Raw genomic sequence first — 116098 nt, forward strand, 5'->3', positions numbered from 1 at the left:
CATTTTCTTATTTTTGTGGTGTTTTGAGATCCAAAAGCCTTATTGTGTTAATCTTTTATAATGATGATTCCTTGATTATTTAAATTCTTATACTTTTAATAGATTGCTTTTTATCTTTCAACTACTTTGTTCATTATAAAAATAAGCTATTTCATGGGAGAAGAGTGCCAACAGATCTATTAAAATTATGGAAATAAAAGTTTGAAATACAACATATAGGTGTTTCAACACAGTACTATTATTAATTCTTTAACAAGTGATTTTAGGGAAGTTGTAGACTGCTTTTATGGGAAAATGTTATTATAAGTGCAAAATTTAAATGTTTACATAAATTTATATTGAATGTCACAGTTTCACTGAAGGAAAGGTAGTTTGATATATGAATTATATTCTAAGGACAGAATCTGAAAGGAAATGTGCTCAGTAGACTTAGTGTAATGCTGACTGTTCCTAGGAAGTGATAATTTTCCTTTATGTCAAATTATTGAACTTCTAAAACATCATCCTATAGTCATTCAACTGAGTTTTTTGTTTTTAAACAGGGTTTAGCATCACTCATTTACACTTGCATTGTTACACTAATTACACGTGAATGTATGTTTTACATAGGCAACAGTTTATAGAAGTTATTTATGCTATATTGAAAGTCACCTTAATAATTTACAGGATATGTAGCATATTTGATGTAATTATAGGACCAAAGAGAGCACATTTATCAAACTCTGGTCCTATGTGCCTTGCTTTACCAAATTACCTGACTTCTCTGGAGAATATTATTATAATTCATGACTTTGAACACATGGGGAAAATAAGAATGTTTAAGAACATCTATAATTCAATTTTTGGTGGTTCAATATTTGCTCCTTAAATTTACTATCTAACAATATTAAAATGGGTATATTATACAAGTGCTAGTAAACAGTACTTATTTAAATAAATTATGGCACCATTGCTCCATCACTGAGCTTTTAAAATTTTAACAATTGTTATAACTGTCATTTTGTTGTTTTATTTCTTACTGCAAGATATAATTTACTGTGACTTTCTAAATGTTTTTTAAATGATTTGCATTCAGAATTTGTCTGTATGTCTATATTTTGTTTAGAAAAATTCTTTTGGGTTTGGGATGTGATTTGTATATTTAAATTTTTATGAATATAATTGAAAGGAATATATAAACTTGTTAAATGGCTTTTAAAAATTGATAAATTTCTTTTTGCCAATTTTTGGGTATCTGGTTATTATCTGCTTAGATTTATGAAAACATTTTCCTAATTACTTATGTAAATTTATACATATAGTTCCTTGTTTCCCTAGTCATCTGTGTCTTATTCCTTCAATTAGTTTCCTTTCTATGTATCGAAAATGACTCACTTCCTTCCTCTCTAGTTACCTTTATCACAAATGATCTTTCTTCCTTTTTGCTTATATGAGCTTTATGGAGTAAGGACTGGGTTTTATTTAAAGTAGTTAGAATTTCTCTACTGGTATGATAACAGCCTACTTAAGTAATTTATCTCTTTGCTAGCCTCAAGGCTAGGTAATTACAGTAATTGGTGTATGTTTTCTTCATAATTTGAATAGCTTCTGTTGTGATTATCAATTCACAGCACAGATCAAAAGATAAGCAGTATAAAAGATTTTATTTCTACCTGTATTACTGAAATAACCTTGTACAAAATACTTTGTTTTAAAATATTTCTAAAATAATACCAGCGTTTAAAAGCATTTACTTTGGTATACTCTTATGAAAAGCACTAAATGAAAATCATTTTTATAAATTGGAATTCTTCCTGTTACAAGTAAATCACAATCCTTGCATCCCAGGGATACACAAATACATAATCTAAATCTTACAGATACTGGTAATTGTAACGGTTTTTCTTTTCTCAAAAAGATTCATTCAAAGCAGCACTATTTATGTATCTACTCCAGAAGAGAAGATAGCAAAGAGAAAATAAATCACCTTCAAATCCCTAAAAATTGTACTCCTGTAGTGAGTATCTTGGTGACTGCAAATTTAGGGGTTTCCCAGATTCACCTCACTTTTCAACAATTCACTAAAAAGACAACTCACTGAAAGCCATTATACTCACAAATACATTTGTTACAAGAAAGGATACAAATTACTACCAAAGGAAAAGACACATAGGAAGCAGTCTAGGAAAATTCCAAACCTACAGTCCCTTTAGATGTCTGCCCCCACAGGGCATATGTTGTCTGCTCCTGATCACAGTATATGATAGAAGATAATGCACACAGCATTGCCAGCCAGTGAAGTTCACCCAAATTTTTTGCTGCCCAGATTTTTATTGGTGCTTTATTGGCATTGGCTCTTTGCCCACATACTTGAATTGACTCCTTTGGCTTCTGTCTGGAGTCCTGGCTGACATCAATTCCAGGGGCTCACCCTGAGTAATCTTGTTAGCAGAAATTATCAGGTGTGGGCTGAGGGTCCCACCATGAATAACAAAAACACAGCTAATATCGAAAACTCCTAGATAAGTAGACCAGAACTTTCTTTGGATGGATAAGGGCAAATTCTTTACTATATAGTGACCATTCACCTCTGTACAAATTCTCCTGAACTAAGGAGGATGACATAAAATTTGTCTGTACAGACACCTCTAATTTAAGCGTGGTTGTTTTTCATTTCTGAAGTTTTGTCAAGATTGTGAACAAAACATGACTCAAGTATAGAAGAACGCTTATAATCATATACAGTGCTAAGTAGCATATATTCAGTTCTAATTAATCACAATCTATTAAATGCATTATTTTAAAGAAAATAAATTAGAAACAATTTTTTAACCTTTTCTGTACATTAACATGGAATTTTAAGCTAGTTTTAAGTTATCATTAACTGTCACTATTATAAGGAAGAGTTAGTAGACCAAAACCGTTATTATTTGTTAACTTTGGTTCACAGTAGGGCCTCAATTTTGATAGGTCCAGATTTCCAGTCATCCTTTAGGTCAGTTAAGTATCAGCTTTCCACTGGATCTAAATCACTTGTTTTATGCATTTATTTTCATTTGTTATTCATTTAGGATTTATAATATGTTAAAATAACTTCTTTAAGGCAAATAACAGTATTCCTTTGAAAACAGAATTTACTTATGATGTACTCTTTCATTTTTAAGTACATCTGACTAGGTTTAAAAGAATAATGAAAGCTATTTACAGTGTTTTGGGGTAATCATCTGATAATGTAAAGAGGTTTAGTTAAATCATCTGATAATGTAAAGAGATGTAGTTAAATGTTAAATCAGAATTCACTTGTGTATTTTTTTTTAATCTCTCACTGTGTGTATATGTTTGCTCTTTTAAAACGTACTATATACACAAACATGTATTTGTAGCCCTGATTTTTGAGGGTTTAAGTTTTCTCTTTTGGGCTAAAGTTTTATCATGTTCTACTGCATGTTATTCTGTTTGGATAGTAATTATAGAATTTAAAAATTATGATGCTAAGTGCTTGCTTTTTAAATATATTGAAGCTGCTTCAACTTTTCCCCCAAATATTATAGCAAAGATAGATTAATACTTCTTGGGTGAATGATAGGATTACAGGAAATTAGAGGTGCGCCCATGTTTTATTACTGTTTCAAAAGGTTTGTCTATTCTAGTGATTACATTTATACGTTTGTCTATTCTAGTGATTACATTTATACCAACATCTTACATAATTCTGTTAAAAGTCCCCTTTTTGCTTGCCTAGATTTCTTCTAGTTTGTCATCTAAGAATGATGTTCTTTGACTCCTAATTGCCTTTGTGACAACCATGAATGTTTTTCCATCTCATATTTTAATTGCTATTCCAATCTACTTGATTGTTATATGTAACTTAAACACTTTTCTTACCCTAGCCCTGGACTTTGTTATAAATTAATTATATTCAGTACTCTCCACTAACACTTCAGCTGGGTCTCCCGAGTCAACTCTCGCCTGGATGAAACTTGTGTAATACTCAAGGAGGGCTTCTAAATACAGTATTCCCACATTCTCTCATGTTTAAAGTTTCTCCTAGAGCCTAGATACTATAAGTATAGCTTGATTAACTAAAATCCTTGGCTTATACCTTCTTTTAGTGTTTTCAAATGTTGCTCCATTATTTTTTTATTATAAATTTTATTTTTATATTCCCCATACAATTGCAACCCCCTTATTTTGACCCCAATCCCTCCCCTCCCTGCCCCCCACCCCACATAAAGTGTGTCTGGTTCATAGTTGTTTGTTGATTTTGATTTTTACTTGCTTATAGTTATTCTTTTTCCTGGTCCCTTATTTAAGTTTTCTAGATTCCTGCTATGAGTAAGACCATCCGGTATTTTTCTTTTTCTTTCTGGCTTATTTCGCTGAGCATGATCCCTTCCAGCGCCATCCATGTTGTTGCAAATTGCATGTGTTTATCTTTTTTGAATGCTGAGTATAATATTCCATGGTATATATGTACCACATCTTCTTGATCCAGTCATCTATTTTTGGGCATTTGGGTTGTTTCCAAAGCTTAGCTATTGTAAATAGTGCTGCTATAAACATAGGGGTGCAGGTGCTCTTTGGAATTGATGTTTCTCTGTCCTTTGGGTAAATCCCTAGGAGTGGAATTGCTGGATCATATGGAAGCTCAATGTTTAGTAGGTCAAGAAATCTCCACACAGCTCTCCATTGTGGTTGGACCAGTTTGCATTCCTACCAACAGTGCAGGAGAGTTCCTTTTTCTCCACAACCTCGCCAACATTTGTTGTTGCTAGTTTTTTTAATATGTGCCATTCTCACTGGCGTAAGATGGTATTTCATGGTAGTTTTGATTTGCATTTCCCTGATTACAAGTGATGTTGAACATTTTTTCATATGCCTGTTGGCCATTTGCATTTCCTCTTCAGAGAAGTTTCTTTTTAACTCTTCTGCCCATTTTTTGACGGGATTATTTTCTTTGTTTTTGTTGAGTCTCATCAGCTCTTTGTAGATTTTTGTGATCAGTCCTTTATCATTAGTGTTGTGTGCAAAAATGTTCTCCCAGTAGGTGGGTTTTCTCTTTGTTTTTGTTATTGTGTCTTTTGCTGTGCAGAAGCTCTTTAATTTGATGTACTCCCAGCTGTTTATCTTTCCTTTTCTGTTTTGGTTCTTTTTATTTCTGTGTCTTCAAGAGTACTTATTCGTTCTTCTATTTCATCTATTCTGCTTTCATTGCTTTTCCGAGAGTTTTTTAGCGCCTCCATTAATTCTTTGATCTCCTGCATTTCTTTTACTTCCCTCTTTAGGGACTCAATTTCATTCTTCTGATCGTTGATTATTTTTCCCTTGTCATTGTTTTCCTTTGTGACTTCTGTCAGTTTTTTAATCATGGCAATTTTAAATTCTCTTTCTGGAAGGCTCTGAAGTTCTTCCAGGTTACTGTCGTTGCAATCTGGTGGGTGGTTTTCTTTTTGTGGTATGCTTTTTCCCTGAGGAGTTCTGGGTTGCAGGTGGTTTTTCTACTTCCTACTGCCCGTTTTCTAATTTGCCGTATGCCTTGGGACACTGTGTTGCTGGTACTGGCCGGCATCTTTGGCGAACTTCCCAGCTCACCTCTGGCTCCTCCGGGAGCCTTCTGCTGGTTTCAAGCAGTCTTTACTGAAGAAAGGCCCCTGTTCTAAAATGCCGATGCGGGGACGCACTCCCTGTGTGCCCAGTCTGCTCCAGCGATCTGTTGCTCCATTATTGCTTGGTGTATTGTTTGGTGTTATCCATCCTTCAAAATGTTAATTTTGTTTGGTGGTTGTTTTTACTTGGAGACCCAGATCATTACTTTCCATTTCACTTTCATTTCTATTTTCTCTTAGGAATGCTGTGATTTTCTTTTTTTAGATGATATATTTTTTCAGTATATTACCTGAGTTTGGACAACTCTTACTTCACATTTTCCTATTGAGACTAAAAATTTTTATTTGTTGCCTCCTTTCTTTCATAGCTGCAATTGCTCATTTAATGATAATATTGGAATGTTGGATATAATTTTCATATTTTCTAGAGTGTAGTATTTTCTATTAATTGAAAACTTTTCATTTTATAGGAGCCCTGTATACATTTTTGGTGAGTTTTTCTGTTCCTGATAAAATGCATAGGGTTTTCTTGGCTCAACAAAAAACAGGGGGTTTGATGGAAGGGAGTGGTAAAGGGGTGTGCATGACTCACTCCATTCTCTAGTTACAGAAGGCTGTTCTTGTAGTATAGCGAAGTACAATTTCTTTAATAAATGGTGTTTTTTGAGGGTGGGATTCTATGATAAAATCTTTTTATTTTTTGGAATATTTAGCTTCAGCCACTTGTCCTGCTCTCCAAAGAACCCCTCTCCCTTCCAAGGTATCTCATGAAGCATTTTCATGAACTTTTCAAACCCTGGTTCTTGACATTTCCAATATAATGATTCTCGGCCTTTTTATTAATTTGGGAACTCCTTATATCTTTCCAAGTCTTTTCCTTTTGTTTATGTTAGCCAGTGCTTGTTTCCATTTACTGTAAAGAAAGGACCCTGATATATCAACTCTTTAAAAGTTTGTAAATCTTTACAACTCCAAATCATAGCCACACAGTATAAAAACACTAAGTCAATTAGAATAAGACTCATCTGTATTTACTACTGCAGTTCTTTTAGTACAAAATCCCAAACATTCCTGGCATTCAATGTGTTAATTTTTTTATTACTTTATTTCCAACAGCACTTACCATAATCTACAATTATTTTGTGTTCTTTTTGTAACTGTGTCCCCAGTATAAGCTCTGTAGAGATAAATACGACCTCATTTATTGATGTATTTCCAGTGTCTATTAAAACGATGACAAACACAGGTACTCGTTAAACATTTTTGGAATGCTTGAACAGTAATCAGTTCTTGAGGATGAAAAATTGTGACAGCTGGATGAAGTATGATTTTGAGAGATTATGAAAGGTCAAAGTAACCACCCAATGATCTTACCAGCCTTCTACATCCATCCAAAATAATTAGGAAATCTATCTCATATTACTTTATCCAAAGAATTTCAAGATGGAATTCAACTAAAATGTTTCAAAAAGAGAATTTTTTTTTTTTGTCCTTCAACATACTATTTTAAAACAAACGATGAGTTTACTTATTGACGGAAAATATAACTTGAAGTATCTGGCCAAAATGCCTTCCTGTTTTCATGGCTAGTTATGGAATTAGAAGGACTTAATCTTTTTAAATTTTATTTTGAAATACTTTCAAACATATATTAATGTCACAAAAAACAGCACAAAGCCGATCGATAGATTCCTCTTACCCTACATGTTAGTTCTATATGTCAGTTATAGCTGTGTAACAAATTATCCCAAAGCAAGTGCTTTTTATCTTACAGTTTCTGAGAGTCAGGAAATCAGGAGTGGCTAAGCTGGGTGGTCCAGGCTCAGGAAAGCTGCAGTCAGCTAAAGGTTGATCAGGACTGGAGAAACTGCTTCCAAGATAACTCACACATCTGCTAGCAGAAAGCCTCAGTTCCAGGAGCCCTGGGCCTCTCCGCAGGCTGCATGAGGGTCCTCATGACATGGCCACTGGCTTTCTCTAGACTTAGATCCAGAGTGAATGAAAAAAGTGTTAGTAGGAAAGTGCTGTGCCTTGTATTACCTACTTTCTTAAATGAATGCTGTCATTCCCGCCTTTTCTTCTTTTTATTTAGAGAAGTCACTAAGCTCAGCCCACACTGCTGAGGAAGGGAATGAGACTCCACCTCTTACAAAAAAAAGCATCATTCAATTCGTGAACATATCTTAAAACCACCATACCCAAATTATTGAACATCTTGCCATTGTAAGTTATTTCCTATTTGAAGGCACCCCTCCCCTTCACGCCTTAAGGCATCAGTGTACTTTTCTTAAGGAAAAACGATCGTATTAATGTGTCAAAACTTATCAAAATTTTAGCATCGTGATAATTTAATCTGCAGTCCACGTTGCACTTGAATTAATTGTGTTCTCGCCTCTCCACGGCCCTCAGCAAACTTGATTTTTAAAGAAAATGACAAAACGGGTAGCGGGCTACAGCGTGTGAAAGAGGCAAATTTTTATTGGGGGGAAGGAGGGGGGTGGGAAAAGCCAAGGTCCTGGGACTAAGGAGCTGCCAGCAACTTGCCTGGCCCAGTAGTTCCAGGGGCCCCGCACAGCAGGACAAAGACTATTTCCGAAAAGCCAGTTACCTGCTCCCCCCTCCGTCACCCCGACGTTCTGAAAAGCGGACCCCTTGGGTCCCCGACAGCGCCAAGAGTTGAGGACGTCGGGAGGAGCGACATCGCACCCACTCATCGGCCCTTCCTCCGAGAGCAGTTAACTTCTAGAAACTTCAGTCTCCATCTCTGAAGGGGCGCCACAGCGGCCCCGGCCGCCCGCGCCGGGCGGGTTAAGCCGCGCAGCCCTCGGAGACGGCGCCGCCGGCCGACGCGTCCCCAGCCCGCGGCAAGGCGGGCTGGGGGGTTGTCGCCGGGGGTCTGCGTCACGGGGGCGGGGCGGGGGTCTGCGTCACGTGGGCGGGGCGGGGCGGGGCGCGGCGGCGGGCGGGCTCGTCGGCGGATCGCACGATGTGACGCGCCGCCGGAGGCAGGCCGGGCCCTCAAGATGGCGGCGGGAGCCCCGAGTGGCTCGGCCCGGCAGTAGCGGTGGGACGGCTCTCGCCGCTGGGGCCGGGCGCCCCGGGAGTGGCTGCAGCAGCGCCAGGAGTCGAGGATGGTAAAATGACCCAGGGGAAGAAGAAGAAACGGGCCGCGAACCGCAGTATCATGCTGGCCAAGAAGATAATCATTAAAGACGGAGGCACGGTGAGATGGGGGACCGCGCCGGGAGCCCCCGTCCGCTCTCCTCGCCCCCCAAGCTGTGGCCTCCGGCCGCCCCTCATGACCCCCTCGGATCCCCCACCCCGTCCGCGGGGCCGGCGTCTCCCGCCCCGGGGCGCCCCTGCCTGCGCTCGGCGGGCTTTCCTCCCCCGGCCCGGCCTGCGGCCTCCGGGGCCCGGCCTCTCGGGGGAGCCGCTCGCCCTCGCGCACCTGCCGCCCGCTCCGGCCGCCTCTGGAGGCCCGGCGGCCTCGAGCCCACGTGCGCTTCCGCCGGGGGAGGAATCGGCGCCCGCGCCCCTCGCGCCCCTCGCCGCAGCCTCCAGGCCCCGCGGACCTCCCCCGCGCGCGCTCCCATATGCTGCGGGCCGGGGGGCGACTGGTGCGGCCGCCCTTGTCTTGGGGCTGCGCGCCCGGGGAGGTGCCTCCAGCGCGGGCAGCGCTCGGGGAAGGTGGGCTCCCCCGAGCCTGAAGCGTGGCGGGGGACACCTGGGGCCTAGACTTCAGTCTGCTAGTTTTCCAAGAACAGTGGTCACCCTGTTAGTTGTTTGGAAAAATCACCTGGTGTAGTTTGAAATGAAAAAAATACTCAGTAGAATCGATCATGGCTTGAGGATTAGAGAACACTTTGAAAGGAAGGCAGATTGAGGGCAGGGGGAAGAAATTTGCTTTTAGAAACAGTTGTCATCACAATAAAGTTTACGCAGTGTGCTGTCGTTAGCCAGCAGGGGACGTAGGGTTTTTGACGGAAAGTAACTCGCATATTTTTGGGGGGTGTTGAAATTTCTCCTTTGCTACACACTCTTTGGTCTTTGTTACATTCGTTGAGATCGCGTTCTGAATTGGAATGGAAAGGGGGCATATGTGTTTTCGTCACCTTTCCGGAGGTGTGCAGAAATAGTTTCTTTGATGCCATCCTTGTTTTTATTTGTGTTGGAACCCTGATCAACTGCTAACACAGTGCTAAGAGTAAGTGGACCGCTTCGGAGGATTTGTTGAATTCTTTTGCAATAAAGATAACTTTCTTTTGACGTGTCAGAACACGGCCCAGCCAGTATGATAAAATTCAGAGCGCTTGGGACATTTCAGGATGTACCATTAGTTAACCGTCAGATTTATTTGGGGTCGTAGATTTGACATTTGGTTAAAAAAAAAAGAAAGTCGGCAATTCAAGCCCTGAGATCTTTTTGTTGTGTTTGACTAATTTAGACATTACTTTGATCTAATCAGTTATGAATAGTCCTGGCTCTTGACCAAGTTATTAACGATTAAGTGGAGAGAGAAATAGTTTGGGAGTACTGTTTGTCTTTAGAATCATAAGGATTTGATATTTTAAATCTTAACATTTACAAAATAGAAGCAACAAAAGATCGTGTTTTATAAAAGTGACATTTAAGATCAGTTTTCTTTCCAAAAGTTAATGAAAATGATCAAGAAACGCCTTCCTTTCCCTTGTGAAGTTCAGTTTTGTTACCTCTGTATGAAGTTTTGTTTCAATCACTTTATACCAGATGTTTTCATTCCAATGAAATTTCAATCCTGTGAGAGACTGAACAGTTTGTTTTTTTTAAGCTTTTTAAAATCTTATTTATTAAAGTTGTAGTGAATTCATAACTTGCTTTTGGACACAGAATAGTTTTTACACCAACTATATGTTTATAAGAGGACACATAAATGGAAACTTTCCTTGAGAGCTGTAGGCATGGGGGTTATTATCACTTACCATCTTTATACACTTAAGTTGCACTTTTTATTTTAAGAGCACTGGATACTTCTTCATATTGGGTTTTTTTTTTTAATGAATCTTTGAATTCTGTGGGGCCTATTTTGTGAATTTAAAGCGATAACACATTTCAAGTGATTTTAAAAATGTGTATACTTGCACATTCCTACATCATTTTTAATTATAGTTTTATTCCTATATAATAAGCAGGGGAAATTTATATTTCTATAAGTGTCAGGGAAATTTTTTTTACATTTGCATTTTAATCTACTCTAGTTTCAAATGAAAATAGTTACTACAGTTGTAGCGATGACTTTAAAATGGCATTTTCTCTTCTGCCTCTATTGGTCAGCCTGTTGTTATGAATGGTTTATAAGAAAGATAATGCAATAGGCATTTAATATTATTCTATTCTTCGTGTTTCTTTGTGTTTTTAAGTTCCACAGTGAGTGGATTCATTCAGAGTTAGATGTCTGGGACTGTGTGGTCAACGTGACAGACTCTGAACAGTATTTCACATCCCTGATTAGGGTACTGACCTGATCCCCTTCTGTTTTCTCCCTAGTGTTCAGAATGTTAATAAAATTATTTTGCTCTGTCCTTCTGCTAATGACATCTTTAAGCTTGATCAGCCAGTTTTAATATTAATAAAATTAATAATGAGATGTTAATGATTTGTGAAAAAGAAGACAGTTTTTAACAGTTGAAGAATGTGAATCCTTCTGAATTAACCATCTTAATCTACATTATTAAATGCTTTTCTTTTTGAATATATTTTTTTCCTTGAAGTTGGCTCTGAAGCCAGGCTATGGCTAACATGTTGCTCATCTGAGTAGTACACAATTATGGTAAATTACGTGAAAGTCTGCGATTCCTTTTAGGAGTTCATAACTTGGGTCTCCTCACCTTGAAGTTGTTTGCAAAATTTTGACTGTATATTTGCCAGAACTGTTTGTACTTCCCAAAGGTTTAAGACCAGTTGTTAAATTTGAAAACAACATAAGTAAAGAACAATTCCACAGATTAAGTTCAATAAATATTTGTCATCTACTGGGTGCTATTTCATCCAATGGTGATCTGAATGTGAATTTGCTTTTTGAAGCATCCATATGTAGAAATAGTTTTTAATGTAACTTTTGTTGTATCTCTTATTCAATGCCGACTATTTAGAACAGTTGAATTAAAAGTACGTTCTGACATTTTAGAAAACTTCCCGTTTTGTTGTTAAATCATTACCAGATTGTAAGCATTTCTGTTGAGGTTAAGAGCTAAAGAACTATTTACACTAGTTATTTGTATTATCAAGGATAGAAATTTCCTTGATTTTTAAGTTTGCTTTTTTTTTTTGTATGATGCAGTTATGGAACTGCATCTCTGACAAAGTGAAAAGTGCACAATTTTTTCCACAAGTGAATTGATGAGAGACTAGACAGGAAGCACAGCATTTGTGAATTGCTTTCTTGGAAGTTGCAAAATTGAAAACTGCACCAGCTTTTTATTCCTGGTATCTCTGATTTTAATTATAGTAGATAGAAGACTGCAGCCATTTCAGAAATCTACACCCAAGTTCTGATCCTTTGCTCTCACACTCTCCTTACTAGGATAGGTAGGGTAGTTGCATAATAGCTCTCTGTAGCTCCCAGAGAACAACTCAGCAGCCTTTGGTTGCTAGTCTGCAAGCCATGAGGAGCATGGTGGTGCTTTTCACGAAAGCATCTGTTCTTCGAAGTTGCTAGTCCATGCCTAGTAACAACAGGCCGTATATATTGTTTTAGGCAAACTTGTGGCAGGCAGTGTCAACCTCCTTGCCTCCATGGTTCAACGTTTGCCTTAGATTAGTATTTGGAAATAAATTAAGTGATTTTCTCAGATTATATATCCATTTCATCCCTATGTAGTTTGAAGATCTGTGCATCTGTACAAATTCACCTGCCCTTGAAGTGTGATTTGTTTGCAACTAACAAGTTTGAAGTAAAAGGAGTAGCTTTTTCCAAGTTGCATTCTGATGATTTAAATTATTCAATTATTTAAAAGCTCAGGTTGTTTTTTAGCATTATTTTGAATTGAATTATCAATTGAAATAACATTTGATAGTTTCAGCCTGAGTCCAACAAGACCCCTGAAAATGGGTTTTGTCTCTGTGAGGAACAGATGTAGTAGCTAATCCTTAGGGGCCTACTTTCTCAGTAATGTAAGTTGTGAATTCTACCACATGAAATACTATACCCCTTTAGGGGCTCTCTTTTATATAACAATGGGTTCTAGAAAATATTTCATCATTTGACTACATAGGCTGAGTAATTAGAGATCAGACCCAGTTTTTTTTTTTTTTTTTAAGATTTATTTATACAGGAACTGGGGTACAAGCAGATGTGCGGGAGGGTGAGAGGATTCACTAGAGAAAGAGCGGGGAACAGAACAGGCAGACTAACGAAATACACTGCAGAGGGGAGCAGCGGGTGAGACGGGAGAGGCCTGCGGTGCCATGTGGGCATCTCTGCTGACAGTGGGAATCAAACCGGCACTGCAGAGGCTGCGGACAGCTTCATAGCGCTGTGCTCAACCGCCTGTGCCACCAAGGAGGACCTAGACCCAGTTTTAAGTTTAGGTTCTCTCCTTGACTTTAGGGACAGTTTGATTTTTATGTTGATGGTGGTTTGTTGTTTTATTTTTAACCTTTATAGTGAGTTCAGTGTAGTCGTTTGAATCATGTTACCTATTAGGTGTTCTTGGGGATAAGCTGGCTTCATCGGACTTAACAGTCACAACTTTTCCTTCTAAAACTGGAAGACATGTAGTAGGTTGTCAAGTTTTCCCAATTTACCGCAAAGCACTACAATCTTTAAACTCTAGACCTTTTTTTTTTTTTTTTAAGCAAGTAAAACTTTATTACCTGTGCCTGTGGAATATTTTGAAGAAGTGAATCAGTCTTTTACTATTTAGGAGCCGTCTCACCAATACTTCTTATACAGAATCTTTCTTTTTAAATTGATCAATAGCATAGCAGTAAAACAGTTCAAAGTGTCCTGCATATTTATGGTGATTCATGTTTTGGGGAAGTCAGGGATTGGTTTTTATAGTGCCAGGCCTGTAGACACAGGCAACTTTTCTATCCATTTGGGCAGGCAGGGTCCAGGAGCCCCCTCTGAGGATTTTCCAGGCTTTAATGCTCTTTCTAGGCCAGTTGTTGTGGGGCAAGCCCACAGGCTGGCAAGGTGGGGACTGAGCCGGGGGTGGGGGGGGCGGGGAAACTGGTAGGCCTAGCAAATCTTTACTCTCTATCCCTGAGCCCTCTGACCTTATTTCATGGTCTCTTCCTCTTGTAGCCCAGTGGGCTCTGGGTAACACTGCCGTTGTATCGCTAACCTCTAGGCGCAGGTGTGCTCACTTCCGCATGCCCATACCATACTCCCAGTGTCCACAATCAGGCTTTCGAGCCCCACACCCATGCTCCTGAGTGCCTTCTGCATTCAAGGCCACAGGCAATAGCCACAGAGGTCAGTGGCATAAAAGCCTGACTATCATTTACCCTAGTTTTCTTTTTGCTCTGCAAATGTGGTGAACCATGCTTGCTTGCTTAAAGTCAGAGAAAGCAAGAAAAACGATTTGACTATGAAAGAGGAAGCATGATACCAGATGCTAGCAGTAAAACCTTGCATTTCATCTAGTTATGCCATAATGTGTCAGGATTCCATGAAAGCAATTTTGTAGTTACAGTATTTTCTACAAGAACTTTTTTATGTCCTTCCATGACAAGTTTTAATTCTTAGATACCTTTCACTGAGCACCCTTGTCGTTTTGTATAAGACTTCTATATTAAATTATTTCGGGCCTCCCCGGTGGCACAGCAGTTGAGTGCTGGGTTGCGAAGCTGCCCACAGCCTCTAGGTTCGCTCCTTGGCTGCTCCCCGGCCCCTGGAGGAGGGTTCCACATGGCGCGCAGACCTCTCCTGCCGCCCGCTGCTCCCCTCAGCAGTGTACTTCGGTCCTTCTGCCTGCTCTGCTCCCCGCTCTGGCTCTGGTGAATTCTCTCACCCTCCCCGATTCTGACTGTACCCAGTACTTGTATAAACAATAAATAAATAAATCTTTTTTAAAAAAAGTTTATAAAAAAATAAATAAATAACTTATGAGTGTAGTTATGTAACATTCTTCTTTCTGAAGATACATATTTACCCTCATTCTTGATAATTTGCCAGTATTCTAAAGTCAAAATTACATTTCTTCATATCTTACTTTGGTTTTTATCATGTTTCTTCTTTTTCCCAGCTTTTGAGAATTTTTTAAAAAGTCCAAAAAGGTACAAGAATAGCACAGTGAATATTCATTTGCTGCCATCACATAGATTATTCTGTTGTTAATATTCTTGACACATTTATTTTTCCTTCTGTATATTTTCCACATTTTTTAAAAGATGAGACAACATTGGTTTACAACACTGTATGTGATTCAGAAATATAGATTCACACCACTTCAGATCTGTGTCACCCCACAGACCACCAAGCCCCCCATAATCATCCTCCCTTTGAGCTCTACCTTCCCCCTCTCCCTCTGGTATCTCAATTTTACTATCATGTTTGTAGGATTTGTTTTTGTCTGACCCTTTGTTTTGTTTCTCTGTATTTCACATATGAGTAAAATCATCTGTATATGTGATAATTTTTTTTCTCAATCATTTGGAAGTTAGTTGGAGACATCATGCCACTTTATCTGTAAAACATTTGAGATGTATCACCTAAGAATAAGGACATTGTCCTGCATAAATACAGTACAATCACCACATACAGAAAATTTAACATTAGTACTATTGTGTAAATATATAATCCATAGTTAGATTTTTCCAGTTGTCCCAATAATGTTCTTGATAGTTGTCTTTGTTTTTATGTAGAATTCAGTCATTACATTTAATGCCATTCTTTTAATGTAGAATAACTTCTTTGTTTTTATAGCTATTGACATTTTTGAACAGTCCAGGTCAGTTGTTTTGAAGAATGAAATTCAGTTTGATTCATTTTCATTGTTTCCTCACTTGAGGACACCCTATTTAATGGGGTTATAATAGCATTATAACATACTGGTGGAACTAATGGAATTGCTTCTGTTTCCTCACCAACGATCCACATAAGGCCCTGGTTCACTGATAGGAATACAACATAAATTATTAAAGTCAATATCTTGGATAATAATTGCTGGATTCATAAGCTCATATTGACTAGGCAACCAATAGACACTGAATTTGAGACTTCGATGAGGATTTAGGTAAGCGATTAATAGTCTATCCCCCACTGCTGAGAGAGAAAGTAGCTTACTTAGGTCATCTAGCATCTTTGTAACTATCATGATTAGGGCTAGCAGTCAATCTATGGGCATTAAATAACCACTCTATAGCAGGCTTTGTGCTATGCATTGAAATACGGAAACGGATGAGCCTAGATCCTTATACTTGAGCAAGTAACTGTCTAAGGCAGTTTGTGTGGTGTAACCACTGCAACCAGCATAATTCAGGATTTGGGCCCTAGAGTTTCCCGGGTTGACTCTTCGTCTTAGTGCTACATTAGATTCTAAAATGGAAATAATATCTAACTTGAAAGGCTGTTAGGAATGACTATAAATCATGATAAGTCCTTGTAATATCTTAATATTAGTGTATATGTAATCAACTCATGTGATAGATGATACAGTAGCAAACAGTGAGGTATCAGCAAGGGAGGAAATTAATAAGGGAAGTTGCAGGTTTTGCCTATATACAGCTCCTTTAACAGTGTTTTTTTTTTTTTTAAGATTTATTTAATTATGCACACAAGAACTGGGGTATGGGCCAGAGGCGTTGGGGGTGAGGGTGAAAGGATTCACCAGAGACAGAGTGGGGAACAGAACAGGCAGATTGACTGAAATACACTGCTGAGGGGAGCAGCGGGCAAGTCAGGAGGGGGTCTGCTGCACCATGTGGGTTGCTCCCTGACCGGAGATCAAACTCGTGATGCAGTGGCTGCAGATTGCTCCATAGGTTGCATCTTAACCCCTTGCACCACCAGGGAAGCCCCTTTAACAGTGTTTAAATATGATAACAGTACTAAACACCTATAGTGGTAACAAATACCACACTTGTTCTTAGCCAACGGCCAAAAAGTGATGGATGCCTATAGTGACAAGTAGAAGAGGCTTATAGAGTAATTCATTTTCAGTTCTGCATACTAAAGTATCTTTGTGCTAAGCATGTACCTAATGCTCCAGATCATAGAAGAGTAAAGTACAGAGTCTATGTCTGAGAGCATGAGTTTGAAAAAAGTAAGTTAGGTTAAGAAAATTAGTATTTTACATAGCAAAATAAAATTATGTAGAAGTTATTATTACAGGAAGAAATAATAAATAAGATGTTAAAAGGTTTAGCATCAAGCCTGGAAAATGCATCCATAATCTAGTAACTATAGAAAGTATGGTTTTGGAAATGGGAATTAAATTGGAGGGTGAAGGTGGAATTAAAAGGTGATTGTTGGGCCTCCCTGGTGGCGCAGGCGGTTGAGCGCAGCGCTATGAAGCTATCTGCAGCCTCTGCAGTGCTGGTTCCATCCCCGCTGGCCGCGGAGCAACCCAAATGGCGCGGCAGACCTCTCCTGTCTCGCCTGCTCACAGCAGTGTATTTCGGTCAGTCTGCCTGTTCTGCTTCCTGCTCTGTCTTTGGTGAATCCTCTCACCCTCCCGCGCATCTCGTCTGTACCCCGGTTCTTGTATAAATAAAATAATTTTTTAAAAAATGTGATTGTCCCTAACTTCTAAGCTTCAAGTTAGAGGTACAGCCATGGAGTCATTTCTTTTGCCCCCAGAGTAGAAAAACTACTCAGCTGAATGGACTTTTGGTATAGTAATTATTGTGGTTTTAGGTGGCCTACTTGCCATTTGGGGTTGCTTATGTGTTTGTCCTCAGATTAGTCTCCTTCAGAAATTTTCACCTTGCTTCTCTTGAATTCTCTTGAGCTTCCTCAAATGTCACGTGTTGATATGCTCTCCTCATTGGAATATATATTTCTTTCCTCTTGATGCTAGAAAAACACTCATTGTCTAATATTTATCCCTTACTTGCCCATTACCCTGTCCCCCTCATTCTTTCTGTCCAGTCTTTGTACTGTCTCCCAGATTGTCCTGGAATTTTGTAGATGGGGGGTATTTCATGAAAACCCACTGGCCCTTTTGTCAAAAATCTTACCTAGAAGTTGTTGTAAATCCAAATCAGTAAAATATTTTTAAGATTGGTCAATTTTAAGATCTTGTCCTACTATTAAGATCATTAAAACCAGAGATGAATATGAATATAATACAAGTCTCAAAAGTATTATCTTAAAGACAAGCAAATCTCTTCCTGCCTTTTTTTTAAGATTTATTTATTTATTTATTCATTCATTCATTCATTCATTCATACAAGCACTGGGTACAGTCAGAAGCGCGGGAGGGTGAGAGAATTCAGAGCCAGAGCGGGGAGCAGAGCAGGCAGAAGGAGAAGGACCGAAGTACACTGCTGAGGGGAGCATCGGGCGGCAGGAGAGGTCTGCAGGAGAGGTCTGCGGGCCATGTGGGACCCTCCCCCGGTGGCTGGGGAGCAGCCGGGGATCAAACCAGCTCTGCAGAGGCTGTGGATAGCTTCACAACCCAGCGCTCAACCGCTGTGCCACCGGGGAGGCCCTCTTCCTGCTTTTTTTTAACTAATATATTTTTTCTCTCAACTTTGAGAGAGTGGCTCAAGGAGGACAAGCATGTGCAACTACCTGTCTTTTTTCAATCTAGTTGTATATGGTTTTTCTGTTCAATAAAACATTACCAAGCATATCTACTAGAAAAGATTTGCAACATTAAGAACATAATAAGCAATTTTATGTCATTTGAAACTGTTGCCTAATGTAAACATTGTTAACATTGTAGTGATATTTTTGTTTTTTATACTTGAAATTTATAATCTACATATATAATTTTATATCATGTTTCGATTTTTTAAATTCAACATTGTTGTAAGTATTACATTTCATTAAAGATTATCCATAAGTAATTTTTGGCTAAATATTTTTCTGTTCGATTTATATACTGTGATTTGATTATAGGGGGTGTGTAACTAAAGGTTGAATATTTATTTAGGTTTACATATTTCCTATTATAAATGATTCTACCATGAATATCTTTGTGGTAAAGCTTTTTCTGAAAGTTTGGTTATTTTTACAGGATAGAATATTTTTAGCTATTTTAAAAATTATTTGTTCATAGCCTTCATATTTTTATGGTATGTTCGTACTTTTGTATTGTTTTTTATGAATGTCTAACTAGTTAAGATATTCATCTTTTCCTATTTCTTGCGTAGCTTCTCAATTTGATGCCTTTAAAATCAGCTAGCTTGTTTTTCTTAAATCAGTATGTCTAAAACTAATCTTTAGTTCTTTCCTCCTGTCTCTCGGACCAACTGTTTAAGCCAGAAAAAGAAATCTTTTCATCCTTGGTCTTATACTCCTTTGCTATATCTGATCAATTACTGAGTCATTTTGATTCTGCCTCCTAAATGTTGGTTGTATGAACCTTCCTCTATCCCTTCCTCTTCTTCCTATTTGCCATATTGTAGTGAACATTAGTTGCCAAAAAACAATCTTGAAATCTGGTATTACTCACTGGTCTGCAACAGTTCACTGTTTCCATACTCTCTTCAAAGTAAAGGCTTTAATGTGTTTTCAAGTGACCTCTTCATTTTCACCTTTGTTCTCCTTCCAGCCTCATCTTTAACCACTTTTACCATCTGATATCCTTAGAGCTCAGATACTGAAATAAGCTACAGTATTGCCTGTCTTCTAGCCTTTGCTATGCTGTTCCCTTTACCCCACACTCTCTTTGCCACCATTCCCGTGTGTGGCGCCCCCATGCCCCATACCTGATCATCCTTGGCTAATAAGTGCTTTTCACATAAGGACTTTTAATACGTTGTTTTCTTCTAGCCTTTTTGCTCTGTAGTTTTACACATTGTTGTGTAATAATCATCTTTTATCAGCATTTCCCAACCATTTTCCAAGGAGTTCAGATGTTCTTGGGATACTGTCTGTTATATCAAAGAAGGATTCAATTTTGGAAAACAGTGCACGCTCTACCTTCTTGGAGATTCATAATATGAATTAATAAGCTAAAGGCCCTGAGACATTCTACTAGGTATTTTAGGTGCTGAGTTATATGTGTTGGTGAATAAAGTCAGTTTAGAATTTACCTTATTCTATAGACATGTTTTGACTCTATCTTACTGTGCTGGCATTATTTGGTACTTGTTGTTACCCCCGTTCAACAGAGATTCTGCTCCTTTGTCATTTGTCATAGTTATTGCCTTGATTCTCCTGATATTCCTTTGACTCTCCTTCTTTATCATCTTCATGGTTCCTCTGCCTAATACTTAAATGTTGGTGTTTCTTGCGGTTTTATCTTTTAGCCCGACTGCCCTTTCCACATTTCATCCTTTCCAGATTATCTCATCCACCCTGGTGCTTTCAAACACCACATTTGCTATTTACTAAATTTTTTCTTTATTACTCACAGCACAATAGAAATGTTTCAAATAAAAGGGACAAATCACTTAGGTAGAATTTGCTGTAAATCTAAGCTTTGTGGGGATGGAGTGGGAGGGGGGAGAAGCAGGGAAGCTGCCAGGTTCCATAAGTAGACAACCAAGCTAAAAAATTAAAAGCTAGTTTTGACTCTCACTTTCGGTTTTTTCAATTCCTAACTGTATGCATTCTCTCTCCTCCAGCATCCACTGCTCTCATTTCATGGCCTCCTTGAGATCAGGGCGTGTGTATCTTACAGGTTTTTCTAATCTCAGCACCCCAGGTTCATAGTAGGTGCTTTGTAAATGTGGAATGAATGATATCTTGTACACATTCATTCTCAGCTCCGGTCCTTCAACTCTCTTTTTTTTTTTTTTTTTTTAAAGATTTATTTATTTATTTATACAAGCACTGGGTACAGTCAGAAGCGCAGGGGGGTGAGAGAATTCACCAGAGCCGGAGCGGGGAGCAGAGCAGGCAGAAGGACCGAAGTACACTGCTGAGGGGGGCAGCGGGCGGCAGGAGAGGTCTGCGCGCCATGTGGGACCCTCCTCCGGTGGCAGGGGAGCAGCTGGGGATCGAACTGGCGCTACAGAGGCTGCGGGCAGCCTCACAGCCCAGCGCTCAACCGCTGCGCCACCGGGGAGGCCCCCTTCAACTCTCTTGTCACACAACCCTACCCCCACCCCTACCTTGTCTCAGGTTCTTATACTACCAAGTTCTCCTGTGAGAGAGTTTTTAAGCACATTGGGAGAGACATCTGTCTGTTTTTTTAATGATGATGCATTATTACATTAAAGTAATACAGCATAATTTTTAGTGTATAGAGAAATCTAAACACAATATTTTCCACATAAGACTATTATACTTCAAAGCTTAAGTATGATATTGTACTAAGTATTAAACTTGTATTATTTATACAAACTTGTTAGTGGGATCTAGTTCTTGTCAAAAGTTCTTTGCTTTTCCATTCATTTAATATTTTCCTTAGGAATATGAAATTCAACTTCTGAAGTAATTCTTAACACATCTCTGACTGATATAAACTTAATTTTGTATTTTCTTTCTTGTCTATCAAATTCCAAATGTCTCACATGCTATTCTGGGACTATTCTGTTTTTGAAACATGTTGATATCTGTTGCGTCTTGCCACATGCTTCATTTCTGTTTGGGGGTTAGTACAGTGCCTCCTAACTTTCCTTAGTTTTGTCCCCTTTTAATCAGTTTGCTACACCTTTGCCAGAATGATCCAAAACATCCATCCGATCACATGCATCCTATGGTGGATCCCATTGTCTCCAAAATTAAATAGACTTCTTAACAAGGAAGCTTGTTTTCTGTACCTCTATCTTAAGAGTTTTCCCAGTATGCAGCCTGTGTGCTGTACTAAACTGTCTAAGTCCTGTAACGCCTCCTTACTGTCCAGGCTTACAGCCTTGTGCGGTTTGCTGCTGACCTCCAGGGTCCTTCTTCCCACTGCCACTTTCACCTCTCTAAGTTGTTTACATCCTTTCAGCTTCCCCCCGGAAGTGTGATATCTGGGTGCCCATGCTGGAACTCTGTATGTTCCAGGTGCTTCCTGTGCTTTTATTTGTCTCCTTATTTATCCCAGTCATGTTGATGGGGCAGTAAGTGTTCCGATGTTTGCATAGTACCCAAAATGTATTTTTTCTCTGTATATTTATCTACTGTTGCCATCATTAGAATTCTGGAATGCATGTTAACTTTTTAAATATCTTTTTTATAGCCTCAAGGAATAGGCTCTCCTAGTGTTTATCATGCGGTTATCGTCATCTTCTTGGAATTTTTTGCTTGGGGATTACTGACAGCACCCACCTTGGTGGTAAGTAACCTTTTTAAAATTTCTGACTTTAAAATCTTATTTTCTTCAGTTCCAGGGGGTTGGAAGGGGAGACAGCTTTTTTCCCCACGGTTAATTCTCCCACTGGTATGTCAAACTTTCAGTACTATATGTTATTGCTTTATGTCTTTTCCACATGTATTTCCCCCTGCTAGGAGCGGGACTTGGGTGTGTGTGATTCTCCTGATGAACATGGGACCTGTTTAAGCAGGACCTCAGCTACCATTTTGCTTGAATAGTGTGAAAATGGTTTTACACTGACAGCCTTAGGAAAGATGATATCTATGATCCGAATCACTCAGCATTATTATTTTGAGATTCATTCATGCTGTTCTTTTACTTTAGGCCAAGGATCTAAAGATAGCCTCTACGGCCTCCCTGGTGGTGCAGGGGGTTAAATCTTAGCGCTGTCAAGCTATGGGCAGCCACTGCAACACAATTCAATCCCCAGCCATGTTGCTGACACACATGACAGAGCAGACCTTTTCCTGCCTCATTGCTGCTCCCCTCAGCAGTGTATTTCAGTACATCTGCCTCTTCTGCTTCCCACTGTCTCTGGTGAATCCTCTCACCCCCCACACCTTTGGCCTACATCCCAGCTCTAGTATGCATAAATAAATAAAATAAATCTTAAAAAAAAAATAAAGATAACCTCTAGAAAAGTGGTTCTTTTCATAGGCCTAAGCTGATTTTACCCAGATCTTCTGAGGTTTGAAAGATTAGAATAGTCCTCCCTGCCTGACCAAACAGCTCAGGTGATTGCTAGTTTTCTCCTATTGATGTAGAAATGGGGAATGGGATGAAGAAGGAATAGTTAGGGTAGAAGTCTTTATCTTGAAAGGTATAATTAGGGTTAAATATACGGTTTACAAAACTCCAGCAGAATTTTAAAGGGATAGACTTACATTTTCATGAACTTATTCATTGTTGTATAAAAAGTGTTTTTTTTTTTTTTTAAAGATTTATTTATTTATACAGGAACCAGGGTACAGGCCAGACACGCGGGAGGGTGAGAGGATTCACCAGAGACAGAGCGAGGAACAGAACAGGCAGACTGACGAAATACACTGCTGAGGGGAGCAACAGGCGAGACAGGAGAGGTCTGCCGCGCCATGTGGGATTCTCGCCTGCTGGCTGGGATCAAACCCGCACTGCAGAGGCTGCGGACAGCTACACAGTGTGGCATTCAATCACCTGCGCCACCAGGGAGGCCCCAAAAAGTGTTTGAAAAAGGTCATTTATGGGGGCCTCCCTGGTGGCACGGGAGTTAAAATCTCAATGCTATCAAGCTGTCAGCTGTCATGAGTTTGATCCCCAGCCAGGGAACTAACCCACATGGAGCAGCAGACCTCTCCTGTCTCGCCCACTGCTCCCTTCAGCAGTGTATTTCAGTGGATCTGCCTTTTCTTCTCTGCACTCTGTCTCTGGTGAATCCTCTCACACCCCCCCCCCCCGCCCCCCGCACCTCTGGCCTACACCCCAGTTCTTGTATGCATAAATAAATAAAAATAAATCTTTTTTAAAAAGTCATTTTAATAAATTGAATCATTGTACACATACATAGATTGAACTAGTCTAAAAATTTTTATGTTCTGTTATTTTTTGGCATATTAAATAATCATCACTGTAGCTACATAAAAATATGGGTGTCTTTTTTTTTTTTTAAGGATTTATTTATTTATGCGTACAAGAGCTGGGGTACAGGCCAGAGATGTGGGTGGTGAGAGGATCCACCAGTAACAGAGTAGGGAACAGAACAAGCAGACTGACTGAAATACACTGCTGAGGAGAGCAGTGGGTGAGGCAGGAGAGTTCTGCCTCACCATGTGGGTTTCTCCCTGGCCAGCTGGGGATCGAACTCATGCTGCAAGAGGCTGCAGATTGCTTCATAGTGCGGTGCTTAACCCCTTGCGCCACCAGGGAAGCCCAAAATATGGGTGTCTTAACAGTTACTTGGAATGTAAAAGGCATATTCTTGAGTATTCCCAGAACAAGAAGTCAGGAGGGAATCTCAAATACATACAATTCCTTTTGCAATAAGCCATGCATTGTAAGTTAGAATAGTTCCCTGAATAATAACAATTCCATAACTTAAAAGAATGCTGATACGAATATGTTTTGCTTGAGATCCTTTCTTTTTGAAATCATTTAATGGTTTATCAGTTTTACATAGATTTTCAAAATAATTGAAATATAGACTTAAAATATTTGATTATTTTTAGTTTAATGATTTGTGCTGGTTATCTTCAAAATTAATTTACACATTTACTGCCCAGAACTCTGATTTGTAACCTGTTTAGTTTAATGATTTGTGCTGGTTATCTTCAAAATTAATTTACACATTTACTGCCCAGAACTCTGATTTGTAACCTGTTAGATGATGCAAGTTCATTATGATGTTTGTAACCTCATTGTATGTAATAACCTGATGTCAAGGGCTACTGAGATGATGTCATCACTCTGGTCTCACACCTTTATGTTACCTTTCCTAGTGTTCCCCTGTGCTGTTTGAAATCTACTACCAGTAAAACTGCCTGATAGATCAACATTCCTGTACTTTATAGTACTTGCGCTTTATAGTAGTAAATAATTCATACGTATTTATATTATGATAGATCCAGATAAAGTTCTGAACATTTTATCACTTTTAACCCTCAAAACCACCTGGTGAATGAGGTATTAGCCTCATTATACAGATGAGAAAATTTAAGGGTTAGGAGAGGTAAGCAGTTTTCTTGCTAGTGTGATAGTAAACTCAGCATTGATATTTATTTGAAGCTAGGCTCACTTTGTTACATTTCTTAGTCTTGAGGCATGCTGATAGTTAAATGATTCACGCCTGTTTTAGGTAGTTGAGGATATCAGCAGCTCAACTTTAACAAAGTTGATTAAAATGTTGGGTTAACTATTAGCAAGGCATCCAAAAAGTTTTTTGTGACGTTTTTGTAATTTGTCATTAGGATTTAAAGTATATATAACTTTTTAAAAATTGCTTTGGGTTTGTTTTTTTATGTCAACTTTTTTTTCTAACTTTAATATCTCCCCCCACCCCACACACACAGTTTGACAAAGGGAAACTGTCTTCTTTTAAGAACACGGAAAAAATTTATTTAGTCATAAAGACTTATTAGTTCATCTTTCATAGATATTGGAAAATTAATTTTTTTCCAGTATATTCTTTTTTTAAAAAATGGATAATACCCTTGATTTTTCTTTTTTTTTAATATGGGGAAACTAGAATTTTTAATTTATTTTTTTATCAGCATGACTTTTTTAGAAAAATTACTAAAATATTATTGCCAAATTTGATTTATAACAAGACTCCTCTGCACACACCTCCACCTCACCATAGTTAATAAAAGTTATTTAGTTTCCTTTTTTCTCCTTTACACTTGAATTTTAAAATGACAAAATGATGAGTTATGTCTACTTAGTTGCTTGTAATGTTATCTTAGCCATAATTCTTTACCTTAATTCCATTTTCCTTGATATTATATATATATATATATTTAAGATTTATTTATTTATACAAGAACCGGGGTACAGGCCAGATGTGTAGGAGGGATTCACCAGAGACAGAGCGGGGAGCAGAAACAGGCGAAAGGACAGAAATACAATGCTGAGGGGAGCAGCGGGGCAAGACAGGAGAGGTCTACTGCGGCATGTGGCTTTCTCCCGGGCCAGCTGGGATCGAACCCACACTGCAAAGGCTGCGGAAAGCTCAACCGCCTGCACCATCAGGAAGGCCCCTATAAATTTTTTTTTTTAAGATTTAAATATTTATGCATACAAGAACTGGGATACAGGCCAAGGGGGGTGGGTAGTGAGAGGATTCACCAGAGACAGAGTGGGGAACAGAACAGGCAGACTGAAATACACTGCTGAGGGGAGCAGCGGGCAAGTCAGGAGAGGTCTGCAGCGCCATGTGGGTCACCTCGCTGGCACGGGATGGTACTCAGTTGCAGTGGCTTTGCATATCTTCACAGTGCTGAGATTTAACCCCTTGAGCCAACAGGAAGGCCCCAGATTATATTTTTTAAATCAAACTTCTCTTCAGAAAACACGTTTAAATATTTATGAATATTAAGCTCAGGGTTTTAGTTTTTTTGTTTTTTTTTGTTTTTAGTTTTCCTTTTTTATTTCTTACCTGTGATGTATTCATGTTTTAACATAATCACAGTTTTGTGTTTTTCATTTTCTTCTTTGTTTGATGAGAAATAGCGAGGTTAGAGCTAGGTGAAGGAGACCTAGGCAAAACAAGGACTGAGTTGTAGAAATGAGATTATATCTAAATGGTGAGATTTGTTTTGCTCTAGGCACTTTGGCTTTCAGGCATTGAAACAGCAGAAATTTTTGAAACATCACTAAGGAAAATTGCCTGGGAGCATATGTATGCATTCCTCTATAAATATGACATAGATTAATAATTTTTTTATGATTGGAGGCATGATGTATGCTTATAGCACATTAAGCAGTAAGAAATGTGTAAGGACAGAAGTTCTGCTGCAGTCCTGTCCACCCCTCCAGGAAACTGAACATTTTGATAGGAGGTCTTGCCTTTGTAAGAGTAAGCTATGCCTTCCCCATTAAGACAGATTAATCAACCAGAGATAAACATTCATATGTGCTCCTATCTATTAAATCCGTGTTTTGTGTTGTTTTTAAAATCAGTAATACCTGAGGAGGGTTTTCAAAATATGTAGCCCTTAAAACCTGTCCAGATGAAATCAGAATCTTCAAGAGTGAGTCATAGGCATTTGTATGTTTTAGAAGTGAGTCATATATCTAGTATATATTGCTAATTAATAATCAATATAGTTGGTGTGGGCTTTTTAAAAAGGTTTTGCTGGCAGTTTTATTTTCTTGGTTTCAGACTTCCCTATTTTAGGTATGGGGAGAGGTGAGTTTTGGGATAGAAAGCAGCACCAAGTTGTAGCACTTGCTTTCTTTCAAAAAATAGTCTGTTAAGGGCCTCCCCAGTGGCACAGCGGTTGAGCGCTGGGTTGCAAGGCTGCCCGCAGCCTCTGCAGCACCGGTTCGATCCCCGGCTGCTCCCTGGCCACTGGAGGAGGGTCCCACATGGCGCACAGACCTCTCCTGCTGCCCGCTGCTTCCCTTAGCAGTGTACTTCAATCCTTCTGCCTGCTCTGCTCCCCACTCTGGCTCTGGTGAATTCTCTCACCCTCCCATGCTTCTGACTGTATCCAGTGCTTGTATAAATAAATAAATAAATCTTTTTTTTTTTTTTTAAGTCTGTTAACCTGTAAACATTTTATTTTTGGCTTATGTGTTTTGAAGTTGATTATAAATAGTGCTTTAACATTAATTTTAAAAGACAAAATGAGGATGAAAATATAATACTGTTTATTTTCATTTTAAGCTAGGGTTAAGTTTCAGGATTTCAAATTGCAAACGTATTCTTTGAATTAATTCATTTAACATGTAAACACTCTTAAGACACATTAATTATAATAACTCTTTGGGTTTTGATTTATGCAAGCCTTAGTTTTCAAAGTAAATGTGATTTTAAAGAATTTTTTTTTTTTACTTTGTGTGGATGCAGTTATTTTTGAGTCTTAAACTCACAGAGTTTAAGAATAGTCAAAAAACAAAGACTGTGTGGAGGACCTGCCCAGGAGAGTGTGATGAAGTATCCACCAACTGCAAAGAATTTTATAGTGACAAGCATTTAAAAAGACAGAAATCTAACACTTTGAGAGGTTATGGCTATGTTGTTGGTTCATTATGGTAATCAATCAGTGATCCCTGTAGAAGGCTCTATGATGCTAAGAATGGCTTCACTTTTTAGACTGACGCATTTGCCAGAAGTGGAATAACTGAAAACAGAGCATTCTAATCCTTCTAAAGGTTTTTCTTGGAAGATGTCAGATAGTTCACTCAGCATAGTTTTTCTTCCTTAATACAAAATTTCTCCACCTTTCTTATTCCTCACATTGCCATTCTGTTGTTTTTATTGAGACACTTTACAATATGAAGGAACAAGCATTGGTTTTTATGTCCAGTAAGAACTCCTCTGCTCATTTGTGAAGTGGTAATATTATCTAATTCGTAATATTGTTAATATTAAATAAAAGAGTATATAAAGTCTGTGACTTTATATTGTAAAAATGGTGCTCCTGGTTTTTATTTCTTCACTTACCTTTCTGTCTGTCTGCTGTTCAACCAGTGTGTTCCCGGTGGTTTATTTATTGCCTGGTAAAAATAACTCATACAAATTGATGGTTTGAGACCAGAGCTTGAAAAAGATAGAAAAACTTGTTTATGCATTTTCATAGGTGGAGTGTTTTTTTTTTTTTTGTTTTCTCTTTATGGAATCTTTCTAGAGCTATGTTTTGACAATTAAAATTTCTCTTTTCCCTCAGACTCCTATCGTAGATAACATATACCTGTCTGTAAAGGAGTTAAACGTCATTTATATGTGGGAAACAGGATAGCATAGTGATTAAAAGCTTGGACTTCAAAAGCCTGACTTCCCGTGTCAATTTCAGTTTTTGCCATTTACTGTTGTATAACCTTAGACAAGACATTTGACCTCTAATAGGGTTATTATAAGGAATTAAAGGAAGTAATATATGTAAAGTGCCCAATTTAGTGCTTTTTGACATAGTAAATGCCATATAAATGTTTAGTCTTATTAGCATTTATTTACTTGTACATAGTGTCGTACAAGTCTGACAATTTATGAGACAAAATTAGATTGTATCATCTGAAAGGATGTTTAAAATGTAAATGTAGATGTTTTATTAAGATTAAAATGTGACATCATTTATTTTTATTTTGTTTTCATTCTTTAGGTATTACATGAAACCTTCCCTAAACATACATTTCTGATGAATGGCCTGATTCAAGGAGTTAAGGTAGGGTCGGATCAATTGTTATGTTACATACATATACTCATGTATACTTACATGCACACACACTTATGTATGTAAAATTTTGCCAGTATACTAAGTTAATTGATTAATCCATTAAGTGTTAATTTTAAACAATAAGCTACATCATAATAGACTTCCTCTATGTTTTATGTACTGATACTTTTAGTCCAGAGATCTGAGTAGTTTTTGTAAACTAACAAGTACAGATCAAAGAGAGAAGAACTATTTAAAGATGCATTAAAAAGCTATGGCAGGGCCTCCCCGGTGGTGCAGCGGTTGAGCGCTGGGTTGTGAAGCTGCCTGCAGCCCCTGCAGTGCCGGTTCAATCCCCAGCTGCTCCGCGGCCACCGGAGGAGAGTCCCACTTGGCGCGCAGACCTCTCCTGCCCCCGCGACTCCCCTCAGCAGTGTACTGTGAATGGTCCTTCTGCCTGCTCTGCTCCCCGCTCTGGCTCTGGTGAATTCTCTCACCCTCCCACGCTTCTGACTGTACCCAGTGCTTGTATAAATAAATAAAAATAAAATCTTTAAAACAAAACAAAAAAATATATATATATATATAAAATTTAAAAAAAAAAAAAAACTTATGGCAGGGCCTCCCCTGGTGGCACAGCGGTTGAGCGCTGGGCTGTGAAGCTGCCTGCAGCCTCTGCAGCGCCGGTTCAATTCCCAGCCACCGGCGAGGGTCCCACATGGCATGCAGACCTCTCCTGTTGCACCCACTGCTCCCCTCAGCAGTGTATTTCATCATTCTGCTGGTTCTGTTCCCCGCTTTGGCTCTGGTGAATCCTCTCACCCTCCTGCGCTTCTGACTGTACCCAGTGCTTGTATAAATAAATAAATAATTCTTTAAAAAAAAAAAAAGGCTATGGCAGTACAGTAAAGTCTTGATTATTCTCCATATTCCTTATTTTTTATTTCATTTGACCAACAGGTTTTGTTAATAAATATAAAAACATAATGAACATGTGGTATTCCTTCTAGACTTGCTTAGGTGAAGTTATCGTGGTTGAGAGTTCATATTTAATGTGCAACTAGATCCCTGCAGATAATCTAGACAATATTGAGAAATTGTATGTAAATTGTATATAAACAAGAAATAAGTTGTTTTAAAGTTTGTTGATATATTTAATTTAGAAATAAACTAGTTTAAAATTCTGTGGTATGGAAATGATTCACTTTTGGCTCTTTAAATATATATAGTATTCATTTTTTCTCTTTTTAGGGTTTGTTGTCATTCCTCAGTGCCCCACTTATTGGTGCTCTTTCTGATGTTTGGGGCCGAAAATCCTTCTTGCTGCTAACAGTATTTTTCACATGTGCCCCAATTCCTTTAATGAAGATCAGCCCATGGTATGTGCATATTCATATTATGGCAGCTAACTATATCTTTCATTATTCCCTGAATGTTCCCTTTAATTTTTTTTGCCATCCTGTTTGGAGGCTTTAATTTTATTCTTCTAATACATTTATTCTTTGACACAGATAAGTGAACCCTTGAAAATTTATCAGTTAATAGTTAATGTAGGTTTTAAAACTAGATGCTCTTTATAGGAAACAGGGATTACTGACCTGCCTGCTTTTGGATTTCACAGGTCACATTTCAAAACAATATTTTGGAGACTGCATATAGGGTTGCAAATTTCTTATTTTAAGTAGAATGTTAAACATAGCAGGAATTTAGAAAACCTAAATAAGGGACCAGGAAAAAGACTAATTAATGCAAAGTAAAAATCAACATCAACAAGCAACTATAAACCAGAGACACACTACGGTGGGAGAGGGGCTGGGACATGGGGAGAGGATTAGGGTCAAAATAAGGGGGGGTCCAATTGTATGGGGAATATAACCAAAATGAAAATGTATACATTGTGCAAAAATGAAAAATGATGTAAGAATTATATAAAATAAAATATTAAAAAATAAACTAATAAAACACAATATAAAAAAAAGTAGAGTGTTAAAAATATAAAGTTTATCATTATTATCTGTGTTGATTAGGAATAGGTTTTATTATGTATGTCAGTAAAGCCCAAAACAACAGTTGATTAAAATCTATAAAACTTTTATTTCTCTCTCCATATGAAAGAAATCTGGAGTTCAGTGGTTTAGAGCTGACAGTAGTTCTGGTAGATCCAGAAAACCATATTTTTTCTGTTTGTGTTCTGCAATCCTCCATTATCACTTCACTGTCCAAGATGGCTGCTTAAGCGTGAGCTCATGTTACACTTCAGCCAGCAAGTTAGGAAGAGTGGCAAGAGTGGCTAAGAATTGCATATTGCTTTACTTTAAGAAAACTACAGATTTCCCACCCTCCTCATATTTCAGTCATATGCTGTTCCTAATTACAAGAGACTGGACTCATAGATACCATAATAAAAACCAGCTTCTTTCACTGAGGAGGAAGGGAAGGGAAGCTCACAAAGAGAATGATTTTCCCAAATAATTAGGGCCCACTTTAGGTGTAGGTTTATTAATTATCTGACTTTGTTCTACTTTACTCAGGATTAATTTTATTAATTGTTTATCAAAGATGAGCTCTATTTCCATTATGTATTTAGAAAGGCCAAAGGTATATATGATCTAGGCTCTTCTCTATAGGTTAGATACAATCAAACACTAAACCCTTGGGAATGCTAACAATGCAAATGAAAACGTGACCAGACAAATCCAGGGAATAAATGAAGAATTTGCTGTGGAAAGCAGTGAGTGTTGGAAAAGCTTTAGTAAGTAATAAAGTGCCAATGGAATGATATTTTGAAAACTGATTATTATAGATGTGATTTTAAAAACTAAACATCAGTATTACAATAGAAACTTTCTCATTCCCAGCCAGATGTTTTGGAATCATGTATAGCAAAATGTAGATTCATTTACTCTTTATGGTAACTATTCTTAATTCTATTTATGAACATTGCTCTGCAGCTATCTACTATGTGAAGACTGTTTTGTGAAAATTGAGTTTGTTTTGCCAACATTTGAAGAGCTAAAGATAACGTGAAAAACACCTAGATTCTAATATATAAGCTATACTAAACACAGAGTAACTTCTTTCTCAGTTTTATTTATTGAACTTTATTTTTTGAGTATTACTGTGGTGGGAAATCGTAATGGATGAATTATAATAGACTTTAGTGTGTTGCTGTTTTCAGTAGAAACAACAATAAAGCTACTTGACAGTTCAGCAATTGGGTAAAAGATTAATGTGAATGTTATTAAACTTTAAGTATTTCTGCATAAAATGGCCAACAGATATAGGAAAAAATGTTCAGCATTCCCCGTCAGGGAAATGCAAATCAAAACTACAGTAAGATACCATCTTACACCAGTGAGAATGGCACATATTTAAAAAAACTGGCAACAAATGTTGGCGAGGATGTGGAGAACAAGGAACTCTCCTGCACTGCTGGTGGGAGTGCAAACTGGTCCAACCACTATGGAAAGCTGTGTGGAGATTCCTCAACCTGCTAAAGATGGAGCTTCCATATGATCCAGCAATTCCACTCCTAGGTATCTACCCAAAGAACACGCAAACATTAATTCAAAAGGGCACCTGCACCCCTATGTTTATAGTAGCACTATTTACAAGAGCTAAGCTATGGAAACAACCCAAATGCCCAAAAATAGATGACTGGATCAAGAAGATGTGGTATATATACGCAATGGAATATTACTCAGCAATCAAAAAAGATAAACTCATGCAATTTGCAGCAACATGGATGGAGCTGGAAGGGATCATGCTCAGCGAAATTAGCCAAAAAGAAAAATACCGGATGGTCTCTCTCATAGCAGGAATTTAGAAAAACCTAAATAAGGGACCAGGAAAAAGACTAATTATAATAAAGTGAACATCAAAATCAACAAGCAACTATAAACCAGAGACACACTACAGGGTAGGGAAGAGGGAGTAGGATCAAAACAAGGGGGGTGGGAATTGTATGGGGACTATAACCAAGATGAAAATGCATACATTGTACAAAAATGAAAAATGATGTAAAAAAATGTATAAAATAAAATTAAAAATATATATAAAAAATAAAAATATGTTAAAAATATAAAAAATATTTAAAATAAAATAAAAATATATAAAAATATATAAGAAAATATTTCTGCATAGTAGCTGAACTGCTATCAGAGCCACTTCTAGCCCTGTTTTCATAATTTCTGTGTGTTAGTAAGCTGTTGACTGGAATTGGCTATTTTGCTGATTCACTTTTAAAAATCAAGTTAATATTCTATTTCCTGTCCTTTTTTTTCAATCCTAGGTGGTACTTTGCTGTTATCTCTGTTTCTGGGGTTTTTGCAGTGACTTTCTCGGTGGTATTTGCATATGTAGCAGACATAACCCAAGAACATGAAAGAAGTATGGCTTATGGACTGGTACGTGTGTATCCTATGCTTTTGTATCTATTGAGAAATACTTTTTTAAATGACCACATATTACAAGGAGTATAAATGCTTTCATTACAAGATTTATTTTTGCATAAAATACATTGCATAGTAAAATCATCCATTAGACTACATTAAACATTTTGCAGTACAAAGCCATGAAAGTTTTCATATTTTCATTAATTATTTACTAGTCACAGATACCAGATTCGAAATTATGGTAGATTATTTTCACTTTATAGAAATTCTTTTTAATAGAATACTAAAACTAAGGATTTATTTCATATGTTATGGGTTAAAAAGTACTAATATTTAAATAACTGAAATATAATAAAATGACATCTAGCTCAGGGATTAGTAAACCTTTTCTGTGACTTGGTGACCCACATACTGTCTCCTTCATATTCTTTTGCTTATGCTTGTATGTGTGTGTTTATGTCTCTGAAAATATAAGAACCTTTTTTAGTTAGATTGGCCAGTAGGCAGTTGTTTGCTAAGCACTGTTTTGGCAAACTAAATATTTAAGGATATTATAGTTGTCTATCAAATCTAAGAATTAAATAGTTAATATATACACAGTGTAGTGAGAGTTTATTAGATTGCCAGAAGTAATACAGTAATGAGTTTCAACAAATAAGGACAAGCATCTTTTGATAAGTAAGTACAGTGTTGTGTCACACTGAATCTTAGTGCTATAAGAGACTGTCATCTTTGCTTCTGAGGACACTATTAAACAAACATGGAATTAAGAGGTTTTGGGGAAAAACACCTGTAGAGAGAAACTTATAAAAAGAACTACTGATTTTTCAGTTGTAACTTAGAATAATAAGTTGATGATAGCCAGGATTTTTTAAAAACAGTTTTATTGAGATAATTTACACCCAGAAAATCCATCCATTTTCTGTGTATTGTTCAGTGAATTTTAGTTAATTTATATAGTTATACAACCATGACCACAATCCATGTTTTTGTAACTTAGTAATTTCATCATAACCAAAGTTTGAAGTTGATAATTTTCAATTTGGAGGCTGTATGTATTTAGGGCGTATCCTAGCAAATAACAACTTAAATCTTCTAGAAATAATATGGATGCAGATAAATGGAGGGAGAAAGTGATCTTTTGGATCCTCTGTCTGTCCAGAGAGAAATGACTCTCTGGTGGGGAGAGTGCAAGAGAAAAGATACGGCATGAAATGCCTATGCTCAGATGGACATTTGCTCGTTGCCTTCAGCAGGTGAATCCCCTCTATAGACCTCACTGGCCCTCACAGTGAGAATCGTTGCCCCTTTCCCAGTCAAGTGCCAGAGCTGTGCTTATGCCCAAGTTCCCTTGAGGTCACAGCCCATTACATTTAATTGCTGGGGGTTGCCGTAACAAGATAACACTGCAATCCTATTTTAGAATGTTCTTTCAGTCACTCCCAAAAGTTTCCTCATGTCCACTTCACCTCTGACATCAGGCAGGTTCCAAACTACTATCACTATAGTTTTGCTTTAAATGAAATAATGTTCACACACTTACCAATAGTTACTCCTTTTATTATTATGTAGTATTTTATTATTTGGAATATAAAGTGTGTGTTTCTTATAAGACCATCCACCAGCAAAAAAGATGTTCATAACTCCCTAGATTGAGGTACTAGTTTTGTGGGGGTGGTCTGGAACTGAACGCAAAATAGATCTAATGTGTACTTGTACTGTATTTTGTTTATCCATTCTAATAGTTAATGGACATTTGAGTTGATCGCTAAATTTTAGTGAAATTTTATGTACTTGCCAAATAAGTGAGCTTTAGAACTTCGAATTGCTTGTCTTGAACAGCTATTAATAAAGAGCTAAAAAAAAAAGCACTTCTTTTAGAAAGTTTTAAAGCATAAATAAACTCCTATTTTTATGTATATGTTTGCTTTTTTTGGTTTATGTTTTAATGAAGGACCATTATTTTACATCCTGGTTAACTTTTTCATAATATAGGATTTCTCCCGTCAGGTGTGGTCACAATAGTTCATTGTGCCCGCACCCCTACCATGCTTCTCCTCCCTCCCCTTCTCCCTAATAAACTTCTAAATAATTAGAAAAAATAAATAACAATAAATAAAAATAAACACTCTTGTGAAGAAATCTTTCATCCAAAATTAAAAAACACTGTGTAGAAAAAGAATAAAGCAGTTAGGGAGCAGAAGCTTGTACATGTCTGTGACATTAATTTCTAGTTCTCCTTGAAGAGTGTGGTCCCCATCAGGTGTTATCTGCTGCCACAGGTACTACTAATTTGCAGGCCATCTTGTCTAGTAAACTAGTTATGTGTGGGAGGAATAATTTTTGTCTACCTGTATCCTCTCTGTTTTAGCTGCATCTTCACCAGACTTGTATGCATTTCCTCAGAGTTTTAGAGAGACATGGTTAAAGATGTGCTCAATGCACATCTCATTCTTCCCAACTCTGCTTGCCACTATTACTGATGATAAGCTAGACCTCAAAGTCTTTGAAGTTTTATTGCAGTTAGCCTAAAATTTATATCAAGGTGAATATTCATTTAATTTTAACATTGGGGAACAAAAATCACAGCGACATTAGGTGTCCTTAAAGTATTGTTTTTAGACTTGTTTCAAGGAGCACTGAGGTTGTGTGGAGGTGCTCAGGGACTAGTGTGACCCAGTCAGGGAGGGGGCTTTGCACAGTGCTCCAGACTCCTAACCTGTCAACTAACAATTTTTTGTTTGTTATTAATCTGTTTGACTTATGAATTCATCAGTAGGATTTATTTGACCAAAGGGCTCCAAGGCTTAAAAGAAAGTTTGAAACCACTATCTTAGAAGCTTTTTACACATTTTTAAGTTAAGAATCTAATTCTTTTGCTGGAAAAGAAGAGAATATAAGAAAAATGGCACGGAAGGATGGGGGGGAAAGGGAGGCGCAGCAGGAGGACCAGTAACATAAATGAGTTATGGTGGGACTCCCTGATGGCGCAAGGGGTTAAAGCACCGCACCATGAAGCAATCTGCAGCCTCGGCAGCATGAGTTTGATCCCTGGCAGGCCAGGGAGCAACCCACATGGCGTTGCTGTCTCACCTGCTGCTCCCCTCAGCAGTGTATTTCAGTCAATCTGCCTGTTCTCTTCCCACTCTATCTCTGGTGAATCCTCTCACCACCACCCCCCGCCCCCCACATCTCTGGCCTGTACCCCAGCTCTTATATGCATAAATAAATAAATCTTAAAAAAAGAGTTATGGTGATGGCAAAAAAGAGTTCTCAGGGTGGCTAATCTTCTTCCTATCAATTGTGATTTGCTGCAGGTTTCAGCAACATTTGCTGCAAGTTTAGTAACTAGCCCTGCAATTGGAGCTTACCTTGGACGAGTGTATGGGGACAGTTTAGTGGTGGTCCTGGCTACAGCCATAGCTTTGCTCGATATTTGTTTTATCCTTGTTGCTGTGCCAGAGTCATTGCCTGAGAAGATGCGGCCAGCATCTTGGGGAGCTCCCATTTCTTGGGAACAGGCTGACCCTTTTGCGGTAAGTTAATACTTTTTTTCCTTCTCTTTGGCAAAAACTGAATGCATTATTCATTGCAGCATTAATATTTTGTTGTAGAAATTTCTTTGGGGAAAACATCTTGATGGATTAAAAATTTTTGAAATACTTTTCAGAATAGCTTGGGGCGGATAAAATAAACTTAAAATAGAAGAAAACTGGGTGTCTGTGTACTGCCAAAAGACATTGTTGCATGTTCTTAAGAATCGTTCTGTCTTTTGATATAAAAACCTTATTTCAGTTTTTTTCTTGTTCTAGTCCTTAAAAAAAGTGGGCCAAGATTCCATAGTGCTGCTAATCTGCATTACGGTGTTTCTCTCCTACCTACCGGAAGCAGGCCAATATTCCAGCTTTTTTTTATACCTCAGACAGGTAAAATCCTGGAATTTCTCTTCTTGTATAGTGCCATAATAACAAAAATGTTAATCTCGAGAGAGCTAGAATAGCAGAGACATTGAAAAATCACTACCATTTTGTAAGTAACAGCTCACTGGAATTAACTTTCTGTCTAGTATGGCTGATGGTCCTTAGACATTTCTATAAAACTTTTGACTTAGACAAAGAAGTGCAATTTTTTCTACCAAAGTGTGTCGTTTGAGTTTATGTTGCTAATAGAGGTAGTGGGATGCTTTAATCCATTCACCTGTTCTACACAGTTTCTTTGTGATGTAGAGCACATATTAGTAAATCAGCCAGCCAAATCAAGTGTGTTAGTTTTTTTCTCTCTGACACTAACGGTACCAGGCCAAGGTCAAGCTTTTAGCAATACTTGTAAAAAGCACGAAACAATGTAGTATGTAAAATGAACTCAAAGTGCATGATAGCTATCTCCAATTTAGTAAATCTATAAACTAAGGGCTTTAGATTTACCTAAATCAAGTAGATGGTGTTTTTAGCACATTAACACTCGTTATAATTTTTAGTTCCCAATGAAAGCCAGATTCTTCCTCTGAAGACTCCTTTTGTTATAAATGATTTGTGCTTTTTTTTTTTTTCTGACCCATTTAATATTACTGTACAGGTGGTTACATTAGCATGGTATTTGTTGTGCTTTATTTATTAATGTTACTTTTTCTGGAAACCTTCTAGATAATGAAATTTTCACCAGAAAGTGTTGCAGCATTTATAGCAGTCCTTGGCATTCTTTCAATTATTGCTCAGGTGAGTTTCGTTTTTATGTTGGAGTGAATTATGTCATAGCGGATTGACCCTAGTTGGTCATTAGATGGGGCATTGAGTAATTCTCGATGGTATCTTGGTGGAGTTACCAGGGTCAGGAATCTGAGGATTGTAGTTTCGAAACTCAGTTTTCTTACATTGCTATTATTGATTAAACTTTTGGGATCAACACATTAAACAATATACGATGTATGAACCAGAAACACAGTTTATTGATTTATAGTAGGTTGTCGACCTGCATAAAGTTAGGAATTTTATATTCTGTTCTATTGATTAATCCATCAAAAAATATTTGTTAAATACCTGCAGTGTATCAGACACTGGAGATAGAACTTAATAAATTCCTACTGTTGTAAAATTTACATTCTTGGGAGATAGACAGAAAATTGACAAACATGTCATGTATCAGGTATAATAAGAACTATTAAAGGATTTGGGGATATCGAGAGAAAACTGGGGGCTTATCTGGGAAAGCTGGAGGAAACCCTTGCTAATATAAGGTGACATTTGAGCACAGACAACAGGAATGAGGAACAAGCCTCAGGAATATTTGGAGGAAGAGAATTCAAAGCAGTGAGAAAGAAATAGGAATCTAAGGAGAGAATGTATCAGGCATGTGTAAGAAATAGACAGAGGCCAGTATGCCTCTGGTGAAGTGGACAGGGAGAGTGTTAGGAAATGAAGTCCAAGATATGGAGAGGAATCAGATCATTCTGGGCCTGCAGGTCATGACAAGACTTGACAGGAAGGATAGCAGCCATTGGAGGATTTTGAGCAGAGGAATGACATGAAAGTATGTATCTTGGAAACCCAGTTGGTAACCCATTGTTAATCAGCAAAGGAATTTGAATTTTCGGAGGAGAGCTCGCATTCTGACCTCTATACGATCTCTTTTTCCACAGTAAATTGTTTCCCAGTTCCTGGAATTTTTTTTTTTTTTTTTTTTAGTCAAGGCCTTTCTCCTTCCCATTATAAGCTCCTTAACTCTGTTTTTCCTTGGTGCTACCAATGACCTACTCTGACACTATTCCACCTTAGATCCAGTCTATTAGGTCTATTAGATCCAGTCTATTATACAGCTTTCTTGTTTTAGTCTTCTTTTAAGAAAGTGGAAGCTTGAGTCTGTTGAGTTGGTCATCTTGAATGTTTTACCATGTCGTAGGTAGAATTTCTCCTGCAGATTTTATCACTTACGAATTTTTGGTAGGGTTTTTTTTTTTTTTAAGATTTATTTATTCATTTATTTATGATAGAAGACCTGGGGTACAGGCCAGAGGTGAAAGGTGACAGGATTCATCAGAGACAGAGCAGGGAGCAGAACAGGTGGATTGACTGCAATACACTGCTTAGGGGAGCAGTGGGGAGCTGCGCCATGTGAATCAGCTCCCTGGCCAGGGATTGAACTCAGGCTGCAGCAGTGATAGTGCTTAGACTTAACCCCTACACCACCAGGGAGGCTTTGAATTTTTGGTAGGTTTAATGATTTAAATTCTACAATATACTTGCCCCATAGCCCCTGGTACATAACTATTCATTAAGTATTACTAATAATTCTGATTTTGGTGTTATCCTGAAATCCTTGCTCTGGGTTCTTTTAATACATTTAAAGACTACTTGAGTGATGAGTTAAAGGTGATTTAGAGGAAACTTTCCCTCTGTTCAGCAGACAATGTCTGTCACAAGGCAGACAAGGTGAAAGACAGTCCCCTAGTGTTCAGAACCTGGAAGGGCAGACATGTGAATTCAGGAGGGGGCCTGGTTGGGTGTGTGGAAAAGAGCCCTGTGGCAGCGAGTCCTGAGGGCAATGCCTCTAGGAGCAGAGCAGCCCCAATCCAGCCTAGAGTGACGGTACAGGGAATACAGTACTTGCAGGACCATTTGGCTTTGGGAGGCAACATGGAAACATGGCTTTTGAAATGAAAAATCACCTTTTAAAAAAATGAGGAAACTAATTGGAGATTAAAAATAGTTGAGGGGCCTCCCTGGTGGCGCAGCGGGTTGAGCAAAGTGCTGTGAAGGTGTCCACAGCCTCTGCAGCATGGGTTCGATTCCCAGCATGGGTTCGATTCCCAGCTGGCCAGGGAGATTCCCATGTGGTGCAGCAGACCTCTCCTGTTTTGCTCGCTAGTCCCCTCAGCAGTGCTTTTGGTCTGTCTGCCTGTTCTGCTCCACACCTTGTCTCTGGAGAACCATCTCACCCTCCTGTGCCTCTGACCTATACCCCAGTTCTTGTATAAAAATAAATAAATCTTTTTTAAAAAAAAGAAAAAAAAATAGTTGACTAGCAGTATACAGCCTCCATAAATGCTGATAATTATGTTTGTATGTCCTGAATTACTAAAATACTCAGTATAAGAGAGTCCAAAAGGTAGAAGAACGAACTTACAGTCTGTTTATGTGAAGTGTACAATTGAAAATGACTTGTCCCCTATTGACCTCTCAGCCAGTGAAAGGCCAGTGTCTTTCCCTGTTCCAGCAGCACAAAGCTGCTTGTAACTCCCGATTCCTGCCTGCGCCTTTGTTCTTGCTGTCCTTCTTGCCTCCCTCCACCCACCCTGAGTCTCCTCTCGCTGTGTTCCCATATTAATTCGGCATGTCTGTATCGTTTTATAGAATATACTATATTATATTTTACCTCTTTATTTCTGATTGATCTTGCCTCAGTAGGCCGTGAGTGCCCTTAGAAGCTCGGAATAGATTGTGTTCATGATTGTATCACCTGCTTAATCACTCTAGTACTTAGCCTTTTACCTGCAGCTCAGCACACACAATATTAAAGGTCATTGATTTTTTTTCTATAGTGTTTTAAAACATTAAAAATTAGTAGTAAGCCTGTAAAAATTGTGAGGTATGCTATATGAAAATAGGGATATGTAGCTTTTCTCCCAACATTTTAAAATCTGGTAATACTGGACAGACCTACCATCCAGGGGAAGCCAAGTAGCTGCTAAGCCCTTTGGGGCCTTTACTCTCTGGCTTACCATAGGTCCATCACTTCCTTGGCACCAGAAGGCATAATATGTAACATCTGCACTAAATGACTGTTTACATGACTGGCATGGGCATAGTTGTACGTAGTTCTCTCTTTCAGTGCTCTCGGCCCTCTGTGTGCTGGTAACTCTCAAATTTATACCTCTGCCAAATTTTTAACCTCTAGGCCAAACTCTGAACTTCTGTTTGATACACCTGCCAGGCATCTCTGACTATTCATGGCCCAAACTAAAATCTGCATCCCACCTCTCTAGTACTGCTCACCTCATTGCACCACCACTCTCTTGGTTGTGGGGCTAGAAAATTCAACAATATTCTTGATCCTTTTTCTCTTTCTACCCCACATCCAGTCCATCCAATGGTATCTCATCACTTCTGTCTCCAAAATATATTCTGAATGGAGGTATTTTTACCATTTTCATTAGTAGCTTCATTATTACTCATCTTGGCCATGGCAGTAGTCTCCATCTAGTCTCTGCTTCCATGTTTGTTTTCCTTTAGCTGTTTATCATCTGGCAGAGTAATTTTTGTAAAGTGGCAATTTGATTGTCGCTCTTGTTTAAAAATCACTTTCTCTTGCAACCAATATAAAAATCTAGACTTTGAATATAATCTCATTTTCGTCTGTTCTCTTTGTTTTGACTCCACCCCAATCCGGGACTTATGCACTTGCTGTCATCCTACTTAGAGCCCTCTCTTCCTTGAGATACTCACATAATGGCTGCCTCATTGTCCTCTTTCAGCTGACACTCAGGTGCCACCTCCAAAAGTCCTCTCTGCTCATCCTGGTGGTGTACCACACCATTCTACTTTGTTTTCTTCAGAGCAGCTACAATCTGGAATTACCTTGTTAAATGAATGTACTTAAGTTTGTCTTCTCTCCAGCAGGAGGTGATCTCTTTGCTGATTGGTACTTTGATCTGCTCACAGACCTCTAGATCAGTGCCCTTAGACCTAAAGTTAGCAGTAGAACTTAGCAAACATTTGCTGACTGACCAAAGTTGATGTCAGTTGACTGTTTATTATCTGTGTCATCTTGGTTCACTCATTTAACTTTTGGGACTTAGTCCTCTCAGCTTCAAAATGAGTTGTACTAAATTAAGGGACGTCAGTTATTTTCCTGCCTTGTACACTGTATGTGTGAAGTAATTAAGTTTCATTGAGCTGAGAATATTGTGACATATTTAAAATCACACATACATTCCATAGATACTAACTTAAGACTTTTACTAGGTGTTGAGGAGGCACAAATGTAAAAAAAAGGTCTCATCATCAGGGAGAAAAACAGTGTCTGCAGTTAGTGTCAGACATAACAGTTTTTGTTTTGTTTTGATTGTTTGCAACTTGATGGATGGTTTTGGCCAAACTTCTAGTATTCTGTAGTTACTGAACACACACTTAAATGGTCTTACTGGGAGAGGGGAAAAGGAAAGGTTATTGTGAAATGCAGAATATGGCAAGCATGTCCATTTGCTTTTGGGGCGAAGAGGTGGTTACTGGGCTGAGAGTGCTCTCCTTAGGTAAGAATTTGAGCTCAGGTTTTTTAACACTGAAATCATAAGAGTAGTACATCCAAACCATCTTCTAATAGCTGGGTGATTGTGTAGGAAGGATTCTTCTCTCCACTGTACTTGGCTAGATAACAGGAAGTTGTTCTTTGCTAACTGCATACTTCTGAGTTAGTTCTTTTTTGGGCTGTGGTTGCTGAAGAATGTAATCTAGTAGGGTTCCAATTTCTTTTGAAACTCGATTTTTTGTCATTTAAGGGAAAATCTCAGAGAAGAATGTTTAGTCCTAGTTGTTTAAGAATTCTTAAAAGAATCATTTGCTTTCTACTGGCTTATGATTAAATCTGATTAAACTTAAATGATTATCTCAGTTTAAAAAACATTAAAACTTATAACTGATAATTGTTCATTTTGAACATTAATTAGTCATTAAATTTTGGTTTCCTGAATTTTCCTAGACTTAGTAGCTATATTGCATGTGGTATATTTAATACTTAATTAGAATTAGCAAAAAAATTTTCCGTTGTCCCCATATCATTGCTGAATTTCTATTAACTTGAAAAGTAGCAAGAAAATACACGAACTCATATCATTTTTAAATAAATTCTTATTATGTGCCAGACATGTGCTAATAATAAGCACTTTACTTAAATAATGCACATGACATTTTAAGGTATTATTATCACCTTTTTATAAGAGATAAAACTGAGTCTCAGAGTGAAGTAACCAGCCTCAGGGTCACACAGAACCAGGATTATGATCCAGAATATTTTTGCAAAGATTGTATCTTTGTCATTTTATCATATTCTCCCAATTCATACTTGTTAAATTGATTTACTGTTTGTGAAGGCATTAGCAGAGGTTAGTTTAGGTGAAGGATATATGAGTAATTGTTGTACTGGTTTAATTTTCTTTAGTAGGGTACTAAGCATTTGGATTAAGTTGGACCCATAAAGACATTTTTAAAGCTGCTATAGGGATCTCCAAAGCATTAGTTAGAAGTTTGACTGTTTTCAACTGCTGATGTAAGTGGCCTCAGGAGAAAAGTACCAGATGAAAAGTGCACATATTCTGAGTCTTCTAACTTTTTCCTTGAAACGGGTTCTGTGTCAGGCAGAGGGACCTTTCATCACTTATATGACCTGGAGTAAAGTCTCCAATATATTCAGGACAGTTGAGACTAAAAAGCCAAAAGACAGTTGAGACTAACTGTCCTTTCATACTTTCACTTGAAGAAGTCATCAAATAACTTGTTTTCGTTTGGTTTTGTAAAGTGTAGATTGCAATCACCAAATATTTTTAGTTTTAGTTTTAAAAGTTTATTCTACTCTGATAAACCATTTGGTTTTTCTTTTTTCCAGACCATAGTCTTGAGTTTACTTATGAGATCAATTGGAAATAAGAACACCATTTTATTGGGTCTAGGATTTCAAATATTACAGCTGGCATGGTATGGCTTTGGTTCAGAGCCTTGGTAGGTATAAATATTTTAATTTTATTAAAATTTTTGGGTTTTGCTCCCTTTTGTATTTTTTTCCAGCTTTGAGATATATTTGACAGATTTTTTGTTTTTTCTTATTTGCTTCTCAATTAGGACTGAGACACTAGGTTCTGAAAGTTAGCATTATTTATCTTTCTGGTTTTTCTGGTTAGAGAAAGTTGAGTAAAGCCAATGCTCACTACTGATGGCAAACCAGGAGTGAGAAAAGCCCACTGGTTTTGGTCCTGGCTTCATACCAAGAGCCACCCTACTTTTCATGCCACTTCTGGTTTCCCTGACGGAAATGGTGATGCTGATGTCAGGCTGCCATCGAACACCTGCGTGCTTAGATGGCACAGGACTGAGCGCCTCTGTTCACATACTTGTTTCCTAAAACTCAGCACATCATCTCTGTTTTGGATATGAATAAATACCAAGTGCATGTTTTGATGGACATTTTGTTTTCTAGTCCAGCTTTTACAAAGAGGTACTCAACAATTTATCTAAAACATCAGGTCAGGAACATCCAAAGTTGAGATCGAATTAATATTTTCACACTGTATCACAAGTCTGTGGGAACCTTGCCGAAGACTTACCGGCTTCACATGTTTAGAAACACTTAATGTTTCTTTCTTTGCATTTTATACACTGTTCTTCACACACACACCCCACCACCCCCAGAAAGAAATAATACCCAACGTACTTTCCAGTTTGGGAAAGTAATTCTAAAGTCCCGTATCATTCTTGTTTTTCTCCTTTGTGGGATAAACAGGGTTAGACTTTTAACTGACTTCTGCAGAATCACACAGGAAGGAAGAATAGAGCAAGTCAGTGTTTCCTTTTCCCTATATCATAGTCTTTTCACAGTAAAAAATGCTGATTTTAAGTATGTATTTTGACTCTGGCGGGTACAATGGAGAGTTTACCTACTGTTTTGTGTTTTTTTTTTTTTTTTTTTTTTTTGCCACTTTTGATTACAGGATGATGTGGGCTGCTGGCGCAGTAGCAGCCATGTCTAGCATTACCTTTCCAGCTGTCAGTGCACTTGTTTCACGAACTGCTGATGCTGATCAACAAGGTGAGCTGATAGGAATCATTGATGTTTAAACACAAAGCACATAACACTTTTCTAAGTATTGAAACGTAAGTGTATCTCCGGGTAAAGAATTTTTAAATTATTATTTTTTAAAGAGTTATTTATTTATGCAAGAGCTGGGGTACAGGCCAGAGGCGCGGGAGGGTGAGAGGATTTACCAGAGACAGAGCGGGGAGCAGAACAGGCAGACTGACCAAAATACACTGCTGAGGGGAGCAGCGGGCAAGACAGGAGAGGTCTGACACTCCATGTGGGAATCTCCCTGGCCGGCTGGGAATCAAACCCGCGCTGCAGAGGCTGCGGACAGCTTCACAGTGCTGCATTCAACGACTGCTGCGCCACCAGGGAGGCCCTAAATCATTATTGTAAAGAAGAAAAGTAGATTCTGGGGCCTCCCTGGTAGCCTAGGGCTCATGCCTCACCTGCTATTCCCCATAGCTGTGTATTTCAGTAGATCTGCCTGTTCTGCTGCCCACTCTTTCTTTGGTGAATCCTCTCACACAGCTGTACTTCTGGCCCACACCCCAGATGGCTATGCAAAAATAAATTAAAAATATAAAATATTTTTAAGAAAGAAAAGCAGATTCTAGGGTGTTAGCCTTAGGTGGATATATATATATATAGTAGTGTCTGTCACTGCATGTGTGGCACTAGGTGATCTTTTGCTAAAAAAATCATTTAGCAGTGAAAGTTGGTTACCTTTTGGTCTACTAACCAATTAAAAGAGTTTGCTATGATGTCGGAGATACACTCAATCCTTCCAGTAAAATCTGGCTTTCAGTTATCTAAACACATGGCAGATGTTAGTGTCTTAAATTTTTGTGGCGGGACATTTACATAATGGAATGATAACAGATGAAGAGTAATTCCTTGAAAAAGATGTTTTATCTAGTTATAAGGAAATGTGGTGTGGCAAAAAGAATGGCAATATCCACTTGGTGGATAAAGAAAGAAAAACCTTTGGCCAAAACCAGTTGCACTTTAAATTTGAGAGAAGATCCTGGAGATAAACAGAAGTCAAACTCTATAAAAAGGGTCTATATTTGACTAGATTTTTTTTTTTAAAGATTTATTTTATTTATGCATATAAGAGCTTGAGTGTAGGCCAGAGGTGCGGGGTGGGGTAATGAGAGGATTCACCAGAGACGGGGTGGGGAGCAGAACAGGCAAATTGACTGAAAAAAACTGCTGAGGGGAGCAGTGGATGAGAGGCCTGCTGCACCATATGGGTCAGCTCTCTGGCTGGGAATTGAACTTGTGCTACAGTGGCTGCCAGTTAGCTTCATAGTGCTGAGATTTAACCCCTCGTGCCACCAGGGAGGCCCCTGGCTAGGTGGTCTTAAGTAGCTGTTAAGTTGATGTTTTTAATAATTCTACTTGTGAACTCATACCTGATTTTCAGCCAGCTGGCTTAAATGGAAGAAAAATGCTTCTACCTACCTATTTCTACATTAGCTGCCTGAGCTCACATTTGCAAACAGGTTATTACACTTTATCCAATGTCATCACAGTAATCACTAGTGTCTGATAAGTGATTTCATGTTTCTAGTGGTTCTAGTGTAGGAAAAAATGTAAGTGGTACTAAGTGGTCATTTGTTTATAAACAATTTAGGTGTCGTTCAAGGAATGATAACAGGAATTAGAGGATTGTGCAATGGTCTGGGACCAGCTCTTTATGGATTCATTTTCTACATATTCCATGTGGAACTTAAAGAACTGCCAATGACTGGTACAGACTTGGGAACAAACACAAGTCCGCAGCACCACTTTGAACAGGTAATTCTTCATTCACATCATAAAAGTACAGTTCATTTGGCTGGATTGGAAGACATTATTTTAGATTTAATAAAACACTTTAAAAAAAAAGCCTAAGGGACTGTGTTTCATATACTTCTTTGTGAAGTTGGCTGTCATTACCTTTTTCCCCTTGAGAATTAAAATTTAAATGTTCTAGTTTGTCATATTATACCTTATGGCATAAGGAACCACCATCTGCTTGTACCACATCTTTCATCTGAGCCTTGTAATGTCTATATAAAGTCTGTTTTCTGTGTGATAGTCAGTTAGGTGCTGAGTAAACATCTTTGTTCACTTATTTGCCATACTTCCCTCCTATAACTGAAAACACTAACGGCAAAAAAAAAAAGTGATTGTAGCCAATACAAATAGCTCCTCAGTTCCCTTGCTTGTCTGGTAAAATTCTACACTAATCCTCCAACCAGCCAAGACTACATTTAGATAAAAAAGAATAGGTTGCACACAAGTAGAACTGGCAGTGCAAGTTTTTGAAATGAATATAATTTTGGACTCAAGCAGGGATTGTCTTATGGAACAATATCTTACTTTCAGTCACGAGAGAATATAGTTCCCTTTTTATTTATTTTTTTTTAAAAATTCTTTTTTTCTTTTTTTTTTTTAAGATTTATTTATTTATTTGTATATACATGCACTGGGTACAGTCAGAAGCGCGGGAGGGTGAGAGAATTCACCAGAGCCAGAGCAGGGAGCAGAGCAGGCAGAAGGACCGAAGCACACTGCTGAGGGGAGCAGGGGGCAGCAGGAGAGGTCTGCGCGCCATGTGGGACCCCCCTCTGGAGGCCGGGGAGCAGCTGGGGATCGAACCGGTGCTGCAGAGGCTGCGGGCAGCTTCGCAACCCAGCGCTCAACCGCTGCGCCACCGGGGAGGCCCTATAGTTCCCTTTTTAAACAAGGAAAATAGTCATTGATTCTGTTAGTGTAGTGAATGCTTATACCCCTTGATTGTACTTTTGAAATCCTCCTCTTGAACTATTATTAAGACTCAGAATGTGTTCAGGCTTTATGCTTAAGCGACTGTTGATGCTCAAGCTGTTTTTAAAAATATCTTTTAGTTGGGTCAGTTACTACCTCATCGCTGTGTACTGGGTCTGCAGTGCCCTTGCCTCCTGAAAAGGGGGTACTTTTTCGCATTGGCCTTAATGAACTTCAGCTGCTTGTAATGCGGACCGCTCAGTCACTGCTACAAGTTTAGCCGTTTCTCCGGGGAGCCAAGATGTGCGCGCAAAAGACCTGATTATTTTTTTCTTCCTCAGAATTCCATCATCCCCGGCCCCCCCTTCCTCTTTGGAGCCTGTTCAGTCCTGCTGGCTCTGCTTGTTGCCTTGTTTATTCCGGAACACACCAATTTAAGCTTAAGGTCCAGCAGCTGGCGAAAGCACTGTGGCAGCCACAGCCATCCTCACAGTACACAAGCGCCGGGAGAGGCCAAAGAACCTTTACTCCAGGACACAAATGTGTGACGCCCGGAATCAGGAAGACTTTTCTATCAGCACCCAGGTCTTAGTTTTCACCTGTAGTTCTGGACGTACATTCCATGTCCATCTGCAATGTACTTTAAGACTGTCTCAAGAAATGTATCTGCATGAACTCCGTGGGAACTAAAGAAAGAACTGGACAGTTTTCCAAAGATGTTACAATTTCTTTTGAAAAGAAACCTTTTGTTTATTAGCATCAATTCTTGCCACTAAGCTGTTTGTTTTATTATACATCCTTTAATTAAAAACTATATATGTAACTTCTTAGATACTAGCAATGTTTCTGCTACCATTTCCTTCAGGTGTTGAGCTTTAACTATTTATGCTGACGCAGTGAGACAGAGAGCAGGTAGTATGGTTGCGGACCAGTTCATTCTAACATTTTAAAATCTTGAGTCGCATTTTAATGTTGTGAAATCTTGGGTCAAATAATTCAAAGCCTTAACGCAGATGCACTAAAGTAAAGAAATGGTAAAGGCATTGTTTGGATTAAAAAAAAAATTGTAAGAAAACTGTACTAAATCTGAATCATGTTTCAAGCTTATTTGTAGTTATTTTATTTTAAACATTATTCACTACTATTTTTAAAATGAGAAATTATCAGCCATTTAGAATTTTAAATTGGGGTCTGTAGAGCCTGTAAATGTTTAAGTGCTGGCTCAAATTTGTTCCCCAGCTACTTATACCACTATTCTTTTAATGTTTGCATAATCATTAGAACCTCAACACTTGAATACATAATCTAAAAATTATATAGTAAAGCTGGTAGCCTTGAAAATGTCAATGTGATATCTATATGTAGATAAATATATATAGTGGCCTTTCAGGACTGTCACAGTAACACTTTATTTACAAAGCTAATGTTTGTCCTAAATTTTCAGGACCCTAGAAGAGAGCTTTATACAATTACTGATGTGAATTTCTCTAAAGTGTATATTTTTGTGTCCAGTTATATTATTTAAAAAGTGTTACTTTGTAAAAATTGTACATAAAGTATTGTATAGTTTACACTGTTTTCATCTTGTGTGTGGTTATTGCTTAATGCTTTTTAAACTTGGAACACTCACTATGGTTAAATAAGGTCTTAAAAGAACTGTAAATATTCTGTTAATAAAATTAAATATTTTAATGATTTTTTTTTAAAGAAAGTCTTGATCTTTGACTCCCGATAGGGCCTATTTGGCTTTGTTTGTTACCATAATTTTTGTAGTAACAAAATGTTATACCTTCTTCACTCTGAATCCATTTCTTTTCCCTCACTATAAAATATGCTTAACTGGAAGTTAACTGGAAATTAATTTTTTAAGCATAAACGTCTATCAGTCCTACTTCTGTTTTTTAATGTATTTTTTCACATTGTCATCACTCCCCAAATATTAATACTTTATTAACAAAGCTCACACAGTTTACAGAAATACATTAAGTGCAACATTTTGATTATTGACACATGTACAATTTTACTCTGCAAAACAATTTCAAATAAGTTTAAGAGGTAGAGCAAAGAATTCACACTCAAGTCTATATACATTTAATATCAAAAAACCCTTCAATTTGATATAAAAATATTTCTATCCTATCTTTTAGAAATTCTCCAACTTTCCATGGAAAAGGTTATCTTATTTTTTTAAAAAAGAGCCATCTGTATGTCAAAAAACCAAACCCCCATCACTATTTTATACATATTACAAGTATTTACAAGAAAGCAGATTTTAATATCAACAAGTTTCTTTCAGGTTATAATTAAGTGCTTTCAAGTTATTATAACTGAGTATCTTTACTAATATAGTTTGAACAAAGAACTACATAGAAACAGTGCATAATTACAGTTATTAAACTTTAGATTACATACCTAGTTTCAGACAGCTTGCAAGTGCAAGTATCATAAGACTCAAGATGATGACTTCATTAAAAACTAAGTAGAGTCTGTCATACCATGGAATGCAATAAAGCATGGTATGTCACTAGTATCTATCTTGCAATGTCTTTCCTTGTAAATAATTTTTTAACAGGTCACAAGCATTAGCAATCTTTGCAAACAAAAACTGATGTAAGAGATTTAAGCAAAAGCTCTTTTGGGATGTTTGTCAAGAAAAAATGGGGCCCTATGATTCTGAGTGAATTTTTTAGTCAATGTTTTCCAAGTAACAATTCTTAATTGAAACTTTTAGTAATATGGAAGAGGAGTTGTAATTTCTAAGTTACTCATTTTTGCCTACTTTTTTAATAAGCAAACAATCTGATACAAAGAAAACAATACAAGGAATATTCATGATGCTCACAGGAAAGACTATAGTACTCATTTTTCAAATAAATTTTCACTAATACAGATTTAGGTGCATAAAAAACTAGTAAAACTCCAAATGAAAGAGAAAAATGGGATAAGTATAGACTGACTTCTAAGTCATTAAAATCCTTAAACTTTGTAGGTGAAATGACTAAAGCATTTTATACTAAATCTAATCATATATATACACTGAATAATTTTTACAATAAATTTAGCAAACAATAACAGCTAAAGGTTCCAAGAAAAATATTTCCATGCTATTAAGGATTGATTAATTCATTCATTTAGGTAATTTTAGGACTTTCCCCTTTACGCAGTAATTAATGTAAACATCTTAGGAGATAATCATCTTCCCACATAATTCTCAGGTGGTAAATTTAAAACATTTTGCCTATGATATTTTCATCATTTTGCCTATGATATTTTCATTCTTTGGTGTCATATATTACATGTGAGCAGGTTTTAATTTACCCAGATATTCATTCAATATGATCATATACCTTATAAAGATCATCTTTCCTTAGAACTTTTAATCCTTTTTAAGGATTAGTTTAATAACATTCATACCATTATTTTACAAAACACCATAATCACAAACTAAACTCATTTACTCAGAATCTCCAATCCCCACGTACAAATTTGCTCCTCTCAACTGTCTGCCATAAACAGCAGCATACTTATAGGATCAAACGATCTAATAGAGCAGCTTAAGTAAACTCTGGAACTTGCTTAACATTTGATATAGTTAACATATTTAAAGCACCCAAGTTTATAAAATTTAGATAAACAGTGAAGTATGACACTAGGGTTAACTGTTTGGTAACTGCCCTGGGAAATAGGCTGAAGACGTGGAAGGGAGGACCGCTGGTTTTGAAGATGTCTGCAATGCTCCTAACGTGCCTTCTTTTTGATGATCTACACATGAGGACAAAAAAAGGTCATTTGCCTTCCCTTAACCTTTTATATGTACATTTAATCAAACCACAGTGAACAATCCATTTCGGAAATATCTTCTCACCTTGGTTATTGAATAGATTTTGGCTGAGCCCTCGTAAAGGAATGCTATCTTCCCTTTTCTTCAAATATTTGGATTCCAGCCCCAAATTTTCACCACTTAAAAAGAAAAAAGTAACTATTTTAAACATGACTGACTTTAGTAGTTAATTTTATATATACTATACATAAGATAACAAATATTTATAGCTTTATTCAAATTACATTCTTTATTGGTTTCTTTTTTTTTTTTTTTTTTATAGAGGCATGTTTTATTTATTTATTCATTTGTTCGTTTTTGTTTGTACATGCACTGGGTACAGTCAGAAGCACGGGAGGGTGAGAGAATTCACCAGAGCCAGAGTGGGGAGCAGAACAGGCAGAAGGACCGAAGTACACTGCTGAGGGGAGCAGCGGGCGGCAGGAGAGGTATGCACGCCATGTGGGACCCTCCTCCAGTGGCCGGGGAGCAGCCGGGGATCGAACCGGCGCCGCAGAGGCCAAGGGCAGCTTCGCAACCCAGTGCTCAACCGCTGCGCCACCGGGGAGGCCCGCTTTATTGGTTTCTAAGCAAATAATTTATACATACTTAAGCCAATATGCCCTTCCCAGTAAATTATAATTTAAAAAACCCTAAAAATTCTAAGAGTTGGGATAAGCAATGTGTGGGAAATGAAGATCATTATTAATAACTTCTATCTCATCCTGTTTAAAATGATTTCAACAAAAACTTCTCAAAATTTTGTAGTGCTTTAAAGTCATTTTTTTAAACACTAATAACTAGCTAACAAATAACAGCACCAGTTCTCAAAATTCTAATTTTATGGACATGATTATGCTTGATTTTTTTTTTTTAAGATTTATTATTTTTATTTATTTATACAAGCACTGGGTACAGTCAGAAGCGCAGGAGGGTGAGAGAATTCACCAGAGCCAGAGCGGGGAGCAGAGCAGGCAGAAGGACCGAAGTACACTGCTGAGGGGAACAGCGGGCCGCAGGAGAGGTCTGCGCGCCACATGGGACCCTCCTCCGGTGGCCGGGGAGCAGCCGGGGATCGAACTGGCACTGCAGAGGCTGCGGGCAGCTTCACAACCCAGCGCTCAACCGCTGCGCCACCGGGGAGGCCCCTTATGCTTGATTTTGTACCACAAATATGATCTTCATATTTTCTGTATGTATCAACGGAATTGCTCTTGGTATGTATGATATAGTTAAATATATAAACATACAGTGGTGTACCATTAATGTGAATTCCAGTTGCTCTGCCTCTTAAACTGTGAAGTTAAATATAACAAATAAGTACATCTTAAGACTTCAAGGAATTCTGACCTTTTATAAAAGGGAGGCTCACAAATATTAACTATCTTAAAATCCATCTTGGTCCCAGTTTTAGATGAGCCATTGAATTAAGGCCAGAGAGGTGGGGTAAGATTGCAATGTAAGCGATAACTGAGAAAAATGGAGTGCATCAAGACAAGTCATATATGAAAACAAAAATGCTGATCATTAGGAATTAGAAAGAGTTCTATCTACCAGCAACTTAAAATGTCAGATAAAGGAGTACACATCATAGAAAGTACCAGTAATTCTTGCTAAGATGACTCAAAATTGTAAACATTAAATTTTAGGTCAATAAGTACTTACTTCTCCTTATCAGTGGAACATGGCATACTAACAGCTGTTCCTGACTGAATATCGCCTACTGATGTATTTGGCTTCGTAAATTGCAAGTTAAACTGAACCTGTGAAGAGGGAAAACAGCTCATATAAACAAATTAGTGATAACATAGTTCTATATGGAGATATATGTGGCTACATTTGTTTTCTGATAAATCTAGACCACAGAAGTACAAGTTCAACTTATAATTCTTAACACAAACACATTTGAGAACATTTAATAAAAAGAAAACTATTTCTCCTTGCCAAAAAAGTTCCTGTCATCCAAGGAAGAATGTGAATCAACTACAAACATGCACTAGGGGACATTTTGGGGAAACATAGATGCTTGAAAATTGGACCATTTTTTGATGGTTCTACAACTCTGTATTGATTACAAGTTAAGTATTGAAAAGTAGAAACTTAATGATGGGAGAATTTTATGGAATTAAATCATGCCTTAGTAAAGTTTTAAATTAAAAAAAAAAAAGCACCCCAGAAAGTAAAAAGACAAAGTAGGGAAGGAAAAAATAAGTTAATCTATAACAAAGCTGTCTAGTGTCCAGAATATATAAAGAAAACATCATTTTATAAGGGTTAAGTATCCCAAACAAAAAAAAAATGATTAAAAGGAATGACCAAAAATTTTATAAGAGAAAACAAAAAAATACTAATTAGCAATCAGTCACCAGATAGCAAAAATGCTTTTGATTCAGTTACTTTTAAGAATTTATCATATGGGCCTCCCTGGTGGTGCAGCAGGTTGAGCGCTGTGCTGTGAAGCTGTCCACAGCCTCTGCAGTGAGAGTTCAATTCCTGGCTGGCCAGGGAGATGCCCACATGACGTGGCAGACCTCTCCTTTTGTGCCTGCTGCTCCCCTCAGCAGTGCTTTTGGTCCGTCTGCCTCTTCTTCTCCCCACTGTCTCCAGTGAATCCTTTCACCCTCCCGTGTCTCTGGCCTGTACCCCCGTTCTTGTATAAATAAATAAATCTTTAAAAAAAGGAAAATATTAAAAAAAAATTATCATCTAAATCTATTGTATAAGGCCACAAAGATAGTTGCTAAAGCATGAATACCTAGATTGAAAACAACCTAATCATTAACAGAGCACTAGTTTAATTAATCCCAGTATATTTATATACAGAAATACTTAGCAGTTATTTTAAAAAAACGAAAAACTTACATTCTGATATATGGAAATGGACCTACTCATAATAACTTTTTTTTTTAAGATTTATTTATTTACGCATATAAGAACTGGGGTATAGGCCAGAGGTATGAGGTGTGAGAGGATTCACCAGAGACAGAGTGGGGAACAGAACAGGCAGATTGACTGAAATACACTGCTGAGAGGAGCTGCGGGCAAGTCAGGAGAAGTCCACTGCGCCATGTGAGTAGCTCCCTGGCCAGGGATCAAATCATGCTCCAGTGGCTGCAGATGGCTTCATAGTTTGCATTTTAACCCCTTGCGCCACCACAGAGGCCCCCTCATAATAATATTAAATGAAAAAAGCAAGGCATAGAACAGTGGGCATGTATTATTTATGCTTCTTTTTTTTTTTTTTTAAAGATTTTATTTATTTTGTGTAGAAGAACTGGTGTCTAGGCCAGCGCTATGGAGCTATTGGCAGCCACTGCAGCAGGTGTTCAATCTCTAGCCAGGGAGCTGACCCACATGGCACAGCAGACCTCTACTGTCTCGCCTGGGACAGCCCAAAACTAATTTGACAGAGTTCGTAACAGCAGTTTTAAAGTCCTCAGTTCTGTATTTTGTAAAATATAGTCTTTTCAAAGCATTTGTCTCCATGATACAGGAAAAAAATCAATTTGTGTATCTGAAGTTTGGAATGGAAAAAAAAAAATCATTAGCTGGGTTGAGTGGATCAAATTCTGAAAATAAAATTTTAACACATCTGAGAAGAATGTATAAACCTAAAGCAGTAGCAATAATGATGATGTTTAGGAACTCAGGATAACAGAAAAAAGTTTTAGCAAATTAATCAAGGATTGGAAGGATGACTAAGCATATGCAATTTGAGAAAATGTTGCCAAAACTTCAGAATTTGCTATCAGTCTCTCCAACCAGGCCTTTAAATCTTGGCAATGTAATCCAGAACTGTCACTACAGCTAAGAAACTATCAGTATGAAAGTGGTGATCCTAGTTAAGTTTGATAATTGTAGGAGATATAATAATGAATAAAAAAGGAAGAGCATGAATAGGAACAAATAAAGTTTAAGTAAACTGATGTCCAGATTTTTACATAGTGATTTAGATTTATCACATACTGCATATAGTATTTTCCTTAAGAATATATACCAAATATTCAGTAATATATAATCTATTAATTAACAACTGAACTAAAAATAAATGAATTTTAAGAAACACATACAACTTTTAAAAAAATTATCATTTAACTTGGATACCTTTGGTCCTGAAATTGGATGGATGGTGTTTTTGGCAGATAGAGGATGAGGAAAGGAATTTTGGAATGCAAATGCAGATGAGACAGGATAACCAACCCCACAAGTAGGGTAAACCAGTCTACCATCAACCTAAAATTAAAACACAAAAATGGTTAAGGATGAGAAATTAGTGCTAAACAGCAGTGGCTGACCTAGGAGAGATTAACATCGGTTATAAAAATTTATAGTTAAGACCACTATCAGAGGCCAATTTTGTTTCTCATAACAACAAAAAACTTGGCCTAGAAGGCTTTTCAGATTGTCTGTGCAAGCTCAGACAAACAAACCACTGGACCTGCCTTGGAATTTGAATTAAAACAAAGATCTCTCAATCGTGTCAGTACCTTGTTGGCCTCTCATTCCTGAAAAGGGTGGAAGAGGCAGGTGGAGTCACAGATCAATCAAAAACAAAACAAAAATTATTTTCTGCCAGATTGTCTGAATAAAAACAAGATCAGTGTTCTTCAGTGGACTGAGACAATAATTTGCATGATTACTAGTTTTCCATATAGTAACACCACAATTAACCAAGGTCAGGAGAACAGTTAACTTTTATAAGCAGGTAGTAGAAACACAAACCTTAAAAAGCAATTATGTTTATCAGTGGCTTTATGGCAAAAATACCTTTCACACATTTATCATCAATCAAGGTTAAGCCTGTCAAGTGTTTTCAAGTTTGCAAACACTTCTTTTCACACTTCTGTGCAATTCAGCAGAAATTCTTTCCCTTCTATAAACACCAAGTACTGTCTGATTTACCAGGCGTAAACTAAAAATTCAATTGGGCACTTGACTTTTAAACCCTCTGCCAATGGACTCCAGAAACATGAGTATATATGGTGGGTCAATAACCACCAGAAACATGGGTATATATGTTGGGTTTGTATTTCCTCTTGCAATGAGGGAAGCTGAACACCACATGAAATCATGAGGTATTTTAGTAAGAGGTATTAAAAGGGACTAGTTTATTGGACTTAGGCATGGGTTAGAGGATTTAAGGGACAGTTTAGGAAAGCTGGGCTTTGCTATGAATCAGATGCCATCAAGAAATAAGGTAAGTGTATGATGAACATCTGAATATATCTCATCTATGAAGGCAGGAGGAACGTATTAAGGCCAAAACTAATTGGTAATGAAGCAGCAGTCAATTATGTTGGCCAGAATAAGAGGATATTTGCCCATTTTTGTGGTTTGTGGCAATGCTCATATTTCTGTGTGTTCAGACTTGATTATTAGAGTGGTCTTTTTCAGTCTTGATCCATCATGTCAGCCACATCTGATACCGACATTCTGTGAAATGCTTTGTTCCTGTCACACCTAGGCCCATCTCATGGTACCAAGTCAGCTGCCAAGCACACGGAGCTACTTTTTTTTCCCTTGCATCTTATTTCCTATAAGGAAAAAGGAAGAGACCTGATGCTGGGAGCTAGAAAGGTTACAAACCAGTTTTTCCTAGAATCTAGAACTGACAATTCTGGCAAGAAAGCTTTTCTCTTTTTTCTTTTTTTGAAAGAATTCCATTTAGGTGCCTCCATTAGAGTTCCAAATTTGAGTCCAAGCCCTCTTCTCCCTTCTCAAGGCCTTCCAGATACTTGTACATGTACACACATCTGTCTGTGCATGAGTGTATGCATGTGTCTGGAAGTTTTTCAGCACATTCGGCATTATTTTAGTTAATACTGATTTTTATATCCACTAAAATCTTACAAAGAAATGTGCCCTTAACAGACAGCCTCTTTAAGAGCAAGTATAACTTTATGTCTCACTTCCAAGTACAACTTAAACTACCTGAGTGCAGTTAATGGTAGGACTCCAACCACACCAGTACCAGCACCTGTCGTGGAGACTTTCTAACAATCTGGGATTATTTTTTGTCTGAGGAAATTTACTAAGAGTAGTCACATGTTAATTTGAATCTTACCACATTAGTGTTAGGAGAAATTCCACTTCTGATTATGTTGCTACTAGTATGTACAGGTGGAGTGGCAGAAGATCCCAATACATCTTGCTTTCTCACTAGTTGATTTTCATTTAGTTCTTTATTTAACCATGTGATTACTTAAATATAAAGAACAAGAAAGAAGGTAAATTTTTTATTAAACTTTTTAATTTTGTAATCATTTTAAACATTTAAAACCAATAGTGCAATTTTTAGGTTTTTAAAACTACCTTATGTCACATGAAAATATAGGTTCATTCAAATTTTGTCATTATTGTTTCTAATCTTAGCAACTGCCATACAGAACTCCTTTTTCTAATACTATCAGAAACATATTTGTGCTAGTCAACAATCTCTTTAAAGGTTTTTTCCCTCTACAATGATACCTTACAGTTTATTTGAAATTCACACTCATATCTGAATACCAATACTAGACACAGAAAATATTAGTTACAGGATTACTCTTCTATTTCAGTTCCAAATAATTCATATTATTACTATCAGGTAAACAGAGAAATTAAAAATGAAAGAAAAATTTAAAAAATATAGTGAAAACTTTTTATACTTTTAATTTTGGGTTATTGATACATGTGATATGGTTTTCTTCATAATGATGATGTTTTATTTATTTAATTTTATTTTAAGATTTATTGATTTATTTATACAAGCACTGAGTACAGTCAGAAGTGCAGGAAGGTGAGAGAATTCACCAGAGCCAGAGCGGGGAGCAGAACAGGCAGAATGACGAAGTACACTGCTGAGGAGAGCAGAGGGCGCAGCAGGAGAGGTCTGCGTGCTAAGTGGGACTCTCGCCGGTGGCCGAGGATCAAACCAGCGCTGCAGAGGCTGCGGGCAGCTTTGCAGCCCAGTGCTCAACCGCTGCGCCACAGGGGAGGCCCATGATGATGTTTTATAAGGTAGATAATAATTTACTAAAGCAAAACCATTAAAACAGTATATTTCAAGCAGAATTATCTGCATATAGCAATATATGAATTCAAATAAAATTTTCAGCTTAAGAATAAAAGTACTTCATTTAAATAAAAGATAAGATACTTACACTTTTCATTATTTTTTAGAAGCTGTTTGCTTTCTTCAAGTTTTTGAACTGTAGCTTCTAACTGTTCTTGTAATTTGCATACCTGAAATGTCAATCCACACAGTAATTATAATAAAGGCAAAAATAAAAACTGAAGAAATAGCTTACTATTAATAGCTGATTATCTTAATAATTATTAAAGAATAAAGGATATTATTAGCTCACCCACATAATAAAATGTGTGTAGACCTACACTATATATACTCAACTTATTTGAGTCATAATTTTACAAATAAAAATAGGTTATCTTTTGAATCTAATCACGTTCTTTTGAAAAACAAAAATCAATGAGGAAATTTGTTATTATCTTGGAAACAATCTCACACAAACAAACAAAAAATTACCTCCTGCTCTTTAATTCGGAGCGACTGTCCAACATCTTGTAATTCTTTTTGTTCCTTTTGTAATTTTTCTTCCTTCTCAGCCAAGAGTTTTTCTTGTTGAATAGTAACTGTATTTTTTAATTTTAATTTACCCATTAAAGTTTTCAGATCCCCTTGTAACTTCTTGATAATTTCATTTGCCTGTAAAAGAGCTTCATATGTGTATCTTCACAAACTCTAATCAAATGTTTACTTTCTATTAAGTTTTTAAAAACAAACCTTAAGAAGTTCTGTTGACAATGATTTTATTGTGGCTTCAAGTTTTCCCAGTTGTACCTGATTTTTCTCACCATTTTCTTCTAAAGCCACCTGGTATATAGTTTTTAAAAAATGAACAATTAGAGAATTTATGTTTGTTTAGGAAAAAAAACATTGTTTATAAATGTGATCATCAATTTGTTTAGAAAATTTTAAAGCAGACCTTTTGTTCCTGGATTGTATCAAATGCTTCTTTTGTTCTTAAAACAAGCTGGTCCTTATCCTTGATTTCCTGTTCTAAAACAGCCACTTTTGTTTGTAGCTGATTAATATGCTTTTCTTTTTCATGGCATTCAGCGTCTAGGGTGGAATTCTCTCTTCGCAAAGAGAGGACTTCTTGCTTAGTTCGCTGGAGCTCCTAAAGGAGGGAGGAAAATGATACACCATGAAAAAGGGAATTAGTTTAGTTTGATTATTTATAATTAAGATGTTTAAAATATAAAAGCTCTTTTAAATAATTTTAAAATTCTAGTACTGACTTTTTTAAATGTTTATGAAAGTCTCTAGAAGTATATAAACCTTGTAGATTTGGAATATAATTGTAAATACACTAAATCTAATTCAATCATTCTAAGAAAAATTAAAACAATCCTGATTTATGAATAAGTTACAATAACTTTTAAAACTAGCAACATAATTTTCCAATGTCATGAAATTTACATTTTAAAATGTCACTTAATATGTAATAAATGCTCATTATATAAAAGAATTACAAAATATATAAAAATAGGTTAAAAGCCCTATCATCTAAATAGAGCTTCTCAGCTAGTTTGCATGGTGAAATCACCTGAGTGGCTTTCACAACTACTGATGCCTGGTACTATGGCCCCAAATTCTGATTTAGTGAGACCTATGGACTGTGCTGTCGGACATTTATGAGTCTTCAACTGGTTCTAAGAGTAGCCAAGGGTGAGAGTCATGCTCCAGAGTTGACATTTTTTCCCCTATGTCACCTATGTAGAGATTTATTTTTTTAAAGAGCCCACATTGTGCAGTTTTTAATCTACCTTATTCATATATAGTGCAAGTATCTTCCCAACTCAACATATATGTAAATATTTTTGGATTCCTTTTTGGTGCGTTCTTTAAAGCAAAATCAAGACAACAATAATTGTTAATTAAAACTAAACTTAAAAAAATCTAGACTATATTATTTCCCAACCAGCTAATACTAACTCAAATGACACCAATACACAAAAATTGAGTGTACGGTATTACTAGATAATTTTCATTTTTAACAAAAACTTTACAGAATAATTTTATAATTATGCCAAAATGGTTTTAGAAGTAAAGACTTTGGTATTAGACAAACTCAAATACAAATCCCTGCTCCTCTTTGCGGTCTTGGGAATTAACTTACCTAAATTTAAGTTCCCTCATTTGCCTAACAGAAGAGATAAACACTTTACAAAATATTTCATTTAATCTTCACAAAAACCCTTATGTAAATTGCTTAGCATATTGTGTGGCATATAACATTCAATAAATAGTAGCAATTACTATTTCTAGAGCACTAGTGCCTAAAAGGCATAATTTAATGTAATTAGAAGAAATTAGCATAATTAGAACACAATTAGAATATGTAAAAATCAACATCATGAAGCAGTCTTTACACATGGAACAGTTTCAGGACTAAGAACTCAGACAGCACTATTATGAAATATTTAAACTATACAATGAAAATATTTAAACTACACTATGAAAAATGAAGTGTTTTACAAACTGGTGTGAAAGGCGAAGAGGAGCAACAAGTGAAGGCAACTATTATTTGGCAGAGGGACACCACCTACACAAATAATAAAGTAATGAAATGAAAATGTTCTTTCAAATGTAGAGGGGAAGGGATGTGTGAATCAAATACAATATTCAATACCTCTTCAACACCAGACAGTTTTGCTTTCAGTTCTCTGATGGTGGAGTCTCCTTTGTATTTCCTCTCAGTTAGGTCTTTATTAGCAGTTTCTAACTCAGACAATCTGTTTTGTAGCTGCTGGATATTTCGTTGATGGAGTGTTTCTAAATCTTTTTTCTGTTGTTCATGCTGTTGCTGGTGTTGGACCTGTGCCTATATATATTAAAAATTTAGTAGGAAAATTTAAAGAGAAAAATTCAAAATATGGAAAAGATGAAGAAAAAAATAATCTTTATTACTTGTCCTTAATATTAATTATTAGATATTCCTGTTTTGAAGAGGGTCACGTCAATTATGAAAGGAAAAAGTAAGATCAATAAAGGCAAATTTACCACTATGATCATGTTCATAATATCTACTTCTAAACCTACATATGTTTAGAAGTAATAGTCTCTTAAGGGAAGAATGATATATGATTAAGTAAAAAATGACATAAAATATATATGGGTTCATACTATATGAACCTATTTGTGCAAAATGAAAGAGTGGCTATCTAAGGGAACTTTCAGTATTTGTTTGAAACACCATTATATACTTTCAGTTTTTTACAATCAGTGTACATATTTTAGACAGAAAAAAAAAAATCTGGACTTACAAAACCAGTAAGGTATTGTCCATTAGTTTAGTGTTATAGCTTGTATATTTGGAACATACAAATAATACTGTATGTTTCTATTTAGATGAAGTTCCAGAACAAGCAAATTAATCAATGATGACAGAAGCCAGAAGATCGATAACCTCTTATAAGATGTATGATGTAGACTGGTAAGACACACAAGACAACCTAAGAGGGTGGTATAATTTCTGAATTTTAATTTGATAGTTAATATTAAAGAAGCTTTGATATAAAAGTAAAGAAACCCACCCTACAAAGCAGTTGAAAATGATAGTCACTCAGAAAAAGCAAGAAAAAATACTAAGAAATAATCCTGAAGAAATGAAAATAACCAGTCAGGCTCTGGCGAATTCTCTCACCGCCCCACGCTTCTGACTGTACCCAGTGCTTGTATACATAAATAAATAAATCTTAAAAAAAAAAAAAAGAAAATAGCCAGTCATATTAAAAAACACTTATCTTCACTAAAAAGCTAAGGAATAAATTAAATCCAATTCTCCCTTAACACCTCACAAGTAGCAAATAGTAAAAGGTTAGCAACAATATACAGATTCCACTTCATACAGTCTCTTTGGGTGGCAAATTTACAATATCCATCAGTAATTTATATGGGTATATTGCAATCTTACTTCTAGGAAGAGAGACTGCTCATTGCTCTACTGTCCGCAGTAACCAAAATTTTGAGGCATTTAAATGTCCATGAATTGGGTAAGTAGTTAAATAACTTATATCCAAATAATGAATTCTATGCCATCATTAAAAAAACTGGCAAAAGAATGTTATTTGTCGTCATGTTAGGGCTAAAAAAAGTTACAATCAATATATATAGTAGGCCCTCATCAGCATATAGTGAAATACAAGACCTCAATAACATAAAATATGAAACCCACTACGTGTAAGCATATATGTGTAATTATGTATAATTCACACCTCAAATTATAAATGCAAATGCTATAAATAATATATTATTTACATAGAGAAAAATCTATATATAGAAAAAACATCAAAATGTGTATTGGTTATTGATGGGTAGTAAAACTTTAAAGGACAGTTTTTTAATTTTATACACTTCTGTAACATTTGAAAATTTTAAAGCAAATAGTGGATCATCGGAAAAGCCATGACATATTTTTCCTGTTTTTCAAGCAAAAATGCGTATGACTTTTCCGACCACCTTATATTACTTTTACAATTAATAAAATATCTAAATGCAGTAACAATATAGTTTTCCAGCTTCTTCTAATGCTCATACCTGCAAAGCTTTTTCCTTCTCACTTGTCAGTTCCTGAGAATGCTTACTGGACAATGCTGCTGTGTGTGCTGCCCATTCATTCCGCAGCTTATCTAATTCTTGGATTTTTTCTGATAATGTCTGTATTAGAATTCAATACAAAATATTAAGACAGTCTCTTGAATATGTAATTAGAGTAGAACACAGCAATATTTAAGAAAATGGAATCACAGTTTTACAAGATATAGTCAAAGCTTTTCCTTCAGATTTTTTTGTAGTTGAGGAAATTTGATTAAAATAAAAGTAACTTTTATTGCCAATAGGTCAAGCTTAACTACCTTTATTTAACCTTTTACCTAAATCTGGCTCTTTAGCAACTTGGACATTAAGAAGTAGAACAATCCAGGGTGGTATAAATCAGTTATGGAGTAGTTCACTTATACACATAAAATCTAGTAACACACGTTCCCAAGATGGGCCACGTAATGCCCGAGTATTTATTGCCTTAAGTAATGCAATTTATCAGATACCTTGATCCTTAATTTCAAGGACTAGGGGCAAGAGGGTTATAGCTATGACCAAAATGATGATTAAGCCTAAGAGAGGAATTAATTCTAAACATAACCTAAGGAAGCAATAGGTATTAAAAGATGAAAAGCCATTTTTGACAAGAGAAATAAGGTGAATAAAAGAAGAAAGAACTAACTTGTGACAGATACTATATCTTATTTACTGAAGAATTGGCAGGAACATGTCATACACTGGATAACTGAATTGTTTGGATGGAATAAAATACCTAGGCAAGAGGCAGATTAAAATAATTATCTGGTAGAGCAAGGGAAAAGGAATTCAATGGCAGTATGCTTGAAAAAAAGAAAACATAAAAGCTTGAATTTGATTCAAGAAGCAGTTCAGAGCCAAAGTTTGGATGACTTACAAAGACATTCAATGAATTATGAATTACCTTTTGTGTGAAATTCAGTTGCCTAGTAACATCATCCAGAGATTGCGTCAATGATAATTTTTCTTCCTATTTATAAAAATAATAAAATTATGATGTTTATAATTTAAACATCTGTAGCTATGCTACTCAAAGTGTAGCAAAGTATGACATCAGCATCACCCTGGAAGTTGTTAGAAATGCAGAATATCAGATTCTACCTCAGGTCTTCTGAGTAAGAATCTGCACTAACAATATTCCTAAAAGATTTGTGTACCATTAAATTTTGAGATACACTGATCTCAATGCACTGATACATTTGACTAAAAAGATTTTGAAAACTCTTACAGGGCATCCCAATGTTGTTTCCTTGTTTTCTATGCCTCTTATAGTTAGCATTTTGTAATTTTCAAGACATTTTCACTTATTTTATCTCACTTCAGATAGGAAAGAGATATTTATTTCCACTCATTTCTACCAACTGATTAAACCATGACTCCAAGAGTTTAGGAGACCTGGCCAAGGTCACAGAAAAATAGAAAAACCCCCCAGACTTAAGTTTCTCAATTCCTAGTCCAGTTCTATCCTCACTGTACCTTAATTAAATAAAAATCATTTAATGCACACAATTGTCATTAAAATTTGTGAATGTATTTATAAAAACTTAGAAGACAAAAAACCCTTGATACTTATTTAAAAATAAATAAAATTTAAATCTTACCTTGCTACATTTTAAACAGCCTGCTAGAAATTTCTTTATTTCCACATCATTTCCAGGTAAAAGTTTTAGTGAGAGGTGTGTAAGATGCTTAAAAGGATTCGTCTCTACCACATTTAAAAAAGCTGGTGAGTTATCCAAAACGGTTGCTGGAGACACTAATTGTAGCAAAAATCTTTGGAAAGAAAGTATCACGTTTTAATACATTTATGATAGTGAAACTCTCCCATTGAACACTGAGCCCCTTTACTTAGAAGTATCAACAAAGATGGCAAGTTGGCATCCCAGAGGTCAACATAAAAAGAGTCTTGATGGCAAAACAGGATAAACTAACGTAAATGATAAAATGGATAAATTGGGCAGGAAAAAAATTAAAAGGACCAATTGGAACACAGAAAATAATCCCCATGAGTCATGTGAGACAAATAAAAGAAAGCAAAAAAAACTGAAAGCAAAAACAAACCAAAAACTGAAGCCATGAAAGTAACTGGAGTAACAACTGTCATTCCAAAAATACATAATATAAAAGTTAGAATTGGACCTTCTTGGTGGCGCAAGGGGTTAAGCACCACACTATGAAGCAATCCACAGCCTCTGTAGCATGAGTTCAATACCCAACCAGCCAGGGAGCAACCTACATGGTGGGGCAGACCTCTCCTGTCTCGCCCGCAGCTCCCCTCAGCAGTGTATTTCAGTCACTGCCTGTTCTATTCCCCACTCTGTCTCTGGTGAATCCTCTCCCCCCTCACATCTCTGGCCTGTACCCCAATTTTTGTATGCATAAATAAATCTTTAAAAAATAAATAACAAAAAATAAAAGTTAGAATTTTAAAAAGTTAGCACTTATCCTTTTTTGTATGAATTTTCAGGGTAATAAAACAGCCCTAATTGATGAAAGTTCTTCTCTATAGAAGAATTATACCTAATAAAGAATAACAGAAAAATGCACAATTTTTTAATTCCTAATGAAATCATTGATTCAAACAACAATCATTAATTGATACAACCAACAGATAAAAGATTGATGAATTTTACAATGAAGGATCAGGCACTAGGACCACAAGAAAATAAATACACACACACACACACACAATATTTTCTTCTGTTTTAACAAGTTAATTATAAGAAGATTTCATGCTTTTTTTTTTTAACAATTTTTTTTTTAAAGATTTATTTATGAACACAAGAGCTGGGTACAGGCCAGAGATACAGGAGGTGAGAGGATTCAGCAGAGACAGAGCGAGGAACAGAAGAGGCAGATCAACTGAAGTACACTGCTGAGGGGAGCAGCAGGCGAGTCAGGAGAGGTCTGCTGCACCATGTGGGTTGCTCCCTGGTTGGCCGGGGATGGAACTTGTACTGCAGAGGCTGCGGATTGCTTCATAGTGCGGTGCTTAACCCCTTGCACCACCAGGGAGGCCCCTTTTTTCATGCTGTTTTCGAGTAACTTGTGAAAAGTCTTTGTCAAGATATTAAAAAAATTAAGGTCTAATGTATTTCTGATTTTAATCATGATTTCTTAAAATGTGAGATTTAACAGAGCCCTAATTCCAATTTCTGAAGTAGACAAGGGTACTTACAGAAAATATGTTCCCGTCAAGTTGTCTATCAAAGAGTTTGTCTTTAGAAATGTTTAAAGATACAGAGTTCTCATGAGACTTACCTTGGAATTTCTTTGGCTTGTTCTTGAGTACACTGCTGAAGGAGATCAATAAATTTCTGGGGGAAAGCTAAGAAGTCTACAAGAAGACCTTGCTGGAATTTTAAACTACATGGAAGACAGGGGAAAAAAATTTTTTTTAAAATGTAGTTAGTATCTTCAATTATAATTAATCCCTGAAAATCTTTTTTTTTAATTTACTGAATACCCACTATAATCAAGAACTAAGTAAGGAGCTTTGATTTTTATAGCATTTATTCAAAGGTAAGGGGGAAAAGTCAATAAATTAAGTTAAAGCTCAAAATTTCTGACTTGTGTTAAGCAAAAACCTGGTAATGCATGAATGCTTCAAAACGTCCTGAGTAGTTATAGGATAGTGTTCCCAAAAATACTTAAATGTTCCCATTAGGTATGTGTGTCAAAGAGAACAGTACCATATATTCATAAAATCTAGAAAGTTACTTATTCCTAGATTAAAGATAATAGAAAAAAATTAGTTACCTCTGAAAGTCTTCCTCAGATATAACAAGGTTATACAGAAAAAATGGGTCAGTATCATCAGTCAGACGAATAATTAGATCCTAAAAGAAAGACAGTTATTTTTTTTCCAATACATCTGGCTTTTAGAGTAATTTCTTCCTTCCTGCAAGTGACATTTTCCAACAACATCAATGAATCACCATTATCCTTCAGATGGCTTTGTTTTTTGATGTTGCTGGGTTTCCATTTGTCCTGGAAACCTAGAATATTAAATCAGGATAAATATTCTGCTCCTTGAGAGCTGCATTGGGGGGGTATCTATAAAAATTAATTCAATTTCAAAAGATGAAAGTTTAGTAATATCATCCTACCAGTGGCTTCGGAATATTTAGACCTCGTCTTCATTGCACTAAGATACTAGGACAAAAATATTCTTCACCACTGACCATATTCAATTATATTTTCAGTTTCCTTCAAGTAACTGTCTGGCATTTTAAAAGTGGCTAATACGCCAACAGAAACAATCAACCATCCACCCCAGGAGAAAAAGGAACATTTGGCTCTCGGGCAGAGGACGGGTATCAGATGTCATGTTGCCAAGGCTTCTTCGCAAGGACCTATTTTCTGCTATTCCAAGTGGCCTCTGAAATGGAACCCCATCTGTTTTCAGTTTCAAATGAATTAGGTACTTTTCATAAAGACCACTTTACTGGAAAATTTAAAATGTGGCAGATCATGACTGTAGGTAAAGCAGACAAAAAAGCCCACAGATGTGGGTGTTCTTCAGAAAACCTTGGTGGGTGTAAGGAAAACAGGTACAGACCTATGACGGGGGACTAATAAAGAAGAATACATTTGCATTTTGAAATAAAATTTACTTGTGGCTACTGAGGAACTGCTAGGATCCTAGAAAAACTTCCATCATTTATGATTAGAGCTATATATAAACTATACAGCAGGCATAAGGAATAACAGGTAAAAAGTATAATATATAATCTCTATCCCGGAAAATGAACAATCTGGATATTTGCAGTGTTTCAGAATGCCTGCTTTTAAAGCAGCTTCTATTTAAGTACTTCTTGAAATCCACCCAAAGTTCTAAAAGCCAAAAAAATCTGGAGCTGATACTAGCAGGTCCTTGAATATGTTTATGAACAGCTTTGACAGAAAAAATAGATGCTGTAGTTCTTATCCCTCTATTTTGTATTCACCTCTGTTAATAACCCATACTTATGAAAATCATATAGAACAAATGTTTTAAATGTCTCCCTTCAAAAGGCAAAGCAAAAAGATTCAAGAATATCTCCATGCAGTGCTCCCACCCATTCTTGTCTCACGTTGCCACCATGAAATGTCAATTCTGTAGAATAGGAATATATATTTTAGCAACTTATATATGCGTTGGATAGACCTAAAAAAACTGTTCTCCCAATCGCTAATTCATCCTATATATTTTTGAAATATATGGTATAATAATCTCAGCAGATTCATCATTGTAAGTTTGCAAATTACATAATGGCCCAAAATGGAAAAGCAAGATGGGTGTAATAAAAGGTATTACATTCTTAAAAATGAAAAAGTTATGCCCAACATATAGAAATTATCAAAGGTCAAAAAAGAAATAAATACCAACCTTTCTGTGAACTGGACTTGAAACTGATTGTAGTTCAATGCTCACTCTAACACTTACTCTCCTGTATAAAAAGATATGCCCAACTATCAGAAATGTTCACATAAAAAGAGTTATCACTGTCATCGGTATTAACTAAAGTTTCCTATCTTAAGCCACAAGATCTTCCACAGGTATCACCCCAAACATGAGCAGATATCTAGAGAGCACACTGGTTTGCTATAAAATGGGTTTGTTGTAAGGATTAAATGAGATATATGATGTGGAATGCCTAGTACTAGCCTGGTATAAATGTTACTGCCCTGATTCTAAAATAGCATCTACTGAAAGACAAACTGTAAATCTAAATAACAACTTTGCAAATTAAAAATTACCATTTCAAATGATCATTTTGATTTGAATGTTTAGAAACCAGGAAATAATATTCCCTATCCTTATGCATAGACAATTTTTTTTCAGATCCATAAACTTCATCTGTTCAATATAACCACAAAAATAATGCCAACAAATTTATCATCTATTTCAGAGTAACTCTAAATCCTAAAAGGAGAAACCATGACTTTCCACATTCTATACTGCATCTTAGAGAATCCGGTTATCAGAGAGAGGTATGTAAATTAAGGTGCCCATAAACACTATTAATAAATTGGACAAAAATGTTTAAATAATATAGGAATAAAGGTCAAAATCAGTTTTTTAAAAAAATTTCTGCCCAAGTGGTTCTCAAATGATTTTATTAGATGTGTTATTACCTGATGTGCAGGGAAAGAAAAAATAGAATTTGTTCAATTTTAAGTTATCCCTCTGAAAATGTGTTTTAAACCTTTCCTACATTCTACAACTTATAGAGTTAAAAGTGTAAACACAGTAAGTAAATGTTAATGGAAAACTCAGTAGTAGTTGAATAAAGGTAAATTGAAATATCTAGACTTCATACCTATAATTTTATATTAATCTAAAATGTGTCAGTTTAAATTTCTTATTGAACATATGATAATGGATGTTAAATCAGTTTGTATAATGCCACAACCTGTACCAGTTATCTGAAAAAAGACAAGCAGTGCTGATGAATAACACAAAGAGAGGAAGAATTATCTTTAAAATGAGAATGTTTTATTTCTATTTTTCTAATAGTAGAGCAATATGTGTGAGACAGATTAGAGTTTTACTCCAAATTCACTTAAATTAAGCATATTTAGGAGGCAAAACTTTCCATTTGTAATATAAGAGGACTAAGTTAGGTTTGTGAGGACCTTTTTCTGCTCAACAATCTCTTTATTTTTGGTTTTTATCTTTGGATGATTTCAAGTACATGATTTCCATAATGGCGTGACATTAAAGTTGATAAGTAACTTTGATTAGTAATTTATAGTTTTAAAAAAGTCCTATCATACTTAATAAATTTGTAAAAAAAATTCAAGAAGTATCTATTTAATAAGTTTTTTATGATACTTGAAGAGTTATATTAACATAAATTTCCAATCATATTAATAATATTGTTGCATATATTCTATGTGTCTGTACACATTAGATGTTCAGAAGAAAAAAAAAATACTCCCCATGTTTACTTCAAAAGCCCTGTGTAAAAATATCCTATAAAAAGATAAGAGTCTTCAGAGTATATGGTATCTGAAATCTTATTTTTTCTGTTGTAATGCTCAATGTCATAGAACACTATAAAACAAATAAAAACTCAATAAAAAGTTTTATTTCTCAAAACACATGCCATACTATGAACAATGTGTAAATCTATACAACATCCTATCAGTTAGATTTGGCACTAGCAGAGCTGGATTCTAGCCCACCTCTGCCACCTGGTAGCTGTGATCTGAAACTCTCAAGTCAAACAAATAAGCTACTCTAAGCCAGGTAATGTGCTGGGTGCTAGGGATACAAACAGAAATAAACATGATCCATGTCCTCAAATCGAGATCAGATTAAATGACTTTACCCCAGATTTGCTTCTGATTGTATTATGGTGTTACAACAGGGGGAGGGAAGTATGTACTGAGTACATAGATGAGACTTTATATGTATCATCTGATTTAACAGAGAAACTTAAGTAAATATTATCTCTGCCATAGAAGGAAGAACCTGGCTTAGAGTTACAGACTTATTGAAGGACACATTGCAGGTCCATTCAGAAAATAACAAGTAGATTGGGATAAGCAGCCTAGGAAATAAATGAAAAGCAGCAGGTAGGTAGGTGTCAAACCACAAGCTTCAAAATTGTGCATCATTTTTTTCTTTAGATAGAGTAAAATCTGAGAGAATTTCCTTCTGAATGATTTTAGTGTATTTAGACTATTTCATGAAATAATCACACTTTATTAACAGCTCAAGTTTAGTGAGTGCTCGTGATGCTCCTGGTACTGTCTGAGGTATTTTTATATGTATTAACTCATTTAATGCTCATAATAACTCCAAGAGGGAAGCACAGAGAATTAAAAAAAAAATAGAAAAAATTGTACAAAACCAAAGAGTTAATAATTGGCTGAACAGGGCTATAAACCCAGATATTCTGGCTCCAGAGCCTGAACCCTTAACCTGTGTTCTGCTACCTCACCAAGAAAAAGCTTTTTGTTTCCCCTATTAAAGTGTTAACCCCTTGAGGGACAAAACAGTGATATTGTTTTATTTATGGGAAAGAAGGTGATACAAGGGTAGAGGGTCGGAGCTTTATATTCTTAGAACTGAGGACACTGTCTGGTAAGCATTAGCAAATATTTGTTGAGCTACTCCAGCCTTGAGTAGGTAACTAAAGAGTTTGGAATGTTTTTTCTAGAGGTCAGGGGTCAACAAACTTTTACTACACAGGGACAGATAGTAAATATTTTAGTTTTTTTTTTTTTTTTTTGCAGTACATAAAGTTTCTGTTGCAGTTACTTATCTCTGCCTTTGTAGTTTAAAAGTGGTCATAAATAATCCTTAAATAAAACAGAATGGTTATGTTCCAATAAAACTTTATTTACAAAGACAGGCAATGGACCATCTGGACCATGGGCTCTCTTTCCTACAGGAACAAATGAAACAAGAGGGGTAAAAAGAATAAAATTATAGTTTAAGGAGATATCTATGAATGACAATATAATGAAATGGAAAAGAACAAGGAGTTTCAATACTGGATTCAAAAATGACACCTCCCACCTTTTCCATAATCATTCTAGAACAGTACTGTTCAAGAGAAATACAATGGAGGCCACAAATAAGATCCATGCACATAACTTTAAAATTTCCAGATGCCAAATTAAAAAAAATGAACAGGTAAATTACTTTTAGTAATATTCTATTTAGCCCAACATATCCAAAATACTGTCACCTTAAAATACAATCAATACAAAAATGACAGGTAGTTTACATGTCTGTGTCAATAAATCCTCAAAACCCACTATGCACTTTGTTCTTGCAACACATCCACTGGAATTAGCTTGATTTCAAATAGCGGATCGTCACAGGTGGTTCCCATAATGGACAAAAGAATGACCGACTGAATAACCTATAGACCTCCATATGCAGCTGCACTATATAATATTTTCATTTTACTGGCAACTCAATAAATCAGTCTTTATTTTTTGTATGTCATATTTCCACACCATTTACTTTCCACCTACATTTTCACACTTGGTCCTCCTAACAACAATGTGGGTAGGCTTCAACCAACCAGGCATATTACCTGTTTTACAAATGTGGAAACGAGGTTCAGAGAACTTCATAAGGTGAGAACTGAGACAAAATTGTAAACCTCTTCTAATCAAGTATCTCTACTTGAGCCTATTAGCATCACCTCCCTAATCAAACTTACAATTTTGCATTCGTCGGTGAAACTGCCTTTATCTCCTCCCCTACACTGCAGACTCCACAAAGACAAACACCCTTTTTCGTGATCACTGTATCCGCAGTGTCCTGCAAGGTGTTTTGCAAGTATGTAATATTAATCCAACTAACAAACGAATGAATGAAGTGTCTAGTTTCCCCGGCTGTTTGCAGTCGATTAAACACAACTAGTTTTCAGTGACTAACGTGAAGACAAGGACTAAACCACAGAAGTGACATTTTTAAAGCTGAAGCTTAAATTGACTTCCAACATTATTCAAGACAATGTGGAATAAAATTTGGGAGCCAGGGCCTGAGTTCTAATGCCCTGAATTCAGTGGGAGCCTTCACAAAAATCGTCTCACCTGTCTGGCCAGAGTTGCTACCTGTCAAAAGGTGAGGGTAGTAGAGCTCTATAATCTCCAGCCCGTTCAAAGCTAAAGATTTTTGACATTAAATTCAGGAGGGCCGGACCCCAGATCTTCACACCCTTACTTACGCGCCCAGAAACAACGGCCGGGCAGGCAAGCAACCATTAAGTCTCAGGGAGGCCGGGGAGACCCACTGGCCAGAGCCGCCATGTTTCCCTCTTGGCCCGACCCCAACGGCCACCCTCGGGCCCCGCGGGACGCGGCCCTCACCTCTCCTCGCAGTCTTTGCATTTCACCTGCAACGGGACTATCTGCTGGAACAAAACCTGGCTCATGGTGGACTGTTGCCCCGGCTAGCTTGCCGAAGAGTCCAGCAGGCCCGGCCCGCGGTACACGGGTAAAAGGCGTCCGGGTCCTCCGCTCGCGTTTGAGTTTGGCGCTCGGCTTCCGCGGAGGAGGCGGGGAAAGAGAAACGGAGGGAAGCCGGGGAAGTGTGGACCTCGCCGGCCACCATCGGCCTCTTCCGGTTTTGCAAAGACTGGCGCGATAGTTCCGGGCATTCACCTGAGTGGCGGATCCCGCGGCGGCCATATTTGTTAAGGGAATGGGACCCGCGGGAAGCTGCCAACTTTTCCTCTCTTCCCCTGTTCCTCGCCGCCTGAAGGGAGCCTTGAAGTATGGCGTCTTCTGTGCCCACGCCGCGCGCGACTGACTTTCCGGCGGAGGGGCGATGCGGTTATTACGTGGAAAAGAAGAAGCGGTTCTGCAGGATGGTGGTGGCCACAGGGAAGAGGTTCTGTGGCGAACACGCCGGAGCCGCGGAGGTCTGGTATCGCTCTTCCCCTCTCGAGAGTCGGAAATAAGTTTTCTGGGCCGGCGCCTCCCCGCTGACAGGTTTCTGCTGCTGTGCCCTGGATTTCCCAGCCTTTCCTTTAATAAACGCAGCTGTGCACCCCCTGGGAGCGATGCTGAGCACTAGTGAAGTGCAGTGTTTTACCAAGGAATGCAAGGCGAGGTTTCCCCTCCACGCCAAACTAGCATCTTTCACTCCGCCCACTCTCCCCTCCCTCCGGGGAAGGGATGGTTTAGGAAGAAGAATGGTAAAGAGGCTGAGATCTCACTTGATTGTGCTCTAATCGTTTCGTGAACGATTATTGCTTCTCTCTAAGGCAGTTGAGGGAAACTTCAAACTTCAAATTTTACTTAAACGTAGTCTTTGGAAAGTCACTTGTAACTACTTTGCTGGAAAGGAGAAGGAAAGATGTAAAAAAAAAAAAAAACACCAAACAAACAGCCAAAACTTGAATCTATTTTTAAAATTGGTAGCAGAAAGGGTGCAACTTTGTTCATGACACCAGCTTTGTGCAGACACTAGCCAATGTCTGGAGATATTTGGGACATTTGGAACACTGAGAAGTGTTCTGGCTGTAACATGTGAGAACCAGAGATGTTGCTAAACCTCTTTTTCATGAACAAAGTATATGTAATTGTACTGGCAATCTATATTCTTTTTTTTAAGATTTATTTATTTATTTATACAAGAGCTGGAGTGCAGGCCAGAGGTGTGGGAGGTAAGAGGATTCACCAGAGACAGAGTGGGGAACAGAACAGGTAGATTCACTGAAAAACACTGCTGAGGGGAGCAGTGAGTAAGACAGGAGAGGTCTGCTGCTCCATGTGGGTATCTGCCTGGCCGGGGATGGTACTCTTGCTGCAGAGGCTGGAGACAGCTACATAGGTTGCGTCTTAACCCCTTGCGCCAACAGGGAGGCCCTCAGTCTATATTCTTAATATAGGTATATTTCTTTAGAATATATGTAATAGGAAAAATAAGAACAAGAGAAGCAGGATCTTATAGAAAAAGAATAGTCAGACATCTGGTTTCATGACTGCTATTTACATTATTTATCTTTGTTAAGTCAGATGGTGCAGCCTTCTAGGGAATATCCAGTATGAGTCAGCCCGCACACCCCCTTCATCTGCTTGTATCCATCATAACCATAGCTTTGCTTCATATTTTATTTGACCCACCCTTGCCTAGAGTGAAGTGTATTGAAACATGCATTTTTGTGTTGTAGAATGTGAGAGTACTGTGACTTACAGGGAGAACTCTTTGAAGTTCACCCACTGTTGTACTGACTGGTTTTGAGACCAGCAAACCTCTCTTGACTGAAAATAATATCTTTGATAGGAGAAGGATTTTGTCCTCACTCTATTATAAGCTGTTATACTTAACCTTCACCAGACAGCTGGAAGATGACTGCAGATGGTGACAGTAGTAAAATATGAATAGGCCCTTAAAATTCTGATTGGTGTTTTTTGGTGTTTTTTGTTATTGGTGTTTTTTTGTTATTGGTGACGAATAACGTCATGTTGTTACAAGTTCCTTGAAGAAAGAATGCAAAGCACAAAGTGGAAAAACGCTTGTAATGAATATGACATAGTTTTCAATGTAGGCATCATACTGAATCTGTAATTTAAAATATAGTTGGGTGTTGTTTCCATCTTTTTTTTCCTAAATGTCATCTTTAGAGGAGTTTTACTCATTGGTTCTCCATTAAGGATGATTTTGCCTTCCAAGAGGCACTAGCCAATGTTCGAAGATATTTGGGACACTTGGAACACTGAAGAGTGTTCCAGGACATAATGTGTAAAAACCAGAGATGTTGCTAACCCTCTTACAATGCACAGGGCAATCCCCCATACAAAAGAATGATCTGGCCCAAATGTCCTAAGTGCCAAGGTTGAGAAAACCTGTTTCTAAACAAATAATAAATCTTAAAAGTGCTTTTCTCTCCACTCATTGATTAGGCTTCAGAGGATTCGGATATAGTCTTCTCTTTCATGAAGTTTAGAGTTCAAAATAAGCAAATAAAAATAACGTATAGTATTTAAAAAAACCTGAAAAATCTCTTAGCTTTCCCATAAAATCAAGCATACATACAGTTTCATGAGTTTGATAGGAGAACTTGAATATCTGTCTGGGAGGCAGATCAGAACTGAAATATATGGAGAAAGAACTTAGCTTTTATTGTATAACCAGAACTTCTTTAACTCTTAGCTCACTTAATTTACACTAACCTTAGAAGGTAAAACATAATATTGCCATCTTTCAGATCAGATAGTAAGTATACCTCAGGACTTAGAGTTAGGCATTGATAAAATTGAAAATCATATCTAGGCAGTCCAGCTGACTTGTGGTTTTAGCTATTATACTGTCATGTTACATCAGATTTGTATGAATGTTGGATAGAATTGCCAACACTATTAATTTTCCTTTATTTTTTCCTTGTTCATATAGTTAAATCCATGTAACTTAGAAATGACCTCTTACATAATTGAAGCTTCAGGCCTTGTACAGAGTAATATTTCCTTGTATATACATAAATCAGTTGCATTGCAGATTTTTTTTCTTAAATCCTATGATTTGATTTTGCCAATGTTTTATTAGTGTCCTTTTATTACCATGTTTGAGAAATGCTTGAAATTATATCTAGTATTTGTAAGTAAGAACTTAATATTTTATTGAAATAAATATTTTTTTTCTTTGTTAGGAAGAAAATTCTCGGAAAAGAATCCTGTGTCCTTTAGATCCAAAACAGTAAGTATGGATCAGAGAAGGGAAACAATAATTGTCACAGGTTTATTTTAAATAATTTTTTGTGCTGGAAAAAGTAGTTGTCATAAGTCTTATTTTTAATCATTTTCTCTTTAAATTTAGCACAGTATATGAAGACCAACTAGCAAGGCATTTGAAAAAATGTAACTCAAGAGAGAAGCCAAAACCTGTAAGTGTTTGATTAGTAAAATTGAATGGTGATATGTTTGGCATGCAGTGTTTATATGCACTTAGTAGATTACAAATATGAATAAGAAGATTCTTTCTTCAGAAGACTTGAATATGGTAAATGCATTTGAGTATACATAAAGTATCAGACTGAATCCACTTACAGTCCTATTTCAGATCATAGAATTTTATGGAACGAAAGTGTTATTAGAGAATAATTCCAAAGTATATTTATATGAAAATATTTACTTGGTGTCTACTAAATTTACTTCAGTAAATTATGGTCCCAGACTTCAAGAAACTGAGGCCAGTAAGTAAACTTGTGAATAGTGGGCATTATTTAATAAGGTCAATGAAAAAATTAGTATACATGTGAGAAGAGTACATATTTGCAGTAAAATTAAATCCAAGGCCATAGGAAAGCCATCTCAGAAGGAATAACACTTGAACTGAGCCTTGGTTTAGAAAAAAATAAAAAGGATAAAAGAGTCATAGGTACATAGGTGGAAAGAACTACATATGCCAAGGCAGAAGCTTAGAAGCCACATGAGACCTTCAAGGCGCTTGAACTTTATTCTATAAGATATGGAGAACCACTGAAAGAATTTAAGCTGGAGAAGTATGTGTTCAGATATACCTTTAAAAACATTTTCTTATAGCAGTGTGGGAAGATAGTGGTCAGTCAGGAAGACTGATTTGTGCCTATTGCTTAAATTCAGGTGGGACATGATAAGAGACTTAAAGTGGATAGAAATGGTGGGGAATAAATGCAAGAAATATCTATGTTATGGAATCAATAAAACCTAGTGACTGAATGGAGAGAAATTTGGATTTGGATATGTGAGTCTGAAACTCAGAACAAATAATCAAGATTTGGAAGTCAGATACATATATAGATGGAAGCTTTGAATTTTTACGTTATCCAGGCTAAGAGAAGACACTTTTATTTAATAGATATTTATTGAAAACTTATGCCAAACATTGTACTAAATATTCTGCTGAGTAGACAAATAATCTAATGGGCGAGACAGAAAGTGCACTATTATGTGTGTTAAAATAGATTTAAGTACAGAGTACTACGAAAGACTAAGGACGGAGAGCCTAATCATCTTTTAAAATATAGGGGCAGGGGTTGAAAGGTGTGGGAGGCATTAGGGAGGCTTCTTTAAAGAAATGTCATAAGGTGCAACCTACAAGTCAAAGGAGAATCAGCCAGACAAGGAAGAAAACATGAAGTGAGAGAATACATAGCTGTATCTGGGACTGGGCATTTCACATGATCAGCATATGGAATACAAGCGGAGAGTGAGTAGAAGGTGAGACCTGACCGAGAGCTAGGAAGCCAAGCATGATCCAAGGTCAGAACTCTAGATGATACTGACATTAAAAGGTGAGCTGCTAATAGGAACCATAGAAAAGTATTGAGAAGAGATGACTTCTTAGTAGGACAGTGAAAAATGAGAGAAGCATGGTAGAGGAGAAGCCAGAAGATGGAGACTAGCAAAGAGTGATCAATAGTGTCTTACACTATTGGTGTAAGGTAGGAGCAGAAAAGAACCCATTGAATTGACAATATGGTGATAGTTAAAGAGCAAAGACTTCAGCAAAATGCATAGTTAATGGATTGGTGTGGGCATAAATCAGACTGGGATGATATATGAGTAAATGGAAAATAAGGCAGTAGAAATCACTATTTTTTTTAAAAGATTATTTATTTTATACAAGAACTGGGGTACAGGCCAGATGCACGAGAGGGTGAGAGGATTCACCAGAGACAGAGTGGGGAACAGAACAGGCAGACTGATGAAATACACTGCTGAGGGGAACAGTGGGCGAGACAGGAGAGGTCTGCGTTGCCATGTGGGACCCTCACTGGCCGGCCGGGATCAAACTGGTGCTGCAGAGGCTGCGGACAGCTTCACAGCGTGGCACTCAACCGCCTGCGCCACCAGGGGAGGCCCAGAAATCACTATTTTAGATTATTCTCTTGAGAAACTTGGCTGTTAGTGAAACTTGAAAGTTAGAATGGCAGAGGGGAGGGTAGGATATAGGGAGTGTGTTTCAAAATGCGAGAACATTTAATATTTATTTATTTACTCATTGTTAAGAGTAATGAGCCACTAGAGAGGAAAAAATTAACAGCACATCATTGATGGTGTGAGACACTCAGGAAGCAGGCATAAATAGGGAACAAGAGTAGGGGAAGGAATAGCTCTTTCACTGATCTAGATGACAAGGAGTTAAAGGCTGGATATCAGTTCAGGCAAATTGAGCCATCAGGAGGTTTAAATGAGAAAGTTGTCATTTGATAGCTACACTTTTCTTGTTGAAATAAGAGACTGGATATTAAAGGGGATGATGTTGGAGTAGGAAATTTAAGAAGAAATGTGAGTGTTTAGATTATTCTTAATGTTAACAAAGAATAGTTGCTGGGCATCTTTAAAAGTCAGACTGAGAATAGATATACTAAATTTGAATTGGCACCAGTCCAAATGACTGGGTGGTTTTACTTCAACTGGGCAGATATCGGGAGTTGTAAATCACATTAATGCAGTCATTAGGTTTTGAAAGGGTGGGTGTGACAGAAGGACCAGATTGTGAAATACAATGATAAAGATGATACTGGAGATCCAGAATGGATGACATGAAAGGAAAGCAGAAACTAGCTGAGAAGGAATAAATAGAGGCCTTGAAAAGATGGAAGAATATGATTTGAAAAATCACTATACTTTGTACAAACATAGTACAAAGATATTGTCAGAGAGTGGACAAATGAGGTTTAAGATTTTGGAGGTTAAGTGGTTCACAATAATGCCAGAGTCTGGAAGACTCTGAAAGTAGTATGCTAAAGTGCAATGAATGTCATTAGAATTAAGACGGTCAAGCAGAGCTGTGATGTTGGGTGACTCAAAAAGCTAGTCATATTGTCTAGACTTAATGGAAACAATAAATTGGTGTCAGAGTCCCTAATAAGTGTTAGACAATGACCAACCGATTGATGGTTGACAATCACTGGGAGATTTAAAAGATGATTTAACAGCTTGGTATTTCTCCAGGGTGGGGTCATTAACGTGTGAATGGGACAGTTGTGTCCTGCTGTCCTGTGCATTTCAAAGCATCCCTGTATTTAGCACTCTGCGCCACTAAACAGCAGCTGTCAGTAGCCCTTGTCAGTGAGTATGAAAGATCTGACATTTAATCTTATTTTCAAGCTAATAAATTAACCTGCCATCAGTCTGTAGCTGCAAGCAGAAGATATGAGACTTCTGCACTTTTTACTCACTGTATAGCAAGAAGCTTGAGTTTCTTGTCTGTATGAATTCTTGTTTTCCAAGGGACACAGACTCAACACAGAGGGACCCGGGCGGATGCTACACATTTGTGCATATTTTGTGTCATAGCTGAAGAACCCCAAGCTTAGGAAATATAAATCTTTTAAAATGGGCAGTAAGCAAAGCTGTCTGTCCTTTCTTTCATCTATGGACATTTCTTTACTATACTGTGCATAAACAGACCTGCCCTCTGCTGTTGGAGACACTATTTCTGTCAAGGTTGCTTGGTATATAAACATCCTGGAAAAGATAGTCTAACACAAAAGTGGTAAGTTTTTCTACCAGTAAGACTTGCAGAAGATTGAGAAACCCATGGAGAACTGTCTCCCAACAGCATGTCTCTGTCATCTTCACAGCAAAACATCTCATACGTTTTCAAATGCGTCCCAATTGAGAAACTCTATGCCAGATGTCATAGCTTAAAAGAAAGTATTTTTATGTTAAAATGTGTAGAAGAGGGCCTCCCCTGGTGGCCCAGCGGTTGATCCCTGGGCTGCGAAGCTGCCCACAGCCTCTGCAGCACCAGTTCGATTCCCCAGCCGATGGCAAGGGTCCCACATGGTGCGCAGACCTCTCCTGCCTCCCGCTGCTCCCCTCAGTAGTGTACTTTGGTCCTTCTGCCTGTTCTGCTCCCCGCTCTGGCTCTGGCTCTGGTGAATTCTCTCACCCTTCCATGCTTCTGACTGTACCCAGTGCTTGTATAAATAAATAAATCTTTTTAAAAAAAAAAAAAAGAAGAAGATGGCAACAGCCCCTTAGTAAAAAGAAAGGATGTTCTTTTCTTTCAAGAATGCTTGGAGGTTATCTTTCTTATCTGAGTGCCAGGTTTTAGTTAAAGCAAACAAGTGGAATATGTGTTCTGGGAAAAGTTTAAGAGAATAGGCGAATTTATTAAAAAATGGAATATACCCTGCACAGATTCCATTGCATGCCAGGATACAGTGGAAAGGAACAGGAGAAAGCAGTGAGGTGAGAGAGAGGAAAGAAATGCAGAATAGTATTTATTTTGTACACTGCAACATGGAATTTAGGAGCCAGGTAGTTTTCTCACTATTCTGCTTTAATTTGTAAAAAATAATATATATATATGAAAATAAATAAATTGGTAATCTTTTTCAATATAGTTTTCACATTAAAATACAGTTACCTGGAGCATTCTTTATAACTATTTTAAACTAAGAGTTCATCAGACTATAATAGTTGGGCTCATTTTTGATTACAGTGTTGCCAGTCATCCAACAAAACAGTTATACCTGCAGTCTTGGCCTGTTCCACTCAATTATCTATTTCCATTATTACCCATATCTGTAAAGATTCCATAATACAGTCAGCATATTACCTTCCTGTCATCTGTGTAACAAAAGCCTATTAGTATGTATACTGTCTTAATATAATAGTTTTTACACTTTTAAAACAAGATTTGTAGAAATAGTACTGTTTCATTCATCTGAATATACATGGTTCAGTAGTATACTAGCCTTATATAGCTATTTAAATTTGAGTTAATTAAAATTAAATAAAATTGAATGTCTGGTTCCTCAGTCCCACTAGTTATATTTCAAGGCTAGGACTACCATGTTGACCAGGGCAGACAAAGAATATTTTCATCATAGCAGAAAGTTCTATTGGATAATACCAATCTAGATCCTTACCTAGAATCTTTCCCTCTGAAAATTAACTATTAAGATCTCATCATGTTTATTTGAGCAACACGGTGTCACTGGGTATTTCTATTTTTTTATGTAATTAGCATTTTAAAATGGAAGAAATCAGACCTAAACGTTATATCTATACTTTATCTCAGATACCACCTAGCTGATTAGCAACTGTGTTTAGTTAGTACTTTGTTTGTACTTTAGCACCATAAGTAAAGCTGGCAGAGTCCTTAGTCTGCTACGGAAAAGTAAAAGCTCTTAAATAAGTTATTAAGGAATTTCTTTAGACTATAGTTTATTCAAATAACCATCATACTAGAAAATAAGATCCATGAAAACAGATTTTTTGGTCTGTCCTTTTCTCTATTGTGGTGAATCTGACTGTAATATGTTCAGTAATGATTTAATAAGTAAATGAATGGGAGAAAGGGAAGGAGGTGGATACAAAGTATAGGAAGAAGGGAAGGATCAGGTTTTTTTTTTTTTAGGTTTTTTTTTTGTATAATTATTTTTATTTTAACATTTATCATTTTTTAAATTTTTTTAGACAATATTTGCTTCCCCCCACCCCCTCCAATTGAGTCCACATAGAATTTCCTTCCTCAAGGTACCTGTGCACCATCACCACAGTCCCCTGTGTGCCTCCCTCTCACCCTCTCCCTCCTCCTCCCCTGCAGGATGTCTCGGTTTATAATTGTTTTTGCTTTGTTGTGTTTTGTACTGTTATTATTATTTTTTTTTACATTGATATCTTATTTGGTTCCCCTATATTCCTATTACAAAAGTGAAACCATCTGATATTTTTCTTTTTTCTTCTGGCTTATTTTACTGAGCATAATTCGGGAAGGATCAGTTTTTTAGCTTGATTGTTGTGAGCACTTCATATTAAAACAATGGTTTTGTGTTTTTTTGTTGTTTTTCTTAAGGACTTCTTTATTCAAGATATTAATGCAGGCTTAAAAGATGAAACAGAAATACATGAAAAATTGGTAAGTACTTAATACTTAATTTTACTTTTTTTTTTTTTAAGATTTATTTATTTATGCAGCCAAGAGCTGGGGTACAGGCCAGAGATGCAGGTGATGAGAGGATTCACCAGAGACAGAGTAGGGAACAGAACAGGCAGATCAACCAAAATACACTGCTGAGGGGAGCAGCGGGTGAGAGAGGAGAGGTCTGCTGTGCCATGTGGGTTGTTCACTGGCCGGCCGGGAATCGAACTCGTGCTGCAGAGTCTGTGGATTGCTTCATAGTGTGGTGCTTAACCCCTTGTGCCACCAGAGAGGCCAATACTTAATTTTAAAAGATATTTCATGAGCTATCTCCATTATTGTAAATAAACCATGCTCCAATTTTTGTGTGCAATAAATCAGTTGTTTCAAATTTCCATAAGAATCATTAGTAGTAATGGTTAGTTCCTAAACTAGCTCATGCCTCATTTTTGTACATAGGTTCCAATTTCTTCTCTCTCTGAAGAGCACTTGGAAAACTTAATTAAGAAATTGAGAAGAGCAAGTGAAAGTAAGTCTGTCTAAAGTTGCAAATCAAAAATTTTTAAGAGTAATTTGGTATTGCATGAGTTAATACCAGTGTGGTTTAGAAGATGTTACAGCACTGTTCAGAGCTGTATGGTTTCATGTTACGTAAGCTGTTGTGCTTATATTTGGCACAGGTTTGAACTCTACACTTAAAGATCAAATTATGTCCCATCCAGCACTGCATGATGCCCTTAATGACCCTAAAAATGGTGATTCTGCAACCAAACACCTGAAACAGCAGGTATGTTTAGGCCATAGTGACTCAGTTAAAAATTACCTCTTGTTCATTTTTCAAAAGCTAACATTCTGTTTTTTTCTAGATAATGGTTAAGGAGATTTTGTTTAGTTTATCTTTCAGGGTATAGAATTTTTCCATTTCTTTAATAGAAACACACTATATGTATGAACATATGAAAAAAAGTGGTATAGTTCTGAGAAGTGTTAAATGTTTAAAAATTACAGATCAACGTGAACATTGCTGTGCCTTCTGTAGAAAATTACCTTGCTGTTTCCCATTTGAGCCAAATGTGTTTTGCTGTGGTGTAAAATAATCTTGTGAAGTTTGCAGGCTTCTATTTTAGGTAACATTGAAAAATTAAAGTTACTTGGTCCAAGAAGATGCTTTGTTGAATTTGGAGCAGGAAAGGGAAAATTATCTCACTGGGTTGATATTGCCTTAAAAGATGCTGAAAAAGTTCACTTCATCCTAGTAGAAAAGGTGACCACAAGATTCAAGGTAAGTGAAACCATTGTATTGTGTTAGTAACCAAACTTTGCACTCCTCTTGTTAAGAAAACAAAAAATGATACTCAGACATCTTCTAAAGAACATGAATTTATTGTGTTCATTTGATGTGATAGTTTGTTTTCTAATTATATTGAGGACTTAAACTGAAGGGAATTTTTTTAATCTAAATTTTGTTATGAGTCCATTGATCTAAGTTCTTAAAATTATTTGCAAAGGAGGCATTTATTGAGCATACACCTAGGCCCCATGATAGGCATTAGGTAGATTAGGCAAGGTCTCTGTGCTCTATTATATTTAGAAAAGAGAAATAGAAAAATGATTATAGAAAGTGTTAAAACATGAAAAAAGTCTGCCCAGAGTACATTGTATGTTTGAAAAAGGTAGAGACAGATTCCCTGAGATTGGGCATATAAAAGGAGAAGGAGAAATAGTTTGGAAGAAAAATGAGTTCAGTTTTGCGTGAGTGTTCTGTTAAAGTAGAACTTTCTAATTTACAATTCAATATGTATCTGATGCTCATCAGAGAAGTCTGAGTGCCTGACTTCCTGCCACAATGTAGATATATAAGTCATAGGCACATGGACATAGATCAGACTGGTTGTGATCTTTCAGGGAGAGTACAAAGAGGAGAAAACCAAAAGCAGTACATTAGGGACTGGCACAGATACAGGAAATGGCAGATAACCTTAGGTAAGTCACTTAACCTCTGTGAACCTTAATTCCTTCATCAGTGAATTGGGTATTTTCAGAGTTAAAGGAAATAATGTGTACATAATAATTTGTAAATTTTTTTAAAGATTTATTTATTTATGCATACACAAGCAAGGGTATGTACCAGAGATGTGGAGGGGTGAGAGGATTCACCAGAGTCAGAGTGGGGAACAGAACAGGCAGACTGACTGAAATATACTGCTGAAGGGAACAGCGGGTGAGACAGGAGAAGTCTGCTGCACCATGTGTGTTGCTCCCTGGCTGGGTGCTGCAGAGGCTGTGGATTGCTTCAGAGTGTGATGCTTAAAACCCCTTGCGCCACCAGGGAGGCCCTAATTTGTAAATTTTTAAGTCTTACAAAAATAAATGTTATTGTTATTTTGGAGTTTATGTGAAGGAATATACAATCTTACTTTTTTTATTAATGATTCTGTTTTTCAAAACCTAAAAAATAAGTTGGAAACTTATTTACTCTGAATTCAAAACAGATCTTTTTATTTTCACAAACTTTTTTTTAACATACAAAGTGATTATTGTGTTGTTCTTATTGTACAGGTAGATGGCAAACACAGAAAGAAAAATTCAGTGTTTGAAAGACTTCAAATTGATATTCAACACTTGTGTCTGAGTAAGTTACATAACTTTGGTTGCTCTACCATAAATCATAGATGTCTCAAACTCTGAGGGTTGCTTAGAAACTCAAACATGCAGAACAGTGCTTTACAGAAAACAAAATAAACCCATTGTTAACATAGTGTTGTATCTAGCATTCAGAGGAATGCAAATTGAGTTAAGTTTCAAACTTTAAAAAATTTGTTTTTCAGTGTCAAATAAAAATGAAGTATCATATTAGGAAGTGTTTTAAAATGTTGATACATGCTCGTGTTACTTCTTTGTTCTCTTTAAATTGAGTCTGTTCATACCACACACTAGCCTTCAGCCTATAGTTAACTTGCTTTATCTAAACTAGTAAAGAAATAAAGTAATTCCCTGTCTAGCTAATGTGTAAACAATACTTTGTAGCATTTTAAATTGTGCCAAAGAAAATTCATCTCTATGTAGCTCACATTTGATAAACACAACTACCCCTCAAGGTACTCTTTAGTGCCCTTTCTGTGCCTTTTTATACTTTTTCATATTATTTAAGATGAAAATAATACAAGTATACCTTGGCAACCTCTTTTATCTGCTAATGTTCGTCCTACCCTGTGAAACGACGTAACATTTATATGTAAATCTCTTACTTAGTTACATAACTGAACAGATTACTTTTCGGAAGGTGTAAACCCTGAACAATTTCTTATGCTGTGTTGAACATACTAAAAAATTGCCTTCCATGTTTTTTTTAATAGTTTCCATATTACTATTATGCCCACCATGAAACCTCATCCTATTTTTTTTTTTTTAAAGATTTATTTATATCTGTATACAAGAGCTGGGGTACAGGCTAGAGATGCGGGGGGTGAGAAGATTCACTAGAGAGAAAGTGGGGAACAGACAGGCAGACTGACTGAAATACACTGCTGAGGGGAGCAGCAGGTGAGTCAGGAGAGGTCTGCTGTGCCATGTGTGTAGCTCCCTGGCTGGCTGGGTATCCAACTCGTGCTGCAGATGCGGGATTGCTTCATAGCGTGGTGCTTAACCCCTTGCGCCACCAGGGAGGGCCCTCATCCCATATTTTTAAGTCAAAGTAAGAGAGAAAGATTAATTAAGGAGGGATGGGGCAAATATCTACAATTTAGTTCAGTATCACCTTAAGAATTTCCATTAGTTTTAGAAAATCTTGCTCTCATGTGCTAAACAGTAACCTACCTAAGATAATAGAGTCAGATAGTTCTAAGTGTCCTGAAAGTAGTTATAAAAATCTTGTGACACATCATCCCATTCACTCGCTTTTCGAGGCAGAGCACCTTCACCTATGGTGAGAAACAATGCATTAGAGATAATTTTGAGACCCTATGCGGTCTGAAGCGTCTTTTATTTTACCCTTTCACTGGATTTTAACATTTCTATTCTAGGTTAAAAATCATATTCCCTTAGAATTTTGAAAGTATTACCCCACTAGTATTGCAGTTTAAAAATTCAGCACAGTTCTGAGTACTGATCCTTTGTACATGACCATGCTTTTTTCTTGTAGGAATTTATAGGCTATTTTCTTTGTCCAAGTGTTCTAACAGTGAGTGTGCTGCTGGTATCTAGTAGGTAGTGGCCAAAAGTCCTCCTAAATCAGAGGCCTGTTAAATATCCTTTTAGGTACAATACAGCTCACACAACAAAGAATTATTGGAGCCAAAGATTCAATAATGCAAAGGATAAGAAATCCTAATTTAGAGATTCTAGTATTCTTAGCTGACTGGAAAATTTCCTTGCATTTTTCCTTTGATAGTTTTCTTCCATTTTTTTCTTTTCTCTTTTTATGAAAAACTGTTATAATTTGGTTAATAGACCTCATGGAATGGTTCTTTTCCTGACTTTCTCTCTTTTGGTCTTTTTCCTACACATTCTAAAATTATCTCAAATTAATTTCTTTGACTTCAGTTTTAATTTCTAGGGTATTTTCTAAATCTGTATTTACTTTTATATCCTGTTCTTTCATTATTTTAATTTCATTTCTCAGAGGATGTTAGTGATAGTTTTCTTATTTTAGAATTACTCTCACAATCTCTGTTTTCACCAAGTTGCTGTTTTCCATTTATTTTAGTTTGCGTCTTTCAGTTTCGAGGCTATTCCCAAACGTGTAGCTCCTTGATGCTGTGTTCATAGGATTGAGAGGAGTAAGAATTCTGATTCCTCTGGTGGGATTATTGACTCTGAGTTCCAATTTGGGAGCTGCCTAAGATGCAGCGTTCCCTCTTAGGCTTGTCAGATTCTCCAGAAAAGACTTCTAATCACCAGGGCTGAAATAGTACATTATACTGTATTATCTTTTTTTTTTTTTTAAAGATTTATTTATTTATTTATACAAGCACTGGGTACAGTCAGAAGCGTGGGAGGGTGAGAGAATTCACCAGAGCCAGAGCAGGGAGCAAAGCAAGCAGAAGGACTGAAGTACACTGCTGAGGGGAGCAGCAGGCGGCAGGAGAGGTCTGCGCGCCATGTGGGACCCTTCTCTGGTGGCCGGGGAGCAGCCGGGGATCAAACCAGCACTGCAGAGGCTGCGGGCAGCTTCGCAACCCAGCGCTCAACCGCTGCGCCACCGGGGAGGCCCTATACTGTATTATCTTAAAGACATTTTTCTTTTTTACTTTTTTGTCTCCCAGAGGAATATAAAAAGCCAAGATAACAGCTTATTCTTGATCATCAAGATATATTAAGAAGTCTTTTTTTCTATTTGATTATAATGTTGAATATAGTATTTATTATATATTTGAAATATATGTTGATTGTATTGTTCATATATTATCACATTTATGCAAAATAAAATTTTTGGTAGGGAAAATTTCAAGTCCTTTATCAATGTGTTAATAATATTTAGCAAGATAATCCTACAGGGTAATGTCTGGAGTCAGTGTAGGAATAGCATTGGTCTCAGAGTCAGCAAACTTTAATTCTGGCTTGTCAGTGATTATCTGTGTTAGCAAGTTTCTACATGTTTAAACCTCTTTGAACCTAACTGTAGAGTGAGAATTTTTTTGCTTGACTCTTTTCAGCCTTAAAATTCAAAGTTCCTAATTAGTTCTTTATTTCAGGAGGCCGCATCGCCTTATCTCACAAGAAAACTTAGTTCTCATTTCCTTTTATTTCAGGTAAGATTCCTGTTCTAAGCAAAGAAAAACTGCCAGTGGTAGGAATTGGAAAGCACCTGTGTGGTGTGGCAACAGGTATGTAAACAAAGTAATGGTATGTAGATGAACACATTTTTTAGCCTAATGTGATCCCAACCATTTAAATAGTCTTTTGAGTATCACTTATGTTTTTAACACAGTAATCTTCAGGTAGTACTGGACCTGTGTTATGTATCAGAGATAGAACTTTCCTATTTATCTGCTCATTTTGGCCATTTTCCAGGGTGACTTAAGAGTTTTATGTGTAAATATTATGTTATATGGAAGCTTACAGTTCTTTGGGTTATATTTCAGCCAACAAGGAAATAAGTCATTTAAAGAAATTGTATGGTTCCACTCCTAAAACTACTGATTTTTTCAGAGCAGTCATTTGGGAAGAAGGCAGAAACGTCTCTCACTCTCAGATAATTGTGTATCAGATGCTGGGGGAAGGGAAAAAAAAAAAATCTGGGAAGTCTTGTCCTAGCACTTCTGTCCATTAGATGGAGCATGGTAAAATGGGAAGAGCATGGGCTTTGAAATCAGGTTCAAGTCTGTTATGTAGCCTTGGCAAATTACATAACCTTTCTGAGCTTTGACTGTTTCATCTGAAAGCAGGGATAGTTATAAATAATTCACCAGGATGCATATTAGTATTAGTGTGTATAAATGTTTACTATTATGACATCTTCCTGGGTCCTGCTACTTTCATAATCTACCTATATGAAGAGTTTGGAGCCTCCCTAAAACATTATTCAAATTGGCTGGACATGGCTTTATATATTAGTGTGTCCTCATAGTTTTTAGATGACTTTCATGGATCTTATCTCATTTAACCTTCATAAAAACCTTCTGAAGTTAGCTACTTTTTATCCTGGGGAAGAAAACAAGCACACTCCTTTACTCTTCTCTATCTAATCCAAGTTTCTCAGAAGTATAATCTATATTGGTTATGTTACCCTTCCTTGATTCACTGTATCTGATGTCTCCTTTCATCTCTCCATTATCTTACTGAAAAAGTCTCCACTGTCATTACTTCCCCTATTTCAAATTCTCTTCCCTTCTTTTTTGTGACTTTGTTCCTTATTCTTCCCCTACATCTATGCCACTCTTTCTCTGTTTTCCTCTTGGTCTGCTTCCACTATGGGTCCTTTAAATATTAATGTTTAGGCCCACATGCTACATGCATGTCTTTCCTCCCCTCTCAAAACTCTTGTCTTTCCTCCCCTCTCAAAACTCTTCAGTAACTCCCAGTCACCTACATGGTAAAGTTGAAGTTCTTTAACATGATGTCCTACTCTCAGTCTGGCCTCTACCATCCTCTTTTTGCCACTTCCTACCTCCAGCTCTAATGGTCAGTGAATTTAAACTCCATGCACCTTTTCCATATATAATATTGAATCATTTTCTAAACTGACCAATTTCTAGTCATCCTTCGGCTCAATTGTCACCACTTTGAGGGAGCCTCCTTAAATAAGATACTCCTTAGTTTTTATTATAATGCCCTCTGCATGTATTTATCCTATTATATTTTAATTTTCTGCTTATAATCTAATTGCCCACTATGCTGAAAATTTTTGAGCACAGAAAGTGTGCCTGCACAATATTTGGTATAAACAGGAACTCAGTAAATGTTCGAATGAGTGGTTTTGATTCCAATTGCTGTTTCCTTTTCCCTTTCTAGCTATGTGATTTTGTCCCTTCAGTTCTCTGTAAATGAGAGATTGAGATAGATAGCTAAAGCTCCTTCTGATTCTAGAATAACTTCATTTTTAAATAATTTTTTCAGGTACTCACATTTCTGAAAATCATTTACTGAAGTCCAATATAAGTTAAAGCAGTGACTGACTTTATTTTGTCAGAAATGTTAATGAAGGGTTATCTGTCATGTTCTCCTCATACTAGTTTCCCAGTAATATTTGTTGACTTAAATTCATATGTTGGATTGAACTTAATAGTGAATAAATTTATTTAATTAGATTAAATTTACTGTATGAATATTGAATTAAATTCACTAGTACAATCATTAATATTCACTTGTGATGTCTTAGGGTATAACATTTAAAAATATATATGTTTGGGCCTCCCCTGGTGGCGCAGGCGGTTGAGCGCCGCGCTATGAAGCTGTCTGTAGCCTCTGCAGTGCCGGTTCGATCCCAGCCAGCCGGGGAGGGTCCCACATGGCGCAGCAGATCTCTCCTGTCTTCCCTGCTGCTCCCCTCAGCAGTGTATTTCGTCAGTCTGCCTGTTCTGTTCCCTGCTCTGTCTCTGGTGAATCATCTCACCTTCCCACGCATCTGGCCTGTACCCCGGTTCTTGTATGAATAAATAAATATTTTTTAAAAAATAAAAAAAAATATATATGTTTTTGATAGGACAGACACAAGTTAACAGTTTAATCAGAAAATGTGGGCTTTACAGCATGTGTTTGGGCTGTTTTAAATTTTGTCAGCATTTTAGCAGTCTTCAGCAGGAGGTAGTTGTAGTCATTGAAAATTTGTTTCATTTTTAAACATACTATACATGCATTGTTTTGATATGTAGTATAGGCACCTTTAAGTTTGTGTGTTAATCATCATTATACCGTAAAGCTTTGGATATGGAAGGCATCCGGTCACTATTTGCTGAATGAATGTGTAAATACAGTAAGGCTGCTTTCCACATTCTCACCACCCCCATCTCAGCTTTTTGGCTCATTATCATAGCTGTGAACATCAGGATTAGCACTTAACAGCAATAGCAGATATTTCTTAGCATTTGCTATGTCTTTCTTTCTTTGGATTTAACTCAAAATTTCCCTGGAATGTAAATGTAGGTAGATACATTTTTTTGTATAAACTCATTTCCTCAACGCAAGTAGAATAATTTGGGAGTGAATTCATATAGATGAACTTAAAGTTTTTGCAAATATAGATCTTAAGTTTCAGATAGTTTTATTGGGAAGTTAGACTGCCTGCAAAATAAATCATTAGAGAACGTGACACAATAATAAGAAAAGGTCAAGTATGAACAAAGTTGATAACTAATGAAAGAATTATTGCAAGTATAAAACTTGTATAAAAATGGTTTGGTTTTCGTTTTTTTTTTTTTTTTTTTTTTTTTTTTGGTTTGGTTTTTAAAGACCATAGTGCTTAATAAATGTAAAAAAAATACTTATTTTAAAAGATGATGTGGTTTTGGGGGGCCACATAATTGTGTTTGCAGATCTTGCATTACGATGTTTGGTTGAAACCTATGCTGCCAGTTGTGAGGAAAGAAATGAAGAACCTTTAGCCAAACGCATAAAGAATGATAAAACAGAAAAAGAAATTAACACTTTGGCCAAGGAAGGAAATGAAAAAAATGTCCCAGAGAAGTGGACCCCTGTGGCTGGCATTGTTCTTGCACTCTGTTGTCACCACAGGTGTGATTGGAGACATTATGTGGGCAAAGAATATTTCAAGGCTCTAGGCCTTGGAGCAGTGGAATTCCACTATTTCCAGCGAATGAGTAGTTGGGCGACTTGTGGGATGCGGAAAATGTCTTTGGAAGCTTCAAATATCACCACAACGAGAAAAGACCATCAGAATGATGAGAGTGAAGAACATGATGATGGGGGATACAGCAGAATCACAGATGACAGTGCTGAGAATTTGCCTGGGTAAGTGCCTATTTGAAATGCACAACATTGGGGCAGAAACACGTTGTTATTACTGTGCTTTCTTCTTAGATGAATACTACCAAAATTTTATTCATGGAAATACATTTTACCATGCAACTTTAGATTAAGTTAAAACACACAGGTTTTTATTTTGGTCATAAATGGAAGCATGTGGAGCATGGTACATAGCACCGAGTTTATTATGGGCTATTTAGCAACTTATCAATAAATAGAAGTGACTGAAATAATTTTCTATGAACTTTCACAAAATTTTAATGTGTATGTGTTTATTCAATTCAGGTTTCTTACTGTTGAAGAAAAGAAGAAAATAGGACATCTTTGTAAATTACTGATCGACCAAGGCCGAATCGAGTATTTACAGCAGAAGGGATTCAGTCCTGCACTACAGTACTATACAGACCCTCTGGTGTCTTTGGAAAATGTGTTGTTAACTGCTTTACCAAATCATTCTTCATTACCAGAAACAACTGTTTAATGGAAAGAAATTTTTGAACATCTGTCTTCTACCAAAAAATACCAGAAAAACATTTTAAATTGTATTTTTATATTCATGGAAATATAATTAGCAGATAATATGAACTTTAAAAAATGTGGCCTCAATCAACTTTGATAATAGCTTTGTTTTTTACTTTAGAAGTCCGAACATTAGAGAATTCACCAAATTCTCAAAGTAATCCTCTTCTAGTATCTGTTCAGCAGGACATCTTGAATCATATTATCCATCAGTATTTATAGAGATTGGTGATGTAGTCGAACAATCAACTTGGTTATCTGAAACACACATAAAATGTCAACATATAACTGGTGCATCAACTTTTGATTTTCATTAATTTTGGAAATATTTTCTTTTGATTTTATTTAATACTTCTCCAGTTCAAGATGTAATGAAAAATTGTCAGTTTGTAACAAGGGCAAATCTGAGAATTTCACTTATGTATGGATTTTTTTTATGCAGATATGGAAGGGATAATCAATTGTGATATTTTTCCCACACAAAGAAATTCAGAGATGTTCACAATTAATGAAATTCATCTTCAGATTTACAGAACATTGCCTAAATTTAACTATTACTAGATTGGTCCATGATGAATACCAAAATCGAAGAGATGTTTTCAAAGAAAGAAAACATGGTTTTACTTCATTTGTTTCTATTGGATAATCACCTAGTATGCCACCTGTAATTTCTAAAAAGATACTTATAAGCCTTATTCACAAATTAAATTGAAATTTGCAAATAACTTTTGAAGGTGATTAGGTATCTCATATTCTTTTAGCAGACCATTTCTACATTTATAAGTACAATATAGACACATTCTTTCCTGTGTGTGGAAATAAGTTAAAGCAGAAATTAGATATTGAAACCAAAAACTTTGTCACATTCAGGCCTCATTTAACTCATAACCAGTTTCTATGCACAAGCAAATATTAAACCAAACATATGGCAGGACTGTTATTCTTTTCTACATCTGATCCATTATTTATTTCTCTTTATTTGTGAAAACTGTCTTAATCATTGGTACATTTGCCAAGATAAAGATACAGAATTGCTAAATTTAGATATTAAGTTATATTCTTTGCTAACTTTTTATTCTGTAGGCCTATTATTACATGAATAGTAACTTAAAGCTTAACCTCTTTGTAATTCCTAACCTTCCTACTTTAGTTTTGTCTCACATTTTATGAGACTACCTAGGTTCAAATTCAGACTGTATCGATTCTTAGCTGTATGACCACAGGCAAATTACTTAATCTTCATGTGCCTCAGTTGCCTCTTTAAGTGGGGATGATGATGGTAATGATACCTACCTCACAAGGTTGTTGTGAACATCAAGTGTAATACATATAAAATGCTTCTGGCAATTCAGAGCTCACAGTACTCAATAAATATTAACTATTATTACTAGTACTAATTCTTGAATCTTTTTTTCTTTCTTAATTCTTGAATCTTTTAAATATAGGCAGACTCAATTTTATTATCTCTTTTAAGTTGTAACTTTTTCTTTTGTTACAAGTTTTTCAAATATTATTAAAGTAAGGTGGTTTGATTGTTTTTAAGTTGTTACTCATGTTCCCCCATCAAGAGAATGTAAATGAAGGTAGTACACATTCATTAATTAGCCTGATTTACTAGGTCAGGCAATGTCAATTTGCATCATACAATCTATTTTGCATTATTCAAAAATTTATGCCTAGAAATAAAATATTCTACAACAGGTATAATATCAGTTATGGTTCATTAAATATGAATACACATGAAGTTTATACTGACATGGTCCTGTGACCCATTAAGCTTAATGATATCTTTAATGGGAAGAAAAACTTGCCCTTCAACATACCAGCCATAGGTCACGATTATTGTTTTGTCAACTTAGCTTATTTTTGTTAAAATACCATGAGAGGGCCTCCCCGGTGGCGCAGCAGTTGAGCGCTGGGTTGCGAAGCTGCCCGCGGCCTCTGCGGTGCCAGTTCGATCCCTGGCTGCTCCCCGGCCACCGGAGGAGGGTCCCACATGGCGCGCAGACCTCTCCTGCCGCCCGCTGCTCCCCTCAGCAGTGTACTTCGGTCCTTCTGCCTGCTCTGCTCCCCGCTCTGGCTCTGGTGAATTGTCTCACCCTCCCACGCTTCTGACTACCCATTGTATGTATAAACAAACAAACAAACAAATAAATAAATAAAACATGCCTCTATTTTAAAAAAATAAATAAATAAATAAATAAAATACCATGAGAAAGTGACTATGTATTTGCAGTTTCAGGAAATCTCTTCTTGAACTTAAAATTCGTCTATATAACTACCGTGTCCCGTATGTCCCATACATGCATCAATTTACTGTTAAAATGAAACTTCTGGCTCTGTCACCAGATCCTGCCCACCAAACTGTGCTATATTTCCTCTTCTCAGCACCACCATCCAGTCAGTTAGTCTAACCAAAAATTGAGGTTTACCCTGAACTATTTATCATCTTCATTTGATCATCAGTTCTACCTCCTACTTGTTTTGTACATATTTATCCTCTTGTTTTTCAAAATTAGTCCCCAAACTGAAACACCTTTGTCTTCCTCTGCTCTATAGTCCGTGTTTTTGGTTCTATGACCTTACCACAACAGAGATCCAATCACCATTTTCTAAACATGCCCCATTGGACGTTGGGAAAAAGTCCCTCTAGCTGAAAAATTAATTGCGTGCTCAGATTATGCTCATTCTTTAACACTATTTGAAGATGTAAGTAAAATTTACCTTTTAACTCAAAAACTCAACATTTTAGTGAGTTATAAAACCATGATTTCTATTAGTGTACTATTGTTTCATTTTTTATTAACAGAGTTGTGCTTTATCTTCTTCCCCTAATCTTGTTTTAAATTAAAGTTTTTCCTAACCTACTTAAAAAAAATGGTTTTAAATTATCAGAGGCTAAGTGACTGAAATTTGTATCAAATCTCACATTTTCATTATTGTCAAACTCTCAGTTTTTTTTATTCTAGGCAATAATTTTTTTCTATTTGTGGATAGTAAAAGAAGAGGAATTAACGGGAAGGTGGTGTTCATGAAAGTAAAAGAAATAACAAACTGATAGGAGGAGACAGTGAAACTTCCAGAATCATATCGAAATTCATTTGTTTATGCTTCAGAGCGCTTGCCCGAAGAAATTTATTTCCTCATTCCACTTGAAAGACATTGAGTATCTTAACAGTGTCTCCAAACTTTTATCAAAATAGTGAAGCAATTTAAATTTTATTTTTTTCTCCCACACTATTGATTAAGACAACAGAGTTTGACCAAAAAAAAAAAAAAAAAAAAAGGATTAATCTATAAGGGAGTTAATCTATATATACACATTCCTTTATCCAAAAAAAAAAAAACAAAAACCCATAACCATTAAACCTGTGTTAAATACAAATCTCATACCTGCTTTTCTTCGTGACTCCTGTATATATATGTGCATAAACTGAAGGCCAAATAATTCCTGTTCCTCTTCATCTGTGCTTTCCCTGGGAGGAAGTGATACTTCCAATTTCAGTGGGTTGTCTCTGAAGTTGACAAACCTAGCAGTTCACCAAAAAACAGTATTTTTATAGGTGCCATAGAAGTATAATTTTATTCCCTGGAGAAAGATCAAATGATAAATACTAAATTACTCTTTTTTATTTAACTGCTTCAATAACTTAACATCGTGGTGAGATGTGATATAGCTCAAGAAACTTTAAGTTTCTTTCCTAAAGGAAAAAAATACTAGCTTTAGACAACTTATTTTCAAACTTTGTGAAAACAACTATTAATCCATAGTATAGATTTAGTGTGGTGCAGTTTAACTTCAAGAGGGAATCTAATGCATCTTAAATATATTATTAATGCTATGAAGTTCAAGCTTCTCCATATTTTATAGACTTACAGTCTCATTTGTCACTATCTTCACCATTGTAATACAGGGCTCACTAGTTGCTGAATAAGTGAAGGAATGAATGATTTTGCTATGAAAGTTGTGGGATTTAATTTGGACTCATGTTCACTGTCAGCAAATTATATTTTGGAAGGAAGACATGTGTGAGTTCTAATAGTAGTTAACTTACTAAGTTCTACACTCTATGTAGAACATAATTGACTTGTCCATTTGTGATATTTACAAGGAAAATAGTCACTATGTTATGCTTTTGGTTTTTATATCATTGATGAGGTTTGTTAGCAGTTATAAAGATGATTTTCACAAAAATATCACCCAAAGAGCGGTCCTTAAAAGTTGGCAAGTCCCAGTACTGCTTTAATATTGAGGATTCTTTCTTGAATAATTATACCAATATTAACTATATCTATAAATTTCAGAATTCTAGAGTTGGAAAAAATTTTTATTCATTTATATGAGTGAGAACTTAAGTCTAGTAATAGTAATTTTTCTATATTGTTCTGCAGCCAGAAAAGAATATGTCAATTTTGTGACTACAACTTTTTACCTCAGATTGGTCATCTCTTCCATGCACACTGGAATATCTTCTAATTTATTGTTGGTGAGAACAAGAGTACCCAGATTTTTCATATTGCTGATAGTATCTGGTAAGCATGTTATTTCATTCCGTTGCAGCCATAATGTATGCAGGTTTTGCATTCTAAAGAATTAAAAGAGGTTGCTGTGATTAATCACACACAAAACGAAAACCCTGGTTCTTATTAAATTCAAAATCAAATAAATGTCATCTTTCATAACATCTCTTTTAACCAGTATACCTATTGAATTAGCTTACTACTTCATATTGCCTGCAGGGAAATTGCATTGGGGAGTAAATCTCTATAGTACAGCTCTTAACATATGCCGGTCGAAATGAAATCAATGTATTTAAAAACAATTTTTTTAAAGATTTATTTCTATTTATATTCTTGTATTTGCATACAAGAACTAGGGTGAAGGACAAAGGTACAGGAGGTGAAAAGATTCACCAGAGACAGAAGGGGAAGCAGAGCAGGTGGATCTACTGAAATACACTGCTGAGGGAAGCAGTGGGCAGGTGAGACAGAAGAGGTCTGCTCCGTCATGTGGGTCAGCTGTCTGGCCGGGGATCTAACTCATGTTGCAGTGGCTGGCAATAGCTTGATAGCACTGAGACTTTAACTCCTGTGCTACCAGGAGGCCCCTGCATTTTAAAATTATTTGCCGTTCTCATAGAATTTCTTAAAGAACTGCAATAAGAGAGAATCTGAATTGGAATCTTTTTTTTTTAAAGATTTATTAATTAATTTATTTATTTATACAAGCACTGGGTACAGTCAGATGCACGGAAGGGTGAGAGGATTCACCAGAGCCAGAGCGGGGAACAGAACAGGCAGAGTGACAAAATACACTGCTGAGGGGAGCAGTGGGCGCAACAGGAGAGGTCTGCGCACCATGTGGGACCCTCACCAGTGGCCGGGGATCGAACCAGCGCTGCAGAGGCTGCGGACAGCTTCACAGCCCAGCGCTCAACTGCTGCGCCACCAGGGGAGGCCCTGAATTGGAATCTTAAGAAAAAAATCAGAAATGATTAATATGCTCAACTAAGGTTAGGTAAGAAAGTATAGTGGTTACCAGTGTGGACTCTGGAACCAGGCTGCCTAGTTTCACATCCTAACTTGAACACTTTCTGTGATCTGGAACAATTTAGCTAACATCTCTGCTGGAGTTTCCTCACCCATTAGTAAAATACACAGAAATTGCTGGCATGCATTGTTATTGCTGCGGCATGCTCTCAATTTGTTGAAGTCAGTGTTTAATCTCCCAAAACCCTTTTACTCATTTGGAGTCAATTAAAATATTCTATTAAAAAATAGCATGTTAAGTACTAAATGGATATATGTGATTGATTATGTTTGGGGTCCCTTTTGTTTTATCTCTTTGATCAAAAATGCTTCAGCACATCTATTGTAACATAAAAAGGTATTCCATTTACCTTTCTATAGTATCAGGAAGTTGTACAAGACTGTTGCTTCCCATATCAAGCCACTCCAGGGAAGGCATGTCCAGCACAGCAGGAGGGATTGTAGTAAAGCTGTTCATACTCAGATCAAGGTGAATAAGTTTCACCAAATTGCTGAGCTGAAGGGGGAAGACAAGATTTTCCCACATAAATGACCACAGTGTAAATAGTTAAAACACATCGGTAAAGGAGATATATCACTTCAAGGAATATTCATATTATGCATGGACTTTATGAAGTATAGTAAATGAAGTCCATAACAAATTTGAATTAAAGGAAAACCAAGAAACTTCCAGATTAATGAAAAACTCTCATAGACAGTTAATCTATTCAAAGCAAATATACCGTCCAAAACCTGTGATTACTGTTTTCATTATAAACAAGTGCATAGTTTCATTAAATAAAACTATTATAAAAGAGGAAGAGAGGCAAGAACTATGTTATACTTGGAAGAACAACAATTATTAGTGACATGTTTACTAGTTTGGGAGGAAAAGGGGATCTTCTTACCTGGACAGAGTGGGAGAAGGGAACAGTCTATTTTATTTTGATATTTATCATTTTTCCTAAGTTTTATCTTGCAAAGTCAGTATTTGCAAGGCAAAGCACCATGGAAATTTCCTTTGCTTATTCTCAAAGCATCAAATGTGTTTGAAAAGAAATACAAAATGTCTATAGCCCTAAAATCAACTTGTTTTTACCAACAACAAAACATTCTATTCATTCAAATTTTGAAGGCATTCAAGGCCTGTTGTCTTGGTTTTACTTGATAGCGCCCAGGAAACTACAGAAACAAACAAGATTCACTTTGGCCCTCAAGAAGATCACAGGTTAGCCCATAAGCCATGCCAGTTCCATAAGAGGTATCTTTTATGCTAAATAGAGCTTTGTCTAATTAAAAGCATGCATTATTATACTTAGAGTAATAGGAAATAGTTTTCACTAAGTATTTTCTGAAGTGGCTGCCCTTTTTTAAGTCTTATTTTTAACTATCACACAATTGAGAAGTTAAAAACTGAAAAGTAGATAGAACATATAATCATAGGTGTTTACATATTTCTGACCTCTGGTGGAAGATCGCTTATGTCTCTGTTAACTGCAAGTTCTAGTTTCTCCAAGCTGGCACAGTTACTCAGTTCCTTGGGGACAGTTCTGATTCTGTTGTAACTAAGAATCAGTTCCTGAAGCCTAGTCAGCAATCCTACAAAAAATAAAACACAATAGAGGGCAGATGGTTATAAAACATTTCCAAATATGAAGTATTACAACATAACTTGCTTCCCAGTTTCCTGTTGACGATTGACACCTCAGAGTCTTAATTTTTCTCAATAGGTGTCCTTTCCTTTCTTCAGACAAGGGACAAATTTATCAGTGCTATAGGCAAAAAAACATTCTTTTCCCCTTCTAATTTATCTATATTATTACTATCACTAATTTTCCATTTGGGGGATTTTCTTGTTTAAGAAATCTTCATAATTTTCTTTCTTGCCTTTAACCTATTCTCTAGGAAGAATAACTGAACAAACAGTACTATTTCCAGAATCTACACCGTACTTCCAAAGAGACTTTTCTTGCAGAGAAATCACATCTTGAGTCACCTCAGTAAATCAGAAGCTTGGATGCTCTTGGAAGCTTCCATTTAGATTATGATTAAATTTTTCTCAAGACTCAGTCAGGGCTATATTAAGATGAGATCTTTATTTCATGTATATATAAAAAAAACCTCATTAAAAAGTATATCTACAGATAAATAAAGTAGCACATGCATGAAGCAATCTTCCTTACCAATTCCTCGAGGTATCTCTGAAATTGTGTTTCGAGATAAATCTAACACAATGAGATTCTGGAATCTTCCAATGAATTCAGGAATTTTTAACAAACCAGTTCTATGAAGTTGCAATTCCTGGAGCTGATTCAGTTTCAGTAGAGAAGAAGGAAGGGTCTAAAATCAAGTAAAGAAGTGACAGTCACAGTATTACTTAAATTATTTTAGTTATGCCACACTGAAGTGCAATTATAGAGATATTTGATTTATAAAAGAACTTCAAAATACTTTTTCCTTAATGGCTGATATTTCCAAATGTTTTGTGTTCTTCTAAGTTTTAGAAAAACTCTACTTTGTGTGTTGGGTCGGGGGGCTGGGGAAGAAGGGAAGCAAAGCTTCAAATCCTAATCATAATAGAATAAACAACAATAAAATTTTAGTTAATAATGCACGTACATAGAATTATGTCCTAAAGATTCTGTTTTATTAGGCTTTTCTAGAGTACAAATGCTACTGAAGTGACTATATGGTGGTTAATTGAAATCACAGAGAAGCAAAAAATCATTTGAATCACTAATTCAAACTTGGGCCTCCCTGGTGGCACAAGGGATTAAGCACCACACTATGAGGCAGTCAGTCACAGCCTCTGCAGCATGAGTGCAATCCCAGGCTGGCCAAGGAGCAACCCATATGGCACAGCAGACCTCTCCTGTCTCGCCCGCTGCTCCCCTCAGCAGTGTACTTCGTTCAATCTGCCTGTTCTGCTCCCTGCTCTGTCTCTGGTGATCCTCTCCCCACCCCTTCCCCCCCTCCCCCCCACCCTGCATCTCTGGCCTGTACCCCAGCTCTTGTGTGAATAAATAAATAAAAATCTTTAAAATAAAAAAAAATAATAATTCAAACTTCCCTTTGGGTTTTGAAATATAAGATTTTTAAGGAGGAATTGTTTAACTTAAGGATTTTATGAGTTTCAACCATTCTGAACTGTCTTTTCCCATTTAGTCTAAAATAGCCAAAAGATGGGCCTCCCTGGTGGTGCAGCGGTTGAGTGCTGGGTTGCAAAGCTGCCCACAGCCTCTGCAGTACTGGTTCGATCCCCAGCTGCAGGGCGAGGGTCCCACATGGCGCGCAGGCCTCTCCTACCGCCTGCTGCTCCCCTCAGCAGCGTAATTCATCACTCTGCCTGTTCTGCTTTCTGCTCTGGTGAATTCTCTCACCCTCCCATGCTTTTGACTGTACCCAGTGCTTGTATGTATAAATAAATGAATGAATGAATGAATGAATGAATGAATGAATGAATAAATAGATATTTTTAAAAATAAAATAAATAAAATAAAATAGCCAAAAGATGCGAAGTCCTAGTTAAATATCCCTCTATACATGAAAACAAACTTTAACCCAAGGGATAGAGGTCTTTGTGTAATTAAGCAGTTGTGTGTGTGTGTGTGTGTGTGTGTGTGTGTGTGTGTGTGTGAAGAGAGGAGAGGAAAAAGGAAGGAAAGAAGAGGGAGGGAAAGAAAGAGAACCCCCATGTTTGTAAAGTTTTAATTGAGCACTTGCTTTGGAAAAGCTACATGATTTTTGTTAGACGTAGATGGCATCATTTTTATAGAAAATTAAAAATTGCTTATTAGAAATATCAGGAGAAATCTTACAAATGACTTAAGATTAGGCAGAATTGAAGCAAATTGACTCCGTTTTTGCAAAAAAAATTGTAAAGTTATGTATGCTTCTTTTCACTTGATAGTATTGTTCAAATTGATTAGATTATTAAAATTACAATTTCTAAGTATTTCAGACTTAATCACAGTCTCAGTATCATTAAATCAAATATTCCTATAAAGCTTACCTTCCATTCCTCTTTTTCTATCCTCAAAATAACTCTTCCATCTTCCCTGGTGACCTTTTCTTTTAGCTTCGTGAAGTTTACTCGTTCTTCCCAGATTTTCACTAGCCTAAGAGATCAAGAAATCATTTTAATTCATAGGTAATGACATAGGTAGCATTCAGTTTTATATATTTTAAAAAATGACCCATCAAAAACAACTGAAGAGGCCCGCAGCCTCTTCAGCACCAGTTCGATCCCCGGCCACCAGCGAGGGTCCCACAGAAAAAAACAAACAAACAAACAAAACAACAACAAAAACAACTATTTGATCAATAGTATCTGGAAATCAGAAAATATGTGATTAGAGTCACATATGCTCTATTTTTACATTTTTAAAAAGCATGATTGTCTAGAATTTTATAACAGCTTTATTGATATATAATTCACATACATAAAAGTTGTCCTTTTAAAATATACAATTCTGGGGTCTCCCTGGTGGCCTAGGGGTTAAGTCTCAGCACTATCACCGTGACCCACATATGGGGCAGCAGATGTCTCCTGTCTCACCTGCTGCTTTCCTTAGTAGTGTATTTCAGTAGATCTGCCTATTCTGCTCCCCACTCTATCTCTGGTGAATCCTCTCACCTCCCACCCCCACACTTCTGGCCAACACCCCAGTTCTTGCATACATAAATAAAATAAATCTTTTTAAAAAACCAATAATATAAAGCTATAAAATTGACCAGCAAAAAGTTTTCTATTTCTATAGCAGAAAAATTATCATGTACAGAAAGATAAAAAAGTTAAGAATTGGGGCTTCCCTGGTGTTGCAGGGGTTAAATCTCAGTGCTATCAAGCTATCCCCAGCCACTGCAGCATGAGTTCAATCCTGGGCCAGTGAGCTAACCCAAATGCTGCAGCAGACCTCTCCTGTCTTGCTCATAAATTCATATTTCAGAACAAGTACAATTAGTTGTCCTGTTCCCTAACCTTGAACATTAAAGGATTTGCCAAACACCTGTTATGAGCCAAATACTATGCTAGGCTTGTGGATACAAAAGTCTCTGTCCCTATTGAGTCTACAGCAAGACTACCTATTATTAGACAAGTCTCTTTTCATCTTTACAATGATTCCTAAATTCTTCCTGAGTCTGAAACCTACACTTTGCAAACTGCTTATAGAAAATAGGGAGCTAGACATGAATTTTGGTCTAAGTGTGAAAAAGTATCTTTCTAAATATCTTTCTAAGTGTGAAAAAGTATCTTTCCCCCTAAATTCCTTAAGCAATATCTGTTTGGTTTTTTTCGCTCAGATTGTCAGAAAACTCCACAAATTCTATCTAATCTTAATGATCTTATGGGTGTACATAACTTTTGGGGTTTAGTTCTCCCACCAATCATAATATAGTCAGGAAGCCAAAAATGAAGCAGTAGGGAAAATAATGCTCTCACACAGAGATAACTAGAAGCTGTTGAAATTAAGTGCATCTACTTGTTGAAGAAGAAACAGAAATAGTTTCCACTCTTCTGATAACACAGTGAGGCTGAGCTGTGATTTGTAGAAGTGTAGCAGTCACCATGTGATGTCAAGAGAAGTGAATCTGAGAGCCAGACTGACACCCTGAAAACATTATTATGGCGATAAAACAAAACTGAGTCTTCAAAGCTGTCAAAGCTCTGGAATTACCTCACTTCAGGACTCTCTTATCCTTAAGCCAGTTTTAGTTGAATTTTCTGTTGTTTATCAATTGATACATCAACATTAAATGTTTAGGAAGAGACTAAATGAATGGAAATTATAGGGGGAATGTGGAATCAATGAAGAAAGGGAATATCCTTGCAAAATTAGTAGAATACTTTGGAGACCTTCAACTAGGAAGGTAGACAGATATCAAGAAGACAGAGAAAATGAGTCAAGCTAAGTATAGACCAAATCACAAAATTAGGTGACCCACGGGGAATGGGTAGAACTCAGCTATTCAAATAGGTGAGAATCTACAGTACCATCTACTGGCAGGTATTTTAGATCCTAGGGGATATAATGCAAAACAACTACTAAAAAGTAAATTAAACGATAATCAAATGTTGATCAATGAGGGCCTAGGGCAACTACTATTTTCACATGCAGAGACTTGTATTTGTGTGTGTGTATAGAAGATCTGGGCGTGTAGGCCAGAGGTACAGGGGGTAAAAGGATTCACCAGAGACACAGTGGGGAGCAGAACAGGTAGATTTACTGAAACACACTGTTAAGGAGAACAGCGGACGAGACAGGAGAGGTCTGCTGCGCCATATTGGTTGTCTCCCTGGTGGGGGATTGCACTCAGGCCCTAGTGCTGAAACTTACCCCTAGACCACCAAGGAGGCCCCAAAGGCTTGTATTTTTGAGGCCCTATCACATAACCATATTTTGAATAAAGTCAGGTATTTCCTTTAGGTATTTTTTTACTTTTCAGTAAATAAAAAAATCTATCAAATTCAGTAATATAACATTTAATAAGTGCCCTTTTCTGTAACAATGATGTTATGCATTTTCACTAATCTAGAATAACAAGCATATGAGAGCATACTTCTGTTTAAATTCCTTCTCTGGCTTCAGGTCATCACTATGTTTCTTGATTCTTTTTTCCCAAGCATCCTTTACAGCATTGACAGCTCCAGTGCAAACCATATTTTCTGACATGATTTCTCCACATTGTCACCGAATCACCAAATTCATTAAGTTCTGAATAGCTGATTCATAGGTGCTGTCTCAGAAAGGACCTAATTGTACCAGAGGATAAAAGCAACGTGTTTCAGAAAGTTCACTGAGGATGACAATGATCAGAATGGCTTATATTTACAGGACACTTTTCATGATCCCAAAACTATTTTACACATGTTACATCCATTAATAATCCTAAAAATACTATGATGTAGGTACTTTCATTGTCTCTATATACAGATGAGAAAACTAAGCTTTAAGGAAGATGACTGACTTATCTCGTACATGGCAGAGGAGCAAACTGATGCCAAATCTAATTCCTATGTTACTATGTAATTCACAGTAATGAAAAGCTGTAACTAGTCAACATGTTCAATTATAGGAACATGGTTAATAATGGAGATATATATGGATATATAAAATGAGACAGGCATATTGGGATATCCACCTATATATACAGGTTGGAATTCAGTTAAGTAATAATATATTGAAATTGTTTTCTTTTGTGTAAAATAAATGGTTTATGGGCAGAGACAATATTGAGAGTATGGCCTGAATCTCAGAAATGAGAGTTAAATCAAAATAAAGGGATGATTATATAAATTGCAATAGACCCATTTAGTGAAATATTCCTCACCTTATCAATAATGGCATTGACATTTCACAAAATTACATGAATAATAATGGAAAGTTAATTCACAATGGAATTATTTCCTTCCAAATTCAGGAAATGGAGGCTGTCTACAATCATTATCTACAATCATTACTTCTATTCAGCATTGTCCCAGAGTGCTATAATGCAAGGAAACTAAGTAAAAAAGAGTAAAGTTTGGAAAGGAAGAAGTGAAATTTGCAACAGCATGGAAAAACAGGTACTCTTATACACTAAACAAGTGGTATATGTTGTAATATTCTTTATGGAGAGAAATTTGATATTGTCTATCAAACTTAACAAAATACACATTGATACTTGTTGAAATTTATAGTGTAAACATTTCCAAATATTCTTATTCTTCTTGGTGCTCAAGTGGTATTGTTTCTTTTTTTTTTAATAGAGGCATGTTTTATTTATTTATTTGTTTGTTTATACATGCACTAGGTGCAGTCAGAAGAACGGGAGGGTGAGAGAATTCACCAGAGCCAGAGGGAGCAGAGCAGTCAGAAGGACCGAAGTACACTGCTGAGGGGAGCAGCGGGCGGCAGGAGAGGTCTGTGCGCCATGTGGGACCCTCCTCAGGTGGCCAGGGAGCAGCCGGGGATTGAACCGGCGCCGCAGAGGCCACGGGCAGCTTCGCAACCCAGCGCTCAACTGCTGCGCCACCGCCACCGGGGAGGCCCTCAAGTGGTATTGTTTCTATTGGGTATATAGACCTACAATTTGAATTGTTGGTTGATAGTGTATGTGAATGCTCAAATTTATAAGACAGAGCCAAATTATATTCCAAAGTAGTATAGAAATACCTTTGAAAAAGGAAAAAAGAAATGTAAGATAACACTGAAAAGTAAATTCTGAAAATAGGTACAATGGCTGCTGTTAGGGTGATAGAGAGAAATGGGATGTAGTATAATGCTTTTCATTAGTAACCTCCAAGTATTGGTTTCTTGAAACTTAAATGTATGCGGTGTGTGTGAACAAGAGAGACAGAAACATACAGAAAAAGGGGGAAACACTGTCCAACTCTAACTCAAAGAAATAAATCCACTCCTGTGTTTACTGCAGCACCAAGTTACAGAAACAACCTAAGGGTCCAAAGACAGAGAGTGGGTCAAGATGTGGCTTATACACGCAATAGAATACTACTCAGCGATTAAAAAAACATGAAATCTTGCCAACTGTGACATGAAACTGAAGGGGATTATGCCATGCAAAATAAATCAAAAGGAGAAAGACAAACACCAGATAATTTCCCTCATATGTAGAATACAGAAAACAAATTAAGGGAATAGACCAAAACAAACCCTTGATATCTGGCTGCAGAACTGAGATGACCAGAAGGGGAGAGTATATAGGTGGGAGTGGGAGCCAGAGGAAAGGGGCCCTATGAACTGTGTAGAGGGCTATTAGGACTTTGGTGATGAGCATGGTGTGATAACGTACATTTGTGAGTTGTGATCTTAAACCCCTAAAACATGCAGTGTTAGAAATCAACATTTTCTCAATAAACAGAATTTTAAGAAAAACTGTGTTACAGAAGAAAACATATTTAAAATTTCAATTAAAATTTCAATTGCCAATATGCAGCAAATTATTAAGAGCAGGTTTAAACAATGCATGCGAAAGTTACATAGGAGCACATTGTGAGATCATAGGCCACCAAGAAACCTTGGTGTGCATATACTCAATCCAACTCCCTGGGTAGATTAGTCAACCTAAAATATATTGTCTCAAATTTTAATAACTGTGGTGTATTTGATGACCCATAAAAAATAATATTTTTCTAAACCAAGAGTCTACATGTAAATGTGTACTTTGCTAGGCATATATAACTATTCATGTGCTAAGTCATTTCCTCTTATGCCATTAAACTTTGACCAGGCATCAGTTTTCCTATAACAGCTAGCAATTTTCCTAGAGGAAAACAAGTCAATAATGATGTGTGCAGTTCTGCCTCCAGCAAGTGACTGTGACCCCATCTTGATCATCAGCATGACAAACAAGTGCAGAGCATGGCGGTGAAGTAAGTGCAGCAATGACACAATTGAGAGTCAGCTCCCCAAAGTCGAAAGAAAGCAAAAGAAATACAACCTTCAAAGAAATGTTTCTTAACTTCCAGGGAAATCAATCTTCCAGAGAAGATTTTCAATTACATGAGTGACTATGAACCCCCAAAGAGGATTTTAAACTCAACCCTAAGTTTCATTGCACATTCCAGAAACACACAGTAAAGGCATCTTCGGAATCCACATACCTGTGAATAATGGGGGGAAAAATGTTTTTGAAAAAATACTTACCATTATCCATGGATGCAGAAGCTGAAATAACCAAAGTTAGCAATAATCAGCTAAAGGGAGAATTGTTTTCAGTGTGACTCCAAATGATGAAAATCCTCAGCAAGACTAACCAAGTGAAATGTAATGTCATCCAGTTCTAATTTTAGTTCACGGACAAAGCTGAGAATAGCAGGACTCACATGGCATGTCTGTGCAAACGATCAGCTGACAATGTATATGAGTGCATTCTGTACACTGCAAGATGCTGTACCATGGCATTCTAAAATGATCGGACGCAACTATTTCTAAGCTCCTGAAAAAGAGTTAGTCTTTCATGGCTTACACATTATGAGTACTTATCAGAATCTAATGAGGCTATTCCAAGCAAAGAAAATTGAAAATATGTAGCTGAACAGCATAAAAATTCCTACCTAGTAAATAGCTCTGTAAATCTGCAAATGTAAGGCACAGATGCCTTAGAAAAAAAGCAAAATGAGGGTATGGATAATTGTTAATGACACAGGAACCCGAGGCTTCTGCTTGCAAGCTTCAAATTTTATTCTCTCAATTTTTATCTCTTTGGCCTTCCATAAATAGCAGTTGATTCCTGGTTCTTTAAAAAATTATGTATTTATTTTTGAATTGTTAATATATGTGTATGGAACAATTTCAAAAGATAATGAAGCACTTCCTCCCTCTTCTGCCTCCAGCCATTTAGTTTAAAAATAGTTTAGGGCCTCCCTGGTGGCGCAGCGGTTGAGCGCTGGGTTGCGAAGCTGCCCGCGGCCTCTGCGGCGCAGGTTCGATCCCCGGCTGCTCCCCGGCCACCGGAGGAGGGTCCCACATGGCGCACAGACCTCTCCTGCCGCCCGCTGCTCCCCTCAGCAGTGTACTTCGGTCCTTCTGCCTGCTCTGCTACTCGCTCTGGCTCTGGTGAATTCTCTCTCCCTCCCGCGCTTCTGACTGTACCCAGTGCATGTATAAACAAAACAAACAAACAAACAAATAAATAAATAAATAAAACATGCCTCTATTAAAAAAAAGAATAAAAATAGTTTAAAAGCACATAAGAGTTGCCCCCCTCCCCCCCACACACACACAAGGTAGGATAGTATGTATATTATTCTATACCCTTTGTTCTTCACTCAATTGAGAAATTATTTCATATTAACATACTTAGAGTTGCATCATTTTAAAAAAAGTTTTATTTATTTATGCATACAAAAACTGAGATGCAGGCCAGAGTTGCGGGGGGTGAGAGGATTCACCAGAGACAGAGTGGGGAACAGAACAGGCGGATTGACTAAAATACACTGCTGAAGGGAGCATAGGGTGAGACAGGAGAGGTCTGCTGCGCCATGTGGGTCAGCTCCCTGGCCAAGGATCGAACTCGTGCTGCAGTAGTTGCAGACTGCTTCATAGTGCTGACGCTTTACACCTTGTGACACCAGGGAGGCCCTTAGAATTGCATCATTTTAAGGCTACATACATTTTGGTGTGTGTGGGGGATGATACAATATTTAGACACTTCAGCAATATTGCTCCTTTTAAATGCACGTATATTCCATGGGTATTTTCTAATGCTTCTAAAATTAATAAGCTCAGAGAGTTAGGGGGCTGCCCAAGATCCCAGCAAAGAAACCACAGCCAGAACTTACTTAACTCCAACTCCCAATCCAGAGGGTTTGCACCATTGCACACACAGCTTTCTTGAGTATGATCATGAGTCATAGTGGAGGTTCAGGAATCTGTATTAGTATTAAAAAGAATGCTAAATTATCAATTAAGAAACAACTTCAGTTATTCTGCTTTTGACACTGTCTATAATTAAATTTTACTTTGACAGTAGTTATCGAAAACCCACAGTACTGCAGAGTGTGAGGCCAGTTGAGAAGGTGCTAAAGTGACCTAAACTAGGAAAATGGCAGGAAGATTGGAGAATTTTGGAGACTTGAGGACATAAGTAGTTAAGAAAGAGGAAGACAAGGGACTGCAGTGAAGATCTGTTATTTGTGGCTGCCCAGAATCATTCAAACACCTTCTCCACAGTTTGATTATGCACTGCATTGGGAATCCCACTTTACCAAAGAATTAGGAAAAAAAGTCAGTTTCCCTCACTAATAGATCGGGGGAACGTGACTAAGATTCTGCTAGTCAAATGCTTTTAGAAGCAAAGAATGTAAAAAAACAGGCTGGTGGCTGGAATCCATTTTTGCTGGTGTGGACACATATCTCTAAGAGGTATGTGCATACCCATATTCATTACAGCATTATTCCAATGGCCAAGAGGTAGAAGCAACCCAAATATTGAGAGATGAATGGATAAAGAAAATGTGTATACAGCCAATGGATTCATTCTGGCCATAACCCTGAGCACAGCATGTGAGGCTGGTTCTAGGGACAACAACCTTCCCAGGCCAGCTCTGTAATATAGTTCCTGGAATTATTTCTGTGACCTTACATCCCTTCCTTCTGAAACTTGCCAGGGAGAATTCTATTATTGCATCTAAGGAACTGTTTAAGCTATGACAGCTATTTTAACTATTTCTTGTTGTTTTCCAAAGATAAGCTTATGCTGCTGTTTCTTCTTATACCAGTTTCAGAATCTTCTATTTGATTTTGTATCATAAAATGCTGTGTTCTTAAGCCACTCACTGAGAACCATAAACTTCCCCTTAGCCCATCCTCCCAACATAGTTACATCACAATTTTCGTGATATGAGTAGGTATCTCATTTTATAATGTTTCACAAATTAGCAAATTGTCTTCTTCTATCATTGTATATTTGCCAGTTGCTTGGTGCCCAAGTTTGCATCCTGAGGTCCCAGAGGTGATATTTTTTTGGAATCATTGACCCTGACCAAGTGCAATTGCAATGGAAGAAGAAAAAGAAAACAAAAGGAAAAAACAAAAGTAGCAATTTTTCCACTGATAGACTATAAATATTCTATTAAAGAATATTTAATGATGTGAGGATGTGTGCATGATACTGTGTTACATTAAAAAAAATTACAAATCTATATAATATGGTTCCAATATTGTAGTGGAATATTTTTCCTATTGTCTTAGGAAAAAGAAAACAAAAGTAGAAGACCAAGTGGAATGACTACGTAAAAAAGGATGAATTAAAAATGTTATCCAGGGCCTCCCCGGTGGTGCAGCGGTTGAGCGCTGGGTTGTGAAGCTGCCGCGGCCTCTGCAGGGCTGGTTTGATCCCCGGCTGCTCCCCGGCCACTGAAGGAGGGTCCCACATGGTGCGCAGACCTCTCCTGCCGCCCACTGCTCCCCTCAGCAGTGTACTTCGGTCCTTCTGCCTGTTCTGCTCCCCGCTCTGGCTCTGGTGAATTCTCTCACCCTCCTGCGCTTCTGACTGTACCCAGTGCTTGTATAAATAAATAAATAAATAAATAAATAAAAATCGTTTAAAATAAAAAATAAAAAATAAATAAAAATGTTATCCACAGGCCTCCCCTAGTGGCGCAGCGGTTGGGCGCTGAGCTGTGAAGCTGCCCATAGCCTCCACAGCACCGGTTCGATCCCAGGCCGCGGGTGAGGGTCCCACATGGCGCGCAGACCTCTCCTGCCGCCTGCTGCTCCCCTCAGCAGTGTACTTCATCAGTCTGCCTGTTCTGCTCCCCGCTCTGGCTCTGGTGAATTCTCTCACCCTCCTGTGCTTCCGACTGTACCCAGTGCTTGTATAAATAAATAAATCTTAAAAAAAAAAAGAAAGAAACACAGAGCACTGAGTATAGATGCTATGGAAAAAAAAAAAAATAAAAATGTTATCCAAAAGAACTCCAAGCGGATCTCTAAAAGATATGTGCATACCCATATTCATTACAGCATTATTCCAATGGCCAAGAGGTAGAAGCAACCCAAATATTGAGAGGTGAATGGATAAAGAAAATGTATATACAGCCAATGGAATGACGCACAACCTTTAACAAGGACAGAGATGCTGACTCAGGTTACATGTGTGAACTTTGAGGATATTATGCTAAGTGAAATAAACCATTCACAAAAGGATAAATGCTGTATGAATCCACTCATATGGAGTATCCAAAGTAGTCAAAAATCAGAAAAACAGAAAAACAGAAAGGTTGTTGTGAAGGACGGAGGGAGCAGGGAGAAGATATTTGGGGTGTAGAGTTGCATCTTGTGAATATACTTTGCACTACTGAACTGTGCAGTTAAATGTTCACTGTAGGGAACACCCTGGTGGTACGGGGGTTAAAAATATAGCACTATCAAGCTATCACTGGACACTGTGGCAGGAGTTCCATCCCCGACCAGGGAGCTACCCACATGGCACAGCAGACCTCTCCTGTCTTGCCCGCTGCTCCCCTCAGCAGTGTTTTTCGGTCAATCTGCTTGTTCTGCTCCCCACTCTCTTTTTTTTTTTTTTTCCCCAAAGATTTATTTATTTATTTATTTATTTATTTATTTATTTATACAAGCACTGGGTACAATCAGAAGCACGGGAGGGTGAGAGAATTCACCAGAGCCAGAGCGGGGAGCAGAGCAGGCAGAGGGACCAAAGTACACTGCTGAGGGAGCAGCGGGCGGCAGGAGAGGTCTGCGCGCCATGTGGGACCCTCCTCCGGTGGCCGGGGAGCAGCCGGGGATCGAACCTGCGCCGCAGAGGCCGCGGGCAGCTTCGCAACCCAGCGCTCAACCGCTGCGCCACTGGGGAGGCCCTCCGCACTCTGTCTTGGTGAATCCTCTCACCCCCGGGACCTCTGGCCTACACTCCAGTTCTTGTATGTATTTTTTTTTAAAGTCCAATAACACTGAACTTAATACTCTTGTACACAGTTATTTAACCACATCCCTGGTTATATATATGTACATTTCACATACAAATATATTTGATGTACCATTGTAGGAAATAGAAATTGGTGCAAACTAAATTTAAAATAAAAGAAAATAAAGCACTTGAAAACTGATTCCAAAGTGAAAATGTGTATGTATATGCTTTTATATGTTTATGTACTCATAACTATATACAGACTTATACATTTCTATTATTAAATATATTTTATTTAATAAAATTCAATGTACTTAACTAGTTAGTACATTTCATGTTAGATAAAGAAACTAAGCAGCAGCAAGAATATTATGTAAACTTCTTAGGGTAATTTAAATTTGAAATCGGATAAGTATAGAATCAAAGCCAGTATAAACTTGCATCAGTACCTCTTATGTGTCCATAGCACAGAACTAGCCCTGGCTTCCTATATGTTGAATTGGGGCCACATGCACGTAAAAGACATGCTCCTTCTGCTTTTATATTTATGGGTTTCTTTTTAATGCTACAGAAATAAAAATGACACCGAATTTCAAACTTACACTACATAGTACTGTAGGAATGACAATTCTTCCCAGGATATTGAGCCAACCTTTGAGGTTATATTGGGGGAAAGGATATTCTGAACGGACTCCACAAACACAGGTTTGTGGACTCCACTCCCACCCCACACCAAAGAGACTGAAGACACAAAGCACTACAAATCCCACAACGTCATCACCACCGAAGGGAAAATTTCTGGGAACTGAGGGTGGGTGGAGTTAAGCAGCCAGGCTTGATATATAACCAGACATGTGGGCCGTGAGGGCCCTTACTTTTTCGCTGGCTATTATTGGGGTTCCAGCTCAGCAGAACTAGTAGGATGCATTCACCAATTTATCTTTCTCTTTCGCCCTGAGTTAATTCATTTCTTCATTTATCCTTTTTGTAAATGACCCCACCACACCCTTTTTAAAAGATTTTATTTATTTTTATGTAGAACTAGTGCAGGGGATGAGAGGATTCACCAGAGACAGTGGAAGAGAATAGGCAGATCTACTGAAATACACTGCTGAGGGGAGCAGCAGGCGAGACAGGAGAGGTCTGCTGCGCCATGTGGGTCACCATCCTGGCCAGGGATCGAACTCATGCTGCAGTGGCTGCTGATAGCTTCATAGTGCTTAGACTTAACCCCTTGTGCTGCCAGGGGGGCCCATGTAAATAAACCCTTTATTAATGTTTTTGTATGTGCCTCCAGTTGAGTCTCATTATAAGTCCCTTTTAAGCAGGTTGGTGAGGACCCACAGTCAGGCCACCCCATTTCACACTGGGGTTGCCCTGTAACAGTTACATAGTGTACATTTCAAAAGACAACTACATGAATTGTTCCCACAAAAATATACAGAACCCTTAATGTCTAGTAAAGATGGAATGTCCAGTGAGATTTTTTATTGTATTAGAAAGTATGACAAAACAGGGCCTCCCCTGGTGGCGCAGCAATTGAGCGCTGGGCTGCGAGGCTGCCCGCAGCCTCTGCAGCACCGGTTCAATCCCCAGCTACTGGCAAGGGTCCCACATGGCACGCAGACCTCTCCTGCCGCCCGCTGCTCCCCTCAGCAGTGTGTTTCAGTAAATCTGCCTGCTCCGCTCTCCCCTCTGGCTCTGGTGAATTTTCTCACCCTTCTGCACTTCTGACTGTATCCAATGCTTGTATAAACAAACAAACAAACAAATAAATAAATAAATCTTTAAAAAAAAAAAAAGAAAGTATGACAAAACAAAAAGAAACATTGTGGAAATATTATCTATCGTCTATTAAATTGAAGTGCATTGCATTTATTCATCAGTAGCTTTAATATTTCCAAGCTTATTAGAGAAGCTAATATAGTAAATGACTGTAGCTGTTTTCAAATGATGGCATCTCTCGGAGACTTTGTCCTGCCTTGTCCCAGCAACCAACCTGGTTCTTCTAATCTTATGCCAGAAACACAATGGGACCAAGGCCATGTTCTTGTGCAACCTGTGAAGTCCTTGGTTTGCTCTGTCACATTTGAATAGCTAACATTTCACACTGTTAGTCATGTTCCAATTTATATTCCTCCCTGCAGGTTCCACTAACTTAATTGCACCTGCCAGCCACTTAGTCAACTTGCCTTTTTTACTCAGTTTAAACTCTGGCTGCATTTTTCCAGGAAATTCAGTTACTAGGTGTAGGGTCAGGACTGGACACGGAGCAGGTTTTCTGATCCAGCAGACCAGGTGAAGGAGGAGTCAGAGTCCTAGAGCCCTCAGCGGGTTTTCAGGCTTTTATTGGGGTTTACCGGGTACACAGCAGGCAGGGATGCTGGCGGGGCCGGGATGCTGGCAGGCCTCCCAGCCTCAGCAAGTCTTTACTCTGGGCTCTCTGGTGATCTCTGCTGCTCTGCTCTCTCGTGGTTCTGCTTCTGAGCTTCTGCTGCTTCTTTCTCAGCTTCTCTTTCGGCTTCTTTCTCGGCTTCTACTGGTGTCCCCGTGGCGCCGCCCTTAAAAGCCCCGTCTCAGCCCAGGTGAATCCCATCTACCTATGCCCACACCCTACTCCAGGTGTCCGCCATCAGGCATGCATTCAGGACCGCAAGGATCCATCATCTATCCTGAAGGCAGGAGGGCAGAAAAGCCTGACATTTTTTCCTTACCCTACACTAGGTTTTTCCATATGACCGCCCTCTTGCAATTTCTTTAGACTTTATAACCTTCCTTTTTTTTAAACTTTCCTTTTGGCCACATTTTCAGCTTTACCTTTTATGACATTTTAGAACTAGTCACCACATATTTAAAGCCCACTTAGATGTTTCTTGCAGCAGACTTCAAGTTAATAGTTTAACACAGTCAGTGACCTGCTCTAGGAATGAGTGGGTCAGGGCACCCTGCGGACAGCTTGGAGGAGATTCTGCTTCCTCCTCAGTCTGAGATTAGCGACAACCCTCCTTTGACTATCCTGACTTACCCCTCAGTCTAAATTCTTGATCTCCCACTGTGCTCATTTCTTCTGTCCCACCTCTTTTTAACTCACAACAGCTGTTCCCCAGGCTTGGTTTGAACATTCCTCACAGTACTCAGTAAAAGCTGGCTCTAAATGACCTCTCAGTAACAGAACTGCTGCTATTTTTGTTAGGCTTCAGTTGTTTTTGTGGTTGGAGTCTCTCCAAATTCTCCAGCTCAGTTGTAGCAAATTGACCAGTTCTCCCACCAGGATCAGTCGAATAGCACATGAATTAGCTTGTGGGTAAAGCTCTTCTGACTGTATCAGAATGCATTCATTTTCGTTTCTACTTAATTCTGAGCTTGCAAACGTCAAGAAAGCATGTGTACGGTAAATGAAAAGTATCAGGCTTTTCTGCCCTCCCGCCATTAGGATTGATGATGGAGCCCTGTGGTCCTGAATGCGTGCCTGATGGCAGACACCTGGAGTAGGGTGTGGGCATGCGCAAGTAGGTACACCTGGGCTAAGGCTGGACTTATAAGGGCAGCGTCACGGGGACGCCAAGAAGCAGAGAAAACCACGAGAGCAGCAGAGTACAAGGCCACCAGAGAATGCCGGAGAGCCCAGGTAGAGTGAAGACTTGCTGAGGGCCGGGAGGCCTGCCAGCCTCCCGGCCCTCCAGCACCCCTGCCTGCCGTGTACCTGGTAA

The 116098-nt window shown here is 37.2% G+C and overlaps 4 protein-coding genes across 17 annotated transcripts; 2 read left to right on the forward strand and 2 right to left on the reverse strand.

Annotated features, from left to right (window-relative positions):
* Positions 1-8724: 8724 nt before the first annotated feature.
* MFSD14A (major facilitator superfamily domain containing 14A) lies at positions 8725-48313 on the forward strand (the record flags this gene model as incomplete). Of its 10 annotated transcripts, none has more annotated exons than XM_084242958.1 (12): positions 8725-8808; positions 21851-21946; positions 28780-28842; positions 30085-30212; positions 33125-33239; positions 36545-36763; positions 37040-37153; positions 37871-37942; positions 43821-43933; positions 44920-45017; positions 46648-46811; positions 48107-48313. In XM_084242958.1, 12 exons carry the CDS (start codon positions 8725-8727, stop codon positions 48311-48313), a joined length of 1473 nt encoding a protein of 490 aa, XP_084099084.1. The 10 variants fall into 10 exon arrangements, with proteins under 10 accessions (XP_084099084.1, XP_084099088.1, XP_084099087.1 ...); XM_084242962.1 differs by having other exon boundaries at positions 43821-43909; XM_084242961.1 differs by having other exon boundaries at positions 28780-28836.
* A 3107-nt stretch (positions 48314-51420) lies between these two features.
* SASS6 (SAS-6 centriolar assembly protein) lies at positions 51421-73560 on the reverse strand (the record flags this gene model as incomplete). 3 transcript variants are annotated; one of them, XM_084242970.1, is made up of 17 exons in its annotated part: positions 51421-51527; positions 51631-51725; positions 53251-53348; positions 55690-55818; positions 57650-57786; positions 58728-58809; positions 59111-59290; positions 59369-59458; positions 59571-59765; positions 61281-61472; positions 63188-63307; positions 64131-64196; positions 64828-64999; positions 66488-66592; positions 66986-67065; positions 68598-68658; positions 73049-73560. In XM_084242970.1, the coding sequence occupies 17 exons, from the start codon at positions 73111-73113 to the stop codon at positions 51421-51423; spliced, it is 1974 nt and encodes a 657-aa protein (XP_084099096.1). The 3 variants fall into 3 exon arrangements, with proteins under 3 accessions (XP_084099096.1, XP_084099094.1, XP_084099095.1); XM_084242968.1 differs by having other exon boundaries at positions 73020-73369; XM_084242969.1 differs by lacking the exon at positions 68598-68658 and having other exon boundaries at positions 73049-73069.
* Positions 73456-92448, forward strand: TRMT13 (tRNA methyltransferase 13 homolog; the record flags this gene model as incomplete). Its single annotated transcript, XM_084242972.1, has 11 exons — positions 73456-73602; positions 76333-76379; positions 76500-76566; positions 82479-82541; positions 83004-83073; positions 83225-83331; positions 83659-83826; positions 85104-85176; positions 88295-88369; positions 91517-91952; positions 92253-92448. The coding sequence occupies 11 exons, from the start codon at positions 73456-73458 to the stop codon at positions 92446-92448; spliced, it is 1449 nt and encodes a 482-aa protein (XP_084099098.1).
* Positions 92449-92688: 240 nt separating this feature from the next.
* Positions 92689-104689, reverse strand: LRRC39 (leucine rich repeat containing 39; the record flags this gene model as incomplete). Of its 3 annotated transcripts, XM_084243969.1 has the most annotated exons (8): positions 92689-92744; positions 95880-96016; positions 96920-97072; positions 98387-98532; positions 99478-99614; positions 100199-100355; positions 102028-102133; positions 104577-104689. In XM_084243969.1, 8 exons carry the CDS (start codon positions 104687-104689, stop codon positions 92689-92691), a joined length of 1005 nt encoding a protein of 334 aa, XP_084100095.1. The 3 variants fall into 3 exon arrangements, with proteins under 3 accessions (XP_084100095.1, XP_084100096.1, XP_084100094.1); XM_084243970.1 differs by lacking the exon at positions 92689-92744 and having other exon boundaries at positions 95473-96016; positions 100199-100322; XM_084243968.1 differs by lacking the exon at positions 92689-92744 and having other exon boundaries at positions 95473-96016.
* Between the last annotated feature and the right edge of the window lie 11409 nt (positions 104690-116098).

This window comes from Talpa europaea (genome assembly GCF_964194135.1).
Source record: "Talpa europaea genome assembly, chromosome: 9".
NCBI lineage: Eukaryota > Metazoa > Chordata > Mammalia > Eulipotyphla > Talpidae > Talpa > Talpa europaea.